The sequence below is a fragment of the Rutilus rutilus genome (genome assembly GCF_951802725.1).
Source record: "Rutilus rutilus genome assembly, chromosome: 1".
NCBI classification, from domain to species: domain Eukaryota; kingdom Metazoa; phylum Chordata; class Actinopteri; order Cypriniformes; family Leuciscidae; genus Rutilus; species Rutilus rutilus.
The window spans coordinates 51,863,153-51,966,082 of record NC_140209.1 but is presented as its reverse complement, the minus strand read 5'-3'; the positions used below and the strand labels follow the sequence as shown (position 1 = coordinate 51,966,082).

The 102,930-nt window shown below is 38.9% G+C and overlaps 5 protein-coding genes and 1 long non-coding RNA gene across 19 annotated transcripts; 3 read left to right on the top strand and 3 right to left on the bottom strand.

Moving 5' to 3' along the window:
- Window positions 1-582: 582 nt before the first annotated feature.
- Window positions 583-16,165, bottom strand: st13 (ST13 Hsp70 interacting protein). The gene is made up of 13 exons (XM_084424279.1): window positions 16,044-16,165; window positions 15,586-15,737; window positions 15,267-15,318; window positions 15,078-15,162; window positions 13,133-13,206; window positions 12,404-12,470; window positions 12,212-12,296; window positions 12,013-12,123; window positions 11,812-11,914; window positions 8,926-9,042; window positions 8,782-8,839; window positions 8,507-8,598; window positions 583-1,530 (listed from the first exon to the last, which is right to left on the bottom strand). Exons 2-13 carry the CDS (start codon window positions 15,693-15,695, stop codon window positions 1,399-1,401), a joined length of 1,086 nt encoding a protein of 361 aa, XP_084280405.1. The 5' UTR covers window positions 15,696-15,737; window positions 16,044-16,165; the 3' UTR covers window positions 583-1,398.
- A 2,240-nt stretch (window positions 16,166-18,405) lies between these two features.
- xpnpep3 (X-prolyl aminopeptidase 3, mitochondrial) lies at window positions 18,406-30,068 on the top strand (the record flags this gene model as incomplete). Its single annotated transcript, XM_084424267.1, has 8 exons — window positions 18,406-18,748; window positions 18,831-19,015; window positions 19,177-19,239; window positions 23,405-23,518; window positions 23,759-23,844; window positions 23,960-24,143; window positions 25,818-25,938; window positions 29,456-30,068. The coding sequence occupies 8 exons, from the start codon at window positions 18,406-18,408 to the stop codon at window positions 29,626-29,628; spliced, it is 1,269 nt and encodes a 422-aa protein (XP_084280393.1). The 3' UTR covers window positions 29,629-30,068.
- A 4,009-nt stretch (window positions 30,069-34,077) lies between these two features.
- ep300b (EP300 lysine acetyltransferase b) lies at window positions 34,078-76,321 on the top strand. 12 transcript variants are annotated; one of them, XM_084385203.1, is made up of 30 exons: window positions 34,078-36,033; window positions 38,816-39,390; window positions 42,015-42,176; window positions 43,178-43,418; window positions 43,520-43,633; window positions 43,889-44,116; window positions 46,743-46,848; window positions 46,950-47,081; window positions 47,484-47,601; window positions 47,874-47,961; window positions 49,366-49,443; window positions 49,564-49,652; window positions 49,733-49,885; window positions 51,030-51,488; window positions 55,877-56,098; window positions 57,272-57,425; window positions 58,334-58,452; window positions 61,169-61,408; window positions 62,500-62,588; window positions 64,970-65,050; window positions 66,607-66,663; window positions 66,781-66,858; window positions 67,128-67,195; window positions 67,428-67,578; window positions 70,450-70,596; window positions 70,731-71,010; window positions 71,112-71,279; window positions 71,551-71,712; window positions 71,800-72,081; window positions 72,213-76,321. In XM_084385203.1, the coding sequence occupies exons 1-30, from the start codon at window positions 35,940-35,942 to the stop codon at window positions 75,162-75,164; spliced, it is 7,887 nt and encodes a 2,628-aa protein (XP_084241329.1). In that variant the 5' UTR covers window positions 34,078-35,939; the 3' UTR covers window positions 75,165-76,321. The 12 variants fall into 12 exon arrangements, with proteins under 12 accessions (XP_084241329.1, XP_084241328.1, XP_084241326.1 ...); XM_084385202.1 differs by having other exon boundaries at window positions 49,366-49,464; XM_084385200.1 differs by having other exon boundaries at window positions 49,366-49,464; window positions 58,334-58,485; window positions 64,940-65,050.
- LOC311275971 lies at window positions 64,050-66,900 on the bottom strand. Its single transcript, XR_014625015.1, has 3 exons — window positions 66,219-66,900; window positions 65,570-65,732; window positions 64,050-65,360 (listed from the first exon to the last, which is right to left on the bottom strand). It is a non-coding gene; the product is annotated as an uncharacterized lncRNA (long non-coding RNA).
- A 569-nt stretch (window positions 76,322-76,890) lies between the features above and the next one.
- cbx7a (chromobox homolog 7a) lies at window positions 76,891-82,817 on the bottom strand. 2 transcript variants are annotated; one of them, XM_084385304.1, is made up of 7 exons: window positions 82,485-82,808; window positions 81,361-81,404; window positions 80,130-80,172; window positions 79,860-79,925; window positions 79,675-79,741; window positions 79,134-79,482; window positions 76,891-78,204 (listed from the first exon to the last, which is right to left on the bottom strand). In XM_084385304.1, exons 3-7 carry the CDS (start codon window positions 80,141-80,143, stop codon window positions 77,609-77,611), a joined length of 1,092 nt encoding a protein of 363 aa, XP_084241430.1. In that variant the 5' UTR covers window positions 80,144-80,172; window positions 81,361-81,404; window positions 82,485-82,808; the 3' UTR covers window positions 76,891-77,608. The 2 variants fall into 2 exon arrangements, with proteins under 2 accessions (XP_084241430.1, XP_084241429.1); XM_084385303.1 differs by lacking the exon at window positions 80,130-80,172 and having other exon boundaries at window positions 76,892-78,204; window positions 82,485-82,817.
- desi1a (desumoylating isopeptidase 1a) lies at window positions 81,533-90,419 on the top strand. 2 transcript variants are annotated; one of them, XM_084385326.1, is made up of 6 exons: window positions 81,533-81,631; window positions 88,182-88,203; window positions 88,432-88,501; window positions 88,798-88,907; window positions 89,053-89,175; window positions 89,885-90,125. In XM_084385326.1, the coding sequence occupies exons 1-6, from the start codon at window positions 81,544-81,546 to the stop codon at window positions 89,976-89,978; spliced, it is 507 nt and encodes a 168-aa protein (XP_084241452.1). In that variant the 5' UTR covers window positions 81,533-81,543; the 3' UTR covers window positions 89,979-90,125. The 2 variants fall into 2 exon arrangements, with proteins under 2 accessions (XP_084241452.1, XP_084241453.1); XM_084385327.1 differs by lacking the exon at window positions 81,533-81,631 and adding an exon at window positions 86,870-87,218 and having other exon boundaries at window positions 89,885-90,419.
- The last annotated feature ends 12,511 nt before the right edge of the window (window positions 90,420-102,930 follow it).

Genomic DNA, 102,930 nt, shown 5'->3' with positions numbered 1-102,930 from the left:
GTAGCCGAAACGCGTAGATCTAACGTTACACATTTAACCTTTATACTTCACCACGTTGAGTGCCTTGGAGTATTTCAATCCTCATAATTTTATGTCTACCTACTTTAAATATTAAATTAGATTAGATTAAATTAGCCACCCGTGTAGCACTCTGCTTCTGTAGTTTTGTAAGATTTTTCCATCTGATGAACGATAAAAACATTGACAGCCAATCAGAATCCATCCTGCTCTGAAGAGCTGGAGCATTTAAAGCAACAGATAAAACAGCAGCGGGCACTTATAATAAACAGAATGATATCGTGCAGTTGGTGTGGATGCTAATAGTTATTTTATTAGTAGTTAACTAATAGTTAACCTTATTAGGTCCTGATTTGGCTACAGTAGTCCACTGAGTTACAGTAGTCTATTTGAGACACAAATATGTGTGCGTCCATCTCACTGAGCGTCATTATTTAACTCATTATTTAATCATGACGCTTCAAACCTTTGACTTTGTTTCTTAAATTAGCACATTGACTTCCCTCATGTGAAAAAAAAAACTTAAACCAACCATAATTTACCAGCAGTAAATAAACAGCCATCTTACACTTGCAACAACCAAAATGTTTATTGAATTAAATCATGAAATTCCATACAAGATGCAAATGTGTCACAATAAGGAAGTTGATCACAATTTAATTTAAAAAGCAATGCCAAGTTACACAGGGTGAGGAGAATTAATAACATAAAAAAGAACAAAAACAATCAAAAACATTTGAAAGGAACACCCATGAAATCTTAACAGGAAGTGATTGACTGATTGCTTTGGACAGGAAATAAGAATTTATATGTATGAATATAGTTTAGACCCCAAGAATGATATGAAACCAGATCTCCAGTCCGCCACATAAGACCGCAAACAAGCTATCCATCAATCTCAATGAATAAAGGTGATAAGACGACTAAATCCCTGGAATGATTGGCTGCTGAATGGACACGTTTGTTAAATCCAGTTTGTCTATGCAGCAACTGTCAGCTAGAATAATCTCTCAAATCCAGAATCCAGGACGATCTGGAGACCAGGATCATAAGTGCTAAATGTGTTAGCCTCAGTGAAGCGCACACAATAGTTCATCCCCAGCAAAACGTTACAAGAATAAACCCCATTCTTACAGTTCATGCTTCACTCAAGCAAGCGACCCTCCCCCACCCCCCCCAAAAAAGCACCCCATCGCTCTGATCTTGTTCCGATACTCTTTCATAGTTTCTTCTGCTGTCATCAGCACAGTCCAGGCATATCTAAAATCAGTAACTTGAGTTAAACAGCTTCTAAGTTAAGTACTGTCTGTAATATAGAAACCCAGTGAGAAAAAGCTACAGCAGAGTATTGGAACTGGACATGAACTCTTTCGGCCCTTTTTAGGGCTGTTGGCCGCCGAACTTGGAGCTGAGTTTGTTGATCAGGGCCATGATCTTGGGGTTGCCCTGGTACTTGGCGATGTTGGCGGGGTTCTGCGCCACATCCTGGAACGCTGCCATCACCTCTGGGTCCTGGAAAATGAGAAAGCATTAACAATTTACCATCATGTAGATATTACAGTCAGCTGAGATGCTCAGGAATGTCATATACAGGAGAAGTTATTATGGACATTTATGAATTCGATCCAATACTACATGGTTGCTAACTAGCCCAACTAACCCCAAATGTGAGCAAGTAATCGTGATTAACTACATTAAAATTCCCCAAAGTGTGTTTTATACAAATAACAAGTTCATCAGATAAACAACCAGGTATCTTAATAGTTAGACTGAAGTAATCAATGTAAATGTATTAAAAGTGACCGCAATACAAATTAATCGTTTACTAAACAGTGAAAGAATCAAATTTATAATATCGTTCAAAAGTCTGAGATCAGTATGGTTTAAAATAAAATGAAATTGAATGAAATTAATAACATCCTTGCTGAAAAAAGTTTTAAACTAATCAAAAGCGACTTCTACTTTTTTTTTTTATATGTATTAATCAAAAACGTATCCAGGAAAGAAAGAAAATTTATCCAGATTACCACAAAAATGTTAAGCAGCACAGCATTGATATTGATAATAGGAAATGTTTCTTAAACATCTAATCATTATATTAGAATGATTTCTGAAGGGTCATGTGACACTGAGGCCTGGAGTAATGATGCTCAAAATTCAGCTTTGTCATTACAGGAATAAACAATTTTAAAACATATTCAAATGGAAAGGTTATTTTAAATTGTAATAATATTTCACAATTTTACTGTATTTGTGATCTAATAAATTCAGCCTTTTTGATCATTCGAGAAAAACATTTAAAAAAGATCCTAACCAACTTTAACTTTTTTTTTTTTTTTTACTTTTGAGCGGTAGTTCAACATTTGTGAACTAAAAATAAGCATAAATTGGTTGAGAACCATTTATATAGGCTTCCCAAAAGGTTTTGATTTTGATCTTCCCGGTTATTTGTGATTAAATATCTAAAGATCATTCAAACAGATGCTAATGAATAATTCAAATTAATTACTATTCATTCACAGCTACTTGTGAAGTGCTTCGACCAAATTATTGGAAAGAAAGATTCTCTCACAAACCGGATATCACTATGACTTTATGAGCAGGTTTTTCTCTACATAAGACCATTACCTAGCCAATCAAATGTTCTACAGATGAGCTTAACAAGAAAAATGTATAAATCACTATCAACCTTTCCATGACTTCTAGGAATTTTTTGATTGAGAGCCTTGAAAAACAATTTTTAAATACCTTGATAATTAAAAGTTTTGTGGCACAATGATAAACTCGGAAACTTAATGACAAAAAGGTTACCGACTCCTGCTGTAGTCTATAGCCTTATTTGGATAGGACTAGTTTAACATGGAGAGGTGGGGTAAAGTAATAATTACCAGAGCTTCTCTGTGATTTTAGTCCCGCCTGAATGTGCCATCTCAGTAGATTAGATTAGATTAGATTAGATTCAACTTTATTGTCATTACACAAGTACAGGTACAAGGCAACGAAATGCAGTTTAGGTCTAACCAGAAGTGCAATAGCAGCAAGTGCAGGATATACAGTGGTTCATAAGTGCAGAACATGGATATGTACTGAATAAATATAGAGTTGAATACTATTATAAACAAAAATTTACAGATAGATTGTCCTATGAATATAATATACAGATAACTCTTACTGTGAACAGAATTTACAGCTAGAAATGTACTGAATATAATAATATACAGATGGCTATTACTATAAACAGAATGTTTACAGATAGATATGTACTGAATATAATATACAGATGGCTGTTACTATAAACATAATTTTACAGATAGATATGTACTATGAATATATATACAGATGGCTGTTACTATAAACAGAATGTGAGCATAATATACAGATGGATATTACTATAAACAGAATTTTACAAATAGATATATGTATAAGTTAGGCTAATGAGCAGTATAACAATGGATTTAAAGTAGTGCAAATAAAGTTTGGACAGAAGCTATCCGAGTGAGTGCAGTGGAAAGTAATTGCATATTACAGTTAAGGTACGATATTGCAATGTATATATAACAGTCGGTACTGTAAATAAACAGTCGGCAGTGCAAATGAGCATATTCCAGTCAAGGTAGTAGTGCAAGATGCATATGTAAACAGTTGTTACTGTAATAACAGTCAGCAGTGCAAATGAACATTATAGTATTGCAAATAACAAAATGGAGGCAGGTGTGAGGAGGGAGAGGAGAGTCAATCAGTATATAAGGGGAGTGGGATCAATGAGGGTTAGAGTTTAATAAAGAGACAGCTCTGGGGAAAAAACTGTTCTTTAGTCTGCTGGTCCTGGTCCGGAGGCACCTGAAACGCCTGCCGGAAGGCAGGAGAGAAAACAGTCTGTGGGCTGGGTGAGAGGAGTCCTTAAGGATGCTGCGAGCTCGATGCAGACAGCGTTTCCTCTGGATGTGCTCGATGGCAGGTAGTGGAGTCCCAGTGATGCGCTGGGCGGTTTTCACCACCCGCTGCAGTGCCTTGCGCTCTGCAACAGAACAGCTCCCATACCACACTGTAGCACAGTTGGTCAGGATGCTTTCTATTGCACAGCGATAGAAGTTCACCAGGATAGTGGAGGAAAGCTGATTCTTCCTCAGTGTCCTCAGGAAGAAGAGGCGCTGGTGAGCCTTCTTGACCAGGCTGGAGGTGTTGGTTGTCCAGGTCATGTCCGCCGAGATGTGGGTCCCCAGGAACTTGAAACTGGAGACACGCTCAACAGCCATTCCATTGATGTAGATGGTGTCGTGTGTGCCTCTTGACACTTTCCTGAAGTCCACGATGAGCTCCTTCGTTTTGGTGGTGTTGAGGAGCTGGTTATTTTCGGTGCACCATGTGGCCAGGTGCTTGATCTCCTCCCTATAGGCAGTCTCATCGTTGTTGCTGATGAGACCAATCACCGTAGTGTCGTCCGCAAACTTGACGATGGAATTAGATCCGTACACAGGCTTGCAGTCGGAGGTGAAGAGGGAGTAGAGGAACGGGCTTAGCACACAGCCCTGTGGTACACCAGTGTTGAGTGTGATGGATGTGGAGCAGTTGGAGCCTGATCGAACATTCTGGGGTCTGTTGGTCAAGAAGTCCAAAATCCAGTTGCACATGGAGGTGTTGAAGCCCAGGTCTCCTAGTTTGGCTATTAACTTAGTTGGGATGACAGTGTTGAATGCTGAGCTGAAGTCAACAAACAGCATGCGTGCATAAGTGTTCTTATTGTCCAGATGTGTGAGCACAGAGTGCAGTGCCATGGAGACTGCATCCTCTGTGCTCCTATTGCTACGGTAGGCAAACTGGTGTGAGTCCAATGTGGATGGTAGAGAGTCTTTTAGGTGTGCCAGGACCAGCCGCTCAAAGCACTTCATTACGATGGGTGTGAGTGCTACAGGGCGGTAGTCATTAAGGCACTTCGGGCTGGAGTGTTTTGGCACTGGCACAATGGAAGTGCATTTAAAGCATGTTGGTACAGTTGCTTGGGCAAGAGACAGGTTGAAAATGTCTGTAAAAACCCCAGCGAGCTGCTCCGCACATGCCCTGAGTACGCGTCCAGGGATGTTGTCTGGTCCAGCAGCCTTGTGCGCGCTGATCCTGCTCAGTGCATTGCAGACATCTGTGGAGGAGAGTGTGATCGGTGGGTGGTCAGCTGAGGATTTGAGCTTGGTGGCAGTTTCTCTGTTGTCTCTTTCAAAGCGAGCATAAAAGTCATTTAGCTCGTTCAGGAAGTTGACATCAGTGGCTGCGGGGGTGGAGTGAGAGGGTTTGTAGTCACTGATGGCCTGAATGCCCTGCCACATGCGCCGAGGGTCAGCGTTGGAAAAGTGTCCCTCTATCTTAAGCTTGTAGCAGTGCTTGGCCTCTTTGATGCCCCTTTTCAGATTTGCTCTGGATGTGCTATAGGCTTGTGCATCTCCTGATCTGAAGGCAGTATTGCGTGTCTTCAATAGGAGTCGCACTTCCCTGTTCATCCATGGCTTCTGATTTGGGTATGTGGTGATCTGCTTCTGGGTTGTAACACTGTCAATGGTGGTATTAATATAATCCAGTACAGAGGAGGTGTAGCAGTCAATGTCCGTGTGAGAGCCACTGGTGGCTTGAGAAGCAAACATACTCCAGTCTGTGTGTAGAAACCTTTCCTGGAGTGAGAAATCTGCCCCCGCAGGCCACACCTTGATGGTCTTCACTGATGGCTTCACGCGATTGATCAGAGGTGCATATTTGGGGGTGAGGAACAAAGAAAGGTGATCTGACTGTCCCAAGTGGGGGAGGGGTGTCGCGACGTAAGCTTCAGCCATGTTTGTGTAAACATGGTCTAAGGTTTTGTTTCCTCTGGTGTGACAGGAAACATGCTGGTGAAATTTCGGTAGCACTGACTTTAAGTTTGAATGATTAAAATCACCCGCAACAATAAACGCAGCTTCCGGGTGAACGGTCTGTTGTTTACTGATGGCTGCGTGAAGTTCTTTCATAGCAAACTTGGCATCAGCATCCGGGGGAATATAGGCTGCAGTTATAATAGTGGAAGTGAACTCCCGCGGTAGATAAAACGGTCTACATTTAACCATGAGAAACTCAAGGTTAGCTGAACAATGTCTCCCAACAATAGCAGAGTTTGTGCACCAAGCTTTGTTAATGTAAATGCACAATCCACCACCTCTGGTCTTACCGGAGCCATGTAATGTTCTATCCGCCCGGAATGTATGGCGTCCCGCTAGCTCAATAGCGTTGTCCGGTATTCCGCTGTTTAACCATGTTTCCGTGAAAATTAGAACATTACAGTTCAAAAGTCTCTTGCTGTATGTGATGTTGAGTCGAATCTCCTCCATTTTGTTCAACAGCGACCGTACATTGGCAAGGAAAATGCTGGGTAAAGAGAGCCGGTGTGGTGTTAGCTTTAGCTTAGCTCTTAGTCCTCCGCGCTTCCCCCGCCTTTGTTTACGATCTCGCCGGCGCCTGCGAGCACTTCCGCCCGGCCGGGCAGAGTGCATAGCCTCGGGTGATCTGGCGATCTCAGGAAGGAGTCGAAGGTTGTCCATAAAACTGTCGGAAATTCGCAAACCAATATCCAAAAGCTCACCTTGGGTGTACGATGTTAAGGCACAACTGTTCTGGACGAACAGACCCGAAATGAGCAAGAAAAATACTGCTAAATTACAGAATCTGGAGAGACCGCGAGCCTCGCGATGTACTCGCGCCGCCATCTTGGATCAGTAATCATTACGGACAATGTTAGTAAAGATTACGGCGACTTTTACCTTCTGTAAAAAGGTCTGGAAAAATTACCTCAGGTAATACTAATCCCAAGCAAATAGACCCACTGTAAAAATATGTACATAAATATTCCATAATTTCCTGCTTAAAAGTAGTTTCCCATGGTTTTTCAAGTATGGAGATACATTCAGCTGCGTTCTAGACGCTGGGACGAGTCTCAAGTGTTTTCCACACACCATTCAGATCAGAAAGAAGATCGAAAGCACTTGTTAGAGGCACAAGACATCTTTTAGCGTTAGGTAAGAGCCTATTACCAACATAATACAATCTGAATTTTATTAATACATCGTTCGACCGGACCTAACTGTTTTATAAATATATATATATATATAAATAAATATAGGTTATATGTGTTTGCGCTAGGGGTGTAAATCGGACAGTTAATCACGATACGATACGATATCGATTCTCTCAGCCAGCGATACGATTTTTGCCGATACCTCAAAAAATTATTATACGATACGATTATGATTCGATTCGATTCAGGGCTATATCGATCGATTAATCGATATTTAGATATGATGTGCCAAGTGTACACAACCAGTTACGTTTATTAACTCACACTAATACATGCAAAAATATATAACATGAACGTTTAATTAAACTCTTTGAAAATTGCACACCCTCTCCCAATTGGGACATTTACAAGTTGTTTGTTACAAGTTTTTAAAAAAAACATGATATATGAAAATGAACAAGAACGGAGTTGCAAATGAACTCTATAACAAAAACTCTTTTTCATATATGTTTTTTTTATATATATTGTGTATATATATATATATATATATATTTTTTTTTTTTTTTTGGCAAAAGCTGATAACTCCACATTTCATGTTTCAGAGTTAAACAAAGCCAAGTAGTTGCTATGATACATAATAAAACACTTGGCTAATCTTTGTAACGTTAATCTTCTCAGCTGACATAGACGCCTGTCAAACTTTGTTGTTGTGATTAACGTACACGCAATACAGAGAGCTTTTCCCTCACCACTAACGTGCTGTTTTAGCAAGATTCCGTGAAAAGGTTTCACGCCCCGAAGAAGATATCACGGGTTCATCAAGTTCGCTGAAATCCATCCTCGATCACTTTTAGTCAGCTTTGACGAAACTCCTCTCAGCTAGCGCGTCTTTTCAAAGTGACACCTGACCTGAATACTGCGCACTGATTCGCTAAAACAGACTTTTAGGGGCTTGTCGTTTCTGCTGTAAAACATGAACTCGCGATGCCTTGACAGTGGAAAATACCGGCTTTTGTGACAAAGGGTTCAGTCAAACTTGTCAGGCGTCTATTTCAGCGGAGAAAAGTTATGTGAGGATGTGGAGTGTGTCAAAATAAAGGTACCGTATATCGATATTTTATGTGTGGTATCGATGCATCGTATCGTTAGACGTTTGATCGATGCATCGATCCATATCGATGTATTGTTACACCCCTAGTTTGCGCACATGATATCAGGAAGCAAAATCATACACACATGACAACAGGAGGGTGACGGCGGTGCCTAAATCGAGTTACCCCTCCCACTTCTGCTAGTTTTACTGAGATTTCTTATCCCGTGCGAATTGGCCATTATTGTTACAGACGTCCTGTGGTAAAATTACATTACTCCATCTACTCTTGTAAAGTTAATCCCATCCAAATAGCGCTTGTGCAACTGTCACTGTCGTGCTGCTCAGCAATATGTGGTTTATTTTACCTGCATGGCCATGAGAACCTCAGGGTCATTGAATAGCTCATTAAGTCCAGGCATTCCAAACGGAGGAGCTCCACCTGGGAAACCAGCACCTCCTGAAGGATCAGAACAAATGTCAACATCAGAGACCGATGTGCTGAATTCTGCTTTACATATCACCTTAATCTGTTACATCAACAGTAATCTCATTTCATTTTGGAATAAATCATTATTTTAGTAGTGTGCTATTCTGAATAAAACAGGTTTATTATATACATAAATAGTTTAATGGAAGATACCTGGGAATCCTGGGAATCCTCCATGTGCCCCTCCGGCCTCTTGTCTGGCTTCCTCTTCCTGCACACACAAGACACACATTAACAGGACCAACTCTGCAGGAAATGATGATTCAGTGGCCTGATGCAAATCAATTCATTTCTTACCTTCTGTGCTTTCTCATGCTCCTCCCTCGCTTTCTTTACTCGTTCTTGCCGTGTTCTGATCTCCCGCTCCTCTCGCTTGCGTTCATATTTGCGCCGGTGCTCAATGAGTTTGTTGGCCTGTGAGAGAGCGGTGGGATCAAATGAGACACACTGAAGTTTTGCCATTTTTTTAAAGAAAACAATTACTATTACTTACAGTACATCAATAATTTAAGTAATAGTAATATGCTTTTAAATAAATAAATACTATTGTTTGTGTCCAGATCTATTAATTCTTTAAATATTAAAAAAAATTCAATATATTAAATTACAGAAAACATGTTGGAAGCCCTTTAAAAAAATAAATAAATTGTCATGTGACAAAAGAAAAAATGTAATTCTGTCATTAATTATTCATCCTCATGTCTTGCTAAACCTGTAAGACTTTTGTTCATCTTCGGAACACAAATGAAGATGTTTTTGATGAAATCTGAGATTTTTCCATTCCTCCATTGACCGCTTACGCAACCACTTTCAAGCCCAAGAAAGGTAGAAAAAAAACATCATAAAACATCCATGTGACTCCAGAGGTTTAACCTAAATTTGATTGTTTGCACAAAAAAAAAAAGCACAATTTATTATTTACAAAATATTAATCTCCAACGCACGTTCACGAGAGCACCACGGCGCATGAGTGTTGTGTTGACGCGAGAGTGGATGTTGTTGCGTGAATGCGTTGGAGATTAATACTTTGTAAATGAAGTGGTAAATTATGCTTTTTTTGTGCAAACTAATTAAAATTGAGTTTAAACCACTCGAGTCACAAGGATTACTTTCATGATGTCTTTTCTACCTTTCTGGGGCTTGAAAGTGGTAGTTGCGCAAGCTGTCAATGGAAGGACAGAAAGCTCTAAGATTTAATCAAAAAACATCTTCATTTGTGTTTCGAAGATGAACGAAAGTCTTACAGGTTTGGAACGACATGAGGGTCCACAGGAGTAACTGTCGATGCAAGAGGAAGCTGTCTGAAAGAGATGTCCAGGTACTAACCCAGATTGTCTCCAAAACAACATAAAACCACAGCTGCCCAACTCACTGCAGAATTAAATGTGCGCCTCGACTCTCCTGTTTCCACCAAAACTGTTTGTCAGGATCTTCACAGAGTCAATATTCATGGCCGGGCTGCTACAGCCAAACCTTTGGTCACTCGTGCCAATGCCAAACTTGTATTGTTCAACTTCACTGTCTTTCCCACAATCGTGGGAGTTACGGTGTGGAGAAGCCTCACAGAAGCTTAACACCCGGACTGTTGCTGGCCAGAGTGAAGCACGGGGTGGATCAGGGTCAGTGATGGTTTGGGCTGCGATATCATGGCATTCCCTACTGCGCATCACTGCCAAGGACTGCCGAAACATTCTGGAGGACCGTGTGCGCCTAATGCTAATACAAGTGCCGTGTATCAGCACGATAATGCACCAATACACACAGCAAGACTTGTGACAGAAGGGCTTGATGAACATGAAAGTGAAGTTGAACATCTCCAATGGCCTGCACAGTCACCAGATCTAAATATTTTGAGCCACTTTGAGGTGTTTTGGAGGAGCAAGTCGGAAAAGTTTTCCTACATCAGCATCACATAGTGACCTGGCCACTGTCTGGAAGGCTCAAAATCTTTCTGGCCACTGTGAAGGAATTGTACGTGTCATTTCCAAGATGAACTGATGCAATATTAGCTGCAAAATGAGGCCCTACACCATACTAATAAATTATTTCAATAAATTAAAATGTGTTTCTTATAATAAATATTTTGAAACAAATACAATAGTTTCAGCAATGAAACTCGAATTGCTGTGCGTTTCAGAGGACATGCAACCTGTGCTTATACAGTCAACCCAAAATTAAAGTCGCCATGAGCCGGAAGTTACAAACGACTTTTCTCCAGTATTGTGACGCATTTCCAAGTGAAACGGAATATTGAACAGAGGGCAGGGTTTTACTTCAGCGCTCCTCCTCTCCATCTCTCGCTCATAGCAGACTAACGGTTTGAGGGGAGTTCCCACGCCCTCGCGCCAGAGCACATGACAGGAAGAGAAGAGAAGTCGTTTCGAGGGGGGAGGGAAGGATAACATATTTGATTAAAGAATATAAGTGCACAGATAAATCATTTGTGATAAACACTACAATATTACATATAAAAATACGAATTGTAAAATTTGATTTCATGGCGACTTTAACATTTGGATGCTTTTATATTTTGTTATCTTATCCAAAGTAATTTATTTTACGAGTGTAACTTTCAGCAGGTGTCTGAATAATTTATTTGCGGCGACTGTATGTATATTTGGCCACATTGCAGGGTTTCTGCTGTGGTATCAGATACTGTCATACCAGATTATGTTTTGGATGTCAAATGGTGTGAGAGACTGTGTTATTTTATTATTATATATATTCTATTATAGTATTTATTAATATGTTGAGCTAGCTGTTATTTTTGTATTTTCAGTTTTATTTAAATGTTGTGTTTTTTGTCATTTGTATTAGTTTTTGTACCTGGCCACTGTTCTGGAAGAGGAATGGCTCAAAATCTTTCTGGCCACTGTGAAGGAGTTGTATCTGTCATTCCCAAGATGAATTGATGCCGATTAGCCGCAAAAGGAGCCTCTACACCATACTAATAAACTATTGTGGTCTAAAACCGTTCTTTCTAGTTATGTAAAAGGTCTAAAACATTTTATCTGGTAGAAATTGGGGTTGGCCTTCAAATATTATTGTGGACAATGGGTGGGGCCTAAAAAATGAAATGATAGAGGGTTCTCTGGATGGCTCCAGATTTTTCTCCAAAAAAATAATCACACCAGCTCAGATGTTGTTGAGGAAGAGTCATAAACAAGAGTTCAGCACAGATACCTTTGGTTGGACTTCTTTCAGCATAGCACTGGCCTCGTCATCATAATCCAGCTTACAGGCCATCGCCAGGTCTCGAGCGGCTTCCTCCCAATGGCCAAGCAACCTGTGAGAACGAGAGATCTTCATCAGCAGGAAAACACTGAGCACAACACAAAGTGAAGGGTCAAGCCAGAAACGACGTCTCTTCATTCAGTCTGTTACCTGTGCGCCTTCCCCCTCCATTTATAAGGCTGGGCTGAGTCTGGGTTGATGTCGATGGCTCTGTCACAGTCTCTGATGGCAGCGCTGGGCTTCTGCATCTTCACATAAACACTGCAAGACACAAACAGATTCAGGCAATCAGCACCGCAGCCAATCAGAAAACAGGTCGGTAAAAAACAAAGCAGGGATTGGTTAATACCTGGCTCTTTTGGCGTACAAAATGGCCAATTTTGGGTTGAGTTTGATGGCCTCTGTGAAGATGTCTACAGCTTTCTGTAGGTCACCTGAAAAATTTTGTTTTGCTTAACCCCATGATTTTATCATGAATTATTACCACTACTAAGGAAATGCCATAAACTATGGCTATAATTTTAAGTAAGAGGAAGCTCACCATCTCCCAACGCTTCAATGGCTTCCATCTTCTTCTCATTGGCCTGGTCCATCATCTCATCTGTGATCTGAGATTAAAGGAAGTGGATCCATCATCCCATTTGTATAATTTCACTTTATATTAAGAGCATGATTTAAGCCTTTAACAAACTTTGATCACAACCAGATACAGTAAATTCTGTCAAGCAACTTTGTTGACAATACAGAATTGTGCTAGACACACAGATGCTTGTACGTTCTCCTCACTTGTAAGTCGCTTTGGATAAAAGCATCTGCTAAATGATTAAATGTAAATGTACAATGTAACAGATTACAAATTATACATTTCAAATGGTTTAAAAATTATTATTTAATGTTTTTTCTTTTTTTGATTGAACATTTGACAATTTTTACTATTGTTTGAGATATTGTTTTTGCAATTTTTACACTTGCATGACTGTATTCATTCAAAATATTAAAATAGTTTATCTAATAATAATAATAATAATAATAATAATATTACCTCCTCCCTCAGATACATTTTTTTTTTCAGAAACAAGGAAAAAAAATGCAAGATGCCACAAATAATTCAGCGATTGCTTGAATTTGCATTCATTGTTGCAATTGCAACATCGCAAAATCGTGGATAAAAAAACTCTTATCTCAAAGGGTAATGAAAATTTAGATTTTTCACGATGTGTGCCCTTTATTGCTACAAATAAAATGCCCATTGTGCATTCACTGCATTTACCTCCAGGTTCTCGTAATCACCCATCTCCTGAGGATCATCTGTGTCAGGCTCAATCACTCCTTCATTGTCGATTTCTGGAGAAATGAATGCCAGTTCATGTTCACATAACAGCATAATGTAACTATAAGAAACAGTTGTTACAAAATAAGAGCATATCTCCACTCTGAGATGCAACATTTATGATGGTTTACTTGTATATAGAGCTGTCACTGTAAATAGTTTTGAGCTCTAAAACATCACTGTCCTTCCACTGACTACCTTTCGAAACTGTCCTGATAACGTCGGGCATGTAAAATCTTTGAATTGACTCCCATGAGCGCAGATTTGTGGCGAATATTGCTCTAGAGTGACGTAAAAGTCGCATGAATTTGACGGTTTAGACTGAGGTCGCATTGCAAAACATCTGACCTGTATCCGATTTAGTACCACATATGGAAGTGGCCCAAATCAGAATTGAAAAGATCAGATTCCATGTGGTTTGTGCTGTTAATACCGTCATGACAAAAACAGATCTGAGTCACACGTGAGCAAAAAAAATAAATAATAATTCGGTTTTAGGCCACATTTACCTGCAACGTCGTAAAGACCGCGACCGCGACCGCACACGCATTATGCACATTTGTTCAAATCATACCATATGCTATTCAGACACTTCGATTAAAATACATTTAAAAAACATGTGGCCAAATGTGAGCCTTTACTGCCATATAATATCCAGGATTAAAATGCAGTTGTCTTTCCTGAAACTCTGCAGTGTAACCTATATGTGGCCATTGATCCTCTTAGCAGCATGAAAGATAAAACTTTTATTCAAAATGCAAAATGCCTATCAGTGAGTACCGAACTGAGTCGAGATAGCCTCTTGGCTATCGGCTTGTGCCTGCTGATTACCGACCCGTAAATATTATTACTCCTGTTACATCAAATATTATCAGCGGTTAATATCAAAACATTACCTGTGCAGACAAAAGATTTCAGTCTCTAAAGTCTCCATAGTACTGCAATAAAACTTCACATCAAACTCTGGTAACATCCGTTTCATTGTCTATTAAAGGAACACTCCACCGTTTTTTGAAATAGGGATTATTCACCTTCTTTCCTACATTTAAATAGGTGGGCAAATGCATTTTTGTCTCAGTGCATGCATTGTTTTAGTTTGACAGGGTCGGCGCTAGCTTAGCTTAGCATAATGAATGGAATCCTTTGTTGCCAGCTAGCATGTCCTGAGTAAAAGTAATATATATATATATATAAAAAAAAAAAAACACCTAATTACTTCTTGTGGCCTGCGTATTCACAACGAGTACAAATAGCGATGCAGATTAACACTAGGCGATTTCCTATGCAGATATTGACATGGGACTATATTAGGGGGAAGCACAGGCGAAGCACTGCTACTTGGGTTCAGAGATATCACGCCCAAGTAGCAGTGCTTCGCCTGTGCTTCCCCCTAATATAGTCCTTAATATACAAGTCAATCTCTGCCTAGGAAATCACCTAGTGTTAACTATTTGTACTTGTTGTGAATACGCAGGCCACAAGAAGTAATTAGGTGTTTTTTTTGTTTTGTTTTTTACTTTTACTCAGGACATGCTAGCTGGCAACAAAGGATTCCATTCATTATGCTAAGCTAAGCTAGCGCTGACCCTGTCAAACTAAAACAATGCATGCACTGAGACAAAAATGCATTTGCCCACCTATCTAAATGTAGGAAAGAAGGTGAATAAGCCCTATTTCAAAAAACGGTGGAGTGTTCCTTTAATTGCCCTAGTTTGAATATAAAAAAACAAGGCTGATGCTGCCATAGAGTGAGAAATCGTAAGACGTAAGAAAAAGTTTAGAGCTACTACCAAGCCATAGTGAAGGCCAGAGTGATGGCATATCAAGATGGCATATGAGAACTTGCAAACAAAAGATATTAAAGGAGATATTAGAGTCAACATACCCACTTCACTCTCTTCAGTCTCAGATGCCGGGGTAGTTTCGAATTCTGGAGCTGCTTTGGGAGCCCCATCACATGGACAGCTTCCCTACAAGCAAATGAAAACACAAACAAGGCAATATTTTAGTACAAATATTTATTTATTTGAAGGTGGGTAATAATGACAGTGAATTTTCTATTAATGTCCTTTACCTTGCATGATGAGCTGTCATTCTTTGTTGATAATGGTACGTTTGCTCCCATTCTATAAAAAAAAAGTCACATATTTTCATTTTATAATCGTCATATGGGCTCCATTGAAAAGGGATGAAACTGGAACTTTCTGAGAGCCACATGTCGTGCAATACATGGGTGTGACTGCTAGCATGAGCACTAAACTTTGGCATGGAAACATACATTATTACACAATATGTATTTCGTATTTTATCATTAATATAACATTTGGAATGACTGCTAAAAACACACAACTATAAACAACACAAATAACAACTGAGGTCCATAATTCACTGACCCCTTCAGCCAGGCCTTAAAGAAGCCCATCTCTGGCAGATGCAGCACAGATGGATTCTCTTTGCACAGCTGCACAAAGGCCTTTAACTCCGACACTTTCTGTGAGTCCATATTCCACAACAGGAATCCAACTCAAGCAGAGAAAACAATGTGCTGGGAAAACAAGGAAGCATGCGTTATTATTCCCGTCATATGACGTGTCCGATCAGCACCCTAGCTTAATCGATTATGCATAGTACCGAAGCTAAAACACCCAAATAAACTGTCTAATGCAACAGTGCGGTAAATGACCAGTAATTAGTGGTGCACGGGATTAACGCACGCGCTGCAATAGAAGCTTCTGGAAATAATGCGCGACGAAGCGCATTTTGTTAAACAAGCGTGGTATTTTGATCGTTCTTTTATTCAACGGTCTCAATATATGTTAATTAAAAAAATAAATGAACATTGATGCTGTACCTGAAAGAGCAAAGTCCCTGAAACGCTCTTGATGGTCGCGAGATTGAACTCGCTCTGCACGCGCGAATCAGTGAACGCGAGACTGTGAATTTTGCGCAGGCGCGAATTAAACAACTCGCTACTATGACAAACCAAAACAACATGGGTAATAAATCTTTTGGCTTTGCGTTCATTTTGGAGTAAAATACGAAACATGTTCAAGATTTAATAATAATAATATTCATAATAATGATTGCAATTATTATTATTATGATTATTATATATTATGATTATTATTAGCATAACTATTAAAATAATAAAAGTTTGAGTTATTTATATAATATATTTGACTAAACTTTATATACATTTTCTTTGTTTTACTGAGTGAAACCAGACAGTAATTGACACTATTAGATAATCTTTGAATAAAATCCCATCAACACCCTTTTATTTAGCTTTTTAATGTTTTTTCTTCTTTCTCTTTGTTGTTACTTTTATAGTTGTATAATGTTGTTTGTTGGTTAATAAAGAAAATAAAGTTTTCCATTAATCTATATTTGGGAATTTTTTATTCTAAAACTAAATTACAACAAAACAACAATAAACGTACAACAAAATAAAGAACAAAAATGTGACATTTGTAACCATGTTGTGTTTGTTTCCTAATATAACACAATTAACTAGAATACTAGCAAAAATATACAGAAACTAGAAGGGTCCTCTTTCATTCAGAGTCGCAAGTTTTAACTGTCATAACAGAGTTGTCCAATCAGAGCGCTGGAGCCGCTCCCAAACCACCAATAGGAGCTCAGACTGAGTCTTACATGATGGCACAGTCAGTGACACTGTCACCTTCCAAGCGATAATGCTTACATGTGTATGAGTAAATGTAAAAAGGAGTTAAACTTGTACTGTGCACTGTTCCTTCAGTATGTTACCTTTTGGTTAAAAATCTGACATATTTTCTGTACATGTATTTTTAATACACACAGTTGTGCGAACGTGTTCTACCTCATGGTGAAAGTTGGCAGATCAGTTGAGCTGAGCAGGAATCTGTATACAATGCTGTATTCCAGCAGCGGGACTCTGAGAGCCGCCGTCCAGTGACGTCCAAATTTTCAATTTATTATACTTTAAATTATCATTTATTTCTGTGAATGCAAAGCTGAATTTTCAGGATCATTACTCCAGTCTATCACAGAAATCATTCTAATATGATGATTCATTATCAAAGTTGGAAACAGTTCTGCTGCTTAATATTTTTTCATAACCTGTGATACTTTTTTAGGATACTTTGATGAATAAAAAGTAAAAAAAGAAAAAAGAAGCAAATGTTTTAAAAATAGAAATCTTTTGTAACAACCATATACACTACTGGTCAGTCATTTGGGGTCAGTAATTTTTTTTTCTTTCTTTTTTTGAAATAAATCAATACTTGTATTCAGCAAGGATGTGTTAAATTGAAGATATTATTAGAAAATATTTTTTTATTTTGAATAAATGCAGTTCTTTTTAACCTTTTATTCATCAAATATATTAGGCAGCAGAACTGTTTCCAACACTCATAATGAATCATCATATTAGAATGATTTCTAAAGGATCATGTGATAGACTGGATGTCACAAGTGACACTGAAGACTGGAGTAATGATCCTGAAAAATCAGCTTTGCATCACAGAAATAAATAATCATTTAAAGTATAATAAATTGAAAACCAATTATTTTAAATTGTAATAATATATCACAATATTACTTCTTTTTTTCTGTATTTCTGATCAAATAAATGCAGGCTTGATGAGCAGAAGAAACTTCAAACTTTCAAAAACATTAAAAATAGTAGTAGTATAGTAGTAATAGTAGTAGTAGCTCTATGTTTCCAAACTTTTGGCCTGTACTGTAGATTAACATTAATATAATGATATGTAATGCCTATTTTCACTTTCCAATTAATTCCCAATTAATAAAATACAATTCCCATAAAAAATGAAATATTCTGTTTCACTTAGAAATACACTACTGTTAAAAAGTTGAGGGTCTGTAAGATTTTTTTTTATACTTTTGAAAGAAATACAGTAATATTGTGAAATGTTATTGCAGTTTAAAATAACTGTTTTCTGTCCAAATATATTTTAAATGTAATTTATCCCAGTGATGGCAAAGCTGTATTTTCAGCATCATCACTCCAGTCTTCAGTGTCACATGATCCTTCAGAAATCAGTCTAATATGATGCTCAAAAAACATTTATTATTATCGTCAATCATTATAGAAGTAAAATGGGTTGCTTAATGACCCTGCAAATGTTCCTCTCACAGGTGAGGTGACGCCAGGTCTCACCCAGACGGAGTTTGAGTTCCGTCGGCAGCGCTTGGCGTCTCTGATCGAGATGCAGGCAGAACGACTAACAGGTTCTGGAGCCTCTTCAAACTCCTCCCACATTGTCATCGTCCTATCGCATCCCATTCGCTACATGACCAATGACATCCCTTACCCGTTCCACCAGAACCAGGACTTCCTGTACCTGACAGGAATTATGGAGCCGGACAGCGCGCTGGTGATGTACGGATCGGGTAAGCCGGACCAGTCCGTGTTGTTCGTGCCACGACGAGACCCGGGGCGAGAGCTTTGGGACGGGCCTCGCTCTGGGAAAGACGGAGCAGCTGCTTTAACAGGTCTAGAGCGGGTGCACAGCACAGAGGAACTGGGCGTAGTGCTAAAAAGCATAAAAGGTAAAAGAAAAACAGGTCTACGTTTACATGGATTCAAGGTTTGCATTTGCATCAGTATCTTACTCTTTTCTCCTTCTCCTAGGAGGAACTATATGGTACGACAGCTCTCAGCCTTGTCATCCACGGTTACACCAAACTCATGTGCGCCCCCTATTGGAAGGAGGACAGCTGACGAAGACTCTCCGACCCCTCACTCATTCCCTCAGAGCCATTAAGAGCCCAGCAGAGGTCGCTCTGATGAAGGAGGCAGGACGGATCACTGCCCAGGTATTAAATCCCTAATAACTGTACCGTATGGTGTGGCAAATTAATAAGAAAAATACGTTGTTCATGTAAAGATTGATCATTTCAGTTATGAGGGACTTGGTGAAAGTGTAAGTTGCCCGAGGAGGCCAAACATGTGCAATCAGCCATGCGTTTTTCTTCAGGCATTTAAGAAGACGATGGCCATGTCAAGAGGAGACATTGATGAGGCCGTTCTCTATGCAAAGGTGAGCCGAGGGACTAAATTATTACAGGAGTTTAATGGCGCGAGTCCAGAACTCAGCCAGTGATAAACATGCGCTGTTTGACTGACAGCTACAGCTATTGTAAACGGAGCGTTCTTTGATCACTTTCTATGTATAATTCAATCAGTTTAAATAACAGATTATTTACACCCTACTTAGAGAAACAATGTGAAGTTGACCGTTTAGTCACTGGTTTGATTTACTGACAGGACAAAGAACATGAAAGCTACATTAATCATTAAATCAGTGATCACAGATCAGGCATTAAAATGAACAGGGTTACTTACATGTTGTGGCATTACTGTCGAGTCCATATCGTAAAAGCCTGCAAAGCCTGCACCGAGTTTGTGGACTGATTTACCAAAGAATCTAGTGAAATGTTCCGAATATGAATAAATAATGTTCAACTGAGACATTCACATTGTTGAAAATAAATAACCACATTCCCAGCATTAGGATCCTTTGGAAGGTAATGTTAATTTTCGTCCAGTGAGTGACCCTGAGCTCTTCTCTCGTCCTCATCTCACTAACGCCAGTGGGCGGGGCCAAAGTTGATTTTCTTCTGCAGAGGCGGTCTTTCACTACTTTATTACGTCATAAAGAGGCACATTCTAGGAGGAGTCGTTCGCTGGGCCTGGTAGCAATAAAAGCTGATTTTGGACTAACAAGGACGTTTTCAGTTCTGAAACTTTCAGGATATTCTTATAATATGATGACCTCTTATATGTCAAAATCTCTAGGAAAATTAGATTTTTAATTTCATGACCCCTTTAAAGTTTGCGAAACAAATCTTGCTCCAGCCTTCATCCGACAGACAATCTGCATTAATAGACACAGTTTCAGGTAATAGTGGCCCACAGCTGATTTGCAGTAGTAATTTGACAGTAATAACGGGAGTTAGCCGGTTAACCGGAAACTTACACAATATAAAACACAAAACGATGTATTTTGAACACCCGGTAGAAAATATATACTTCAATAATTATTCATACGTACAGGTTGTGATTCTGAGGAGCAAGCTGGTCCAAATAAACTGGGTACTGACCCGTCTTTGATGGGTCTCTGATCCGAAGAGCAAGTATTTAGAGAATGCCGCGTTGAACCGCGAGATTTGAGAAGCAGTCGTCATGTAAAATGACGTGTTTGTGGGCTGGTCAAGTTGTTCGCAACGTACATCATAGCCGCAAATGCAAATGTATTGTCTGTGACGTAGAACCGTAAAGCAGTGGGATTCAAATGCAAAAACGACTCGTAAAAGCGGTTCAGAGTCGATTCTGTCTTTTGGGAGACTAACTTCATTTAATTGATGAAAAATACTGTAAAAATAGTATTATTGTGAAATATTGTTACAATTATAAAAATCTATTTTCTATCGTAATATATTTTAAAATGTAATGTATTCCTGTGATGGTAAAGCTGTATTTTCAGCATCATTACTCCAGTCTTCAGTGTCAAGTGATCCTTCAGAAATCATTCTAATATGATTTTCTGATCAAGAAATATTTCTTATTATTATCAATGTTGATAATAATATTAGCAGTTTTCTTTGATGAAAGAAAGTTCAAAAACAGCATTTATTTGAAGAAATCTTTTAGAACATAATATTATAAAAATTCTTTCTCTCACTTTTGCTCCGTTTAATGCATCATTACTGAATAAAAGTATTCATAAAAAAACATCTTACTGACCACACATTTTTTGAATGGTAATCTAATCGGTGTCCATTTTACACCATTATCAGCCATCATTTCCACAACACTGAACCATTTTCAAATAAATTAAATGCACATTTATTTATATAGCGCTTTACATAATGCATATAATTTCAAAGCAGCTTTACAGGGAATAATGTCTACATTACAATTTAGACTGATCTGTTATCAGAGGTGACTGTGTCTTAGTTATGCATTTCAGAAATGTACATATGAAGAGTTCAGATGCAAAAGCCTCTAAGTGCCATCTGAAATTTCATCATCTTCTAGAATGATCATTTTTATAAAGCTTGTATATTTAAGTTCAGTAATTTCACTTAAATGACAATTAATAGGTAATTTTCATTGCCATTTAAGTGAAATTACTGAACTTAAATATACGAGCTTGATATAAATGATCATTCTAGAAGAAAATTTCAGATGTTACTTAGAGGCTTTTGCATCTGAACTCTTCACATACAAGTCACGCAGTTATTTAACAATGCATTAATTTAAACAATTTATTAATTTAAGGCAGAAATAATGATCTCATTGAAATAAAGAATACATGTTGTTAACAAATGATTAGGATATATAGAAAAATGTAGCATTGGTGCATGTAGATTTTTCCCAAATAAATGTTTTTTTTTCAGAAGTTGTTACAAGGACAGCAGTGTCAGTAAAGAGAATACCGTACTTTAGAATAGATGAACTATGGGACATAAACCAAATCATTTAAATAAATCAAGGTTAATATTTGGTCAAACTATGTGTAACGGAGGCCAGCTGGTAGTTGCTGTGCGAGTAAACCTCACTCCTCTGATCTCAATAGGCGCTCTAGCGACAGACGCTAGAGGCTGCAGTCTTTAGCCTCCTTGTTAGAGCGCCTGACTCTCATGCCGGAGACCCGGGATGGAGACCCGCACGGAGCGGGGTGTGAAGGACCCGGTGAGAGGGGTTACATTGGTGCCGTGACCCGGATGGGAGTGAGATTTAGGGGGGTGAGAGGGGTTACATATGCAAAAAGAGAAAGTTTTTATTTAGGATACATAAGATGCTAGCTATTAAATTAGCTGTTGCAAGACAAAAGAGTTGAGTCATTTTATTCCCAAAATGTCATGTCCACCAAAGAATACAATTAAACTGGTGGAAATGAGACTGATGGGAATTTTACTTGCTTTCCAAAAAAATTTAAGTGGACAACTCAACCTATTTAGAGTGTGAACAGTGATCGAACCCATTCGACCACATGAGCGTCTACACTACGAAAGTAATCTGGTCGAATGCGTTTTCTTCTACCTCTGGAAGTGGTCAAAAGTGGACAAGCTCAAAACATATATATATACAGTACTGTGCGAAAGTCTTAGGCACATTAGTATTTTCACCAAAAAAATGGCTTTATGCCAGTTGTTTATGTCTTTTGCTGTAGTGTGTCAGAAGCAAATACAACTTTACATTTCCAAACATTCATTTTGCCATTAATTGTAATAATCCAGTGAGATTTTTATGCACAAGGAGTCTGACAACAGCCGGTATGATCTGCTCTCGCCATCATCGAGTCTGTCTAGGATTACATGAAGAAACAGAAAAATCTGAGAATCTGAATCCAGAAGTGTGGCAACGTCTTGAAGACGCAGAAACTAACATGCAGACGTTTTAGACACTGTAAAGTGAGGAAGCTTTCAAAAATAATGTCATAAATAGATTTGATTTATCAATTAACTTCTATAAACTAAATCAAATCTATATTTGCTGTGACCACCCTTTGTGTTTAAAACAGCTTTTGTCCAGTTGCACATCGGTTTTCAGGGAGCTTTGCAGGAAGGTTTCTTCAGGTGTTTTGGAGACGTTGCCACAGTTTTTCTGGATTTAGTCTGTCTCAGATTTTTCTGTTTCTTCATGTATTCATCAGTGACTCGATGATGGTGAGAGCAGATCATATCGGCTGTTGTCAGACTCCTTGTGTATACAAACGTCTCACTGGATTATTACAATTAAAGGCAAGATGAATGTTTGGAAATGCAAACTGATATTTCCTACTGACACTACAGCAAAAGATATAAATAACTGACGTAAAAATATTTTTTTTTTACTAACATGCCAAAGACTTTTGCACAGTACTATATGTATGTATATATATATATATATATATATGTATATGTATTTGTGTTACAGAAAGTGCCTGGTATTTATTTTTTAAGCCTTTCAGAAGTTTTTGTAGCTTTTGTGTTTTGGGGTAGAATTACTTTGTAAAGTTGCCGTTGTTTGGCCTTTGGGCAGTGCAGAGGTAATGGAGCGCCTGAGAACTGAAAATGTACCACAGAAACACAAATGACGTCAGCAAGCTCTTGGAGAGTCATATTTTAGTGCACTCTGTGTCCAGCCCACATGCTGACTAACATCTCTGCCTTTTTTCATCCTTTCTCTTCTGTTTTTCTTTTTGGATTTCCGTCTAGTTTGATTTCGAATGCCGTGCTCATGGCGCGAACTTTCTGGCATATCCTCCTGTGGTTGCTGGTGGAAACCGAGCCAACACACTTCACTACATCAACAACAACCAAATAGTGAAGGTGAAGTACCAAACACACTTATAATAAAACACACTTACTGGTGCCTTTTCTAAGAGGCAGAGCCTAGAACAGATTCATAAGATAAACAAGGATGAAACTTGAAGTCTCTCTTTCTTGTTTCTCTTGTTCTTAAACAGCATGTGTATGTAAGCTTGGTGTGCATGTTTGGTTTTCACAAGGCAAATGTACGAAATACACAACAAAGTATTATCACAATATTGAACTAACTTTCTTTCTCAGGATGGAGAAATGGTCTTGTTGGATGGGGGCTGTGAATATTTCGGTTATGTGAGCGACATCACACGCACTTGGCCGGTGAATGGAAAGTAAGTCTGTTTTCAACAGAACTCTCATTGTCTCAGACGTAACGTAGCTTTAATTTCATGCTGTTAGCAAGTAATCAATCAGTGCTCCAGACCTTGCTCCGTGTGCCGTCTCCAGGTTCAGTCCTGCTCAGAGAGAGCTGTATGAGGCCGTGCTGGAGGTGCAGTTGGCCTGTCTGTCTCAGTGCAATCCTGGCGTCAGTCTGGACTATATATACTCCAGCATGCTCGCGCTGTTGGCCCGGCAGCTCAGAGAGCTCGGGATCGTCCCACAAAGCACCAGTGATACAGACACACTGAAGGTACCCTGATTTGTTTTAAAAAGCATTTTTTTTAATAATCAATACGTATATCAATATATACAATATATGCTCAAATCAAATATCAGGAAATACCATTTCAAATCAAATATTAGTAAAAATCACACATTACATTATGATTAAAAAGTAAGCAGGACTACCTGAGCAACAACTTGGGGCATGAAGGGCTTTTTTACTGAACAAAGGCTGTTTTTTTTTTTTTTATAAAAAAATTAGAATAATTAAAGTAGAATAATAAAGTAATCAATTGATCAAAATAAAATAAAGACATTTATTGTCTTACAAAAGGTCTCTATTTCAGATAAAGGAATCTTTAAAAAATGTATGATGGTTTCCACACAAATATGAATCAGCAAAACTGTTTTCAACACTGATAATAATAATAATAAAGCAGCAAATCATCATATTAGAATGATTTCTGAAGGATCATGTGACACTGAAGACTGGAGTAATGATGCTGAAAATTCAGTTTTTAAATCACAGGAATAAATTACATTTTAAAATATATTTAAATAGAAAACAGTTATTTTAATTTGTAATAATATTTCACAACTTTACTGTATTACAACATTTCAATTAAATGCAGCTTTGGTGAGCATGAAAGACTTGTTTCTCTAAAAAACATTAAAAAGTCTTACTGACCCCAAATGTTATTTAAGGTAATACTACAAGTCAAGATGCTAAAACTTCCAAGATTTTGCGTATTTAGATAATGTTTTTAATGAAACAAAGCTATTTTACAGTCATTAAAGCAGTTCTTTTTTTTAACAAATTCGCTTACTTTCACCTATACATTTTAAGAAAATTATGATTTTAAGATAATTAACAGGAGTTTAATGGCAAAAAAAAAGATAATTAATATTTAGCCTGTTTATTTGTTGAATATCTCCATTGAGTCTGCGAATGTGTCCATGATATGAATTTCATCATCAGCACAGTATGTGCGTACTTTACATGCACAGCCAGATTTCCTCTGAATGCTCTTTCAAGTGCTCGTTTTGAATGTTTTGCCACAAGTTTGAAACACTGGAAGAACAACAACAAAAAACTACTGGAGATGGCAACGAATGTGAAAGGATCAAGAGAAACTCGCAGCTTAATTTTAAACAAGTACAAAGAAATTTTTATCAGTCATAATTTTTTGAGAGAAAATAGCACAGACACTGGACAAAGATGAAACTTTCTAGTGTGCATGTGTTGACTGCATGCGATTTGATTCACGCTTGTCTTATAATCGGTTGTGAATATGTATGAATATATACTGCAAAATGTACCACAGGCCTCTTACACCGACCTGAGATTCTGGTTCACAGCGCTGAAACACCAGGAATTCAAAGCCTTCTTTATTTATTTAATTGAACTTCCCTAAAGCTCTTTATTAAGGAAATGACTATAAGTCTTCCTGCCCAATTTAAACGCCCAAGATCTGCACCACTTATAGTGTCTGTAAAGCACCATACTGCTATAACAGCAACCTTTCACTTTAACGCAGCGAGTTTATAAGGCCAACAAACCGACAAGTTGGTCAGTTTAGCCCATTGCGACTGTGAGGATGTAGGTGTGCACTTATTTCAGTTTCAATCACTTTTCCAGTTCAGGGTTTTTCCGATTGATCACATTACATGCACTCAGTTGTTTTTCTGTTCCCCCTTCCAGGCTGCTCGGCAGTTTTGCCCCCATCACGTGGGTCATTACCTGGGCATGGACGTTCATGACACCCCTGAGCTGTCCCGTTCACAGCCGCTGCAGCCTGGCATGGTGATCACAATAGAGCCAGGTAGAGATCACTTTCATTCAAAAATTAAAAACGTTATGTCACTGCAGCTGCACACGCATTGTGTTGGCAGAAAAACAGTGGTACCAAGTGGAGGAAAACAGGCGATATCCACGTAATAAGAGAAAAAATGGATGTCAGAATCGGAATGCAAAAAATATGGTCTTCATTTTTACAGCATACCGCCGTCGAAGACGACCTTTAAAGCGAAACGCAGACGCTTATGGTTGCAAGTCATTAAACAGACAGACTGGAATGATGAAACCTGCGACGATTACCCTACTGTTAAAGCACGAATTTGATGTAAACAATAGATCTACATAATATTCACATATGCAGTTCATAGGGGGCATAATGTATTTGCCCTACAGTTGTGAAATAATATTTAAACCTGTAACATTTTACATAGATATAATTTAAACATTTAAAATATAACATTTTGATCTCACAATTCTGACTTTTTTCTTGCAATTGCTAGTTTATATGACAATTGTGAGAGAAAAAGTCAGAATTGGTATAAATGCGAAATTCTGAGAGGAAAAAGGTAGAAGGCAGTTTAAATCTCGCAAATCAGATTTTTCTTCTCAGAATTGTGAGATCAAATCTCGGGATTGCGAGGACAAAAAGTCAGAATTGTGAGATATACTGTACACTCGAAATTACCCTTTTATTATTTTATTCCGTGGCTTCCATAGACTGCTACTGTTAAACTGTCATATTCTGCCACCAGGTCCACCTCCGCCCACAAAACACGTCATCGGTGTTTGAAAACACACAAAGGGTCTATTATAGGCCCTGTTTACACCTGGTATCAAGATGCATTTTGGTTGATCGGATCACAAGCGGACGACGCTAAATACAGGTGTAAACGAGGTCTAAAATGTTTTGAGCTTGTCCACTTTTGACCACTTTCAGAGGTAGTCCAAAACGCATCGCATTCGAATGTGTTCGAACAGTCACAAAAGACGCCTACTCTCCGCCTACTGACCTAATGCGTAAACGTTATAGGAAGTGCACTAGCAAGACGGGATTTAAACTTTGTCGGCTGGAGACCCAAATTTGGTTTGAAGATGAAGAACGTACCTAGCACAATGTTCTCTCACCATTCCTGATTTCTAACATTTGGTCTTGAGGCTTTCAGACCGGAAACCGAAAGCTGCTGCTCTCCGTGTTTTTTTCCGTCGTGTCTGGTCAAATGTAAATTGCGCGAGTTTATTTTGTCCATTAGATCGAAAGATCTGAAAAAGCCTATTCATTTACCCGCCCATAGACCCTCCCCTCAAAGAAATCAGGACAGAAGTGCTTGAAAGTGGACAAAAAAGATGGATTAAAACACAAGGTGTAAACGGGAATGTGTCTCCCTCGTCTACTTGTGATCCGATCAACCAAAACGCATCTTAAAGGAACACGCCGACTTTTTGGGACTTTAGCTTATTCACCGTATCCCCCAGAGTTAGATAAGTCCATACATACCCTTCTCATCTCCGTGCGTGCCGTAACTCTGTCTGACGCACCCACCGCTAGCCTAGCTTAGCACAAAGACTGGAGGTAAACGGCTCCAGCTAGCATACTGCTCCCAATAAGTGACAAAATAACGCTAACATTTTCCTATTTATATGTTGTGATTTGTATAATCACAGCGTGTACGAATAACAAGGTCACATGAGACACAGCCATCTTCTAACCGTATACATACTGGGAACTATATTCTCAGAAGGCGAAGCACTGCTACTTGGGCGGAGTGATTAGCGCAACACCTGAAAAGCACCGTTGTTACTTCCGTCAACAAAACCAACGTGACTCCAACTCTGATCGAACTCTCTGCTCCTCACCACGGGGCTTCTCAGGTGCTGCGAGGAAATCACTCTGCAGAAGTAGCAGTGCGGCCGCCGCGTCAGGAAGTCTCGCGTGATATCAGGTCTCGCGATGTAAACAATTGCTTTACGGCCAAAAGAAATCTGCTAAAATGCTGTCATTATTGCGCTCCCTCACGCTGTTCGAACCCGAATGAAGAAGACGTTTTAAAGAATGTCCCATCTGCTTTGATGTCGTTGATCTACTAGCCTCTGGTGTCTGAGAATCGCCAACGAGTTTTTACAACAGTGTTGTCAAATATCTATTCCGAAGCTGTGGGGGGAGCTCTAGAGAGAAACCTGCGAGCAAAAAGCGAGAATACAGCGAAGAAATCCTGAAGTTACTGAATGCAGCTTTAATACCAGGTGTAAACAGGGCCTGTTGCATGTCTGTTTCAAATCAAACTTTCAGTTAATCAATGAATGCTTTCTAGCAGTCAGATTATTAAGATAATCGTATGAAGTTTCATCTCATGGTTTCTGTTGCACCTCTTATAGGCGTGATTGTTTTGAAGGTGCTTATCGTGGACTTTACGATCAGATCAGCACCTCAGTTCACCCATCAATTCATCACTACATTCATCCATCCACTATAATTATTTACCATTCAATCTTTGTTTTTTTGCCCATTCTACCCTTTTTTTTCTACATTTTACTTGCCTGTGTCAGATGTGGCTTTTTTTTTGCATGGAGTAACCTTCATCTCTCAAAACAACAACAGTCTGATCAATTTCTAGAAAATGCATTTCTTTTGCCCATTTTTAAAACCAAAATTGGACTTGAAAGTGACTTGTAATGCAAGTGTACTCAATATTCCAGCAGCTGTATTGTCATTTCCACCGTTCATTGAGCAGCACAATCATTTTTAACTGTGCTTTCAATAATAAGAAAAGTTTCTCAAGTAGCAAATTTGAATATTTAAAATGATTTCTTAAGAACAAGGTCGAGGTAACAGTATTTTCAAATAATGGCTTCTGAAATGAGGCCTTGCCATTACAAATAAATAAACCCCCCATTTTTAAATACAAATAGAAAGCCATTCTCTCCAGTCTTGTTGTTGTGTACTAAAACTGTTTTTAATTTGAATAAAGCTGAAATAAAATATTAGTATTAGATGAAAAACGTAAACCTAAAAAAATTACAAATGTGCAACACTAAATCTCTTAAACGGTAATAACAATATTGCATATTACTGTTTTCAACTGCATTTTAATCGGTTAAATGCACGTTTGTGAACAGAAGCCATTCCAAACTTTGAACATTATTGAATACAACAAATAAAATTCATAGTAAACAATATTTGATTTCAGTTATACACAGAAAATACAGACTAGCTGTACAGTACAACTAAAACAGTTACCTGAATGTACGTTGCAACATGCTGCAAGTGCATTTACGGTGAAGACAGATGTGTTGATCATAATTGGAGCAAGCTGGTCGATTTAGGATTGAATTGAGGGCATTCATACAGCACCCTGCTAGATAATACTGATAACCGTAGACATGTATCTTGAATGCACTGTAATGACTGTTGGAATTTTGCATACTGTTCAAAGTAACATTCAACTCCTTTGCATTTGAGCTCGTGCAAAAAAAAACAAAAAAAACATCGATTTTTGCATCAAAACAGAAGCTCTAAACTCTCTTCTCTTGCTCCCATAACCCAGGACTGTACATCAGCGAGGACGACAGCTCATGTCCAGAGCGATTCCGGGGTCTTGGGGTGCGAATCGAGGACGACGTGGTGATTCAAGACCATGGGGGACCCCTTATTCTGTCTGCACACACCCCGAAAACCATCGCTGAGGTGGAGAGAGCTTGCGCACAAGGAGAGGACTGAAAGGAAAGAGTAAACGAGTCTGTTTCTTCCGTCTTGTGTAGAGTTTTCTTTAATACTGACCTCAGGAGGTCTGGATCTCACAGAACTTGCTCCAGTTACGTATGGAGGATTCTGGAAGATTAAGAGCCGGACGTGTCTGGACAGCGTGCGACGTCTCCCTGATGGCAGTTCACTCCTACGCTGGCTAGTTGGTTACGATGGGTTGTGTTATGTATTTGCACACCTATGATCTAGGATGTGGGTTTATAGGAGACTTTAAATGAGGTCAGATGGAGAAACAAATAGGTGACTGATTTAATGAGCATGGTAAACTATTCATGTTTGTGTGAGAACTGATCTGTTTCACTGTGAGATTCTTCACTTGTGATTATGACTTGAGTTTGTTTGTCATAAATGTGTTTTTTACTGTTGTCAAAATAAATTCCTAGTTCTTGATTGTTGCTGTAGTTTGTAAAGCCACCTTTATTTCTATAAACAGATTGTTTTAAAGCAGCTTCACAGTGATGAACTGAAAAAAAAAGCAAACTTCACAAAATATGAGACATTCAAAAGCAGCTCTAAAAAGACAACAGTCATTGTTTAGCTCGAGTCAGTTCAATGTTGATTCAGTTCAGTTCAAAAGTAGCGATGTTCCAAAAATTGTCAGTTGTGAAACTAACTCCATTCTGCTAGTTAAACATAATTACTTTTGATTATTTTGATTATCATTTTGATTCAGTTCATATTCTAAATGCAATTAAAAGTTTTAATGACTCCAAAACGTGTCTGGTGTAGCAAATAGAGTTATAGTTATACTAACATTGCTTGGTTTTAAGGCAGAGTAGTTTACTATTTGAAGTAAAAAAATGATGACATTCATGCTGAATGAAGTCTTAAATATGTATAGCGCTTTTCACAATACATATGCATACAAAAATAGTGCGCTAACCTCAGTGAGGTTCAGTTGACGAATCTGAATTAGTTTTGGGCTGCTGTGTTTTTGTGAATCTGGCCAAATATGTATCAAATTTAGTCTCAAGCAAGTATGAATCCGAAACTAGAGTTAACATCACCAAAAAATCTATTGTGACCTACACACTACACAGCATATTTTAAACTATGTATAAGCATGTTCTGATTTAGCTGAGCTTGTTTGAGGTTAGCTGACCCGTAATGCCCAAAAGTACTGTCTATGTGGGTTTGTGATGCTCTTAAGGCAGTCTATATAAGCAGCTCAATGGGGGTGTATAGGGTTTTGAACAGAAGTGAATTTGAATTATGCTGTCTAGGCAAACAGCTCATTGGGTTTTGGAGTATTTTTGACTCACTTTTTTTTTTTTTTTTTTTGATTGTGAGTTTTTTTTAAACTAAGCTGACTCAGAACATGTAGATGGCACCCAAAAAGTAGGTCTAGGTAGGCATTGCACTTGGTTTTGAGACACAATTTCTCCGCTAAGATGACTTACAATGCATTTATCCCTGGGTAAGCAACTTGAGGTTTTTGAGTTGAACTGACTTCCAACATGCCAATGAGGCCCAGAAATGCTGTCTTGGTAGGCCACTCTGGCTTTTGGGCTGAATTGTCTCTTATATTGGCCAAAAATGCTGGCTACATTTGTCAGCTCCTTATGTTTTGAGCAGAAATGCTGTCTAGTTAAGCAATGTCCCTGAGCTAAGCTGACTATGAAGGTGTCGATGAGATCCAAAAACACTTTCTTAAGCTCACCAGATTTAGGAGTTTTTGGGCTGGATTGACTCTGAACATGCTTACGATGCCCCAAAATGTTCCTAGTTTTTTTTTTTTTTTTTTAGCTTAGATCAATCAGAACGTGCAGAAAGTTCTCAAAAATGTATGTCTAGATAGTCAGCTCAGTGGGTTGTGAGATACAAATCTCAGCTGAAACAACTTGCATTGAGTTTATGCCCAAAAATTGCTGGGTAAGTAATGGAATTGACTGAATACGCTTATGATGCCCAAAATGCTGGCTACAAAGTCAGTTCCCTTGATTTTGAGACACAATCTCTCAGCTGAGATGACTCGTAATGTGGTCATGCCCAAAAATGCGGTCTAGGTAATCAATGTTTTTAAGCTAAGCTGAATGAACTTGTGACATAAAAAAATGCTGTCTAGGTTGGAAGCCCACAATAGGCACAACTGAAATGTCCAGCAACGCTGCGGTCTTGAGACACAAGGTACGTTCCAATACTTGTGCAAGTGATGGGGACGAGACCGCCTATGCTGAGTCCGAGTCAAGACCGAGTCTTTGAAGGGTCGAGACCGAGTCCGTTGGTTTTCAAATACAGTCGAGTCCGAGTCAAGACAGAGTCTTTGAGAAAGCAAGTCCGAGTCTTTAGGAGTCGAGACCAAGGCCATAAAAACATGTCAGTTTTCATATTCATGATTTAATATCACCCCAGTTAATAATCAACAGTTAGGCCTACAGACTAAGCTAGATTGGGAATTGTTTAGAGGAGCAGTCTTAACGTCTTAATATGGACTATGCTTTTACTATCATTAAAAAAATCCCTACCACATGCATCATCTTCTGCCTATTTTTCTAAACTGCTTCAACAGTGCTGCTCTGTCATCAACATGTTAAGCCCACCCTGACTTTTTTAATCATAGTTAGGACATGCAGAGCAAATTAAAATTTTCTAGTGGTATGCATTCTAGTGGACTAGTGATGGGGACGAGACCGCCTATGCCGAGTCCGAGTCAAGACCGAGTCTTTGAAGGGTCGAGACCGAGTCTTTGAAGGAACAAGTCCGAGACGAGTCCGAGAAAGCAGAAATCGGTCTCGAGATCTTACTACATCACTAACTTGTGCACTATTCTATGTTGTTTTGTAGTATCAATAGTTTGAGTAGTGTGTTCACACTGAAAATTCCAAAAAGAAAAAAGTGCAATACCCAGATGATCCACTTTATTAACCGAAAAAAGGAAGTGTGGAATGTTGGCCACTTCATGCACTCGACTGTTGCAGCTTTAAGTACGTGGTGAAGGGGGAGGGGTTATCAGTCTCTAACTGTGTCCCAAATGACACACTATACACTATGCACTTATACACCATATGCACTATGTACTCAATCGTGTAGTGGATGAACTTTATACGTTTATTTTTGTCTTTCAACATCGGAGTCTGATAGCCCCTCCCCCTCTGCTACGTAATTAAAGCTGTGACAGTTGAGTGCATTTCGTTTTTTCCGTTAAATAAGTGCATCACCCGGGAACTTAAAGTGGACTTTTTCTTTATAGAATGTTCAGTGTGAACACACTACTCGCACTATTTACACTACAAAATGGCATAGAATAGTGCACAAGTACGCGATTTGGTACGCACATTCTGATGTTGAATGGCAAAATTACCTTATAACATGCATACACTACATGGTTGAGTACAAATACAGTAGTCAACATTTGAAGTGGATCAAAACCTTTCATCAAAGTTATACAAGAACTTTGAACAACCCTTCTTGTCTTAAGACAACTTTGATGAAGTTTTTTGATCCACTTCAAATGTTGACTACTGTAGTATAAGTGCATAGTGTATAGTGCATCATTTAGGACACTACAGTCTCTCAGCTGAGATGATTTGTAACGTGGTCATGCCTAAAACACTGCCTAGTTAATCAACTTTGCATTTATGATGTCAAAAACAGTCAAGGTTGAAAGCCCAGGCTTTGCGAAACAGCCCCTGAACTGAGACGACTCAGTATGACGCACAGAAATGCTGTCTAGGTAGGCAGCTCATACGTTTTTTTTTTAAGCTGAATTGACTCTGAACTCGTTTATAATGCTGAGCTTACTCAGACCATGCCAAGGTGCCTCAAATGCTGTGTGAGTAAAAGCAACTCAAGGTTTTTGAGCTTCTCAACACGATGATGCCCAAAAATGCTGGCTACATAGTCAGTTCCCTTGGATTTGAGACACAATCCTTAAACTGAGGTGATTCATAATGCGGTCATGCCCAAAAAAGCGGTCTAGTTTTTGAGCTTAGCTGACTATGAATGTGCTTATGATGTCCAAAAAGGTTGGAAGCTTACTAGGCTTATGTGAAACAGCCTCTGAGCTGAGACCACTCAGTATATTACAGCCAAAAATGTCACTGCGTGTTCTTGCCTCTTTCTCCACACCACTTCATAAGGGTACTTGACCCCTGGGCTTCACTGTCCCTCCAGGTAGAAAGCCAATTCGAGTAATATTCTGCTAAACAAGACACACTGTGGGCATCATTTCTATGAGTGACTCCATCATCTGACGATGATGATGATGATGATGATGCTGGACGCCGTCTTGCACCCGCCCAGAACAGTCGCAACTCCGAAACAGTACGGAAACAGCACTGTCCGGGAAATCCCGATCGCCATCTCCCCCTCCACCCCCCTTTACTAATGTTACCGCACCTCCAACCTTCCCTCCCCCCAGCCAGAGGAGTAGAAACAACAAGCCGCCATTTTGTTTGTGCGGAGAGAGTGAAGGAGGCAGGAGCGACCGAAAAAAAGCCACTCGAGCGCCGACCACTGCGACTCTGAGCGCCGCCGGCTCCGTCCTCGAGGATCCAAACCGGATCAAACACACAACCGGGGTGGTTAGCGGAGGAAACGGAGCAAGATTACAGATTCTCCAGTGTGAAAATAAAAAAGCAGACCGGATTTTCCTTTCTTTTTCTGTTCTTTTTTTTTAAACGAAGCGGAGAGGCGGAAGAGGGCAATACATTTAAACGAAGGGAAGCTCGTCAGGGGAAAAAGGAAAATAACAGCGTCACGAAGTGGGAATATCTGCGAAATCACATCGCCGGTTGCTGGCGGACGACAGCGAAAGTGGGAAAAATTGCAGGAACTGTACAAAAGAAGGGAGAAATTAAAAAGGGATGAACGCGCAGGGGGGTTCACAGCATCACAAAGCCTATGAAAGGGGTTTGAGGACCCCCAGATTTTGGGGGGTGCAGCTGGCAATATCACCCGGATCGGCAGATGCTTCAGACCCGAAATATTACTGAAGCCCACCTCGGTTCGGTTCATTCTATTTTCGACCCTCCGCTGCTCCTCTCTCTCTTTCTTTAATGCTCCGCAAGGCTCTTCGTGCAGTGACAAATTATTCTTATTTGCTCGATGTGACTGACAGTGCATTGAAATGCACGCAAATGCATTGACCAACTTCACTTGATTCCCATTCTTTAGCTCGTGCACAGCGAACTGCGAGACAACATCTTCTTGGACTTCAGGCGAACGACTAATTTCATACATGTTCTGTCCATTAGACAGCCACTTTTGAAATCATTTTTCTTTGCATTTTGTATGCAAGATCTGTGCGCAGTAGTGCAGGGTGGTCTCGTGGAGAGCAATGTTCAGAGATTTTCTGCAAACACTTTTAACTCGTGCAGTGGACACATTCACACAGAGGGCGCACGAGCCATATTCAGATGTGAATGCACAATAAATCATTTGACTTGTCATCACTTTGAGGTGTTTTTGCAAAATACTAAGACATGGACACTGACATAATATGCAAGTTGTTTGTAATCATCTAAAGTGATATAGCTCGTGCAAGCCATTTCAGTCCTTGGATGCACATTTCTCATGTTATTTATTCTGCAAAGAGTACTGTGTTGAAAGGATGAAAGTAAACTTTTACATTCATATGATTGCTTAATTATATTCCAGTTTTCCAAGTATTTATTTGTTCTCTCTACCCATCTAAATTACTTGCGAGGAAATAAAAGACATCGACGAAGGAGATTCATACAATCCGTGTCAATTTTAAGGAGCTTGATGGACTTTAAATATTCTAAGTAAAGTGATGCTGGCTGGGAATTGCACATGCTACAACGCAAAGAGAGACATATTTCTAAATCGTTGCGTTTGCTTATAAGCATTGCATGAAGTCGCACCAGAGTGAGTTCGATATCTCGTACACAACGCCTTAAAAAAAAAAAAAAACCAACACTTCAGTTCGCCGCCGACAATGGCGGAAAAGACGGATGCAAGCAGCGAGGATAAATCTTGGGAAAATTGCTTCGCCGCCGAGGAGGCTACGTGAGTTTGCGGCGAGCTTGCATGACCGTCTGTTCCTCCCTTCACCTCCTCCATTCGGAAACATACTTTGAGGAACTAAAGACTAGAAAATCTTAAAAGGGAGCATTAAAGGTGGACTGAACATTGAATCATTACATTGCATTGCATTGTATGCATGTATCGTCCCATGAAAGGGAAACGGGAATACGTCCGGAGCTCGTGAACGAGGAGATTTCATTCGCACATCGGCTCGCGACTGCACAGGAAGGGCTATCCTACGCGGGATATATGCATTAACACTAAATCGGAGGAAAACTATGGCCGATAATGTGCTGGACCCCGGTCCGCCTTCAGCTAAGAGGCCTAAATTGTCTTCCCCGGCTCTGTCGGTCTCCGCGAGCGATGGAAACGGTAAATAATAATGTTCACGCGCTGCGGTGTGCGGCGAGTCTCGCGCCTGCACACCGCCGCTGTTCGCGTGCATGTATGAAAAAAAAGACACGCGACGTGTGTTTTAAGAGCGTTCTTTTGTTGTATTTGTTTGTTTGCATCACCCCCGCTATTTAAATAACTTAGCAGCATAGCTAGCAGGCTAATTTGCTCAATGTTTTCATTTGAAGTTGATGAGGTGCGTTACAAAACTGTTGTTGTGTATAGTAGGCAGCGTTTTTCCGGGTGTGCGTTACACAAACTTTTGGCTTTGTACGTCGTTGTGCGATGTCGAGAGCTGGGGTTGGTGTCAAAGGTTTATAAGGTGATGCATTTTGAGCTTGTCAGGAAAAGGAAAACTCGACATACACGCGTTATAAATCACGTCGCTTTACTGACACACGGTTGGGAACGAAGTCGAGATCACTTCTTATCAAGCTGGTTTACATTTAGTGAGTAGACAAACCAGTGTGTGCAAGTTTCTGATCAACACTTACTGAGCAGTAGATGCTACCTCATCTAACTGGTTTTTCTATATCTTAAACTACCTTAAGGTGGTTTGCTGGTCTTCCTGTCTGACCAGAAGAAAAGTGCCCAAGACCCTTCTAAAACCAGCTTGTGCAGTTAAAGGGATACTCCACTTTTTTCGGAAATATGCTCATTTTACATCTCCCCCAGAGTTAAACAGTTGAGTTTTACCGTTTTAGAATCCATTCAGCCGAACTCCGGGTCTGACGGTACCACTTTTAGCATAGCTTAGCACAGATCATTGATTCTGATTAGTCCAGTAGCATTTCTTTCAAAATGACCAAAGAGTTTCAATATTTTTCCTATTTAAAACTTGACTCTTCTGTAGTTAAACCGTGTACTAAGATCGACGGAAAATGAAAAGTTGCGATTTTCTAAGCCTATATGACTAGGAACTACTCTCATTCCGGCGTAATAATCAAGGAACTGTGCGGCTGTACCATGAGTGCAGCAGGCGTAATGATATGACGCAGCGCCTGAAAATAGGTCTAATAGGTTAGACAAACTTAGTCCCGGTCACGTTGGAAGAAGTTACCGAGCTGGGGACTATTTTCAGGCGCTGCGTCATATCATTACGCCTGCTGCACCCATGGTACAGCCACACAGTTCCTTGATTATTACGCCGGAATGAGAGTAGTTCCTAGCCATATCAGCCTAGAAAATCGCAACTTTTCATTTTCCGTCGATCTTAGTACACGGTTTAACTACAGAAGAGTCAAGTTTTAAATAGGAAAAATATTGAAACTTTTTGGTCATTTTGAAAGAAATGCTACTGGACTAATCAGAATCAATGATCTGTGCTAAGCTATGCTAAAAGTGGTACCGTCAGAACCGGAGTTCGGCTGAATGGATTCTAAAACGGTAAAACTCAACTGTTTAACTCTGGGGGAGATGTAAAATGAGCTTATTTCCGAAAAAAGTGGAGTATCCCTTTAAGGCCAGCTAACCATCCTTGACTGGTTTTAAGCAGTTCTTTTTCTTACAGCAGAGTTTCATGTCTACTCTAGATATCAAAGTCTGATCATATTGTCTTATTTTAACTGTAGTGATCCACCATACAGTTTTATTTTATTTTATTTTTTTTATGGATGCTGTTATGTTTTTATAAATTTAATAATATCAAATCAGATTCATTTGAATCAACACTTTATTTCATGCAATATTTATTTCATTTAAAAAAAAACTAAAATAAGTTTGGGACTTTTGGAGTAAGTTGTGCCACTGTTTATGTTGTCATCTAGGCACTGAGAAATGAGATGTATGTAAAATTTATACTTTGAATCTTATCCCTGAGCTTGACCACTATCCACAGTTTCTTAAGGGTACCCATAAACCAGCCATAAATAGGTTATTTTAATATTCAAAATATTTAAGTGAAATGTTGAATTCTTTAGATGTTTTTTTTTTTTTTACATGCCAAAAAAGCTTTCAAAAATATATTTTAAAATATAAGGTGACATGACAAATTAAGCCTTTTAGATTAAGGGGGCAACATTTGACCCTACTCTTACCCATCCTATCCTTCAAAAGGGTTGTATGTAGATTTTAAAACAATATGATAACATTAACAGACATTTTTTTTTTATTTTTTTTTATAATCTCAAAACTTTAATATTGTTTTATTAATCTCTTGGCTGATAAATGTGGAGACTGTGCTCAAAAGTTTGCTTGCTTCATATTTAGAGTATGTTGCATGTATTAGTTGTTTGGTGTATTGCTGTTATCAGGACTTGCCATTATGTAGGAAAAGGCCCCCATTTTGTCCCACCGCTTGTCCATTGTTATGCCATGCCATGTGTTTTTTATTAGTATGAACCATTAGGACGTGCACACACCGGCTCTACTACATACTGCTCTCCTGCGAGGCGATAATCTCAGTCTTTCTCTCTCATCACGAGAGCTGCAATAATCTGTTCCGGTTTTCGAACCATTCGTTCAATTTCACTGGTCAATTTGTGTACATTTCTTGCTGTATGGTGACTGATATACCGATATATTGAGCAGTCAGACTAACCGACCGATATCTGTTTATTGTCATTGTGTAGTATTATTTAAGATCATCAGATTCAATTAAGTCTGCAAAGTGGGTAAACAACTTGGGTAAAATATGATTTATTCCGCTGCGGCTTTGCTGGAAACGTCTCATATTTGTGCCCATACTATAATTATTCTCTAATGGATGTAATTATGAGTGATTTTTCTGTGAGCAACAACCTGATTAAAGTCTGTTTTTCAGATTTCGGCTCTCTGTTTGACCTGGAGCATGACCTCCCAGATGAGCTCATTAACTCCTCCGACCTGGGCCTTCCTAACGGGATGGATCCCGGCCAGTTGCACACCAGTCTGGGTGGCGGAGGGATGTCGGGGCCTCTGGGCGGCTCGGGCCAGGACACCGCGGCCAAACACAAGCACCTGTCTGAGCTCCTCCGCCCTGGCGCCCCTCCATCCACCTCCACGGCCACTGGCAACCCGGGTAACGCGTCCTCCCTGGGGATGATGGGAAGTCTGGGTGGCGCCCAGGGGCTCGGTGGCCCTCAACAGCAGCAGCCTGGCATGATGCCGCAGCCTGGCATGGTGGCGGGATTGAACCGGGGCATGATGGGCACCCAGAAAGGGAACGGACAGCCGCAGAGCATGATGGGAGGGCAGATGATGAATGGTGCACCCAGAATGAGCTACGTCAATGTGAACATGAATGCGGGCATGGCTGGTAACGGGAACATGCTGCCCGATTCTCTGCAGCAGCCGAACGCAGGACAGCAGATGGCACAGGCTGTGATGAGACCGCAGCAACCAGGAACAGTGAACAAGGTAACCTGTGAACAAATCAGCACGTCGATATAATAGTGAGACAAGTGATTCTGAGCGCTCGTACAGTTTAAAATGAACTCGTGCACCTCATCACAGTGGAGTGCGCACAAAATGGGTCAAAACTAACCTGAACTCATTACACTTCTGTATGACGTGTTTCTGAATGAAAGAACTATATATTTATATTCTACACTAGCTTTCAAAAGTTTGGGGTCGTTGAGTTTATTATTATTTTTTTTTTAAAGAAATTAATATTTTGTATTCATCAAGTATTACATTTAATTCAATTTCAACTTAATTTAATTACATAGTAATTCTTTTGAACTTTCTAATAATCAAAATTGTATTTTAAAAAGTATCGCAGTTTCCACTAGGTGGTAATATCTGTATCTTTGTTACAATCTCAATTATCTGTATCTGTGTTTGGATACAACTGAAAGTGTGCGGGCCGGGATCTAAACCGGAAGTTCATAAATTTACATGAAGTTTGTTTTAATTCTGTTCCCTTCATAGTTTTCATTTAACAAATATGCCGTGTATAACTTTATTACAAAAAGTTACTTGTATATTTTTAGTACAAATATACCTTTTCTTTAAATATTTTCTAATTAAAACAATATTTCTAAATGTTATATAAAAGGAAAAAAAACATGCAGAGGAACGTTGTGTAGAGTTATGTCAAGACAATCATCCACAACCTCAAATAAGAGGATTCTATATAAAATAGCTGATTAGAAAACATGGAAGTTGAAAGTATATACTCAGTGGTTGAAAATTTTACTGTTTTACTATGCATACAAATCTGAACAAATTATAAAGAATACATAAATGCTTGCTGGTTCTCGAAGAAACATATGTTATCACATCGTACAAGATTTAAAACATTTAAATAGACATATGAAATATCAAGTAGTAGAAAATGAAATGTGTATGATTCAGTATCTTAGTTGATATTACTCATGTCAAGATCTTTTTTTTTTTTGTGAGAGACGCACAGAGATGGCGGAGTGGCTTTTTGATTTGCGAACGTATTGTGCTCATTTCAGTAGTTTACACTCATTTGTGTATCATATTGTACAAGGTTCAAAATATTTAAATTAAATAGTAGTAGTATTTTAATTTATATTACTCCTGGCAGGCTATTTGTGGTCATTCCGCTCATTTCATTATAATATCATGCTATGATCCACTGGCTCCGTATGATCCAGCAAACACGAGAAGTGTCTGCCGAATATCTCTCCTATTATTCGTTTGAATTCGTTATTTGTTTTGATGCCGTTATCCGTGCCTTTCTGAATGAGGTATTCGGCTTTGTGCACATCCATAGTTTCCACAAATGGCGGATGAAAATTCAGCTTTTCCATCACAGAAATAAATCACATTTTTAAAATGTATTACAACAAAAACCAGTTGTTTATAATATTTCACAACATTACTGTTTTTATATTACTACTTTCAACATTACTAGTGTATTTTTGACCCAAATTATATATATATATATATATGTATATATAGGCTATATATAATATAAATAATGTTTTATATATATATATATATATATATATATACATATAATATAATATAATATAATATATATAATGTTATTATATAATTGTTTATACTTAAAATGTTGATACTATTATTAAATAGAATAAGAATACAATATATTATTTAAAAAATATATTTTATATATTGCTTATTGATACTTATATATGCTTTTTTTTTTTTTTTTTTTTTTTTATAAAGTAAGTACATTGAGAGCAAAAATGCAATGTTCTGATTCTGTCACACACCTATCAGTTCTGTGGACCTAGACTTTATGGTTTAGTTGCTTTGGAGGTGAAGTTAATATCAAATATCAAAGGTCAAAAAAAAAAAAAGAATCAGTTTATGACTTTTAAAGACCAAGTTCTCTTATTTTCAAACTTTATAACTTGAAGACTCTTGATATGTTTACTCACTTGAAGACTCAAGTTTTAAAAACTAAATGCGAAAAAGTATTGGTTTCATGATCCGAATACACAAATCTGATTAGTTATGTTCTTGTGACAGCACTGTATTCCCCTCCTTTAAAAACACAAAACTTTGTTAATTTTTTTTTGTCCAGTAAGACTTACAAATAAGGTAGTGAAACAGACCAGAATGAATAAAGATCTTGTGGCGTTTCTTTGGTTTGGATAAGACATTCACAGTGATGTGATCCTTGAGCACATCTAAAACAGACCTCGGTTTGAAAAACCTTCTCTACTCCCTCATACGAGGAACTGCGCACCATTTTGTTGATTCACAGGCGATTGCACAACTTGGACTGCAGGAAATGGGCAGAAAAAATAGGGAATGACATTTTATTTTGTTTTGCTGGGTCCTTCTAGATTTTTTTTTATCAACTGTTTGAGGTTTGTTTTACGGAATTGATACCACAGTGTCATTATATGTGTGAAGTGAGTAGATAATGTGAACATTAAACAAGCTGAATCTACTGATGTTTGTTTTCTTGTTTTGCTGTTAACTCCTCATGGTTGATGATTCTGCTTCTTTAAATTTGGATAATTGAAACCTTTGCGACTGAAATACCAGGAATTGTTCATTCTTGATAAAGCTTATCCTCTTTCTCTCTCTCTCAGATGGGAATGATGGCTGCTCCGGGCCCCTACGGCGGTTCGTATGGTCAGTGTGGAGGACAGTCCCTTGGGCCTCAGCTCCAAAACAAAGCGGGTCAACCCAACAGCATTAACCAGTTCAACATGGACAAGAAACCTCAGCATGGGCAGAATATGAGCAGCATGGTGAGAGACCTATAAAGAAAATGTCAAAGTGAACCGCATCCACACACATTCACTGACCCTCTCTGGGATTACTTCCTGCTCTAACCGGCCACCAAGATTCTTCTGTTATCATGTCCCCTCAGACCTCAGGCTGTGGTTCATCCCACAGACACAGAACTTGTTGATCGATTATTTATGGATAGTTACCAAATCTGCATGGCCAGATTTCTGAAGAATTGGAAAGAATGTAAATTGCGAAACTCGACACATTGCCAACAACACCATTTCATTTTGTTCTATTATTGAAAATGCTATGAATAGTGATTCATTCAGAATATCTATCTATCTATCTATCTATCTATCTATCTATCTATCTATCTATCTATCTATCTATCTATCTATCTATCTATCTATCTATCTATCTATCTATCTATCTATCTATCTATCTGCCTATCTATCTGCCTATCATCCATCAATCTATCTATCATTCTGCCTATCTATCTATCTGTCTATCTATCTGTCTATCTATCTGTCTATCTATCTGTCTATCTATCTGTCTATCTATCTATCTGTCTATCTATCTGTCTATCTATCTATCTATCTATCTGTCTATCTATCTGTCTATCTATCTGTCTATCTATCTATCTATCTATCTATCTATCTATCTATCTATCTATCTATCTATCTATCTATCTATCTATCTATCTATCTATCTATCTATCTATCTATCTATCTATCTATCTATCTATCTATCTATCTATCTAAATTGTAATAATATATCACAATATAACTGTTTTACTGTATTGTTGACCAAATAAATGCAGCCTTGATTAAGACATTAAAAATCTTACCGACCCCAAGCTTGAAGGATATGTGCTGCCATCATTGCTAACGGACACTCCAGTCTTTTTTGATTTTATTTTTTAAGCTAATTCCCTGATCTTTTCATCTGTAAATCACTCTGAAGCTGCAGGAACATGAAATCCTGACCCTTGAAACCCTTTCTTTCTGTCTGTTTCTAGCAGAGCTCAGGTGTGGTGGGTGGCGTCTCGGGCCCGGGTGGGGCGGTAGCGCCCCCTGCAGCGGACCCGGAGAAGCGTAAACTCATTCAGCAGCAGTTGGTGCTGTTACTACATGCTCACAAGTGCCATCGCAGAGAGCAGGCCAACGGAGAGGTCCGCCAGTGCAACCTGCCCCACTGCAGAACCATGAAGAACGTCCTTAATCACATGACCCACTGTCAGGCCGGCAAATCCTGCCAGGGTGAGCCAGGAATCCACCCATTCATAATCTTTTGTTCGTATTCTTCCCCGTTCATAAAAAAGATGACAGCACCTTACTTGCATGCTTGTGTTTCCCGACAGTGGCTCACTGCGCGTCCTCTAGGCAGATCATCTCTCACTGGAAGAACTGCACGCGGCACGACTGTCCCGTCTGCCTGCCGCTAAAGAGCGCTGGGGACAAAAGAAACCAGCAATGTGAGATAATATGCACAAATGCAACTCATCCTCAAGTCATTATAAATCTGTATGACTTTCTTACTTTTTTTCAGTGGAACACAAAAGAAAATATTTAGAAGAATTTGTCAGCTGTTTTCGCCCATACAGTGAAAGTCAATGGGGTCCAAAAACAACACTGGATTCCATTGATTTAAAACATTGTTTAAAATATCTTCTAGTACTCAACATATTGAAAGGGTTTTTCAATCTCCCATCCTTCATCTTTCTCTCTAGCTCTGCTGGTAGGTGCTGGGATGGCCATGGGTGGTCCATTAGGTGGGTCATTACCTGGCGGCCAGCCTTCAGCCCCAAACTTAAACCCACCCAGTCAGATTGACCCAAGCTCAATCGAAAGGGCATATGCTGCTCTTGGACTCACCTACCAGGGCAACCAGGCATCCAATCAGAATCAGCAGAGCTCTGCAACTTCTCAACCCGGCATGAGGACGCTCAACAACATAGGTTAGAGTTTCCTTAACCTTTAGTCTCTGGGCCTCTCCAAATACTGCTGTCTTGGCCACTTAAGAGCATGTGTATGCGCCAATTAAGTGCGCAAGGCCATCCCTTGTCTGAAAACCGCCAAAGTGCACTTAATGCACTCTAAAACCACATTATCACTAATACTGCCTCGGAGCAGTCTTTGAGGCTAAAGGCCCTTCCACACCAAGGACGATATCTATAAAGATAGCAATAAAGATATAGTTCTAAAAATCATTCTCAATATTAAAGAATAGCCGAGTCTACACCACAACTATAACGATAACGAGCATTTAAAGCGGCAGACAAACACGCGTTTAGAATAAACAGAATGATATTAAATTTACTTATATGTAATTATTATCGTCTGTTGGTGTGGACGCTAATATAGTCATCTTTGTAGTTATTGTTCTTTGTGTGAAACGGGCCTTTAGCGTATTTCCGATTTCGCGTCATGTGAAGAAAAACTTTCCAGTGTAAGTTGAGTTGATTAAAAGTTACCGATAATTTGGTTTTAAAATGTAAAGTGTTGCACATTGTATTGTATTTTGATTTATATGTATTTTGTAAAACGTTTGAAAATTAAGCACCACACTCACGCAGTGATAAGTCCTATTGAGTAAGTAAAAATCTTAAAACACTTGCGGTGTTCACGTCCATCCGAACACTTTGGCCGAACTCCGGAAATACGTAATCTAAGTAGACGAGTGGTCAAGTGCAAAAACCTCAAGTGTGTGTATTTGGACAGGCCCTCTGATTAAATGCTTCTCCAATAATGTTATTTGATGATCTTTTATATGTCTGTATTGGTGTAGAACTAGAAATGTACATTCTTCACTGACAGATCAGATTGATAAAACGCACCTGAAAATAAAATTATTGTCTCAGTAATTGAATACGACATGCATGATTTTTATGATTAAAATTGCAGTTTAAAATGCAAATTTAAAAAATCCAGGTGATTTTATATATCAAAACTACAATAATAATGTTGTTGTTGTTATTATTATCACTAAATACAAATATACAAATTACTATCTAAAAACAAATAAGAAATATTACTTTATTTTATTTTACATTGAAATATTACAATAGAGTATTTATGGATAGGATAATATAATAATAATAATAATAATAATGATTTTACGTTACATTATTTTACAATTATTACACTACTAATATTTGTGGCTGTCTTCATTTCTTCATTTTCAAACCATCAAAGCCCTTAATGCTTCTCTTTTAAGCGCTTCTCATTGCAAGAATGATGAGATGGTCGGCGCATGTTGCGTTCTCAAATGCATTAAGCAAATGCAGATGCAGAGATGGAGTTTGTGTGGAGCAGCATTTACTGTAAACCGAGCTGCTGCAAACGCCGGCAGATAATGAGATTATCATGCATATAAACACACTGAAACATGCAAGCGCATACATTTCATTAAATTGAAGCGTTTGCAATTTTTATAAAATCGCATTAAGCCGTATCGCGATCTTGGTGTACAATCCAAAAATGTTTTTCATACACATTTTTTTTGTCTTGTTTTCCAGTACAAATATCTGATAATTCTTAAATCAAGATGCATATACTCCAGATATTAAGTCTTGTTTGCTGAAAAAAAAATAAAAAAAATAAAAGGTACAATATAGATTTCTTGTAATAAAATATCCAAAAATCACTTGCACGGTGTGATATATTTCCTGCAGTTGTGTACTTCCAATTTCCCAAAAGTTCCCAAAGATTTTTAATTTCAGAGAAATTCCAATTTTAAATAATGGCTCGTCCCGGGTTCACTTGTCGCCTGTCAAGTCTGCGTTATTAAAGTTAGAGCTTATTTTGAAATATCAGCCGGATGGCTCAGTGCAGGCGCTAACAGATCCTATGATGTCACTTCAGTGATTTGGGAAAAGCACGTAAAAGTCCTGGCAGAAAGCGATGCATAAGGATGTAGTGTAACGACGAATTATTGTTTTTTCCGAAGCGTTAACAACTTAGTGTTAACTAATAATTGTTGCAAACTGGGACTACCAACAAAATATTAGTGCATTCTGCATTCCTGGAACTGGGCATCGCTTTCTGCCAGGACTTTTACGTGCTTTTCCCAAATCACTGAATTGACCTCGACGTCCGGGTTAGCAGTAGCATGAGTGTTATTTAAATAAACTCCTGATGTACTTACAAACTTTCCAATGCCTTGAGTACAGAACCTATTTGTACTACTGTAGAAGTTTGGTACCATTCCAGGCATTATTAGTGGGGTAATTTACAAGATGCATCATAGGATCCATTAGTGCCTGCACTAAGCCATTCGGCTGATATATCTAAATAAGCTCTAACTTTTAATAATGTTCGACCAAGGGAAAAAAGGCTTCTGGGGGGGGTGTTTGGCTTGAGGTCATGGTGCAAAGGACCCTAGATTGATTTTACTCTGAACCATCCCTTTAATTACTCTCCCTCATGTTGTTCCAAACCCGTAAGACTTTCGTTCATTTTCGGAACAGAAAGATATTTGTAATGAAATCTGAGAAAAAATCTATATACTCAATTTTGGTTTTCACTTTGTATTAAGTTAATTTAGCATGTTTTACCTATGATGTCTTATACTGTGTTCCCCAGCAGGTGGGAACTCAATGGGAGTGAATGGTGGAGCCGGGGCGCCGATGACGAACCAGCATTCGGGAATGCTGCCTGACGGCATGTTGCACAGGAACATGGCTCAGAGGTACTGAACATCACTGCGGTTCAGTGGACCGGCACCTGATTTAAATAGTTGGTCAATGAAAGTTTAACGTTGATGTTTGATGGTTTGCCTCTCTCTTGCAGTCTGATGAATGACACCTCTGGTGTTGGTAACATGGGTTCTGTAGCGACGGCCACGCCCCCCTCTGCAGGAATGAGGAAGAACTGGCATGAAGACATCACACAGGATCTCCGGAATCACCTCGTACACAAACTGTGAGTGATACACACATACCCACACCCGCTTAGACCAACTACTGTCATTTTATGCACCCATTATTAGAAATGGATGTCGAAAATGTGTATTAAAAATCTTAATATTGTTCAATATTATTACAATTTAAAATAACAGGTTCAATTTGGAATATATTTTAAAATGTAATTTATTACTGCGATGATAAAGCTGAATTTTCAGCATCATTACTCCAGTCTTCAGTGTCACATGATCCTTCAGAAATCATTCTGATATGATGATTTGCTGCTCACTCTTCAAAAAATTATTTAAAAATCCATATCTACCAATCACATATAAGGAAAGTCACATATAAGGTGCTGTTTAATTCCATGAGCTCGTTCTCAGTCACGTGTGTTTGTGTGTGTGTGTGTGTGTGAGAGTAGTGTGCAGGCTATCTTCCCCACTCCAGACCCTGCAGCACTGAAGGATCGGCGGATGGAAAATCTTGTAGCTTATGCACGCAAAGTGGAGGGTGACATGTATGAATCTGCAAACAGCAGGGTAAGAAAACGCTTGCACAGTCAGTCTCATGTCTGTGGGTTATATATGAATTAATTGACAAGAATCACTTGTTTCTTCATTTTTTTACCCATGACACAGATGTCACAGTTGGACAGAACACTGAAAAAAACAGCCTAACCAGGCACAAATACGTCCATACGTTTTTCTGTCTTTACTAAAAGCGCACGAAAAAGACTTTGAACTGAGTCAGTGCACATGTTTTAAACCGAATTGTAAGAGTGATTGTCTTCATGAATGTTTTTCTCTTCCAGGCGGAGTATTACCACTTGTTGGCGGAGAAGATTTATAAGATTCAGAAGGAGCTGGAGGAGAAGAGGAGAACCCGACTGCAGAAGCAGGGTATGATGCCAGCTCAGCCTGGCATGCCCAACAGTGCTCTACCTCAAGCACCAGCTGGCATGAACCAGGCACAGCTGCCTAGTACGTACACATACACGCCTGCATACGGCCATGTGTGGCTACCCGTCAAAATAAAAACTTGATGCATGAAACGGAAGTTGAGATAGTCTTTTCTTCCCTTTTGTGACGTCTATTTGAGTGAAACGGCTTCTCAAACAACAACCAAATTTTGTCCTCAGGGAATTGATTGGATGGTTGTGGTTTGCTATTGCTGTGATGTCATGCGAGTGACAGTTTGTCCCGCCCCCGCGCCAGTAAACACGTCCTCAGAGAAGAGAAGAGATGACATTGCAGCTCCGGAAGTCATTTTGATCAATTTACAAGTTTTTACTTTTTACAAAATATGAATCCGCACGTATAAATCTTTTGTAATAAATACTGCAGTATTCCATAAAAGAACAAGAATTGTCAATCTTGATTTCATGGTGACTTTAACGTTTGTAAATTAAGACTTAAATATCCGTATTGTAATTTTACAGCAGTACTATAAAATAATATAATTTATTTCTCAATTTATTATTTTAAGATACAAAAATTGGAGTATTACAGTATTATTTTGTTTAAAAAAATCCCAATTAATATTATTTTATACTGAATTGTTTAAAAACAGTGGGAATGTGCTGAATGCAATCTCAAGTGGAGAGGTTTTTTTAACTCTGCTCACTTTATGGTTACTGAAAGAGTTTTGAGTTGGTTCTTGTAAAGAGTTAGCTCATGTCTAAACACCTCCCCCCAAAAAAAGATATCGTCCAGCTCTGAAAGGATCAAAAGCTCCAGCTCAAAAAAGTCTTCAGGAGTAAAAGCCCATTCACACCAAGAACAATAACTATAAAGGTAACGATAACTATATTAGCGTCCACACCAACGCATGATATTATTTCTTTTTATTATAAGCGCGCTGCAGTTTTGTTGTCTGTTGCTTTTAAAGCTCAAGCTCTTCAAAGCAGGATGGATTCTGATTGGCTGTCAATGTTTTTATCGTTCATCAGCTGGAAAAAATCATGTTTCTCTGTGCCATTATAGTTTTGGTGTAGACTCTTTTATATATTTAGAATGATTTTTAGAGCTGTATCTTCATCGTTGTCTTTATAGTTATCGTCCTTGGTGTGGACGGGCCTTAAAAAACAATACATTTCCAACTTTTATATTATTTTTATTTTGCACTCACCAATAAAATCACCCCACTCATTCTAGAATGATTCATTCTTTAGAAATGTAGCTATTAAAGTCATCTGGTGAACATTCCTGTACATATCACATTGTTGCCGCCCGAGCGCAATCGGATACAGATTTTTGTTATTGATTGCATGGAATGGTTGTAATGGATGTTCTGATCTCTCCTAGATGGTCCCCATTCAGATCCACCCTTAGTTCAAACCACTGGACCCAATCCGATGGCCAACCGCATGCAGAATCCTGCTGGTATGGCACACTCACTAAATGGTCTGTAGTTGAAGAACAGTTCTTTTGAACATCCTTAAATAAATCCATATTTTTGTGTTTGTCTTTTTTTGTGACTTTCATTCTCGCTCACCCGTGCAGGTATGAATCAGTTTGCCCAGGTGGGGATGCAGCAGCCAATGGGTCAAAGGGCAACGCCGCCCCTGCCGATGGGAACAAACCTCAATCAGGTAAACTCATTTGTGACCTAATGGGGAACGACTGATTTAACTTTAAGTGTTTATTTGGTGTCTTTATTGTGTATTTTTAGATGAGTATGCAGGGAACACCTCGAATGGCTCAACCCAACGTACCCCAGTTACAAAACCAGTACATGCAGAACCAGTTTCCAGGCACGGGTGCCGGACTGGGCCAGGGTGTGGGTGGCCTGAACCAACCTGCAGGGCAGGGAGCCATACCACAGGTCAGCTATTAAAGCACATTCATATCATATTACTCAGTACAGTTTGATGTCTCTAATGCATCTAATACTTTAATATGATTCGTCTTTTGGTGGTTATAAGAGTGTATAACAGTTTTTCTATTATAATCTCTTGTGAAAGACAATATTGACTAACATGCTACATTTTTTATTACTTTTTCATTGAGATTGAGCATAACTTGAGATTATTAAGTTAGAAATGTCTCATTGAAACCTCTTTTGTTTCATGTTTCACCTCTTGTGTTTAGTAATGTTGTGTGTGATTTAGTGGTACTTAAGTGTACTCCTAAAACTTAATGTTAGGGTGGAAATAAGGATGGATGATGTAGCCCAGCATTAACATAAAAAAAAATAAAAAAAAACTGTTTATACACTATTATTTAGCAAGGACACATACAATTGATAAAAAAGTAAAGACATTTATAATGTTACAAAAGATTTCTATTTCAAATAAATGCTGTTGTTTTCAACTTTCTATTCATCAAAGAATCCTGAAATCACAGTTTGCATAAAAATATATTCAACATATATAAAATACATAGTTGAAAAATATATTCAACAAAACTGTTTGGACCAAGCAGCCATTGTCGCCAAATGGATTGAAAATATTTAATGCAAAAACTAAAATACATTTGTTTAGTATAACAGCATGTTTTTTTACTGATAGTTCTTCACTGCAGAAACTCAGTCATTTGTCCAAATTTATGTTTGTCCAGCTCAGAACTGAACTGAGCTGGACGATGACATCACTGTTTTCTCCAGAGCAGCTATAAACTATATGTATTGTAAAAAGCGCTATATAAATAAAGGTGACCTATATTTATTTATATGTTCCACACAAACATTTTAATACATGAGGTGACCCAAGTGAATTACTGAATCAGTTATTGAACAGATTCATTGTAACTGATGGTTTGAAAGAACTGATTAGAGATTGGTGAAACAAGAAGCAGCCATGAAACAGTCTTCAGGAAACTTGTGATCACTGCAGTATTGATGATGTTATAGCACCAACAAAACTATCAGGAAAATGTCGTAAAAAATAAATGGATCGCCCAGCTCTTGATGTGTAGTAATACCAACCAGTTAACTCTGAATTTTGTTTGTTGTCTTTTTCCTCTCTCAGAATCAGATGCCCACTCCTCCATCGCAGGCAGTCAGAAGTCCAGTAGCTCAAACTCAGTCTGCAGTCTCTGGCTCTGGAGCCGCTGTTGGTCCTCAGGGGCCTCCGTCCAACCTCCCCCCACCTGCTCCACAGCCTGGATTGCATGCGCACTGTCCTCCCTTACGCCAAAACTCCCCTTCTCCCGCACGCAGCCGCACCCCTACCCCTGCCCCGCACCAAACGCCCCCGCAGTTGCCGGGTAACCAGACTCCCCAGCCCCACACCCCCACTTCTTCAACCACTATGGCCCCACCTGCAATGCAGCTGCCCTCGATGGCACAGGGGGTGGGCTCAGAAAAAGCCAGTCAGCTACAGCAGCAATCACATGGGGGCGGAGCCGCTGGAGGCCCCCAAACAGGGCTAGCGTCATCTGTGCCTTCCCAGAACGCCCACGGGCTTTGTGCACACCCACGCACTCCTGTGAGTATCACAATCGATAATGTGTTTGTTTAGGGTGTTTTTGCTTGTATCCTCACATCTTCTCATTGGTTGACTTGTATGTCACTGAATATTTGTTTGGATCTGCTATTAATTTAGGGCCCTATGATTTCCGCGATGCGGAAAATGCAGACAAAATTGTGGACCTGGAATTTGGCCAAATTTGGAAGAATAGATCAGATATAGGGCTTTACAAAAATCAGTGTTTGTGAATGTATAACTCCAAAAAGACTGCTATTGAAATATTTATTCCGCGTGTCTCTGTGTGAATGAATGGCGCAGTTTTGTCTGCTACACACTTACTCAAGCACCCGTGCCGCTTGTGGTGTTTTCAGCGTCTGTCGCCTCGCTAATATGAGGACAGTCCACTTAAACTTAATCTTCAGATACACAAAGGAACTCAAAAGTCTTCGCTACAACTCCGCAAAACATAGGTCCTTGAAATGTATTACTATTGTACAGTAGAATGTACTTCTAAAAGTAATAACAGTAATAATACAGTTTATTGAAACATAATTTTTTAAATATCACAGAATTCCGTCCATGTTTTTATTTAAACTGTAAACCAAGACGTCTCAAGGAATCGTTCAAATTTAATTTAATTACATTTTAAAAGATTAAAGTCTGTTCACACCAAGAACAATAACTGTAAAGTAGGGCTGTCAAGCAATTACATTTTTAATCGAATTAAGTACATGATGTGCCGATTAATTAATCGCACATCAAATTTGGCTAAGAAATTACCCCCAAAAGATAATTTTAAAGTCATTATTGTGTTAAATGAGAAAAGGATCAAATGGACATTATAAAAAGTAGTTTTAGAAAGAAATATTTTATTTTATTCAACATAGAATTTATTACACACATTTTTAAGCTACAACAACCATGAGCGTGAGTAAATGTAAATAAACTGAAGTGTAATTTTTGGGCAAACTATCCTCAAAATGTTTTTTTTTATTTTTTTATTTTTTTATAAAATGATAAACTAAATAAGAAACTAAAACTGCCAGTAGGTGGTGGTAAATGTCTATTTTTCTCTCAAATGGCTGATTCATTCAGGAATTAAAGGGTTAGTTCACCCAAAAATGAAAATTCTGTCAGTAATCACTCACCCACATGTTGTTCCAACCCCGTAAGACCTTCGTTCATCTTCGGAACACAAATTAAGATATTTTTGATGAAATCTGAGAGCTGTCTCACTCCCCCATAGGCTTCTAAGACACTATAACTTGCTGGCCCAGAAAATGTATTAAAGACATCGTTAATATAGTCCAAGTGACTCCAGTGGCTCAATCTTAAGTTTATAAAGCGACGAGAATACTTTTTGTGCGCAAAAACAAACAAAAATAACGACTTCATTCCACTTTTCATTTCCTTCTCTCTGGGCCTCGAGTCTTTTCACGTAGTGTTCGTCTGTGTTGCACGTCACCACGCATCACACACATGACCAGCGTCGCCCAATAGTGAGCCTACGTGGTGACGTGCAACACAGACGCGCTACGCTTAAACACTACGTGAAAAGACTCGAGGCCCAGAGAGAAGGAAATGAAAAGTGGAATAAAGTCGTTATTTTTGTTTGTTTTTGCGCACAAAAAGTATTCTCGTTGCTTTATAAACTTAAGATTGAGCCACTGGAGTCACTTGGACTATATTAACGATGTCTTTAATACATTTTCTGGGCCAGCAAGTTATAGTGTCTTAGAAGCCTATGGGGGAGTGAGACAGCTCTCAGATTTAATCAAAAATATCTTAATTTGTGTTCCAAAGATGAACGAAGGTCTTACGGGGTTGGAACAACATGAGGGTGAGTAATTACTGACAGAATTTTCATTTTTGGGTGAACTAACCCTTTAAGCCTCTCTTTATGAATGGGTCATTTGAATCACTGGTTCACCTGATTGATTCACTCAAAACATGGATTCATTCAGAAGAGAAACACCACTGAGTTCTGCTCTGACTTTATAGATAATTTTTTAGTCGGCAAAACTGAGCAAAAACAGACAATATCGTGTCTAAAATATAACACTATATTAACTAATTCTTCTTTATTGAACTGTTGTATAAAATCAATATCACATTTACACTCGTGCTATTCGGGACAAATGCTTCATGTTCATCATCCAACTGTATGAAACAAATGTAAGATGACCAAAGTAGCTCTGGGGCTGGGCTGGTGCATCAAATGTGTTCGGTGCTAAATCATTTTAGTATGTTATTTTCCCATAACTAATTTATTACATTAACGTTAAATCGACAGCCCTATAAAGATAACTATAAAACTATAACAATATCTATATTAGCGTCTACACCAGCGGATGATATCGTTCTATTTATTCTAAGCATGCGCTGCAATTATGTCGTCTGACGCTTTAAATGCTCAAGCTCTTTAAAGCTGGATGGATTCTAATTCGCTGTCAATGTTTCGTTCAGCAGCTGGAAAAAAAATTGTGAAAGCGATTCCTAAGATATGGTTTCTCTGTGCCGTTATAGTTGTGGACTCTGCTATTCTTTTATATTTAGAATGATTTTTTTAAACCTATGGGCCAGATTTGCTAACAGCTTACGCCAGCTCAAACCCTCTTTTGGTGTTAAAAAACTACTGTCAGGATTTACTAAAGACACTTAGTGAAGAATTAGCGCTGAAACAGCACGGACAGGGTTATTTTTGCGGCTGACCTTATTGCATATGCATTTGTAGCAGTTTCCCTTTCAGACGCAAAATTTGTGGGAGAGTATTCAAATGAATCACGCAAGGTGATTTACTAAGGTTTGCGCTAGTCAATTTACTGGTATTTGCGCCGTTATTTACAGCCCAAAAAAAGCATGTCTTAAACCAGACGCTAATTTGCGCTGCTCTTGCTAGATTGTGTCGGTCATTATGGAAATGATCCGGCTGCGTCTGTGTTCTTTAATTTGTGTATCGTCAGTAGATCACGTGCAGAACTTTACATTCCCATCTGCGCTTTTTTTTAGAATGGCGCTTCCACGCTAATTTACTCTGTTTAGTAAATCTGGCCCTATATCTTTATCATTATAGATATTGTCCTTGGTGTGAACAGGCGCTTTAAACTTGAGAGCATTCATTTGATTACCACAATTCTTTTGATAATACATTTGTATTAAATAATACAACTCGAAAAAATCGAATAGACAACAGATATTCTGAAAGAATAAAACATTTAATAGAGCGCTATTATTGTTGAAAATAATAATGTGTGTACTAGTATGAATTAATGTTATCCAGACATTCACGTGACCTACCAGCGTCAGTTGTGTTGCTTCACTGCCATTCACAAATCCTCTCCCGTGACACACTTCAGAATCTCGCTAGAAGAAGTAGGTCATCCGGGGACTTTTTGCCCATACTGTTTTATGAGTACTGTGTATTCGTACATACTACTATTACCACACGTTTTTTGCCTACTACATATTAGGGAAGTATGCAATTTTGGATGCAGCCAAAAATTTACGTCGATGACAAAAATTAAGCCTCTCGGACTGTCGCAAAACGCAGACGTCCAAAGTATACTTTGGGCTTTAGTGTCTCTTATGTGTCTGTCTGTTCTCTCTTATTCTGCTGTTCAGCAGTTCCTTTGTCAGATCCTTCTTTTCTTTGTCACTGGCTGTTCTCTTCTAGGAAGTTTTCACACTGAAGTTTAGTTCGGAACAGCACGGGTCGCATAAAAAATGGCTAATTTGAAAGCTGTCATGGGCAGCAACTTTAACTCTGGTCTGCACTTGTTTGGGAAGTAAAGTAACATGCACTTGCATTGTAGCTGATGACGACGTCATTAATTCGACGAAATGCGTGTAGGGGATAACAGCGGTGAAGATTTGATAAGAGCGAGAGTGAGTGTGCCGCGTAATCGTGCAGAGTGAACGTAATCAGAGCAGCAAATGAATGACCCGAAATCAGCTGTCTCCTCGAACAAGTCCGTTTGCGCGCAGCAGAGAAGCCGCCTTCATGCAACATACAGTGACAAGTGCCATTCACTCTTCTGCCCATAATAGCACCATATTAAATAACGCTCTGCACGTTTTTGATGACGCAAGATGACCGCAAATCCATGGGGGTCTGATAGAACTGAGTAAGTGTGAAACCAGACCAACGCTGCGGGAAGCTGTGGAACAATCGCTCTTAGATTAGATTTTGTTTGCTATTGGCTGTTCTCTCTTTTACTCGACTGATTTCTATTGACTTGTTCTAACATTTGTTTCTCTATTAGCTCCTAAGCTATTGTTGTTGTTTTTTTGGCTGTTCCTACTGACTTTTGTTTGCCATTGACTGTTCTCTCTTTCCTCCTGACTCGCTTCTTGTTTTGGCTATTTGCTCTTACTCTGCTCCTCTTTTGTTTTGTTCCCACCCTCAGCTGTCTCAGAAGTCGTCTCTGACTGCAGACGGTCAGGCCTCAACTCCTGCATCGGTCAGCAGTGCTGACCCTAGCTCACAACTGACATCATCCGAGCCCACCGCCCCACTTGACCCCAAAACTGAGGTCAAGCAGGAAGAAGAGGATGAGAATGAGATGGAGGATAAGGCCTCAGGGAAAATGGCCGCCATGCAGACTGAGATTAAGATGGAGAAACAAGAGGTGAGCAGGAAAACACAATTGACCCTTCACTAAGCCACGCCCGAAAACCGCCACTGGCCAATCGTGGCTTAGCAACCGTAACTAGGCGCGGGAGGTCTGGCAAGCTTTCGAGCGAGGGAAACATGCCCAAGCGTTATGCGTATGGATTGTGCAAATCTGATACCCGGTATCCTAAAAGTTTGGGCGGGGTGGTGGATTTTGTTCCCTTCCCGAAACCTAAAACCAAAGGGGAGAAATGCCGGGCGTCATCTTCATTTATATAGCGTTTTTAACAATGTAGATTGTTCCAAAGCAGCTTTACATTGATAATAGGAAATGAAAAGTAAAGTGTTTTGGCTTTATAGCAGCTCTAGAATAAAGTTATTGTCCAGCTCGTGGATCAAGCAGTGTGATTAAAGGCAAGACGGAGGCTCACTGACATAACTTAACGTTACTTAAAAATATATTTCAGTATTTTGTTAATCGACGGCTAAACTAGTACCCCAATCCGTTCGCGACTCTCCCGGTGTTAGTTCTAGTATAAGTAAAAGGTAGTTAGTAAAAGGAGGGAACATCAGGGGGCTTGCCGGAGATCTCCAAGGAAAAGGTTGGTATGCAAACTTAATCAGTTCATAACAGTAACGTTAGTCACTTATGTGACCCACGACGTGTGAGCAGTAGCCTGGCGCACTAAAAATATAAGCGGGAGAATGTTATCATTGCAAAGTGGTCAGGCTAATGTCTTGTGTTTATTCCACAATACTTATGGATAAGCTGTTTGATTTATAAATATTAGATTTTCAAATTTCACTCACCCTGCTGTGCATGCACATAGCTGTTCCTCAATTTGTGTGTTTCCCATTTGAATGGTCAGCGTATGAAATTATTCTCTAATCGTTTGCATATTATGTCGTGGATATATCCCTCGAATGCATACTGCAGTCCCTTTTGTCTTGCTCTCTCAGATTTTCACCTGTTCGCCAAAAATGACTAATTATCTCCTTGGGAATGTCTGAAACCGGTGCATACATACTGTAATAGACGTGCCAGGCGCAAAAGCTTGACAGGCGTAGCAACAGTAACTAAGGAGGGCGGGGCTTAGCGAAGGGTCAATTACATCCAAAACAAAAATACACTTTTACATCTGTTAAATCCGAGATTCATTCCCTAACCTTATTTTGATTGGTCTGCTAGATAAAGAAGGAGGAACCCGCAGGTGATGAATGCAAGACAGAACCAATGGAAACACCGACTGGGTCGACAGCTGAGGACAAGAAGCCGGAGGTCAAAACCGAACTCAAAGAGGAAGAGAACAGCACTCCCGCAAACACACAAAGCAAGAAGAAAGGTAAAACAAACTCGTCCACACATTCATAGATACTTTTGTTTTAGGGTAGATCTTTCATCCTTAAAGGTGATGTGGCTTTTCTATGTTAACATACCTTTGCAAGTGTAATGTGCTGAGAAAACTATATGCAAGACTTAGGTAGACTGTAAACGTGGTGCTTTCAAAACATTGTCATTTATATATACCAGTATATATGTGTATGTGTCATTTTTAAATCAATAGTTTAAGTTCGATTGTCATTCACAGTGCTTCATGGGATTGTAGTTCTTTCCCTCATTAAAACTATCAAATACACGGTGTTGTACCTTTGTCTTTTTGTCTAATTTCCTAATAATTTTGCTTTAAGTCAAAGTGTGTAATGTTGTGATAGCTGGTTTATTTGGTTCATTGCTTATATCTCTTAAACAAAGACTTTCAAAAAGTACATATGGGAAAATACGTCTGGATCCAAGGCCTCGCTCTATGGTGTGAGTTTGGGGTGGGACTTTCTGTTTCTTGACTACCTGTTATACAGGGGGCTGTTTGGGAAACATATTTGGGAAATGTTTTTTTTATTATTCTGTTTGGTGAAACTAGTGGCACAGGAATAATATTCTTCACCTTTAAGGATCCTACAGACGTTCTTATGTAATTTGCATAAATTCATTAACCAAAGCATCTTACAAAAAGGGAAAACACCACACACGAATTCATTTTATATGGTGTTAAAACTATGGAAAAACATCAGGTCTCATTGCATGAAATCTACTAATTCTGATCTAGAATCAGCAGGTGCTTGTTCATATTCCTTTTTCGCAGTTTAATATGAAGGACAAACACTGCTTTGAAATCAGTACTTATGATTTTCATATGAATATGTACCTGATTCCTGACTCTGCTGCTTCCTTCATTTCCTTCCTCTCCATCAGTCTTTAAGCCCGACGAGCTCCGCCAGGCTTTAATGCCCACTCTGGAAGCTCTGTACAGACAGGACCCAGAGTCGCTGCCCTTCCGGCAGCCGGTGGACCCCCAGTTACTGGGAATACCCGTACGTATTCGAACTAGTAACAAAACTAACCTGGTAAGGGCCTGCGCTGGCACGCATTATGCTACAAACAACCTAGCACTTTTCAGTTCTAGTCTCATTACTTTTTCTTTCTTTTTTTTTTTTACCTTTACCCCTCTCTTCCTCTTCTGCCTGCTGTTGTGTCTTTGTGTGTGTGAATGTGAGAGAGACGTTGCAAGTTTGCTTTTGCAGCGTTTCTGTCAGAAAAGAAGAGTGAAAATAAGGCAGCGCATACTATGAGCATCTGTTCTTGCGGTCGTTGTGTCTTCATCCCGTAAAAAAGACACATCAGGAGGATTTAAAACCTTAAAGCTGATGTTTGTAATTCTTGTCACATTAAAATTTTAGATGAATGTGCTGATGTGACTTAAGCCATTTTTTGACCAGTCCAACAGCACAACTTTGATTGAACCAATGGGGTTGGGGTGGGACTAAATTTATATATATATATATATATATTTTTTTTTGTAAACCAGTGGCTGACAGGATGTTTGGGAAACTTTTTTTTAATCCAATGGTGATGTTAATGCTGCAAATATTACAGACTTAAGCTTTTAATTTTGTTTTATTTAAGCAATTTACTTAAACTGAGGAATGTTATGTAGATATACTGAAATGGTGATAATGAACTGCCACTTTGAACTAGTTTGTTTCGAATCTTATCAACAAAATGAAACCGCGCTGAATGATCTCATAACCTGTGCTGGCCTTATTGTCTTTGTTTGTTTAGTGTAGTTTTTGCTGTCATCTGCTTAAACTCCATGTAGCTCATTATTTTAACCTGAGCTTTAATCCATCACATTTGTTTTATTTTGCCACATAAAAGCCACATGCTTAAGTCTACCATCAATCCCCAGAGTTATGGCCAATTATTATTTTATTTTTTTTGGCTATAACCAGCATAGCAGATTAAAATGTATACACTGATCAAGTACAATTGGCTTTCATTTGTGTTAAATAGCCACAAATGTTTATTGTCATGTGTTGTTGCATGATGGGATCAGTTGACTGAATATGAGTTTCCTGCTATTCTGGTTATTTTGCTGCTTTAGCAGTGATTTGATGAAATGATGCACTGGCTCCATTTAAGGTATGACAAGCAAACATTACAGACAAAGAGAGTGATGTTTGACCTAAAAATGTAACTTTCGGCACCATTTTGCGGTTAGCCATCCCACCACTGCCACCAAATATCACCAAAAATACAAAGTAAATTTGAACAAAATGTCTACAAAAATCCTCATCCAGTTATCACAGACAACTAAAAAAGTCAGACATTTATTGGTCAAAAGGTGTGGGAACCCTGAAGAAAATAATTTTCATGTGTAACTTCAAAGTGCTTAATGATTCTGGGTTTATTCACTCTCTTCACTGGTATCAGATCAGTGTTTGTTCATGTATGTTTGTTTGAAACACCTGTTTGTCCTGGCATTGGTGTCGCCCCCGTCACGTCAGTTTGAAGGACTCGTATGGTTGTGTGGGCATAGATCAGGTGACTATTGTAAACGCTGTAATTTCAATATTTTAATAGATGTTATTGCAACATGTCAGATGTTGCTGGTGGTTACAGGAACCCTGCAGAGATCTTTTGATATGAACCAAAACCTCAAAGTAAATTGCTGTAAAACTCAAGTTTTTATTAGCATCACAAAAACAAATCCTCTTTGTGGCACACAACCTGAGTACTGTGGGGTCGACACCTTGAAGGAATGTATTTTTACTGTGTCTTTGATGATTTGTGCTGTTGGATTGTAAAGAAGGGAGTCCTGCTGTGCTTTGTCGTGTAAACGCTCATAGCTGCGCTAATGTAATTTAATGTGTCTGTGACGATATCACCTCGCTTGTGCTCACCTCAGCTTACTGTACCCTAAACGCTAACCCTGCCAACATCACCCCCTAGAAACCCTGTTTGTTTGGCGAAATGGATTCATTTTTCATCCAGGCTGTCCTCCAGATGTGAAATGAATACATTGGATTACATTGGATTTAAAATTAATAAACTTTTATTATTAATATATTTATATATATTTATTGTACACTTAAGCACATCTGTCTTAATTGTTTAATCTAGATTAAAAAAATAATATTTTTTGTTATCATAACAATAATAATAATAATAATAATAATAATTTAAAATCATCTTTTTTTTTACTGCTACTTCTATGATGTATACTTACAATTTAAGCAATATATCAATACCGCTGGGGGAGGTTAATTGTCATTTAATACAATGATATTAAATTAAATTGTCATGAAAATAAACAATTTCTTAAAAATTAGCTTAATTTTCTTTACGCAAAATATAATTTTCCAGGCATTTCTTGACATTTTCATACTACTATCTGACCATATTATGTTCAAATATCTTTGCCCACCCCAGTTCGTCTGCCATCGCTGGCGCTGGCCCAGATTTGTGTGTGTTTTTCTGTGTGTGTGGGAGAACGGGAGATAAATAGGGTACAGATTTGAGTGAGGCAGTGGGAGTCTGTTACGTTTTTCTCTGTTTGTGCATGTGAACCTCTTCTACAGCGCTCAACATTGTCCCCCTGCACCCTCTTCTCTCCCCCTGATTCTCAACCCGCCGGGCCACCATCCATCGCTGCGTCTGACTGGAACTTGATTTCGTCTCACGATGATAATGACAATGATGGCCTTCATCCTTCACGCTGCTTGCTGTGGTCTGGACTCCGTCCTCCAGGACTACTTTGACATAGTAAAAAACCCGATGGACTTGTCCACTATCAAGCGTAAGCTGGACACGGGTCAGTACCAGGAGCCCTGGCAGTACGTGGACGACGTGTGGCTGATGTTCAATAACGCCTGGCTATATAACAGGAAGACGTCACGGGTATATAAATACTGCTCCAAACTGGCCGAGGTGTTTGAACAGGAAATAGACCCCGTTATGCAGGAAATGGGGTACTGCTGCGGAAGGAAGGTGAGCCGTGTGTGTGTTAATGCTAATAATAATCATTATTTTTACTGTTATTATCATTTTTATTATTATTAATGTGATGATAATAATAATCCTATACGAACATGATTAAATATGTTTGGTACTATACAACTATCATTAGTAGTTTCATTGTTTTATTATTATTATTAGCAGTAATTCTTCCAGCAAGCAAAATTGCAATACATTAAATGTATGTTAAATGCTTATTATTATCATTAATAATGTAAGTATATTACAATTACAATAAAAATTAAGTATATTGTAATATACTACCATTTAATACAGAAATGTCATAATTAACTCATTACTATGAAATATAAAATGATTCTTCCAGCAAGCAGTAGTTAATATTTGCCTTGAATGTATGTTATATGCAATATTGTGATATAAATGTGTATTATTATAATATTATAAATACTTGCTATTGTTATTTATTATTATGAATTACAATATACTACCATATTATACCAAACTTATTTTAAAAGATAACTATCATTAGTAGTATAATTGTTTTATTATTTACAGTAATTCTTCCAGCAAGCAAAATTGCAATGCATTAAATGTACGTTAAATGCTTATTATTATGAAACATACAGTGATTCTTCCAGCAAGCAGTTTAGTCAATACTTACCATAAATGTGTGTTAAAATATGATTATAAATACTTACTATTCTTATTAATTAATAAGATTATAATACACTATCATATAATACCAAACTTATTTAATAATAGACCTATTATTATTATTGTTAATTAACATATAATGATTCTTCCAGCAAGAAATGTATGTTAAATATGTACTATATTATTATAAATTGGTACTATTTTTATTATTAATATTTTTATTAAGTAGAAATATGACAAAAGATGACATTTGTCATGTACAAAAAGCATTATGCCACTTATTACAGTGTTTTTACCACGGTTAAGTTGTGGTGTTTGTCACATCGTGAGGTGGATTGTGGTTTATTGCTTTAATATCATTATCTGACCCAAAATAATGGAATATTGCAACCCCAACCTCTCTTTCTCTTTCTTTTGAACCCCTTTATCCCTCTTTTTCCATCTCTCAGTTGGAGTTTTCTCCTCAAACTCTATGCTGCTATGGCAAACAGCTGTGTACCATCCCCCGAGACGCTGCGTACTTCAGTTACCAGAACAGGTCAGTAGTATACACACTATATTCACACTGCACGCATATAATCACTCACACCCTTTTCTTAATACTATGCGGTATAACCATTCAAATATTGAGTTATCAATTATATTAGAGTAAAAATAACCACTTGAAAAGTTCAAAGTGACTTAAATTGGGTCTATAATTGTACATGCAAACTGAAGCAAGTTAATATATTCATAAGAATAGTTATATCATAGTGAATGTGGTTTACTGACCTCATCAGGCATATCATCACACATTTGCATTTCAGCCTAAAATCAGTTTCATGTGAAGCAGCCCAGCGGTAGAAGGAAGTGTTCTGAAAGCTGTTGGGTTTTCTGAACACTTTAATAAACACTTTAAGACACACACATTCAGATGTGATAGACGTTGTGTTTTTGTATGTTAAAAGATTCAGGTGAGTATTTTTTTAAAATTGGTGAGAGGTGTGCTTTGTGAAAATGTAAATGCTGTTCTGCTTTGAGCACACATTTCCCACATCAGGGTGTTGTTGAATTTCAGGCCTCTTGATTTGACTTTCGGTGGCAAAATAGAGCACATCTCTAGAGGCATCTCTGCCCTTTTCCTGATTTTAAATGGCCATTTTAAAGAGGGTCTGCATTTTTGTCTCCAATTCTGTTTTGCGGTTTTTGTTGATGTTCTTGCAGTTAACTTTTATTGACAGGTGTGTTGGCAAGTATTTGTGTTGATTACCTCAGTTGGTAGCTACGAACTCAAAAAACAAAGTGCTGATAAGAAGGATGCACTTCCTCTAATGCGTTAGTGAAAATCATTGCCAATTTTCTGACTTGCATCATCTTAGTCTTTGCCATAAGAGTTTTGCGGTTAGCATCTTTCACCAGAATTACAGGTTTCGGCGCTAAACAAATATACGGTTTTGTATTAATTTGGCTACTTTGGAGTTAATATGAAGCTCACTTTTCGTTGTATAAAAATGATACTAATGTATGTTAATGCTACTATAGTATTTTTTATTTTTTTATTTAAATCAGCATAAAATCAATAATAATAATAATTATTAATAATATTATTTTTGGCTTTACGCAGATTTTAATGAAATATTTATTTAAAATCCACAAAGGCAACAATGATGATAATAAAATTATGATTATTATTACAACATTGAAAATAAATGTTTATATTATACAATTTGTAATGTTGTTGTAATGATGATGATGATGATAATCAAAATAATATTATGTAACATAACATTAATTTGTGTTGTTATTATATTATTTTGATAATTAAAATCCTATTAAAAATAAAAGGTTATAACATAAACGGGATGGTGTTGTTATATAATTTATTCTTGTTTTTAGTAAAACATTGAAAATATTATTTAATAACAATTACATTGTATAAGCTTTTATTTTTTAAATATTTTAATAAAAAAAAAAAGTAAATTCACATTAAATATTACATTTGGGTTTGTTATTAAATGGTGCACAATATTCTTACATTAAAAATAAAAGGCTGTAATGTAACAACACTGTTATTAATATTATGTAATTGCATTGCCTTTTATGCTGCATTTAAATAAATAAATTCGTATGATGATCATGTCAAATCTCAATGGTCTTTTATGCAAAAAATCCTTTTTTTTTTTTATATAGTGATTTTTAGGATGTCATGTGACCTGGATATGTTTTTTGAGATTGACACAAATTTCTGAAAATTGGCTAGTTCTTTCACAAGAGTTCATGCTGCCAACTTCAGGGTGTACTAACTGTTCATCTGTCACACATTTTGTTTTGGTAATGAATCTTGGGACCCTCTTTAAAATGCACTGGAAGGATGATGGGTCTCTGTTGCTCCTGTTCTCATTCTTCTCATTCACTCTGTCCATTGTTGTCCCTCGCTCCTCTGGGCGTCACGGTTGTTTTGGAGCTCAGTGGACGTGAGGGAAGACCGTCTATGCTTTGCCTCGGCTTCCTGCTCTCTCTCTTTTGGTTTCATTTACTACTTCTACATCTGACCCACCCCTCCACCTGTCCAACACTTAGCTCTTTGTCCCTCATAACGGTTTTGTTTCTCACACTTTTTTAAAATATTCATTCTGCCCTCCTCCTCCCCCCTTTCTCTCCCTCCTTTTTTAACGCTTGTGATGTCTGCATTGGCCTGCTTTGATGTGACCAATCATCCGCTCCGAAATTTACACGCAACCAATCAATCAATCTGCCCACACAAAATCCCTGCTTCATGATTGGCTGCTCCCGGCGACGAACCTGCCTTCTCCTGTGTGTGCGCCTGTCTCCTGGCCTGCCCTGCCCTGATTGGTGCCTGCTTCCACGTGCCCTCACTGTGATTGGCTGTGCTCTTGGCGAACGGTCTAGTTCACCCAAATATGGGCTTCTTGCTGACAGGTACCACTTCTGTGAGAAGTGTTTCAACGAAATCCAGGGGGAGAATGTATCCCTGGGGGACGATCCAACCCAGCCTCAAACGTGAGTAACCCATCTACAAGTTTGTGTTACGTTCTTCTGCTTCATTGTTATTGTCATGACGTTATTCCTAGGGCTGGGTGATATGGCCAAAATATCATATCTCTGTATTTTTTGGTTAAATGGCGATATACGATATATATCTCGGTACTTTCTACGTTTTTCTGTTTGGATAAAGAAAATCTCATAAAATAAATCACATCCTGCCCAATGATATCCTACAAACAATGTTGATATTGAAGGATATGGAAACAAATATAGTGAATGTAGGCTATGCAATATATTATGTGCAAAAAGGTGGTTAAATTACATTCTAACTTTGTAACATTACAATCTAAAAGCAAAAACGTATTATATAAGCCTGCATTTGATTACCCCATTATAATGGTCACTTTCATAAAAATATACTTGTAGGTTTAAAATTATCCAACAACAAATATTTTAGCAATATGTATATTTTAGTCAGAATTATTGCGCTACTATTCTATTGTGCTCCGTCTGATTGGTGCGCATGCGTGCGGCGGAGCTCGTTTACGGTAGCTTGAATTTTAGCGTTTCACTTGCAGAAGCTCGTCCTCTCCTGACAGTGAAATGGACGTATTTGTTTGACTTTTCTAACATTTACAGATGGAGAATATACCTGTGAAATGTATGTTAAGCACTGAGGAAAGCACCACATCTCAAACTCATTAAAGCAGCACTCAGTAGCTTCGGGATTTCTTCGCTGTATTCTCGCTTTTTGGTCGCAGGTTTCTCTCTAGAGCTCCCCCCACAGCTTCGGTATAGATATTTGACAACACTGTTGTAAAAACTCGTTGGCTATTCTCAGACACCAGAGGCTAGTAGATCAACGACATCAAAGCAGATGGGACATTCTTTAAAACGTCTTCTTCCTTCAGGTTCGGACAGCGTGAGGGAGCGCAATAATGACAGTATTTGAGCAGATTTCTTTTGGCCGTAAAGCAATTGTTTACATCGCGAGACCTGATATCACGCGATACTTCCTGCCGCGGCTGCCGGCGTCCCGCCGCCCCAAAGTTGCAAGTGCGTATTTTCCGCTCACGGGCATCAGGGGGGTGCGAAACGACCACCATTCAACCCGAAATAAGTAATATAACCATTCCAATGACTCCTAAGCTGTTCAGTTAAGGTAAAAAGTTACTTAGTTCACCTTTAAACAGCGCAAGTATTTATCTGTCAGTCAGCAACAGTATCTCTCAGAGCACTTGTTAACTATATCTTACCAGTTATTTTGAAGCCCTTAATATAAGCTTGTGTCATGTTTGGGACAAAACTGTACTAAGTACTTTCAGTGCAGGAGCTCACACTGCGTCCTCAGCTATTTTTCAGATGTGCTCATGTCAAACTACTGTACTATACTGTCAAACTATTCCAAATCGTTAAAAAAAGATTATATCGATATATCGTATAAACGCGATATACCGCCCAGCCCTAGTTATTCCTCAGTATCTCATACCGTTGAGAATTTGTTCAGTGATTCTCATGACCCACTCGATTGGGCGGCCTCCTCTTCTCTGTCTCTCGTTTTCTCTTCTCAGGTCCATCAATAAAGATCAGTTTCAAAGGAAAAAGAATGACACCCTCGACCCCGAACTGTATGTTTGCTTTTTTACATATTTGCTCGCTCCGAATGTCTCAACTCAAGTTTGCTTGTAGTCACGGAGTGGATTTGTTGTCGTCGTCTGACCTTTGTTTACGCTCCTCTTCCTCAGACTGATGGAATGTGGCGACTGTGGTCGAAAAATGCATCAGATATGCGTTCTGCACAATGAGACAATTTGGCCAGCAGGGTGAGCAACTTTTATTTGACACTTTCTACTTCAAAATAGGGCTAAAAAAACCCACCTCTTAATAAATGGAGTCAATAAATGGAGTCAACAAATGGTCAGTGAATATAAGGCTTTCAAAAAAACCCTAACCCTTTTTTTTTTTTTTTACGTAGTATAAAGTCAGCCTTTTTAATTTATGTATAGAGCAAAAAATATCAGCATAACCAGAGATCTGACACAGTTTTCTATGTTTTCAAATGTCCCTCTCTCCCTTAATCCCATCCATTCAGGTTTGTTTGTGGAGGCTGTCTGAAAAAAGCCAATGCAACAAGGAAGGAGAATAAATACTGTGCAAAGAGTAAGTGTGAGCTTTAAAAATCTGCAATCCCCAAAATTGTTTTTGCTTATAGAATGCCATTCTTGACCAATCAAGTATTGCAGGGCGCCATGTAATAAAAAAAAAAAAATAGGCAGATCTTGAGTGTGACTATGCAGTGTTGCACTGTTTTATACCAGATTTTCATGCTGTACTATAAAATGCTATATTTGTACTATTTTAAATTCCATGCTCTGCTTTCTCTTTATCCCAGGGCTTCCTCAGACAAAGCTTGGTAACTACCTGGAGACACGAGTGAACGACTATCTGAAGCGTCATACTCATCCAGAATCTGGTGATGTCACCATCCGTGTGGTCCACGTCTCTGATAAAGTAGTGGAGGTCAAACCTGGCATGAAGTCCAGGTGAGGGACAGTGCAGAGTTTTATGGTGTTTCTTTTAAAGGGACATTGTGTAGGATTTTCTCCCATCTAGTGGTGGAATTGTATTTTGCATTCAAACGGATATTGCTCTCCAGCGCCTCGTTTTTTAAAATGCGTGTTGCATCTACGGTAGTGATGGGATTTATGGCTCTTTGAGGGGATCTGGATCTTGGCGATCCGTTTCTTTCAAAGAGCCATTCAAAAGAACGGCTCTTTTGGCTCTTTTTATATATTTAGTCAGTTTTAAGAAGCCAGCTTGGGGGCATCTCAGTATATCCTGGAAATAATCACTGGGAGGAATGATGAGGTGAGATTTGTAGTCAAATAATTAACTCAGATATCACACACCAATATCTGAGTTTGAATTATTCTGAAATATTGATTATTACCTCATTTGTCATGTGTGGACTATATTCCATAGGGTTGCACAACATCCCTCTACTTAGACAGTGACATCACTATTTTTGATTTACCTTTAGTACAAAGTGTGTGTATGTGTAAAGCTACGTTGACTTATGTTATTCATACAATACCTACTCACAAATAAACATCAAAAACAAAGCTGGCTGCAATGAATTTCTGTGCAAAACAGCTTTTACTACAAACACTTCCACACAAGAACATTGTTATCACACGAGAACATTTTGATAGAAAACAAAAAATATTTAAAGTTTTAAATATATACTGTAGATAAAATTAGAATAAATAAAATAGAAATGTCTACATACAGTCCACTATTACTACTACTATTACTACTGTAAACTTTGCAAATAGGACATAGGCAGTAGCACCCCTGCGCTGGGTGCGCCCCTCCAACTATAACTGTTCAGGGGTGCGTTTCCCGAAAGCATCGTTGGCCAACTATGGTCGCAAGTTCCGTCGTTACCAATAGAGTTCAATGGACATTGCGATGAACTTGCGACCATAGTTGGCCAACGATGCTTTCGGGAAACGCACCCCTGTCTCGCGGAGGAGCTAATTTGTGTGCATCTGTGTGAAACACGCATAGGAAAAAAAGAACGACAGAAAGAACGGCTCCCCTCCAGTCGCGACTCGGCTCCCATCGTTCATGTTTATGAGCCGTTCAAAAGAATCGGTTCGTTCGCGAACGTCACAACTCTAATCTACGGTAGCCGTTATGTACCAAAAAGCTAAGCTTCTAATAGCACTTCATGGAGTTTTCCTTCGGGTGAACTGGTTTGTTATTTCAAACAAACTGCAACTTGACAATGAACAAACGAATGTTACAGTTGTGAACAAACAAAACTTACAACCTTGTTTTTAGGGCCTTCTCTACTTTACTCAATAGCTGCTATTCATCAAAAAGCCTGTTTAACTTTTAACTATAAATGTTCTACTGTCTATAATAAAGTAACTTACACAACCAAGCAATGAAAAAAAGCTTGTAATTAAGACCGTAACATTGACTTACATGTCGAGAAGAAAGCAGGCAACTTCAGCGTCTCTTTTGAAAGCTTTCTGCTGCATTAGCTCTTTCCACCTGGAAAAAGCTATCCCGACATTAACCCTTGTTTTTTGTAATCTCCGGTCACGTTTCCTTTTACGGTCTATTTTGGACTTTTTCCGACGACGACGACTCCTTATCCTGTGACTCAACATTTGTATGGTCCTCCATTATAAATTACCGTGCAGTGCAGCCTTGCCGGTGCAGTGACAAGCGCCTCTCACTGCTCTGCTCCTCCGTTTCTGCTGGCTTCAGTCACGTGACGCTGGCTCTGAACGAAAACGCGTTATGGAAGCGCGTTGGCCTAGTACTTTTTGTCCCTCTCTGCTATTATAGTTTTTCAAGATGGCGGAACTACACGGACGCTCCGTGGACCTACCTGTCCCATGTATATAAAGATAAATAAATTCTTTGTTAAGTCAGATAATTGGCAGAGGTATTTGTACACCATTGAGGACATATTTATGAATAAAAATATTGATTTTAGATAATAAAATACCTAAAAAGCTACACATTGTCCCTTTAAGGTTTTGGAATTTTGAATTTTTTGCTTTATTTCATGTGATTTTTATTATACTTGTGATTATTATGAAACACGACAATGTTCCATAATCTTACATGCAGTAATACATTTGTTCACACAATGATTTTGTCATTGAAGGTCATCAAGTTGCTGTATTGTTGGTTGTAGTAGGTATTTATACTACTGAATGCCCTAACCAGTGTTATTTTAGTATAATTTATGTACTATGATTGTATTTATTAATATTTTGGATTTGCTTTTAGTTTTAGATTTTCAATTTTAGTTGAGGTTTTAGTCATTTTATTCTGTGCTTTTGTTTTAATTTTAGTAGATTTTGTAATATTTCTTAGTTTTTATTTATTTTTATTTGTTTATTTCAGGCAACATTTCTTTAAGTTAAGTTTTTCATTTAATATTTGTTTTATTTCAGCTTTATTTGAATTAACAAAACATGTTTTTTAGTTAAAAATAACAACTCTTAATCTTTGAAAGTTATTGGACTGCAATAGCTTTTGAAAATCTTGTCATAGGTGGGGATTTTTTTTTTATTATTATTTTTTTACTGATTTTAGCTTGGACACAACTACCTTGCATTGCCATCATTAAAATTGAATGACTTCAGAATGCTTTGACTTCTTCAAATCACTTCTAAACTAAAGGCCTTTAGGCAGATGAAAAAACAACATTGTAATACCCAAGTTTGTATAGTATATTGATGGAAAGTGGATTAATACATGGATCTTTGATTCAGTAACTGTAAAAATTCCAGAGACCTCATTCCTTTATGGTAGTGTCTTTTTCAGAAATTATTTTTTTAATGGTCACCATGAAAATATCTAAAACGTGTACTGTCTTTCTATTACAGGTTTGTTGATAGTGGCGAGATGTCAGAGTCATTCCCGTACAGGACAAAAGCTCTGTTTGCATTTGAGGATATTGACGGAACAGATGTCTGCTTCTTTGGAATGCACGTGCAAGAATACGGCTCCGACTGCCCTCAGCCCAATCAAAGGTTAAAAAAAAAACAACGACGCACAGGCACACACCGAATCTTCTTTAATGTGCACGTGGATGGCATTACAAAGGGGTCTGAGAAACTCAAGTAACTTTGTGATCGATATCCTCTGTCTTTCTCTCTCCTCGCAGACGTGTGTACATCTCCTATCTAGACAGTGTGCACTTTTTCCAACCCCGTCACCTGAGAACAGGAGTCTATCATGAGATCCTCATTGGATACTTGGAGTACGTTAAAAAAATGGGGTTTGTCACTGGCCACATCTGGGCTTGCCCACCAAGCGAGGGTGACGACTACATCTTCCACTGCCACCCATCGGATCAGAAGATTCCCAAACCTAAACGCTTACAAGAGTGGTACAAGAAAATGCTTGACAAAGCAGTATCTGAGAGAATTGTGCACGACTACAAGGTACTGTAACAGCTGTACTTCTGATTGACAATAAAAGAAGTTTATAGCACAATTGTTACTTCTAGTCATTTACTAATTATTGCATGCTTCTCCTCACCTAGGACATTTTCAAGCAGGCAACAGAGGATCGTCTGACCAGTGCGAAGGAGCTCCCATATTTTGAAGGTGATTTTTGGCCTAATGTGTTGGAGGAAAGTATTAAAGAGCTGGAACAGGAGGAGGAAGAACGGAAGAGAGAGGAGAACAACACCTCTAGTGAAAGCATTGATGTAAGTAATTGACCAAATTTGTAACCTGTACTCAAGTGCCAAAGGAAAATATTTGTTGGGCATAACATTTCTACCATCAACAAACTAAGTAACTTTTAAAGTACATCTAGAAAACACATCCTTTGGGTGTTTTAGCCAGCTACTGTCCTCACTTGTTTTTGACTAGATGGTAGAGTTAATTCTGGTGCAGCTGCTTTAACACTTAATATTTATTCTTAAAACTTAACTCTTATAACTTAATGCTTAAGATAAATGTCTTTTGACCATCTAGGCAACCAATGGAGACAGCAAGAATGCCAAAAAGAAGAACAGCAAGAAGACTAGCAAAAACAAAGGCAGCTTGAGCCGATCCAATAAAAAGAAACCAGGCATGCCAAATGTCTCTAATGATCTATCCCAAAAACTCTATGCCACAATGGAGAAACACAAAGAGGTATGTAGCTCCCACAAACATTTTAAGCATTTGTCATTACATGTTTGGGCCAAACTCACAAATGTCAACACTCTGCTTAATTTCAAGGTTTTCTTTGTTATTCGTCTCATTGCTGGCCCTTCTGCCAATTCCCTTCCGCCCATTTTGGACCCTGACCCCCTGATGGCCTGTGATCTGATGGACGGACGAGACGCTTTCCTAACAATTGCACGAGACAAGCACCTTGAATTCAGCTCGCTGAGGCGGGGCAAATGGAGCACCATGTGTATGCTAGTAGAACTGCACAATCAGAGCCAGGACCGCTTTGTCTACACATGCAATGAATGCAAGCACCACGTTGAGACACGCTTCCACTGCACTGTTTGTGAGGTAAGAAATATCAGGAGGGATTGTACTTTGATTGTCAGTGAAGAGGTTTCAAAAAATGCTGCATTAAGGGACTTTGATGTTGGATAAAACACTGCAAATTTTTTAACTATCCTTTTTTTTCCCTTTTATAGGATTATGATCTTTGCATCACTTGCTACAACACCAAGGGCCATGAACATAAGATGGAGAAACTTGGACTGGGTCTTGATGATGAGAGCAACAACCAAGCTGCAGCTTCCACTCAGAACCCTGGGGACTCGCGTCGTCTCAGCATCCAGCGCTGCATCCAGTCACTGGTGCATGCTTGCCAGTGTCGCAATGCTAATTGCTCTCTGCCATCTTGCCAGAAGATGAAGAGAGTGGTGCAACACACTAAGGGCTGCAAGCGCAAGACCAATGGTGGCTGTCCCATCTGTAAGCAACTCATTGCACTATGTTGCTATCATGCCAAGCACTGCCAGGAAAACAAGTGTCCTGTGCCCTTCTGTCTCAACATCAAGCACAAGCTTCGTCAGCAGCAGCTGCAACACAGGCTGCAGCAAGCGCAAATGCTGCGTAGACGTATGGCCACCATGCAGCGTGTAGGGCAGCCACCACCATGTGGAGGTGGGCCGCCTGGAGGTCTTCCATCACCCGGCAACAACGGGGCCACAGGTCCTAGCACACCAACATCGGTCGGTACACAGCCTGCAACGCCTCAGACACCCACACAGCTGACACCGAACCTTACGTCTCAGCCCCAGCCTGGTGTAGGTGGTGTCCCAGCTGGAGCTCCCCAGCATCCACCTCAGCATCCCATCCACCACCAGTATCAGCAGATGCCAGGTGCAGGCGGGATGATGACCTCACCACAGCACCAAATGGTTCCTCAGCAAACTATGGGGCAAATCCCGCATCCACACAATCAATATGGTCCCCATTCCACAGGTCCCTCTCCAAATCCACAGTCCCAGGGTAAACCAGGCCTTGGCCATGCGACTCCTCCACAACTCCCTAGCAACCCAGGCACAGCACCTATGTCCCAGCAACAGCAACCTTCAGGTCCTCCGCCTGCAGCTGTGGAGATAGCCATGAAGATTCAGCAAGTGGCAGATGCTCAGCGAAAGATGGCACAGGTTCAGTTGCTACAGAGACAGGCTGCGCAAGCTGGCATGATGCCACAGCACCAACAGCCACAGGGACAAATGGGAGTAGCCCACCCTGGTATTGGCATGGTAGGGCCACAAGGGTTAGCCCCGCAGGCACAAACATCAGTGAACAGGGTGCAGATGGAGCAGCAGCAAGGACCTCAGGGAATGATGGTGGGATCTGGGCCCATGCAGCAGCAGCAGCAGCCTCAACAGGCAGGTGTGCAAGGTCAGATGCCACCACAAATGCATCTACAGCAGCCGAGAATGAACCCACCACTTCAGCCTCAGCAGCAACAGTGGGCAGGGCAGGGTATGCCAGCCCAGCAGAGACCTTCCATGATGGCTCAGCCGGGAATGGTTACAATGCAGCCCCAACCACAGCAGCAACAACCACAACAAATGCAACAACAGCAAGCACCCCAAATGCCAAATCGAAATGCCTTGATGAGTATGGTGCAGGCTGGTCTGCAGAGTGGCGTAGCAAGCGGGGCAGCAGCTGGCAATCTGCCCCAGGGAGCCCTGCAGGAACTTTTGCGGACCCTGCGATCTCCAAGCTCTCCCCTACAGCAGCAGCAAGTTCTCAACATTCTTCGGTCAAGCCCACAATTAATGGCAGCATTTATCAAGCAACGGGTTCACAAGTATAAAGGAGGTACAGGTGGCCCTTCTGGACCACAGGGAGGACCAGGACCTATGGGAGGTCAACCAGTGGGTGTTCAGGCTGGGGTGGCCCAGCCTGGCATGCACCTTGGACAGGGTGTTAACATGCAGACTCAACTTTCTCAGATCCAACAGCAGCAGCAAATGCAACAGCGCCCACTACTGCAGCAACAGCAGCAGCAAATGCAACAGCGCCCGCTATTGCAACAGCAGCAGCAAATGCAACAGCGCCCGTTATTGCAACAGCAGCAGCAAATGCAACAGCGCCCGTTATTGCAACAGCAGCAGCAAGTCACTGCCTTGCAGCAGCAACAACAGCAACAGCAACAGCAGCAGCAGCAACAGCAAGGTATTCAGGGCCAGGGGGCTCCAAACATGGCCAACATAAATCCACAGTTCAGAGATCTGGTCCTGAGAAGGCAACAGCAACTACAGTTTCAGCAGCAGCAGCAGCAACAACAACAGCAACAGCAACAACAACAGCAGCAGCAGCAGCATCAAATGAGCAATCATGCCACATTTCAACAGCAGCAAGGGTACATGGGTCAGCAGGGTAACATGCAAGTCCCACCAGGAGGCCAACCACTACAAGGGGTGCAACCTGGCCAGCCGCAGAGTTTTCCAGGAAACCCTGCACAACAGCAAGCTGCAGCTGCCTTGCAACAGAGACTTGCACAGCAACACCAGCTACAGATGCAACAGCAGCAGAATGCGGCATCACAGGGTGCCGACATGGGGCCCGGAGGAGGTCCACAGCCCACACAAGGAGGTCCCGGTCTTCAGACATCACAGGTATTATTGCAACAGGCCTTGCATCAGCGTCTGCTTCAGGCGCAGCAACATCATCTCAGTGGCACCTCACCGGCACAACAGAACAACCCCATGAGCCCGCAGCAACAGATGTCTCAGTCGCCCCATTTGCAGGGCCAACAGCTCTCATCCTCCCTCAGCAACCAGGTTTGTTCCCCCCAGCCCTCCCCACGACCCCAGTCCCAGCCACCTCACTCAAGTCCGTCCCCGCGCCTGCAACCACAGCCCTCGCCCCACCACATCTCGCCTCAGACCCAGACGGGTTCGCCGCATCCCAGCCACCTTCAGCAGCATCACTCAGGCATGGTTCCACCTCCCCAACAGCCTCAGCACAACTCTAAAGACCCAGGCGGATTTGGTGCAGATCAGAATGCCATGCTGTCTCAGCTCAGTGGCATGGCAGGACTCCATGGACCTGGAGCTAATGATATGCTTCCACCTAGTAGCCAGGACCTTGGCATTAACATGAATCTAACCCTTTAGACATCATATAGTTATTATGAAATTTACAAAACCTCACCAGAGACAGTGTTAGCTTTTTTTATACTGCAAAGATACTTGCTTTGAAGATGGACCCTCCTATGAGAGATAGCAAATATTCGACACAAATAATTATGGGGTGTTTCTTTCTTTTGCCAGTTGTGTACAAAGAGAGGATTGTTTCTCAGCCTCAGAGAACAAACCACAAGTAATATTTTCAATGTCACGTCCAGGGGAGTACTTTTCCTTTTTCAAGATATATTTTTTAAGATTTTAAAAGTGGTATAAAATTAAAGTGCAAATGACTAAGGACTTTTTTTTATATATATATATTTGACCATGTACCAGTCTCTGTTATGTGTTTTACAGTCATATGGAACATTTCAAATGTTGTGATGCCTAAATTGTTATTATAATTATCTCAACATCATGCATATCTTCCTTGTAAATTTTGAGTTTTGCATTTTATTTATTCTAGCTTTTTCATTTGTTGTCATGATGGATTTTGTTCATGTGTGTTCCCAGAGACTGCTACAGTTCACATAGAATATATTTTTGTTAATACCTATTAAGATGGGGAGCTATTCCTTTACTTTAGCTGGAGATTTAGGTTATTGAGTATAATATAAATTACAGTGTTGGGGGATCGGGTTTGGTGTGCGCTCTGCTGCCCAATGGATCTTATTTCATGCCATATTGGAAATTCCATTGGACATCACTGCTTTGCAACAGGACAAGTTCTTGGACGCACAACACCCACCCTCAGAATGTGTGTGCACTCCTTAAAAGACTTACTGGATAGTGGAGGTGTCTGTACAGGTTGGATGAAAGTTTGTGTGTGTGTGTAATGTATGTATGTATGTATGTATGTGTGTGTGTGTGTGTATTGGATGTGGTGCTGGAATTCATCTGCTCACGCCAATGTCATATTGAGCAACGTTTCACATATGAACTGTATGGTGCTGTGAAACGATGAAGATGAGCAACAGGCCACTGATTTCACAAATTTCATCCTTCAGTACCACTCCTAATTTTTCTCCACTTCCAGAATTTTCTTTGCTCTGAACTTTGGGAGTTTAATTTGAATATTTTGTACTGTACAAAGGAAACACAAACTGTGGACTTCTTACTTTTTTTTAATAAAATGAAGATAAATTTAATATATTGGTCATTTATTATTGGGGATTATTGTAAGATTACAATTTTTAAACACTTGTGTTTCGGCTCAAACAGATATTCTTTCTTTTGGCAGAATGGCAGTGCTCTTGGATTTGGTTTTGTTTTGTAAAGCACTGTTAGGCTGGTCATAGTTGACTCATCAGCCAGCTGTCATTGCTTGTTGACGTTCAGACCGATGCTAAAGAACCTGTTGCTCCTGCAAATGATGATAAGGTGATAAAAGGAACTAAAGAGATTGCCTGGCAAAACTGTGGCATTAGTGGCTTTCTCTGAGTGGTTAATAGTAAATGCAGTCGATGAACGCTGCCTCACCATTTAAAAAAAACAACAACATGATTTATGTCTCATTATTGGGACTATTTCTCATAATTGTGACTTTTTTTCTCATAATTGTGACTTTTGCAATGGCAACTTATTTTACCCTAATTGCAACTTTGTTTCAGGACTTGATTGCATATTCTGCAACTGTATAATATATATCTCACAATGTGACAATTTTTTACTCTGAAGCAGAAATGGGCTTAAAACACCAAAGAGTTTTACTCGCAAATGAAATAAAATCACCCACAACTTTTATTTTTCCATTTATTTGCTGTAAATACAAGCAAAAAACAGTGTAGTTGTCATACGTGAGAGCAACAACAGAGCTGACAAGCCATGTTCAACTATCACGACCAAAACATGTAATTTAGGCTCGGCTTTGATTTCTGCCATGCTAAAAGCACACCTAAAGCACATGTGTTCAAATGAACAGGATCTACCCCTACAAAAGCGCCCACTGTAGCAGTTGTGAATGTAAACCAATACTGTCTCTTTAAAAATGCACAAAGGCCTCCGAACAGAGTGAAGAGAGCTCAGGCACAGATATGGAAACAAAGCCAAGTGGCCTTTCCTTTTCCCACCTGGTTGGTTACAGGACAAAAGAGGCGATGTAACAGTAGTTATATCTTCGATTCGGAACTTAAAAACAGTTTCTTCTCTTAGTAAGAGCAATGACTGCTGCTGATGGAAAAGTGGTACAGATATAAAGATGTACTTTACATGCTTAAAGTCTTCAGATACAGCATAACTGAACATAATCAGAAATGTCGTCCTTCAACGATTATTTTACCACAACGACACAAGGACAGACTGAGGAGAAAAATGCCTTGTTGGTGTTCTTACCTTGCTTAGACAATATCTGCTTCTACTGTGAACTGTTATTCACTTGGCCCTGACTACATGTACATAACTCTATTGTAATGTTGTTCTTGGGTTCCTTTATCAGTTTAGACCTCAAGCCGACAGCTGCTGAAGAAGCCTTCAGCAGTCATGGCCTCTTTAAAGGTCACGGTCAAGGAGTTTATCGTCACCTGAGTCACAATGACTTTCTCAGGATACACTGTGGTGGTGGAGGAAGCATGTGATTGGTCAACTGGAACCTGTAATGTTGTTGTGCATTCTGCTGTGACGTCAGCATCTATTCTTTCCTTTTCTTTGGCCTCTAAACTATCTACCTCACCTGTTTCTCTAACCTCTTCCTGTCCACATCTAGCGCTCAAATGTACCTCGATAACCGAAGGTCTGTTCTGTACTTTGTCAAACACACCTTTCTCGACTTCTGACTTGGTACTGTTGTGTAGTGATTGGTCAGTGTTTGTTGTGTCATGTGATACCCGTACAGAGTCCTCACCCCCTGCAGTGCCTGGCTCGTTCTTTTGTGTGTCGGAGATTGTACTGTTGTCTGTTGCTTCGAAAACTGGACAGGTGTCCTCGCTTGGCTTCTCAGCATAGTCAAAAATGGAGGAGCAGTTCTCAGATTCTTGGATGGTAATTACAGATTCCTGTTCTGTGGAAGAGTTGTACACCTCAGACATCTCTTTACCTGGCAGGAAAACGACAGAAACTCAGAATAAACTTTCAAGGAACGGTTAACTGAATGTTTTGTCATTATTTAGGCCTAGTCATCGTTAGACATGTCGAAGACATTTGGCTTTTTCGTGTTGCCTCAAGATAAGTCATTCTAGGTTTGATGTCAATGATCTTCACAGACTTGACAAAACCTGGTGTGATGCATATTTAACAGCAAGTTTGAATGCTATTGCAGTGGGGAAGATTTTTAATGAATAAGTCTACAGTATAACTTCAGAAGAATTGGAATATATTGCACGAGTTGAACGGACTACCTCGTGAAATTTGTTATTTTGTAAAATAAGGGGCAAACTGACCTGGGTTGTGTTTCCGAAAAGCATCGTAAAGACAATGGTAGAAACTATTGGCACCAATGGTCTCTACAATCTACTTAGGCTTATGATGTTTTTGGCTCACATATAGACTTGCTGCTTCAAGACGACGCATCCTGTAGTGTTTTCACATCAATGACTGATCACAAGACATGTTCAACGTGACTGTCAACAAACCTGACGCAACCTTGTGTCTTAAGATGGCAAGTTGAAATTTACTTGAACGAGTTATGAGTGCTATGACGGAGGTTTTAAGAGATAAAAGAGTTTGTTCTTCACATGAAAGGTGAAATAGCTTCAGAAGATTGCTGCACTGCACTGCTTTTACCATATGTTTATGGTTTGACGGCTTATTTATATCTTGCAGGTTTGGAATAAGATTATACTTTGTCATTTTTGGGTGAACTACTTCACAGTTCTCTAAATCACATCAAACATGTGTTAGCTAGTTGTCACTGTGATTCAGAAATTCTGGCAATATTTTTCAGAATGGCCCTCATGACCCCTGAATATGTTGCATTAGCAGAGTATCTTAGCAACAGTTGCTGTATCGATGCCACACAACACCTACCACTTGGAATGTCCTGGTGCACTTCTGTTGTGTTTTCTTCATTTTTTCTCATCTTCTTGACCCTTTTCTTCTCATCTTCCTCGTCTCCATTCCACTCTTTCTCTGCAGAGTCTTTTGCAGGAAGTGGATGTCGGTTTGGCTGCTGGGATAGTTTGAAGTCATCCATGAGTTTGGACCTGCACTGCCTGTTCTTGCGTATTTCTATACGGCGGTAGCCAACACCTTCTCTATAGCGCCGTCCATTCTGGTCTATTTCTGTCCCCGTGGAACGGGTGAGTGACAGGCGGATTCTCGGGCTGGGTTTATCCGGAAGCTTGTGTGCACTTCGTAGGTCCATTGGGTAGATGTTCTGTTTGGAGGGTTTGATTATGCAGAAACACACAAAATACAGATACTCTAGCAGTTCTGAGATACGTAAGTTTTCTTTTATTATATGTATCAGATTTTGTGCATTATGGTTAAAAAAAAGATCATAATCACTTCAATTTCATATGAACTACAACTGAACTTAATAATCATAAATAATGAAGCTAACTCATACCCGCAGGATAACTCGACGTGGTCTCAGGCCTTTCCTCTTATAAGCCAGAGCTCTATCCTTCTCCTCTCTGTTAGAAAGAGAGAGATATGCTAAGGAATGGGGAGATGGAAAGGAAAGCACATCCCGTTGCTTCAAGCCTATTCATTTCCACATCAGTAACTGAAGGTTTCCAGAGTGTGACTTACTTTTCTTCGTAGGCGAGGACCAGACGAGGGTCCAATATGTTGTCCTCTGGTTCCCAGGTGCTGTACCTGACATTCACACAAACAGTTCCAAACAAATCATTGGAGCAGAACATGACCGAAACAGTTTAAAGCACAGATTATTATGTTTTTGCCCGGAGTTAAAGTATAAAATCTACAGTAATTTTCATCTGAAATGTTCATTTGAATAGTTCAGGGCTGCTTTTTAATTGAAAAATGTTCTTGTAAATGAAATTAATTTATTCTTATTACTTTAAACACAGCATTCCATTGTCTTCTCTTGTGTGATATCCTCCTGAGAACCAGAAAAAAATGTTTTGTGAATTTAGTTTTGTCACACTGTTTAGAGCACAACAAACAAATGGAATAAAAATGTTTTTTTAAATTTTTAAATTTTATTCCTATGTTATTCTGTGTCCTCTGTAGAGGACACCAGGACCCATTTATTAAAAAAAATAATAATAATTAAAGACATGAATAGGACATTTTTCATTCACCAATCAAGTTTTTATCCATTTTTTATCCAAACGTTGTATAAAGATGATTCTCAACTAAGAATTATTTGATATACCATTTTACTTTATGCAATATGCATGTAAACATGGCCACAAATGCCATTCCCATTCTATGCAATGCATCTGTACACTGTATCTAATTTGCATATTAATAGGTTCTTGGGGCAACATGTATTGAAAAAAGTGGTGTAATAATGGGAGCGATAAGAATCTCTCATGTTTCATAAGAATATTGATATATAATATCTTTCTCTATTCACTTGTTGTGTCTCCTTAAATGCCTGATATGTCATGATGTAAGTTCCGGTGTCCTCTACAGAAGTCATGTATGAAATCAATGCCCTGTTTTGTAATCGTAACAGAAAGTCATATTCTGATTTGAAGATTTTTGACAAATAATTTGAAAATTAGTCAGACTTAACTGATAATTACAAAATATTATCATATTTCCTAAATATAGACTTCATTGTCTTTAAGTAAAATCCAGTTATTTATTTATTTATTTATTTTTGTTTGTTGAAATGACCAGGACATGTTCTTGACAAGTTTCGAGAGATTCAGCCATTAAGTGTGTCACATGAGAGAAAATAATGTGATGCTGTGTTTTCTAATTTTTAATTTAATAACATATAAAGTCAGAAATGCGAGATATAAACTATATTCTGATTAAAAACGTTTTTTAATTACGAGTTTATCTCAATTCTGATAGAATTGTGGGATATAATTTTGTAGTAATTGAAAGAAAAAAGTTAATTGTGAGATATAAACTCCCAGTTGCGAGAGATGCAATTCTGAGAAAAAAAGTCCGAATTGTGAGATAAAAAGTTGCTATTATTATTATTATTATTATTTTTATTCCATAGTGAAAACAAGCTTCCATAGAAATGTGACCTTGACATGGTGTTGTGGGATTCACCCACATATTGTGACAGTTCTAGGTCATATGGTCTACTAATATGAGAACTTACTTAGGCGACCATCCTTGCCACTTTAAGAGATATTCCACATTTCCCTGAAATAAGAGAAAGAACGAAAAGGAGTCACTTTCACTTTAAAAGTTCAGAGGGAGACATACGTCACCATTCTATTCTCAACAAATCCATGATACAAACATCCCACAGATTTTGAAAAAGCATGCCTGTATCTTTAAGATGTCAACACTCAGTAGTATTTTGACATGGAAGATTATGCAGGATGAAAACGGCGCTGCACTCGCTACTGCGGTGATGTCACAGAGGGGTGAGTGAGTTCCATTTAAAAAGAACAGCGAGTTTAGGGAACATTCATGGGATGGAAATAGGTGGGGCCATGGAAACGCGTAAACAACTCGTTTCATGCAACGTGTGGAGCGACGAAGGTCTTTCCCCCGTCATGCTCGAGAGTACGAAACGAAACCCGCGTGCACATAGAGCGTTAGTCATCATCACCATCACTATCACTAGCTATTACTGTACATTACAACATCTGGCTGCATACTACACACACACACAATAATAAATAAATAAATAACATAAACACCTACCAAAGAGATACTTGCTCGTGCGTGCTCTATTAATAAACATGACCTATTTTATTTATCACTATTTAAATATCTTTAATCTTGTTTATTCTGCAGTTGGTCTTAACTGGTCCGATTATTTTGACAACTGCGCGGATGTTACACGTATCATCCTTGACCCTGCACCCGTATAAAAATAAACTGCGTAGCTACAAAACACGGCGTTTTTCCGAGCGAAACGCGCATTGATGGCGATGATGATGACACGCGCGCTGTTCTCACACACCCCCCTCCATCTATAGCGCTCGCAATTCAAGCGCGAGACGTTATAAAAATCCACAAACTTTGGAGAATAACATACAAGTTACCGCACTGTTTTGCACCCCAGAAGTCATGCAACGAAAAAGTTCCGAAATGTTATGCAAGCTTAGGTGTTATTCACTCATGAGTCATTTCAGAACTGAAAATAGAAGAAACTGGGGACTTCGCGGGGTATTAATCATTTCAAAACAGAAAGTAAATATGCTTGCAGAATAAATTGTATTAAAGCAACTTAACATAAATGCATTTCCCCACGCACAGAAACGTCCTTACCTTTCTTATCCTCTTCTTCGTTATTGCCTCCACAGCAAACACTTGCTCTCCTATTGATGACAGCTCCATGTTAATGAGATCATCCAGTGCAGCAAATATAGTTTCTGATCTCTCACGTTTTTCCTCCTCAGGGGATAAAATGTCGCTTAACTCTACTGCGTAGACTCTGAGATTTTTTTTTTTTTTTAGGATTTAAACCCACTGCTACTCTTGGTGCACCATCAGGTCCGCCGCTGTTCCAGCTCTTCCCGAGTTTTAAAATCTGCGACACATGTACGCGCTGGCTTGGCTTGGCGCGTGCACGCTTACGCGCTCGCGCCCACCCACTTCTCCGTCTATGGCAAGCAGTGTTAACATTTATCTAACATGCAACTATTTTTATTATATTTTACTATTTAAAAAAAAACCTCTTAATTAGCAGTCAAATAATGGCTAGTCTCATTGTCAGTTTTACAAGGTTATATTCATTAGTTAGCATGTATTTCTTGTTACTAGTTCAACTCCAAGTTGTTATTAGATAAAACATGTACTAGAAAGATTAAAAATGTTTTACTAACAACTAATTTATGCCTACACACTATAGTGTCTAATAAAGGTACTAGAGTTTATTCAACTGGGAAACATAATAATATACATAAATATTTACCAATAACTAAAAACTATATTTACCAACCCTAATTCAACTACACGAGGTACCAGCAAAAATCGGTATACTAGTAAATAGTTGACGTCTGAACCACAGATCCCCATAAGAAGCAATAGCAAAAATGTGCATTTTATTACCAATAACAATAGAATGGTTATTTGACACTATTAGAATAAGGAAAATAGTAGCCTACATTACATTTATGCATTCTGAAGAACAGCTTACATTTTATGTAATTTTAACTAGTAATCAAAAACAAGTAATATAATAGTTTAGTTTTAAAGGGTTAGTTCACCCAAAAAAAAAAAAAAAAAAAAAAAAGTCATCCGTTGTTACTTCAAAAAGTTCATTAAGAGATTGTAAAACTAATCCATATGAACTGAGCGATTTAGTCAAAATTTGGTCAAAAATGTAAGAATGTGAATGTGTGAACCTTGAAATGCAATGTAAGTCGCTTTGGATAAAAGCGACTGCCAAATGCGTAAATGTAAAATTTCAGAATTTTCTATAAAATGAACAGATTTCATTTAGGTTTTTATTCATATATAAACATTGATCAGTGAACATAATCAGAAGCTCAATCGTATTTATTGGCACGTGAGAACAAACCTCACTTGTTCTTGCTGAAGCTCAAACATGTTGCGTAACACGAGAGCGAACCTCATTGGTTCTTGCAGAAGCGCAAACGTGCTGTGTAACGCGTAATTTTGAGTGGCTCAATAGCGTGATATGCGGTATTATCGCCATTTATTTATTTATTTAAACGAGGACATAATTAACCAATAAAACCGAAACTAGACAGAGCGTTGAAACAGGAAGTGAAGTAAATAGAGAATGTCAAAATAAGGGTCCACATAAACCTGACAATAAGCTCGTTAGGCTATTGTTATATGTATAACAGTTAGTTCCGATCATCGAATCTGATTGGACAAGAGGCTTTCTGATTTTATTTCACCAGTAGGCATATCAGTATTGCTCGTCTTAGCGTATTCTAGATAGGATGTCACTTAGCGCAGTTACATTATTACGCCACAAGGGGACAGCAAGGGACTGTCCTTGAGTGAGTTATTAGCGCTTTGTCCATATTTTTTACAGTCTATGGTTATTAGACCGTTCATTCAAACAACAAACAAGTTCAAAACCTTTACTGACCTTTAAAGACAGATGCAGGTAATCGCACGCACTCAGTCGATCTTTCTCATTCACTGTCTGTTTAGGCTTGTTAAGTGCAAATCTATGGAGGCTCTGTATCACCATGGTACACATAGTCTTATTATCATTAGGGCTGGGGGGTGGATTCAGATGTTCCAATTCGATTCGATTTTGATTTTTGATTTCAATTCTAAATTCGATTTTCGATTCTCGATTCGATTCAATGAATATAGATTGATACAAATCCTATATTTATAAAAAAAGAACAGTGAACATAGTTTACAAGTGATTAATTAATAAAAAGAAATGAAGAGCCACAAAACTGTATATTAAACTCTTTTTATTTTAGGATTTTGATGCAAGATGAAAAATTGATGCTGAAAATTGGACAAGTCAGAACAGTCGCATGCCTTGATTTGATAAAACAAACATAAAATCTCACAGCATTAGCTGTAACATGGAGGCTGCAAGCAAATGAACAGTGTAGGAAAACTAATACTGCATGGCTTTTGGATCATAGATAAATAAATATGAGAAAAAAAATCGATTCGTGGCCTTTAAGAATTGATTTTGAATTGACCACATTTAAAAAAACAATAAATCGGAAAATAAATGTTTTGCCCCAGCCCTAATTATCATTTGTAACTTATTTAAATAAGTTATTTAACTTATTCAATATACTTGCATGAAGTGCAAAACAAGAAGGGTGTAGCCTTATGAAAAAAGAAAACGCGAATATCGCGGTTGCTTGCATTCCTCTGCATTGGCTTGTCAGTAGGCTACAAGTATTACAATATTGCAGATATCAGACAGCCCTAAATGAACCTCATTATCGCAGGTAAAGCAAGCATGCTTAGCTTATATTTACCATATCTGATCTGTGTGTGTGATGTTCATCAATTAAGCAATAGTGTCTCTTCAGAGAATTTGGACTAAACCACTCAATTCATATGGATTGGTTTTACAATCTCTTTATCAACTTTTTAAAGCATCAAAGTGTTAGCTGTGTCAATGGGGGGGCAGAAATCTCAGGTTTCATTGAAATATCTTCATTTGTGTTTCGAAAATGAACGAAATTAAGTTTTACAGTTTGGAATGACAGGAGGGTCAGTAAATTATGACAGAATTTTCTTTTTTGGGTGGACAAACGAATAAATGTTAACTTGGCTTGCCAAACTCCATTCGTCCCTTTAGTGCTGCACTGAGCGCGAGTAGCCACGAGAGTTCGCGCGCGTGAGGAGCGCGACTGTTTTTGCCAAGAAATGGAAATGAAAGACGGGAAAAGGTGGTCTCTATCTGAGCGATAAAGACGTATTAGTACGATGAGTCACTTTTGAGCTATACGAGAATATCGGGTCATTGCAGAGGCTGATGTAAAGCCCTGTAAATGGGAACGTGATCTAGCCTACGCATACACCTAGAACAGAACGAAAGTACTTAAATAATGTTTTCCGAGAAACACGCTGAATAACACTGATAATTAGTCCTTCCCGAAATCTGCGCCAACAGAATTCCACAGAAAGTTCCGGAAATTTCCAGAGAATTCCAGCGCCCCTCATTTACAGTTCTACACCCCCCCCACCCCTTACGAGCTGCTATTACTGTTCTGGTTTATTCTACAGAATTCCGCCGATATTCCCCAAAATCCCAACAATGAAAAATGCGAGAAAGTGTAACAGTGAGATTGAAGGATCAATTCAGTAGGCATATTCAACTTATTGATAATTCTCTGTACAAGCAAGCATATGAGCCCAGAATATAAACGCAGCGCCCAAAGTTACAGGTAAGCATTTTCCCACAGAAAAAACGTTATTAAGACAACGCTTAATGTAGGATATTTTTAACGTGTAACTTGTTTGTGTTGCGTTATTGTATACCTGCTTGCCTGTGTTACAAATAAGTTGTGTGCTGAATTTAGTTATGAATTCTACCATCGTCTTTTAAGCCAGTAAGTGTTTTTTATATATATATATATATTATTTTTTGTTACGCTAAGCGTTTTAGAACGTCCCAAAACGAGCGCAAAAATGAACATCACAATTAAAAATAAATGCAAAATTTACCGTTAGGTTCCCACACAGGATTTTATTCTCATTATCTGATACTTTTTAAATTTAAAGATGCTCAATAAGATGCATCTCCTTCATATAGATAGATAGATAGATAGATAGATAGATAGATAGATAGATAGATAGATAGATAGATTTTTTTTTTCGTTGCGAGTTCTTTCTGGCTCATCTATTTGATCAGAGAGCAATAGTCAGGAAGAATATACGTATAACGATCGCAGTATAACAATTTATCAAACTCGACCTAGTCAAACAATAAGAAGTTGTGTAAACTCTAAATTCTTCATGAGATCATTTTGTAACTCATATGGATGAAGAAATACAGTAGCTTAAGGAATGAAATAATTTTGATAGAAGTGCCAGTCAATTGACTTTAATAATGGTAAAACCAATTTAAGATAGGCCTACACACACACTGAAATTACAGTTGATTTATTAGTCGGGGGCATGTGGTTATAATGTCGTGAGGTAATCGCCTGCACATACGATAGATGGCGCTGTCGTGCCGTTGAATTAATGCGCTTCTTCATTGGCGACTTGGAAGGACATAACGTTAGCCTATTTACCTTGGTATCCCTTTGAATGTATTTTTTACTCAAATCCTCCTAATGCCATTGATTCTCAACAAGTCCGATAGCTACAGTATTTCAGAAATTTCAAAACTCAGATATCAGGCTGTCGTGATCATTTGAGAATCTTAAGGCCGTTATAACGCAAGATCAGCAGGAGACCGCAGACAGGCTAGTCAGCCACATTTAGCCACCATCATCACAAACATGGATCAGCACATCTCGACGTTTGGAGTGCAGCTTTTCATTTATGATCTATCGCGGGGAATGGCCAGACAGCTCAGTCCGATAATGTTGGGTGAGTGATGCAGAATATCTTTACCGCTACAATTGGTGAGGGCCGAGAAATTTCCAATCCTACCATGATGAAGGTCTCACTCATACATATTACTTCTATCTCGCTTCGTTGCCTGGTCATCTTCCAATGAGAAATCGTGGCTAATGAATATTAATTAACTATTATGCTAACGTCACTTGTATCCGTCCAACGACGAAGATTCGGGGCCTGATTATTAATGAGGTAATACTGACGTTGCCTTTTTTCCATCCAATGGCGAAGGCTTTGCTTATGAATATTTAAGAGACACCTTCACTGTTCTAGAACATTGCGCGTTACAGCTGATCGATGAAAACACTTTTTTCAACAACATATCTTATTCACATAACCTTACGAGCTATTTTCACAGCGAGACCCGTTTATCCGCTTATCTCAGTTATCTTGCATTAGTTATAAATAACAAAAAGAACAAATTGTTTTAGAACACGATGTCCTTTATGGTAATTAATCGTGTCACATGCTGTAAGTTTTCCATATTTTAGATGCCAGCCACGGACCCCCAAATATGATCATCCCTGTGTGAGGGTCGGGACCACCATCCTAAAATTTATAAGGCATCTGTCTTTTATAAACACATATTAATATTATTAAGCTAAAAAAATTTTTTTTAAAAATGCAGTTACACTGTAATGTTATGTATTATTTATTTTTTGTTTACTTATTTAATTTGAATCTAATCTAACCTATTTAATAGATTAATAACGAACTAATAAGTTTTATTTTAATATCTAATCACATTTTTTAGTTTGAAATCCCATGCTAGTTAAGGTTCATCAGATTGAAAATCATTCTTTAAATGGGTCAAACCGTAACAGTACTACTGTTATATTTTAATAATATAAATATAATAAAATCTTCGCATATCGAATATAACTAATATCTATCATATAGTCAATGATTTCTAAAACATATTCTTTCTTATAGGAAAACAGCTTGATGGGATTTGGTAAGTGGTTAAGATCCTTTATTTATAAACAAGTTAAATATATAATTATAATATCTATATATCTTTTTTTTTTCTTTTTTTTTTGAATGTTTTTATGCTTGTGAAGCACTTTGAGCTGCATTTCGTGTATGAAAAGTTTTATACAAATAAATGTTTATCATTATTATCTGATATGTTTTATAACATGTTTTAACTATATGCATTTCCTGTTACGTTATGTCAACACAGGCACACATCTATAGTGGTCTACGGAGAGGAATTTTTCTATGGTGGTGCTGGGATCTCTAGTTGCCCACCGGTAAAATCACAACCCATTGCAACGCTTCTCGTACTTCAAGATAGGACAAGCGCTTAAACATCGCCATGAAAACACACTCGATCAATGTACTCTATATATTGTGCTGTTTGTGAGCCCTCACTTTACATGTTCATGGTCCATGTGGAGCTTTGAACAGCACATCTTCGCACATTGTTTTTGTCCATTTATTTTTGGGTTGTTGAGATTAAATGGCCTTGGCACATAATATTTCTTAAGAGGTGCATTTGTTCTGGGGCGGCTGCAGTATGTGCCATAGTGTGTGCGTGTGTTTACAGGGCGGGACGATGCTCGGACCTCCAGACACAGTGGTGGAACTGGGAAATACAGAGGTGACAGAGGAGATCTTTATGGATTATCTGTCCTCACTTGGAGAGACAACATATAGGTGAGTGTTTTTGACTGAAAATAAAACGAGGAATTCCTTTCTTCCAGTTTAAAGTCTTTTGTACTGTGCAAACATGTGCTTTACTTGCGTTGCTTGCATTCATAAGCCTCTTTTTCTGCTTTGGTATCTATCTCTCTCTCTGCAGTGGTGACAAGTACCGATTGTTTGAACACAACTGTAACACGTTCACTAATGAGGTGGCCCAGTTTCTCACTGGAAATAAAATTCCCTCCTATATCACAGATCTGCCCTCTGAAGTGCTCTCCACGTGAGTATGCTAAACATAAACTCGCTCAGACATGATTTTTAGGGTTGTTTTTATTTCCACTTAATTGGAAAGTATTTAGTACTACATACAGGGAATAAATAAACATGCTTGAGATCGGTCTTTATTGTCAAAAGGGAAATTAATAAATGAAAAAATCTCAAAGACACCCTCATGTTGTTCTAAAGATGTATGATACAATATTTTGAATAATGTTTTTGTCCATACAATTAAGTCAAAAGATTCCAAAACGACAAATCTCGACACATTAAAAAAAAAGTGTATATATATATATATATGAAGACATTTTTATCAAGCTCGTATATTTAGGTTCAGTAATTTCACTTTAATGACAATTAATAGGTCATTTTCATTGCCGTTAAAGTGAAATAACTGAACATAGACATACGAGCTTGATCAAAATTATCATTCTAGAAGAAAATATCAGATGGCACTTAGAGGCTTTTGCATCTGAAGTCTTCATATATATATATATTCGGCTTAATTTTCTTCATGCATTTTTTTTCTTTTGATGTTTTAGTGAAATGTGACCTTGACCATGTTTTTGTGAGATTCTCCCATTTGTGATTGTATAACTGTAAAGTTCTCTCATTTTCAACTGTCACATTTGCAATGCTGAAAATTTATGTAAGAAGATCCGTGTTATTTTCACAGTTTTCACAGAACTTCATGCTCTCTCTTTCTCTCTAAGGCCATTTGGTCAGGTGTTGCGGCCAATCCTGGACTCGATACATATCGCCCCTCCAGGCGGAAACGTGATCAACAGCCAAAATAATCATAGCTAGATCAGCTTTGTAATCTCACATACACACACGTGCAATAATTCTCACATAGGCTTGTTTATACACACACATTTGCCCTGTTATAAATGAAGTTGGCTCAAAAATCTACAATTTCTCATCCACATTCACAGTTGCCCACATATTTTGAGAGAGTTTTGCTTAAAGTGTTTCAAGCACAAGGTCTTGGGTCATCCTTCCAGATCACCAATGGTTCATATTTTTCTTGGTTTCTATGGGTTTCATTTTATTATCTATCTTTATTTTGTATTTCTACAACCCACCACATGCAAAGGTCATTTGTTATTTGTTGATGATAATCCAACTTTTTCCCCTCTTGCTAGTTTTGATTAATTTCACATCATTTCATGCTGTTTTCCCCACTAATATGTCTGTTTATGCGTATTAATATTGGTAAGCCAAAAAGTAAAAAGACGCTTTAATTTTATTTATTTATTTTTGTGTGTAAATTTGTGGCAAAGAAGCACATGTGCTATAATATGACTTGCATTAGTTTTTGCTCTGAACTGAAGATCTTATTGAATGTGACCGAATGGACCATGATACTTGTGGCTCAGATTCAGAGAAATATATAATAATAATAATAATAATAATAATAACTTTATTTTGTATAGCGCTTTTAAAAGTCAATTCTCAGAGCGTTTTACATAAGCAAAATTAAGATAGATAAAATAGATGCATATATGTATCTGTGCCTTTGTCATGGCAGCTCGGGCACAAGTACTGTAATATTTTTAACATAACTGTAAAGTACAAATTATTTCTACATGTTTTGTTTAAGGTAGATGTTGTCCCATCCATTTATTTACCCAGCTAAATGCTTTTGTATATGCTTTACGCTTGTTTTATTTTCATGAAAGGAAAGTTTGCTGCTGTTGTCAGTGTTATATAGCTAAATGTGTGTATTTATTGTTGGTATTTATTAACATGTTCCTATTTTGAAGCGGTTTATTTATTCGGCACAAGTGACATATGTAACATTCAGAGATGTTTGATGGAAAACTGTACCCTTTTTTATTTTGTTGTTTTCATGCTGTTCTCATTGTCAAAATGTTGCTGCAAACCCTAAACTGCACTGATTGTTTAGAGCTTTATCCTCATATGTTTTAATGGAAGTCATCTCATTAAAGAACCAGCAATGAGTCTACATAAAGTGCCCTTATGTGTGTTCTTATCCTCATATATATATATAGATATTTTGCAATCCAAAAATAGACATAGTACATGTAAGAATGCATATTTTTCCACACATACATTTTAAGCACTACTTAGAAATCAACACATTCACAGTTCTGAATTAATTAAAAAACAGTGCTGGTGGTTGACTGACAGATGTTTTGAATATTTTTTTCATTAAAGATACAGTATGTAAGATACAGCGCGCAGCCAGCTCGTGGTTTTACGGACTTTACTATTGTCTGCAGGAGGACACATCTTTGGATCAGCCTCTGCCGGACCAGTTTGTCCTATCAGCCAGGATAGCTGAAGTTATTACTGCAAGCTGCCCACACTCGCACTTTTTAGCAGGCTGCCCACCTTGCTCTCTTCGCCATTTTCCCCTGTTCTACGGCTTCCCACATGTCGGATTATTCGTTTATTTCTTTGATGGCTCTCTCTAAACCCACAACAGCTACCCCCAGAGACAACCAGTCGCGTGCGGTGCCCTCATTAGGGATTCCCATCCTTACTGTGTGGTGTGAATGGGCCTTAAACACACCAAATAGGTTCATGGTCCATGGTGACTGATCAGTGGCGGCAAATTAGAACTAGAAACACATATGACTAACGAAAACAAACAGAAGGTCCATGAAACCTAAAACAAACAGAACATAATGGTGACAACACTACTTCCTTGAAAATAAATTCCAGCACAGCTACAACAACCATAATGAAATGACCCTTCACAATAGATAATGCTGTACAATGAACTCTGTTAAAGAGCTACATATGGCAAATTATCTGTTCAATAAAATACCTTACTCATCTGTTGAGTAATAAAAACCATCTCCGTGTCGCTTTTACAACATTTCAAATCCCTCGGTTCTCATCATCACCAAAAAACCAAGCCGATGTTGATTCTTGTTAGCTGTCACGTTCAGTGATGGGAATAATGGCGTTATAAATAAACGGCGTTACTAAAGGTGTTATCTTTTTCAGTAATGAGTAATCAAACAAATGACTGTTTCCCCCGTTACAACGCCGTTACCGTTACTGACAATAAAATTTGCCATTACTATGAGCTCACTGAAGTGATTTTCATCCGAGTAGGCTCTCTCTCACAGCCATAGGACCTGCAAAGTTTTTTCTCTGGTGTGTATGTGTGTTTATGAGGCGCTGGACTAGACAAAAAATTAAAAAATTCGCTGCAGGTTCGAGATTTAGCTGCTCCAACTAACCTATCGCTGGTTACGAACGTAACTGTGGTTCTATGACTAACTGGAAGACCGCCATAGGCAGTGCTGAAAGCACTAGTGGAAAATCCCTATCGCTCGCGCCTGACCGAGAATCGAATAACAAAGTTGTGACCTCAGCGGTCTTCCACTTAGTCATAGAACCACAGTTAGGTTCGTAACCAGCGTTCTATTTACTTTCGCTCCAGACCACTAGAGGCAGTGCTGAAAGCACTAGTGGAAGACGAATACCTACGCAGTCACGAGGAATCCCCTTGGGAAACGTCCGGGCAGGCAGATAGCACTGCAGCGCACACCGCTGGCAAGGGAGTCACATTCAATCTGTAAAAACGTGAAAATGTGCAGGCTGAACCCCAAGTTGCTGCAGCACAAATTTCAGAAGGCGATACTCCTCTGAACGCTGCCCAAGATGTTGCCAAAGCACGTGTAGAATGACAGTGAATAGATGAGGGCACAGACTGCCCCACCGACTCATACGCATGAGAAATTACCTGTGTCACCCAGTGCACCAGTCTCTGTTTAGAAAGTGCAGCATCTCTGCGTGCATCACTAAAACAGACAAACGATTGATCAGTCTTACGCCAGGCTGCTGTCTTATCAATATAAGCCTTCAAAGACTTAACTGGACATAGCTCCAACCGTATGTCAGCTTGATCTACTGACAGTGCAGCCAACACAATAGGCTGGTTAATAAATTGTGCTTGGGTAGAAATGCCGGATTGGGCCACAACGAAACACTACTGAATCTACTACTCCAGCGCAAACAGTGGGTACTTACTGATAATGCATGGAGTTCACTCACACGCTTTGCGTTACGCTTTGTAATGGCCAAAAGAAATGCAGTCTTAAATGACAGCCATTTAATGTTAGACTCTAAAATTGGCTCAAATGGGCAGTGACACAAGGAATTGAGAACAATACCCAAGTCCCACGTCGGACTCCGTACGCCCCTGTGGAGGACAAAGACGATTCACTCCTTTCAAGAAAGCAACAATCAGCCGGTCAGAACCAAGTGAGGAGTCACTAAACTCTGATCGGTGAGCTGCTAAAGCCGCCACATACACCTTTAGTGTAGATGTAGAACGGCCAAGTTCCAAAAGTTCACGAGTTCACACTTACGAATGATCAGAGAATAAATAGTTATGCGTTTTTGGCGTGCTGTCCGGGGGGGGGGGGGGGATCTCCGAGCTCGGAAATTGGGCCTGAACCCAGAGTAATCCCCCATATCTCTTGGTTAGGAAGATAACCAGGCAAATATGGGTGAGTCGACTGTGTGTATTTATAGGCCTAATCATGCTGATTGAGTGGACCTGTTGATTACTGATTGCTGACAGCTGGTTGGAATGACTTGATTGTTTGATCATTAGAATGTGTTCCTCCCGAACCTTGTTAATAAAACATCATATGTTGCAGAAAATCCAAAATGCATCCCACTGAGCAGTGTAATGGATCAAGATCACGGCTAGAACACCAGTCAGAGAACACCTTCCATTTACAAGCATACAACTTTCGCGTCGATGCCGCACGTGCATTCAAAACAGTGTCCCTGGCCCTCTCTGAACACTCCAAGAGAGGCCTGGTGGGCCTAATGGCCACACCCACAGTTTCAATCAATCTGGATGTGGGTGCCAAACTCTTCCTTCTAGCTGACTCAGGAGGTCTGGTCTGTTGGGCAGACGTGGTCCTATTATCAGTGAAAACAGAGTCTGAAACCATGGCCTCTTAGGCGAATAAGGAGCCACTAACAGCAGACAGTGGCCGCAGTCACGCACTCGACACATAGTCCTCCAAATCAGAGGTAATGGGGGGAAAACATATAGTGTCATTTCTGGCCAGTTGTGGGTTAATGCATCCAGACCCAGAGATCCCGGTTTGTCCATCAGAGAAAACCAACGAGGGCAGTGAGACGTCTGACTGTCCGCGAACACATCTACCGCTGCTGTCCCATACATCCTCCATATCATTTGCACCACTTCTGGGTGTAGAGTCCAGTCTCCCTGCACAGAGCCCTGTGCACAGAGCCCCTCTCCAAGTGCCATTTACTCCCCTCTTGAGCCAGACTCCCCCCCCATCTGAGAAGACTGGCATCCGTCCTTGACCGTCCCACCATGCAGGTGGAGGTCCCAATGGTATTCCTCTGACGAGAAACTCCTGTGACCAAGGTGCTAGGGCTCGCACGCAACGATGTGTGACTCTGATTTTCTTGTATTTGTGTCGTATTGGACAGAGACGTTTTTGAATGAGCCATCGTTGAATGGTCTTAGCCACAACAGTCCCAGTGGTACTACTGTTGACACTGCTGTGAGCTTACCCAAGAGTCTCAGGAGAGTAATGTAATTCTGAATGCGGCCAACCTGAAGATGCTTTATAGTCCTCAGAATTGACCTTATTCTCTCGGGAGTTGGAACAGCCAACATCGTGACAGAGTTGAGAACAAGACCTATGAAACTGGTCGACTGCATTGGGACAAGCTTGCATTTGTCCCAATTCACTGTAATTCCTAAAGCCGCAATATGGTGCAACAGATGACGCGTTTGATCCACTACTTGCTGGGGTGATGCTGCACAGACAAGCTAGTCGTCCAGGTATGGCAACAACTCTAATGCCAGAACTCTGGAGTGGTTCCAATGCCACCTGAACAAACTTTGAGAACACCCTTGGTGCTAGAGCCAGGCCAAAAGGAAGAACCCTGAACTGTCAAATCGAAGGAATCGCCTGTGTTCTGGAACATGAAAATAGGCATCCTTCAAATCTATTGTCATGAACCAATCTTGTCGCATAACGGCCTGTAACACATTGGTTGTGCGTAGCATTCGGAACGGCAAAAACTTTAGAAACCGATTCAGATTTCTTAGGTTTCTTCCGATTTCTATCGGTCGAAATCCGCCGTCTTTCTTTGTGACCGGAAAATAAATGGAAAAAAAATCCCTGAGATGAACTTGGGGGTCGACTAGTTCTATGGCACCCTTGCGCAACAACATCTGAACTTCGTGCGCAAGTGCCTCTGACTGGTGTGGGTTGTGAATTATTTTATGTCTCACGCCAGTATGAACAAGAGGTCGCTTCCTGTGCAGCTGGTCCAAAAACTCGTCCAGGTACCAACGGCAGTCGTCGCAAATTATTCCGACATTCCGTTGAGCTTGCACAAGAGTGCCCAAAGCTGTGCCACAGTGATTAGTGATAACACCCATGGCTTGTAATGCAAGTTCAGTTAGACTCACCACTAATGGGTCAAATAAAGCTTCACTCTGAGAGGAGTGTAAGGCCACAAGCATATGCGCCAAAGAATTATAAACACGGCCAAGGCTTGCTGTAGAATTGTATGCACGAGACAGTAGCTCATCAGTGCATCTGCACTCAACATTGGGGCAACGCACGTTTTCGCGAAGTGCCTCATCAGGACACAATGAGTGCTGCCACACTAGATTCTATAGGCGGCATGCTACCAAGTCCCACTGCTTCTGGGTCCTGCATCACAGCCAGTGTGCGGGCTAACACATCCGGACATGTAGCCTTTGATGAATTTTGTAGTGCAGACACCAAAACAGATGTAAAGTCATTGCACTGAGGCATCGTAAAGGATGTTTCCTGTGCATGACGTAGATAAACATTCTCAGAGCTTACAGCTGCTGGGGGGATCCAGACTGATGCAGGCGAGCATTGCTTTTAATGTTCCTTCCAGTGAAGCTGGAGTAGCTTCAAAAAGCGAGTCAGAGGCAGCCACTGACATCACATCTAACTCCTGTCCCATATGCATCATTGGTGACGAAACGATAGCTGATTATGCAGAGCTTTCTCTTGTATCTCCATATTAGGCTGTGCTTTAGCCAGGACAGGCAGTAACAACTCTACTGCAGAAGACAGCTATCCTTACTTAACCTTGCAAGCTAAATCAGAAGATTTTGTCTTCTTATTCTTCCTTTCATTTTGCGATACTTGTTTACGCTTACGATCAACAGTAGTAATACTGGAAGAAAGCAACAAACCTTCCGATCTGGATTCCAGACGCACAGCATTATAGAGCATTCCGGGCATGGGTCAGACAATGCCTCCTTAAGATGATCCATACCATGACACACAGGGAACTGGTGATGGATGGCCATCCATGATATCCATTATGTTAGGGCATGCTGAACACCTAAGTGCATCCATGACGAATTAAATACTCACCTTAAATCCAAAAGGAAAATAAATCCGTCACTCCTTGCAGTTGGTGATCTGCACAGCGATGAACACACACGCTCTCAAGCCAAGGCAGCCAGGACTTCCGAGTGCATGTCTTCACTGAGGCATTCAAACTTACAGGGAACCAGAAGATTGAAGCCTCTCTAAAACTTATAAAATATCACTCGCGATCGTCATGCACAGGGAACGCGTCCAGTGAGAAAATCCGTAATGTGAGGCGATGACAATGACGAAACAGCTCGCGTAACCTATCCCGAAGAACACGTCAGCAACAAGCTGCACAAAATATTGTCACTTCAATTCAATCAGGCGAGAATGAGAAAGAGATCAATTTGACGGGGCAGGGGGTTATTATAGCTGAAGACACGTGACACGTCAAGTTACGAGGTGACAACTTTGTTATTCGATTCTCGGTCAGGCTCGAGCGCGAGGGATTTTCCACTAGTGCTTTCAGCGCGGCCTTTGGCGGTCTGGAGCGAAAGGAAATAGAACCACTCCCACACCATACATGCTTCTGAGCAACCTTTCTATATTTCCCGTGAAAACCATCCCACTTGGCCTAAAATATAAACACTTATAATAGACAACCATATGAATCAGGGTAAGACAAAAACACGTTTTGGAAGAAGGATTGATGATGTATTGACTCATTTATATGTAGTTAATTTTGATCAATAATTTACATAGTTATGTAGGCTACTGTTAATACATAACGTTTTTAGATTAAAGAATCTAATAATAATAACATGTAAATCTAAAAATACAAATAATTTAAATGTGTAACGCTATCAAGTAGCCTAATAAATAAATACAACTAGCCTACTTGGTAATTGTCTTTAAAAAAATGACTGTACAATCAAAATGACTATCAGAGAACATCTCTTATCACAGGCAGAAAGATTATGCAGATTACATTTACGCATTTGGCAGACGCTTTTATCCAAAGCGACTTACATTCCATTCGAGGTAGACATTTTACATTTTGTCAGTTCTTGCTTTCCCTGGGAATCGAACCCATGACCTTGGCGTTGCTAGCACCAACACTCTACTGTTTGAGCTACAGGAAAGCCCATGAAACGGATTATCCCTGTCATATGACTACACCTGAGAACATGAGAGGGGAGGCATTTCTTTGAAAAGTGTACTACTCTATAAAAACACAAGATGGAGACATTACACAAAGCAACATTGCTTTCCTTCAGCTCTCTGGTGCTTTCCTCCAGAATGGAATAAAAACAACAGCGTGCGGCAGCATGGGACACTTTTCCTCATTTGCTTGTGATCAATAGTGCAATATCCTTTGTGAGACAAGATAAGACCAAGATTTTTTTCCAGCATATTATTATTCCAGAGATTTAATACCAAGTCATTTAAGTAACGTTAGTTAAATGGAGCCCATTTTCAATATATTTTTTCACATAAATTAAGACAAATCACTTTTCTTTTCAATAGAGTGACAATATTAAAAGGCAATCATTTAATTGTTCAAACAACATACATTATAAACCGATTTTCTCAAAGAGAATAAATGTGCTTTTAGAAAGGGAGTCCCTCACAAGGGGATCATCGTATTTGAGGGTCCCTGAGCTGATCACAAAAACACATACACTTCCTCAAATGACAGCTTTCTTATCCATTTCTGTAGCATGTCCATTTGTAGCATTGCGACTGAATGCTTCACTGGAGAAGGGGCGCCTGAAGTCAACCTGGTTACACTCATTCACTGACTCATTCTCTCCAGCTAACACTGTCACTGCGGGAGGTGTGACCTCTGCGGAGACGTCGCCAATACTCTCACACACTTGCGGTCGCAAGAGTGTGTGTGTTTTTTTGTGTTATGACTGTGACAGACCCTCGATCTGACAACCCAACGTCTTGGTGCACACGTAAACATGACCCAGAAAGGTTCTGAAAGTGCTTCTCAGAATAGAAATAAGCAGTTTAACAATAACTTAATCCCCACATAGAGACCTATGATGGATTCTCTTGGTACTCCGTCCTGTTCTGTTAAATGCTTTGTCATTTATGTGAAATGTCAATGGTGGGGCATTATAATTGAGGGAACACTTCCAGCAAACAGCAACATTAATATCTACCTAAACAATTCTTATGTCATTAGCTATGTTTCCATCCAGAGTTCAGAATTTAACCTTTTTAACAAATGAAACAAAATTGGATTATCGTAGGCTATAAAACATTTGCAAATAAAGAGGCGTTTTCATCCCATGTGTTCAAGAGAAGAAAATCATCACTTCCTCAGAAAATAAAAATGAAAGTTGCTGCAATCGGGGAAGAAACTGTAGCTCTTTTTTTCCTTGATCATAAATGACTTGTGCCTCAGAGCGAGCAGACAAAGTGCAACAAACGCTGTCATGTTTTCTTGCATTCGGAGGCCTGGTGCTTGAACGCAATCATGCGAGATGTTTCTGGGGGAATTAAACCAAATCATTCTGATGACAGACTTTGAGAATGATCAGGCATTTCAGAATGATCAAACCAACAATTGAGATGCTGTGCAAGGAAATTGGTCGCTGGTTAATCCAGTTATCCTATTGCATCCACTGTTAAGGTACATTCATGTGAGTTTTTTGTTGTGCATTGAGGGATTTATTCCATACATGTATTTCCATAGTTTATGCGCATGTATTCTTATTGGATAAAACAATCTATCCACCTCAATTGACCACATTTGTTTTTTATGCGCATTTTTAGAATTAGCATCTTGCCCAGACAGCAACATACTGTCGGCCCAGATCCGGGCCACATCTGGTACTGCTGAAACTATGTTGCTTATTTGTGCAATATCCAAAAATTTGCATAAAATAGGTGGATGGAAACATTGCTAGTAATACAAAAATAAGATCACCTTTTAACAGTAAAAAACACTTTTTACCCAAACAGTTTACCCCAAAATGTTCATTCTTTCATATTTACTCACCCTCGTGTTCTTTAAACTTCTATGACTAACTTTGAAACGTGCAAATGAGATTTGAGAGCTACTGTAAAAAAAATATTTTTCAAAGTTGTAAGTCATTCAAGCTTACTTGCCGTTTCTTTTCAGAAATGGCTATTTAATTTTACAAATCATAAAGTAAATCCTACACCAAATAGCCTATTGTTCAGAGTACGGCAGAAGGGAATCGTTTTAATGTGCTTTTTTTTGCAGGCTTTATTGTCTTAATTGTATGGGAACATGTAGCATGCACATTATTTAAAACATCTAATTTTGTGTGCCACAGTAGAAAGATCACAATCATAGAGGTTTGAATGACATAAGAGTGAGTAAACAAGTGACTTTTCAAATCAGAACTGTCCCTTTAATTTGAAATGGTGATGATGTCATAGAGCCAGTTTTAGCTCAGCCGTTCCGCAGACTCTTTTGGTGTTTCATCATAATGTCCAGACATGATGTCTCACACTCGCTCTGACTGCATGTGATGTCCCATCTTAAGTGGGTCGACTCACAGACAAAAGCAGCACTAAGCTTCTCCAAGGGTTTAATTCCCGCTTTATCTGGAGATCTCATGTCTGACTGTCGGTTAAAGTATTTCTGAGAACGTTCAAACTCTTCTCTGTCTCTCTGCCACTGTCAGAAATGAACTGAATAAATTGAAACGAGAGCGAGAGTCTCATGCTTGAGTGCATGTACTCGTGTCTCTTCCACTTTGGCTTCTAATATCTCTCCGTCCATTTTTCTCATCTCTTGTCCCTCACAACAATCTCTCATGACTTTTCAGATTCTTAAGTTCACTGACATACACTTTCACACCATAACAAGCATTTTTTTTAATATATTGTTTCATTTTTCCTCTTATAGTTTTCGCCCCAGTACAAGAGCATAACTTTTCTAACTACAAAACAACAACAACAGCAACAAAACACTTAAGAGATTGGAATTAGATACACCAAATTAACTCTCTGAACAAAGCTGTATGTATTAGTCAACATTTGAAGTGGATCAAAACATTTCATCAAAGTTATACATGAATTTTGAACAATCCCCGTTCTTGTCTTAGGACAACTTTGAAGAACTATTTTGATCCACTTCAAATGTTGACTATACTGTACAAGCACATTAGTTTAGTATTTCCTGGAATTGACCATGACCATGATTTCTAAAAACAGGTGATTAACTGCACACATTTGCAGTAACAAAACAAAACAATTTCTTCACTAAAAATATTTGTTCAATATCTTGATAATAAAATTAAAGTAAAATTAAAATGAGTTCAATTAGTTCAATTAAATAAAAAACTTAATTTGGAAAACATTTCCACACAATTAAAGTTCATAAAACAGACTACAAGTTCAATCAAACAAAGTTATTTGTTGCAGAAAGTTAATTGAAGTTCCTGTGGTGTAAATAGTATTAATCAGTTAATTAAACTACTAACTAGTAGCATATATTAGAACGCATAAAAATGACCCTTTTTTCTACTGAACGAAGTATGGTATAACAAAAAAACCACTGCCACTGACCTACTACAACATTTGATGGGAAAAACTCGACACCATCATTTTCAAGTATAGCTGCCCTCAACCTAAGCTCAAGCTACACTCTTCAGCTCAATGCTAACCACAAAATCTTCATCATGACTAAAAAACTAAACACATTCCCATTACTCAAAAACACATAAAATAAGACTGATTTTCAACATTTACTCTCCCAATCCAGTCTTGTGCACAGCATGCTGGGAACTACAAATCCAACATCGTCAACAAAAAGGATTCATGTAGTCCCAACACAGGATTCATTTAAGTATGAAATGTTCAAGAACTGTGTTTCGTCAGTTCATTTTAATTTAATTTTTGGGAGTTGCAAGTGAATTTAGTATTAGATGAAATGTAATTGTAAAAAATAATTGCTAATGCAATTTTACTAATCAAATCTCTTTCGGGTCCAGCAAGCTTTTACTTTTTTCATTTGTCCTTCTGTTCACTACTTTGTCTTTTAGAAAGTTTTGTGACATTGACCCGAGGGGGACCACTGCAGGGCAGGAGCCATATGGGTTTCTCCTGAGATTGGCATGACCCACCTCAGTCACGGCCAACGAGATAAACACATGCACACAGAGGTCAGAGTTTGTTCACGCATGTGTGACTTTAGTTGAAAAAGTACTGCATGTATATTTGCCTGAAACAACAGGAACACCGTGACCAATGTTACTTTGATGTCTTCATGAATACAAAATACATGCACACGCTCAACATGCACAATGCATACAAATACACACGCTCTCATTCTCACACATGCAGTATATCAAACTCATTAAGACCTAACTCACATGCAAACACATAAAACCCATGCAATACAGGATTTACTACTTACATAATGAAAAACATTTTAATTATCATAACATTAAACCTTTCATTTGATTTGAGCTGTTTTGTGGACAGTGGTTCCATACATTTTAATTGAGTTATCAAAACATAAAAACAAACATTATAGGAGCAGGTTTTACAAGAAAATACTATGTCAATTATTCAACTTCAAAAATTAATTCAATGTTATTTGCCGTTTCTTTGTATTTAAATTTACTAGACATTTCTGAGTTAAAATTGTTTCTATACTATTTCCTTTCAGTGTACCTTGTGTTGTGGAAACTAAACCGAGTAACTCCCAATAAAATTAGAAGTGTTAAATACAAATACACTGTACACTGAACAATCAACTAAACAATCCACAGGTGATAATGATAATCAAACAATGAGTAACCAAGTCAAACAAACAACAAACACGGAAACAGAACCATACATAAGCAAAACCCAGCCACAACAGAAACTAACACAGATACCCATAAAACTAGTAGTATTTGGTTTTGTGTACTTTGTAAGAAACATAATTTTTTTTTAACATTTCTCTTTCAAAAACCATTTAACCCTGTTACAATCAGAATATGGTTTGTTGTTGAAGGTCAGAGAAAAAAGCTCTTAAGAATCAGCTTTTTGAAAAACTCATATTAGTTAACTAAAAATATGAATATATTAAATAATACGAATATACCCAATGTCACAGTCTACATAAACAAGTTAAAACCCCACCTGCAATCTGTGAGTTTTGGTTCTGCAAATTGTGAGTAGTGTTTTTTCCTACATCTGATACAGCAGATCAATATAAATGCTTTTCACTACAGATGCAGCTGTTATATTCAAATCGGTTTAGATGGCATTCAACAGCTATTGAAAAAGCATCAACTACTGGGTTGCCAGATACAAAAAACTAGTTTTTAGTACAAAACACACACACACACACACACACACACACACACACACACACACACACACGCGCGCGCGCGCACACACACACACACACACACACACACACTGTATTCCTGTGTGTG

Coding starts and splice junctions, on each gene's coding strand:
- st13 (XM_084424279.1), bottom strand. CDS start 15,695: ATGGACTCACAGAAAGTGTCGGAGTTAAAGGCCTTTGTGCAGCTGTGC. Junction 13,207..15,077: donor GACTGAAGAGAGTGAAGTGG/GTATGTTGACTC, acceptor TCATTTCTCCAG/AAATCGACAATGAAGGAGTG. Junction 8,840..8,925: donor AGCATGAGAAAGCACAGAAG/GTAAGAAATGAA, acceptor TTGTGTGTGCAG/GAAGAGGAAGCCAGACAAGA.
- ep300b (XM_084385192.1), top strand. CDS start 35,940: ATGGCCGATAATGTGCTGGACCCCGGTCCGCCTTCAGCTAAGAGGCCT. Junction 48,043..49,365: donor GAACCAGGCACAGCTGCCTA/GTACGTACACAT, acceptor GATCTCTCCTAG/ATGGTCCCCATTCAGATCCA. Junction 67,196..67,427: donor GAATAAATACTGTGCAAAGA/GTAAGTGTGAGC, acceptor TCTTTATCCCAG/GGCTTCCTCAGACAAAGCTT.
- cbx7a (XM_084385303.1), bottom strand. CDS start 82,553: ATGGAGCTGTCATCAATAGGAGAGCAAGTGTTTGCTGTGGAGGCAATA. Junction 79,483..79,674: donor CACGTCGAGTTATCCTGCGG/GTATGAGTTAGC, acceptor CCCTCCAAACAG/AACATCTACCCAATGGACCT. Junction 78,205..79,133: donor GCACCAGGACATTCCAAGTG/GTAGGTGTTGTG, acceptor TTTTCCTGCCAG/GTAAAGAGATGTCTGAGGTG.
- desi1a (XM_084385327.1), top strand. CDS start 87,128: ATGGATCAGCACATCTCGACGTTTGGAGTGCAGCTTTTCATTTATGAT. Junction 88,204..88,431: donor AAACAGCTTGATGGGATTTG/GTAAGTGGTTAA, acceptor ATGTCAACACAG/GCACACATCTATAGTGGTCT. Junction 88,502..88,797: donor GGATCTCTAGTTGCCCACCG/GTAAAATCACAA, acceptor GTGTGTTTACAG/GGCGGGACGATGCTCGGACC.